The sequence below is a fragment of the Pan paniscus genome, chromosome 22, assembly GCF_029289425.2.
Source record: "Pan paniscus chromosome 22, NHGRI_mPanPan1-v2.0_pri, whole genome shotgun sequence".
Taxonomy (NCBI): Eukaryota; Metazoa; Chordata; class Mammalia; order Primates; family Hominidae; genus Pan; species Pan paniscus.
In genome coordinates, this window is record NC_073271.2 from 32,550,264 (window position 1) to 32,694,442 (window position 144,179).

At 46.6% G+C, this 144,179-nt stretch overlaps 1 protein-coding gene, 1 long non-coding RNA gene and 1 pseudogene across 2 annotated transcripts; 1 reads left to right on the top strand and 2 right to left on the bottom strand.

Moving 5' to 3' along the window:
* Positions 1–208: 208 nt before the first annotated feature.
* On the top strand, positions 209–52,894 carry LOC130541122 (uncharacterized). The gene is made up of 3 exons (XR_008955166.2): positions 209–768; positions 15,996–16,376; positions 50,944–52,894. It is a non-coding gene; the product is annotated as an uncharacterized LOC130541122 (long non-coding RNA).
* CLDN14 (claudin 14) lies at positions 31,176–50,839 on the bottom strand. The gene is made up of 3 exons (XM_055105281.3): positions 50,212–50,839; positions 48,088–48,277; positions 31,176–32,151 (listed from the first exon to the last, which is right to left on the bottom strand). The coding sequence occupies exon 3, from the start codon at positions 32,068–32,070 to the stop codon at positions 31,351–31,353; it is 720 nt and encodes a 239-aa protein (XP_054961256.2). The 5' UTR covers positions 32,071–32,151; positions 48,088–48,277; positions 50,212–50,839; the 3' UTR covers positions 31,176–31,350.
* Positions 52,895–56,682: 3,788 nt separating the features above from the next.
* Positions 56,683–58,195, bottom strand: LOC100981347 (26S proteasome non-ATPase regulatory subunit 4-like; annotated as a pseudogene).
* Positions 58,196–144,179: the final 85,984 nt, after the last annotated feature.

Sequence of the window (144,179 nt, forward strand, 5' to 3'; positions counted from 1 at the left end):
CAGACTGCTTGAGCCCAGGAGTTCAAGACCAGCCTGGACAACATGGTGAAACCCTGTCTCTACAAATTACAAAAAATTAGCCAGATGTGGTGGCGCGTGCCTGCAGTCCCAGCTTCTCAGGAGGCTAAGGTGGGAGGATCATCTGAGCCCAGGGAGGTTGAGGCTGCAGTGAGCCGAGATCGCACCACTGTGCTGCAGCCTGGGCAACAGAGTGAGAACAAAACCCCAGCTCTAGGTGTGCCCTTGGCCCCTCCAGGCAGCCTGTGTCCTCTCCCCAGGATTTAAGATCATGCCGCTCTTGTTTTGGGCTTTTTCAGGACAGTTAACTCTTAGGAAGAGGGGACCTCCAAACCTCTTAAGTCGCCAAACCACCGCACCGCCCTGGGTGGAAGAAACCGCTTCGGCAGCAGAGGAAACAGCAGCTTCGCAGAGCAGCCTGGCCCGAGTGGCTACACCGGGTCTGTCTGGTCTCAGCTCTGGCCTCTGAGTAATTAGCGTTGTTTTCTTCTGAGGCCAGGGCTTCAGATTAGTCAGGGGCTCCTGTTTCCTGGCTGATGAAGCAGGTGGAAGAAACTCAATCTGGCCGCCTAGAGGCTGCGTGAAGCTCGTGACCCTGCGGGGTGACTACCGGAGCTCAGCTGGGTGGGACCAGAAACCACGTCTGGGCACTCCTGAGTCACAGGCTCAGAAGCCTTCGCCTTCAGGCTGGCCCTCAGGCTTCCCTGCTCAGAGGCAGGGAATTGTGCAGCTGGAGTTTCATTTTCCAAGGTAACGTAGGGTTTTTATACTGTGCTAAATGAGAGAATGGGAAATGGAGCCTGGGTTGAGATGTCCACAGTGTAACACAAGCCTGCGGCGGGGGAGTCGGTTTCTCTGGGCGAGTACTTTTTTTTTTTTTCTTTGAGACATAGTCTCACTCTTTCGCCCAGGCTCCAGTGCAGTGGTACCATCTCGGCTCGCTGCAGCCTCGACAGCCCGGGCTCAAGCAATCCTCCCACCTCAGCCCCACAAATAGCTGGGACTACAGGCATGTGCCACTACACCTGGCTAATTTTTGTATTTTTTGTAGAGACGGGGTTTCACTGTGTTGCTGGATCAAATGCCGTAAAGGGTTGAATTATGTACTCCCAAAAAAGTATTTGAAGTCCTAACCACCAGTACCTCAGCATGTAATGTTATGTGGAAATAAGGAGGGTCTTTACAGATGTAATCAACTTAAAATGGCACACCCTAAAGCAGTATGACTTGTGTCCTTCTAAAACAGGGAGATGTGGACACACGTAGACATGTATGGAGGGAGGATGTTGTGGACACCCAGGGAGAAGGTGGCACCAACAAGCCAGGGACGCCAAAAGCTGGGAGAGCCTGGAACAGATCCTTCCCTTGTGGAAGGAGCCAACTCAGCCAAGACCTTGATATCGGTTTTGTTTTGTTTTGTTTTTCAAGACGGAGTCTGGCTTTGTTGCCCATGCTGGAGTGCAATGGTGTGATCTCATCTCACTGCAACGTCCACCCTCCAGGTTCAAGCAATTCTCCTGCCTCAGCCTTCTGAGTAGCTGGGATTACAGGCACCTGCCACCACACCTGGGTAGTTTTTTGTATTTTTTAGTAGAGATAGGGTTTCACCATGTTGGCCAGGCTGGTCTCCAACTCCTGACCTCAAGTGATCTGCCTGCCTTGGCCTCCCAAAGTGGTGGGATTACAGGCATGATCCATTGTGCCTGCCAAGACCTTGATTTTGGACTTCCCACCTGCAGAACTGGGGGACTGCATGTTTCTTTGTCTAAGCCACTAAGTTTGTGGTGCTTTGTTACGGCAGTCCTAAGAAACCAATTCTGTTTAGGATTTTGAGGAACTGCCAAATCACTTCCCTCCACAGCTGCACCACTTTCATTCCCACCAACAATGTAAGAGGCCGCCAATTTCTCCACATCCCCGTCAAAACCTGCTATTTTCCATTTATTTATTTATATTTTGAGTCGGCGTCTTGCTCTGTCGCCCGGGCTGGGGTGCAGTGGTGTGATCTTGGCTCGCTGCATCCTCTGCCTCCCAGGTTCAAGTGATTCTCCTGCCTCACCCTCCCAAGTAGCTGGGATTACAGGCACCTGCCACCACGCCCGGCTGATTTTTGTATATTTAGTAGAATTGGGGTTTTGCCATGTTGGCCGGGCTGATGTTGAACTCCTGACCTCAAGCGATCCACTCGCCTCAGCCTCCCAAAGTGCTGGGATTACAGACGTAAGCTACCGTGCCCAGCCTTCCTTAAAAAAATTTTTAAAAATTGCTGTCCTAGTAAGCATGGGGTGGGATCTCACTGTGTCTTGACTTGCATTTCCCTAGTGAGTGTAGTGCTGAGCATCTTCACTGGCCATCTGTACGTCTTCTCTTATTTCTTATTTATTTATTTATTTTTTTGTGATAGTCTCGCTCAGTCGCCCAGGCTGGAGTGCAGTGGTGTGATCTCGGCTCAATGCAACCTCCACCTCCCAGGTTCAAGTGAGTCTCCTGCCCCAGCCTCCTGAATAGCTGGGACTACAGGCACCCGCCACCACGCCCAGCTAATTTTTTGTATTTTTAGTAGAGACAGGGATTCACTGTGTTAGCCAGGATGGTCTCGATCTCCTGACCTCATGATCCGCCTGCCTCAGCCTCCCAAAGTGCTGGGACTACAGGTGTGAGCCACCACACCTGGCCCCTCTTCCTCTTATTTGTATTTAAGTCCCCAGTGCACAACGCCCTGTCTGGTTTGCTCAGTCACTCCATTTGGATGTGTGAGTGGATGGAAAGCCCTGGCCTTGGGCTTCCCCACCGCTTTCATTCAGTGTAGCCGGTTCATTAGGAATGTTACAGCAGCCCCATCCCGTTGCTTCTCAGTGGGCTTAGAATAAACCTGAATTCCTCACACAGTCATCATGGTGGCTCCCCCGCTCCCCACCCACTTCACTTCTTACTATTCCCCTCTCATGATCAAGGGAGACCATGAAATATAGTGTGCACATGGGGATGTTTTTGAAAGATACACGAGGACAACAGACATCCACTGGGACTGTCTTAAGCACACCAGGAGGGGAGGTCAGCCTGGCCATTGCTCTCAGCCACACTGGCCCTAGTCTGTCCTTAAGCGTCTCAGCTCTTGCCCGTGTGGGGCCTTGTACAGGCTGCCCTGGAGCCCGGATGGCTGTTCTCTTGCTTTTCTCCCTTCTGGCTCTTTCCTGGCCTGCGGGTTTCACCTCCAGCGTCTCCTTCTCAGGATGCCTCTGCCAACATGCCTGTCTAGGGGAGACCTACCCTGTCACCCTCTCACTACTCCTTGCCTATTTTTTTTCATAGCATGGATCACAGTTTAGGATGATCAGTTCATTGCTTACCTGCTTTTTGTCTGCTTACTCTAGACTGTATTTATTTTTTATTTGAAACGGAATGGAACCAGCATGTTGCCCAGTGCCTGACAAAAGTTAGATGACAAATCAATAGCTGTTGAAGGGATGAGTTACTCATAATGGTAAGGCACTGTCGTGTGGCTGTACAGATGACAGCTGGGAACTGATCAAACTTGTCTGAAGATCCACATTCTGTGAAGAGCAAACTCGCAAGCTGGAAAATATTAAACCAATGAGGAACGTTTGGCTCTCAAATTGTACTTTAACCAGGGCATGGGTTGGAATCATTGTCAATAGTGGTCATTTCTCCCTTAAGCTGTTGTGAAAATGGGTTTTTACAGCTCCTGGCTTCTTTCTTGTAGTTACTCATCCCCCCCCACCGCCATTCACTACCACCCCCACAATCCACCTGACACCTACCCATCCACCCACCCACCCACCATTCCAACCAATGTCCACACACTGTGCACCGTCTGCCTACCATCTAACCTCCCGCCCCCTCCCGCACCCATGAAGCCAGCACACACCCACCCATCCGTGGCACTTGGGCGTGGTCGCGTGGCCCCACAGGAGGCTGAGTATTGCCAGTGGGGGGAGTGGTTGGCTTAGGGGAGCTCCCCTTCAAAGTGTCCAAAGATGAAGGTTATATGTGAATAAAACAATGAGGAGAGATACCTGAGATTTCTGTCCAGACCTGGTGATTTGGGGACGCAGGAAGGCCCAGCCACAGAGGCAGGCGTGGTTATTCCAAAGATCAGCCTGTGCCTCTATCTGCCTGGACCCAGTGGTTCTGTGCTTGACAATCTCCCACCCAAGGGAGAGTCGTAGGGTGTCAGAAAGGGCCTTGAGGACGCTGCTGCTTTCACACGCAGCCCTTGCTTCTTTTTTTTTTTTTTTTGAGTTGGAGTCTCGATCTGTCACCCAGGCTGGAGTGCAGTGGTGTAATCTCGGCTCACTGTAACTTCCACCTCTGGGGTTCAAGCGATTCTCCAGCCTCAGCCTCCTGAGTAGCTGGTATTACAGGCACACAACACCACGCCTGGCTAATTTTTGTATTTTTAGTAGAGACGGGGTTTCACCACGTTGGTCAGGCTGGTCTCAAACTCCTGACCTCGTGATCTGCCTGCCTCGGCCTCCCAAAGTGCCAGGATTACAGGCATGAGCCACCACCCGGCCAGCCCTTGCTTCTTTCTTGCCACCAGAAGATGAAAGAGAAAGTGTTTGGAGACATAGAATGTTGAGCGTTACCAGGGCCTTCAGCTCCAGCCAATCCCTCCTTTGGAGAGGAGGAAGCCTGGGCCAGGGGCTACTGTTACCAGGGCCAAGCACAACCTTAGAGAGGATGCGATTCTGTTGTTTCATGGGACATCCCCTTATTTAACTCCGTAGTCTTTGGGAGATCACCATGCCTGCATGCCATTTAGCTGACAGTAAACCAGGGTTACTTTCTTTGTGTCTTTTAAAGTTTTAAACACTTGCTGCAGACTAGGGAATTCTTTGTGTCTTAAACACAAGGGTGCTAACATCTATTGAAGAAGTCACACCAATGCTGTCTGGGGTTTTAATTTGCACTGGCTTATCTTATGCCTGGAGAGCCCCTTCTGGAAAAGTCTGCAGTCAAAGGGAAGCCAGAGCCCTAGTTCAAGGGAGGGCGGTTGCTGAGAATTAGCCAGGTGGTTTAAGCACCCGGCAAGCCTCAGTAATGGAGCGTGATGTATAACCCTGGGCTCTCCCTGCAGCCTCTCGGCATATCACTCACACCTTCTAGGCTGTCCTGTTGAGACTTGTGCCTGCTCCTGCAGAGCGCTGGGGCCTCTGAATGTTATTTCTCCTGCCTGACAAATCCAGACTTTCCCAAATTCAAAAGCACACCTCAAAAGAGAGATCACTTTATCGACGCCCTGGCAAGTACATTTTCCACCCCCACCATCCTGCCAAGTCCCCCATATTCTGCTATGGATTTGGCTTTTCACAGACTTATTTATTTAGTCCGTTTAGAAAAACTGTACCTTTGGAGATAAGAGGTGGGTAAAGAGAGGAAATAACAGTGGGAATACAGAAAAAAACAAAAGGCAGTGACCAGCATGCGTTAAAAGTCAATAAAATGCGGCCAGGTGCAGTGACTCACGCCTGCAATCCCAGCACTTTGGGAAGCCAAGGCAGGCGGATCACTTGAGGTCAGGAGTTCAAGACCAGCCTGGCCAACATGGTGAAACCCTGTCTCTACTAAAAATACAAAAATCAGCCAGGCATGATGGGGGGCGCCTGTAATCCCAGTTACTCTGGAGGCTGAGGTGAGAGAATTGCTTGAACCCGGGAGGCAGAGGTTACAGTGAGCCAAGATCACACCATTGCACTCCAGCCTGGGCAACAGAGCGAGACTCTGTCTCAGGGAAGAAAAAAAAAACCAATAAAATGCCTATTTGAAAGGGTTCTTCTTTGGTTCTCTTGTAATGGATTGACTGAGACTCCCCTCTCCGCAGTGCTAATGCTGAAAGGGAAAAGTGTCTTTACAAGCAGGCCCCATTTGCAGTGATATTCCAGAAGGCAGATGCCCCAGCCTGGGTATGTGTATGTCTGTGCTTCCTGGCCAGCTGCAGTTGAGGCTTCTCCTGCATGCATCTGTTATTGGTCCCCCGTTTTCTAGCGTGGGGATCAGAGGTGGTATCAACTGTTAGAGGGTTGGGGCAACTCTTAGAATTATGAATTTTCAGCCAGGCACTGTGGCTCATGCCTGTAATCCCAGCACTTTGGGAGGCTGAGGCGGGTGGATCACCTGAGGTCAGGAGTTCCAGACCAGCCTGGCCAACATGATGAAACCCTGTCTCTACGAAAAATGCAAAAATTAGCCAGGTGTGGTGACAGACGCCTGTAATCCCAGCTACTCGGGAGGCTGGGACACAAGAATGGCTTGAACCTGGGACACAAGAATGGCTTGGACCTGGGAGGCGGAGGTTGCAGTGAGCCTAGATTGTGCCACTGCACTCCAGCCTGAGCGACACAGCAGGACTCCATCTCAAAAAAAAAAAAAAAAAAGAATTATGAATTTTCTTTTTTTTTCTTTTAAAAGTCATTCTTGGCCAGGTGTGGTGGCTCACGCCTGTTATCCCAACACTTTGGGAGGCCAAGGCGGGCAGATCACCTGAGAGATCAGGAGTTCAAGATCAGCCTGGCCAACATGGTGAAACCCCATCTCTGCTAAAATACAAAAATTATCTGGGCATGATGGTGCACGCCGGTAGTCCCAGCTACTTGAGAGGATGAGGCACGAGAATCACTTGAACCCAGGAGGTGGAAGTTGCAGCGAGCCGAGATCCAAGATGGCACCACTGTACTCCAGCCTGGGCAACAGAACGAGACTCCATCTCAAAAAAAAAAAAAAAAAAAAAAAAAAAAAATCATTCTTTGCCAGACCAACAATTCAGGCAGGTTACGGCAACAGGAGAGGATCCCACAGCTTGCTGAGCTTTGGGGTCATCTATAAATCTGTTTGCTGCTAATTTTCCTGGCACTTTGGTAGGTCAAGGCCGGCAGAGACCAGACTGGTCAACACGATGAAACCCCGTTCTACTAAAAATACAAAACAAATTAGCTGGGTATGGTGGCATATACCTGTAATCCCAGCTTCTTAGGAGGCTGAGGCAGGAGAAATGCTTGAACCAGGGAGGCAGAGATTGCAGTGAGCCGAGATCACCCGCTGCACTCCAGCCTAGGCAACAGAACGAGACTCTGTCAAAAAAAAAAAAAAAAAAAAAAAATTAGAAGGAGCCAGAAGCTAGACCTGGAATGCAGTAATGTCAAGACAGCTAATATTGGTCTCCTGGACAAATAATAACTGATCAAGTAAACTTTAAGTTGTGGCTTAAAAATGGCACCCCACTATGTATGTGTGTGTGTGTATATATATACACACACATATATACACACACACACATATATGTATATATAAGTGAATACCAGATAGTTGAAAGATTTAAACATAAACTACTTCATGTCTGTTGCTTCATGGTCACAAAGTGGCTGCTCACCTCCAGCATCACGTTTTTTAGGCATTGTTAAAAAGCTGCTAAAATGACTTCCTGGAAGCCTTGGTAATTTCCACTTATATTTCACTGGCCAAGATCTAGCTGTAAGGGAGATTGGGAAAAACGAATGTCTTTGTCTGGGTACATTGCTCACCCCAAACAATACTGGAGTTTTTTAAAGAAAAAATGATAGAAGGGATAATAGGTATACAACTAGTAGCATCTGCCCAGTGTCTCACTGACTAATTGTTGTAAGATGTTGGGGGAAGAGAGAAACAAGAATGACATCTGGGCTCTAGGCCCCAGGGACTGGGAAGCCAATGACACTGTCTACTGATTTGGAAACATAAGGTTGGGAAATCAATACTTCTCTCTTAGCCATATTCAGTTTGAGATGCCTGTGAGATTTCTGAGTAGAGAAATCAAGGAGACAGTGGAACATGCATACCTGCAGCTCCAGGATATACAGATTTGAGAGAGCAGCATATGAATGAAATTTTAAAACCATGGACTGGATGACATCACCAGGCAGAGAAGAGGAGAAAGTCTAGGACAGGCTGGATACAGTGGCTCATGCCTGTAATCCCAGCACTTTGAGAGGCAGAGGTGGGCGGATCACCTGAGGTCAGGAGTTCAAGACCAGCCTAACCAACATGGCAAAACCCTGGTTCTACTAAAAATACAAAAATTAGTTGGGCATGGTGGCAGGCACCTGTAATCCCAGCTACTTGAACCTGGGAGGCAGAGGTTGCAGTGAGCCAAGATCGTGCCTCTGCACTCCAGCCTGGGCGATAAGAGTGAAACTCTGTCTCAAAAAAAAAAAAAAAAAAAAAAAAGGTCAGGACAGAGACCTGGGTCTGGAGGGAGGAAGAGCAAACGAAGAGATTGCACCAGAACCTGCAGTGTTCCCCCAAGCCCCAGGAGGAAGGTTTCCAGGATGAAGAAGTGGTCAAATATGTGACTTGGCTGCTGCCACTGTGAGTAAGATAAGGATAGAAAACCAGCTGGTGGTTTTGGCAAAATACGGCCCATTCGTGTCCTTGATAAGAACTTTTACTCACTGTCTGGTGGACGTAGCCACTCCCTTAATGATGCACACTTGACTTGTCTTTTTTTTTTTTTTTTGACCCCCCAGATCCCATAGACTGAGAGTTGTATCTTGTTTTCTCTGCTTTTTTGCTAATGAAGGCAATGCTACAATGAGAATCTTGTGCATATATGTTTGCAAACCTGTGAAAGTATTTCTTTTGGATAAGGCCTAGAAACCATTGAGTCAAAAAGTATGCATATGTTAAATTGTAATCCATATCGTCAGGTGTCTACTAAATAGTTATACCGATTTACATTCCCACCAGCAGTGTTTTTGAGTTTTAGTTTCACATAAAATTGTATCTTTGCTAATCTGGTAGTTGAAAACTCTTGTTAACTTCATTTGAACTTCTTTTTTTTCCATTGGATATTTGCATTCATATTTTTCCCCATGTTTCTTTTCAGTTATTCTTTTCTTTTTCTTTTTTTTTTTTTTTTGAGACAGAGTCTTACTCTTTCATCAGGCTGGAGTGCAGTGGCGCGATCTCGGCTCACTACAACCTCCACCTGCTGAGTTCAAGCGATTCTCCTGCCTCAGCCTCCTGAGTAGCTGGGAATACAGGCACCTGCCACCACGCTCAGTTAATTTTTGTATTTTCAGTAGAGACGGGGTTTCACTATGTTGGCCAGGATGGTCTGGATCTCTTGACCTCGTGATCCGCCTGCCTTGGCCTCCCAAAGTGCTGGGATTACAGACGTGAGCCACCGCGCCCGGCTCTTTTTTCTTGTTGATTTATCAGAGCTCATATATATACATATATATTTATATATACACACACACATATATAATTTTTTTCCAGTTTATGGTTACCTTTTGATTTTTAAGTGGTTTTTCTTGCCAACTTTAAATTCTGTATTTATTACATAGTTAAATTTGTCAGTTTTGTTCTTTTTTGCTTGGAAAGGCCTTCATCACCCCAATATTATAAAAATATTCATTTTCTTCTATGTTTTATAGTTTCTTTTTAAGATCGAATATTTGATCTCTATAGAGTTATTCTGGTATCAGAAGAGAGGTTGAAAGCCAAGCTTTATTTTCCAGCTGTTTCAACACCATTTCTTGAACAATTTATTTTTCCCCAATCAATTTAAAATGCCACTCTTATTATTCAATGAATTTCCACATATTGGTGGCTCCATTTCTGAATTATTTTTTGTTCCATGAGTCTACCTATGAATTTGTCTACTGCTGTACCAGTACCATACTGTTTTAATCACTGTAGCTTTATGTGTCGGTTAGGAAGCCTTTCTGTTGCCAGTGCTGGAAAATCCATCTTAAACTGGTTTACGCACAGGGCAATGTATTGACTCAAATAAATGAAAAGACCGGGAGTGCTGAAAGTCACCAGGATCCTTTCTTTTTCTGTCACTTGACTTTGCTCCCAAACTACGCCAGAGCCCGTCTCTTTGAAGGTTCAAGTCCAGCTGCCTCTCTCTGCCTCTCTCTGGCTGCTGCACGAGCCCTCTTGGCTCTTATGGGCATTCATGGGATCACAGGCACATCCTGGGGCAGGCCTGAGTCAATGCCAGGGTGGAGTCAGCTTCACCCAAAGTACTTGGGCTAAGAGGGAAAATGGGGTCCCACGCAGGGAAAGTGGGTGTGTCACCGGAATGGAAGGTAAGAGCCAGTAGTAGCTGGGCAGTGAGACCAAAGGATGTCTTCCATCAGTGAATCACTGTCGGTCCCCTGCAGACCATGCGTCCCTTGTTTCTCCTCATTTCCATAAATTCCCTGGCTATTCTCATGTGTTAATTTTTTTTTTTTTTTTTTTTTTGAGATGGAGTTTCGCTTTTGTTGTCCAGGCTGGAGTGCAATGGCACAATCATGGCTCGCTGCAACCTCCACCTCCTGGGTTCAAGTGATTCTCCTGACTCAGCCTCCCAGGTAGCTGGGATTACAGGTGCCTGCCATCACACCCGGCTAATTTTTGTATTTTAGTAGAGACGAGGTTTCACAATGTTGGTCAGGCTGGTCTTGAACTCCTGACCTCAGCTGATCCACCCACCTAGGCCTCCCAAAGTGCTGGGATTACAGGCATGAGCCACCATGCCCAACCTCTCATGTGTTAATTCTTACATTTGAATTCAGAAAATAATTTTTTCAAGTTCTAAAAGAGAAAAATGAAAGCTTATATTCGATTGCATCGGATTTATAGATTGATCTCAGGGAAAAGGACGCCCTTACGGTACTGAGCGCATTGAGTCATCCTATCCAAACGCATGGGCTACTAAAAATACAAAACTTAGCTGGGTGTGGTGGTGGATGCCTGTAGTCCCAGCTCCTCAGGAGGCTGAGGCAGGAGAATCATTTGAACCCGGGAGACAGAGGTTGCAGCCAGCCAAGATTGCGCCACTGCACTCCAGCCTGGACAACAAGAGTGAAACTCCGTCTCAAAAAAAAAAAAAAAAAAAATCACGATTTAGTTCTTTTTGAAAAACAAAGTAGAAAGATCACAAACTCGTTTTATCGTTTTTTTAAAAGGCAGGGGTTGGGAACACAAATAATAAGATTAGGATCAAGTAAGGGAAATAATTACAAGACAATATTTAGGCAACCTGTGCTGGTTAACGGTCTTCTAGGAAAGTATGTCTTACTAAAATTGACCACAGAAGAGATGGAAAGGGTTACTTAGTAATTTTGGTAAAAATGGAAAAAGTTGTCAATGAACGATTCCCCCACAAAAGCTTCACATTCAGATGGTTTCATGGCAATTCTGCCAACTTTTTGTTTTGAATTTCCAGCTTTTACTTTAAGTTCAGGGGTACATGTGCAGGACGTGCAGGTTTGTTACATAGGTAAATGTGTGCCATGGCGGTTTGCTGCACAGAGCATCCCATCACCTAGGTATTAAGCCCAGCATCCATTAGCTACTCTTCCTGGTCCTCTCCCTCCTCTCACCCCTCACCCTCCCACAGGCCCAGTGTTTGCTGTCCCCGCCCCCACCCCCAGCCCCTCACCGTGTGTCTATATGTTCTCATCATTTAGCTCCCACTTATGAGTGAGAACATGCAGTATTTGGTTTTCTGTTTCTGTGTTAGTTTGCTAAGGATAATGGCCTCCAGCTCCATCCATGTCCCTGCAAAGGACATGATCTTGTTCCTTTGTATGGCTGCATAGTATTCCATGGTGTAAATGTACCATATTTTCTTTATCCAGCATCTATAAGGAACTTAAATAAATTTACAAGAAAAAAGCAACCCCATTAAAAAGCGGGCAAAGGGCTGAGCATGATGGCTCATGGCTGTAATCCCAGCACTTTGGGAGGCCAAGGTGGGAGGATCATTTGAAGTCAGGAGTTCGTGACCATCCTAGGCAACACGGCGAAACCCCATCTCTACTAAAAATACAAAAATTAGCAGGCATGGTGGCATGCGCCTGTAATCCCAGCTACTCAGGAGGCCGAGACAAGAGAATCGCTGGAACCCAGGAGGCGGAGGTTGCAGTGAGCCAAGATCATGCCACTGCACTCCAGCCTGGGTGACAGAGCAAGACCCTGTCTCAAATAAATAAATAAATAAATATTGATACAAATGCTAAATAAAACATTAGAAAATAGATCCCATAAAGATAAATGTACACCATAAACGAATTTATTCAAAATCCATCCCAGAGGACTCAGTAGTTCGAAGGAGAAAAATAATACAAGCATCACAAGATGAGCCATTGAGACATTTGATAAACTTCCACCGCCTTTTCTAATCGGAAAGAGAAGGCAATTTGTGAAGAAGTTCTTGCCTTCTACTCTGGTGACACACCCACTTTATCTTCCTGGTACCTTCTATTCCGGTGACACACCCACTTTCCCTTCATGGCACCTGTTTCCCTCTCAGCCCAAGTACTTTGGGTGAAGCTAACTCTACTCTGGCATTGACTCAGGCCTGCCCCAGGATGGGCCTGCGACCCCATTAATGCCAATAAGAGCAAGTGGGGTTCACGAAGCAGCCAAAGAGAGGCAGCTGGACTTGAACCTGGGAAGAGACAGGCTCTGGCTTAGGTTGGGAACAAGGTTGAGTGACAGAAGTTAGTAGTTCTTTATGCTTTTTTTTTTTTTTTTTTTTTTTTTCTGAGAAAGAATTTCGCTCTTGTTGTCCAGGCTGGAGGGCAGTGGCACAATCTCGGCTCACTGCAACCTCCGTCTCCCGGGTTCAAATGATTCTCCTGCCTCAGCCTCCTGAGGAGTTGGGACTACAGGCGTCTACCACCATACTCAGCTAAGTTTTGTATTTTTAGTTGAGACGGGGTTTCCCCAGGTTGGCCAGGCTGGTCTTGAACTCCTGACCTCAGGTGATCCGCCTGCCTTGGCCTCCCAAGTGCTGAGATTTCAGGAGTGAGCCACCGTGTCCAGTGATAAATCGTGAATTTGCTAACAGTTCTGTTTTCCCTTCTGTTTCCTTTAAGTTTTGTATTAATTTTTCTAAGTCCCTCCTCCCTGCAGAATACTGGATTCACTTTTGCTTTCCGTGAAGTATTTAAGAATATAAATATCATTTTGCCTTCAGCTTTGACCTTGTCCCATGAGGTTTTGATATATAATATCCTCATTATTGTAATTTCCTAGATAGGCTGCAGTTGTAGTTTTATTTCCTCTTTAAAATGAGGAAAAACAAGATTTTTTTTACATTTCCGATAGGTTGAGTATTAATTTTCTTTTTGCTTCAACCTTATTATTTTTAGTTTTATTGTAGCTTGAGAACGTGGTTTCTATTTCACTCCTTAGAATTTATTGAGGTTTTCTTTGTGATCTAATATATTGTAAAATTGTGTACGTCTCCTATTGTTTTTGAAAAGACAGTGTATTCTATTTTCTCTTTCCTTTCAGGACACAGAATTAGACATACATGTACAGTGTAAGATCAGCCTTGTCCATCTTATTCAGACCCTCTGCATCTTATTTTTTATTTTATTTATTTATTTTTGAGACGGAGTCGTGCTCTGTCGCCCAGGCTAGAGTGCAGTGGCGCGATCCCGGCTCACTGCAAGCTCCACCTCCCGGGCTCATGCCATTCTCCTGCCTCGGCCTCCCGAGTAGCTGGGACTACAGGCGCCCACAACCACGCCCGGCTAATTTTTGTATTTTTAGTAGAGACAGGGTTTCACCATGTTAGCCAGGAAGTTCTCGATCTCCTGAACTTGTGATCCACCTGCCTCGGCCTCCTAAAGTGCTGGGATTACAGGTGTGAGCTACCGTGCCTGGTCAGCCTCTGCATCTTTTTTACCTGCTTACTTGATGATAGGGACTGAGAGAAGTGAGTTCAAATATCCTACACTAATATGTTACTGTCCTTTGTTGCAGATCCTGAGAAATATCTTTTCACTGTGGATCATGAGGTTCATCATAATCAAGTGATCTTTTCGTATAACTTACTGAGTTTTTCTTGAATTCAGCTTTCTCAGATGTGACTATTATACACTTTCCCTTGCTTTCTTTTTATTCAGGGACCATCATTTATTTAGGTACCATCATATTATTTTGCTTGTAATTTGACTTTCAGCTGTTCTGAACCACCTTGTTTTAATATATCAGCATATATTTAGAGTTATCTTTTTAAATGTAATGTGAGGCCGGATGCGGTGGCTCACGCCTGTAATCCCAGCACTTTGGGAGGCCGAGGCGGGCGGATCACCTGAGGTCAGGAGTTCACAGGCCAGTCTGGCCAACATGGCGAAACCCTGTGGTGGTGAGCGCCTGTAATCCCAGCTACTCGGGAGACTGAGGCAGGGAGAAGTGCTTGAACCTGGGAGGCGGAGGTTGCAGTGAGCCAAGATGGCACCATTGCGCTCCAGCCTGGGCGACAGAGCGAGACTCAGTCTCAAAAAAAAAAAAAACAAGTAATGTGAGAATTTTTAGATTTTATTAAGCTTATTTGACTATATTATAATTGGTTACCTCTATCTAAAACTCTCTCTGTGTATGTAATTTTAATACTTTCTTGCTCTTTCTTTGGTTTCTATCTTTTGTTATGTTTTTCTCTTCTTTGAATTCAGAAGGCAGATAGTCTTTGGGGTTCTACTAGTGATTACTTGCACAACTTTTTTTTTCTTTATTTCTTCTAAAAAAATAAAACCGAGATACATGTGCAGAGCATGCAGGCTTGTCACATAGGTATCTGTGTGCCGTGGTGGTTTACCACATCCATCAACCCATCCCCTAATTCCCTCCCCTCACCCTCCACCCCCGACAGGCCCTGGTGTGTGATGTTCCTCTCCCTGTGTCCACGTGTTCTCATTGTTCGACTTCCACTTATGAGTGAGAACATGAGGCGTTTGGTTTTCTGTTCCTGTGTTTGTCTGCTGAGGATGATGGCTTCCAGCTTCATCCATGTCCCTGCAAGGGACATGATCTCATTCCTTTTTATGGCCGGCTACTTTCACAACTTTAAATAGTATCCTTAAACCTATTTTTCACAATGTATGAAATTCAGTAACATAACCATCCCTCTTTATTTTCTCATATAAAAGATGAGAAAATGGGCCAGGTGTGGTGGTTTATGCCTGTAATCCCAGCACTTTGGGAGGCTGGGGCAGGAGGATCGTTTAAGCCCAGGGGTTCAAGGGTGCGGTTATCTATGATTGCACCACTGCACTCCAGCCTGGGTGACAGAGCAAGACGCTGTTTCAAAAAAAAAAAAAGAGAAAATGTACTCTTGGAGCATCTATTTCTCCATTTCCTAATTTTATTTACTTGTTCTGGAGTGTTTGTCCTACTTTATATCATTGTCTGTTGAAAATAATGAAATAGTCCTCTCTTTCCCAGGAATTACAATATTCTTGTAATTAGAGCTTCTGCATTACTTGGATGTAATTTATAGTTAATAGATTCAATGCTCCGTGCTGATTTTTAATCATGTGACTTCCTCATTTCTAATTTATTTATTTATTTATTTTTAAAAGAGAGATGAGGCCTTGCCCTCAGACCCAGGCTGGTCTTGAACTCTTGGGCTCAAGTGACCCTCCTGACTCAGCCTCCCAAAGTGCTGGGATTACAGTCATGAGTCACCTCATCCAGTCTAAGTTAATTATTTTAATCTTATCTTTAAAATAGATTGTGTCTTCAAGTAGATTTTTTGAATCTTATTGAGGTATACTTGCAGTGTACTAAATTGCATGTATCTAAAATGTACAACTGGATCAGTTAAGGTTCACACGCACCTATGAAACCATCACTGCAATAAAGAGAATAGCCATTTCCATCTGAGGAAAAGCAACGCTCTATATGGAGGATGGGCAACCCAAATATCTAATGTACCGCTAATTTTATAGACCTAAAAATACAATAGAACAAAGGGAATAGAAAAAAATTAAAAGCATAATAAAAACAGAATTTCCTGAAATGAAGGAAGACATAAATGTTTACATCAAAGAAGTCCTTCATTATAATAAAGAACTATAAACTCTGAGTGAAATTTTTGAAAGACAAGCTTAAAAAGAATATGGCAAAAATAAAGTTATATGCTAAGAAAAGTAGTCTAACTTCAGATTTCTTCTTTTCTTTTCTTTTAGAGGCAGGGTCTCAGTCTGTCACCCAGGCTGGAGTACAGTGGCACCATCTTGGCTCACTGTAGCCTTGACCTCCTGAGCTCAAGTGAGCCTCCTACCTCAGTCTCCCAAAATGCTGGGATTACAAGCATGAACCACTGTGACTTGCCTTCTTGGCCATTTTAAATGAAAGAAGAAGATGGAATAATGCCTACTGAGGACTATGTTTGAGGGGTGTTGTATGACCCCGTTTTCCATACCCAGCCAACTTGTCATGTGACGAATCCACAGAAAGATGTTATATGGCCAGGAATCTATGAACTAGTCTTCCCTGAAATGTACCTGACTACAGCTAACATCATATCACATGATGAAAGACCGCGTTGTTTTCCCCTGAGGTTGGCGGTAAGTACACTCACTTTCAATACTTCTGTTCCCCATGGTTCTGGAGGTTGCAGACATGGTAATAGGTAAGGAAAAGACATAAACATAGGAAGTGACAAAATATAGAGTTTTATGTAAATGGAACCATATGGTAGTTACCTGGGGATGCGGTGGAGAGAGGGAGAGGTTGCCTAAGCATGTGGGTGATAGAAATATTTATCTTAATTGTCAAAAATAATATGGGAGAAATTTCCCTTTCCTGTCTTCCTGAGCACGGCTGGAATCATCCCCTTAGCATTTACTCTGCAAAGTGGCATCTCACCGTCTCTTCTCTCTTTAGATCTTTAGTTGTTTGAGTGGTTGCCTTAGCGTTTGGGAGGAGGACAGAGGCTGTGGTTTCTGGAAACTCCGGCCCTTTGGCTTCTCTCTGAATGTGTTGACTCCGTGGGAAACTGGCTGTTCTGTGCATGTGGGGGTAACCTTTGTATTTCAGTTTGTTTTTCTGCATTGGTGTGAGGCAGTCACTTCACTGAGGAGTTGAGCTGGAGTTGTGCCTTGCAGCCTGGCCTGGAGACTTCTGTTTTGTATGTGAGCGCTTGTTTTTATCCAACAGTCGCCGCTTGCCTGCAGCTGTGAAGTATGTGTGTGTCTCCAGATCTCCCCGGTTGAGAAGGGAGGGCCTCTCTGAGGAGTCGACATTTGAGGAGAAACTTGAATGAAGGAAAGGAAGGAGCCATTTGGAGATTGTGGGGAAGAGCATGCCAGGGAGAGGGAACAGCAGATAAGGAAGCGCAGAGCCGTGGGGGTTTCGTGCTGTTTGGCCAAGAGCCTCTTCCTCCTGTCTCGCTGGTCTGCAGCGGGAAGAGTGTCCGAATGAGCCCACTCATGCCTTTAGCTCTTCTAGGCCAGCAGGGATTTCAGGGTTGCAGGGAGCCCTTCGGAACTTCCTTCTCTTCCTGTGACGACCCTCACCGTGCTCCCAATCCCATGTCTGTGTGTATCCCTGGTGTGTCCTTTCTCACTTACACCCAGCCAGTGGCCTTTGATGTTTATGACAAGAGGCCGAAGCTCTTCATATTTTCAGATGAAATGGAGTTTTCTTTCTCATGGAACTCAGTTATCCATCGTCCCTTTGTCCTTTTGCTCCTGAGAATACATGTGTCTGCTCCATGCTGCGTCAGCCCAGTCATGGAACTCAATGTTTCTGCAGTTTCCCTCCGAACATTTCTAGTTGCCCAAAGGCATTCGTGGTTTCACAAATTTTACTGAAGGTTTAGTATGGAGACGGCAGAGAGTTGCATCTTGTACTCCATTGCAAACAATGGAAAATCCTCCTTCGATGCTACTCTGTAGGTTACCCCTAGGTTACCCCTCAGTGGGTGCCACCCCTTAGAGATCGCTCTCACTCTGGGAGTGGTCAGAGAGGAGCGCAGGGCTGTCCATGTCCCTCCCACATGGCTGCTGCCTCCTCCTTCCCGACTGCAGCCTCAGGCTGGGAGCTCCCGTCTTCCTCCCTGGTCACAGCTTGGGAAATCGTCTCCTATTACATGTTTTAAAAATTGAGGTGAAATTCACATAACATAAAATTAACCATTTAAAAGTGTACAATTCAGGCGTCCAACATGGTGAAACCACGTCTCTACTAAAAATATAAAAAGTTAGGTGTGGTGTTGCACGCCTGTAGTCCCAGCTACTTGGGAGGCTGAGGTGGGAGGATCGCTTGAACCCAGGAGGTGGAGGTTGCAGTGAGCCAACATCATATGACTGCACTCCAGCCTGGGCAACAGAGGGAGACTCGGTCTCAAAACTAAATAAATACATAAAAGTGTACAATTCAGTAGCATTTAGTACATACACAATGTTGTACAATCACCACGTCTATCTAGTGAAAAATATTTTACTCTTGAAAAATGTCTAAATCATCCTCAAAGAAAATGCCATACTTCATTAGAATTCACTGTCTATTCCTCTCCTCGCAGCCCCTGGCAACCACCAATGGGACTGGGCTGATACAGTGGGGCACACACATGGCACATGGGACATCTGTACGTTGGACTATTCTTCAACCATTTAAAAAAAATGGGCCAGGTGCTGTTGCTCAGGTTGGTAATCTCAGCACTTTGGGAGGCCAAGGAAGGAGAATCACTCAAGGCTGGGAGTTTGAGACTAGCCTGGGCAACATAGAAAGAACCCATCTCTACAAAAAATTTAAAAAATCAGCCAGGTGTATGGTGCATGCCTGTGGTCCCAGCTACCTGGGGGGCTGGGGTGGGAGGATAGCTTGAGCCTGGGAGGTCCAGGCTGCAGTGAGCCATATCTCGCCACTGCACTCCAGCCTGTGTGACATAGTGAGACCTTGTCTCAAAAAAAAAAAAAAAAACTCTGTTTTTGAGATGGAGTCTTTCTCTGTCACCCAGGCTGGAGTGCAGTGGCATGATCTCGGCTCACTGCAACCTCTGCCTCCCAGGTTCAACCAATTTTCCTGCCTCAGCCTCCTGAGTAGCTGGGATTACAGGCACCCACCACCACGCCTGGCTAATTTTTTTTTTTTGTATTTTTAGTAGAGATGGGGTTTCGCCATATTGGCCAGGCTGGTCTTGACCTGCTGACCTCAGGTGATCCACCCGCCTCGGCCCCGCAAAGTGCTGGGATTACAGGCGTGAGCCACCGCGCCCACCAAAAAAGGTAGTTCGGATCTGTGCTACAAGATGAATGAATCTTGGACATTATGCAACTTCATATAAATGCAGTCACATAATATGTGGCCTTTTGTATCTTTTTTTTTTTTTTTCATTTAACATAATGTTTTCTTGGAGGTCCAGCCACACTGCGGCATGTATCAGAATGCACGTGGCGAGTATACTATCTCTGTATGGCTAGACCATATTGTGTTCCTCCACTGGTCTACTGATGGACATTTGAGTTGTTTCTTCCTTTTGGCTATTGTGGGTAATGCTGCTATGAACATTTGTGTAGAAGTGTTTGTTGAGTCCCTGCTTTCACCTGTTTTGGATATATTCCTAGGAGTAGAATAGTGGGGTCATTATTGCATTTTAATTAGAAGGACTCTCTACTCTCTGAAATGTGTTGGTGACATCATTGTCTGTGGCTTTTTGAGGATTCCTGTCCATCATTTCACATTTTCTGAATTCTCCAGTTTCACCTACTTGAAGGTCTCCCATAGAACCACTCATGGACTCCAAGGTGCCTGTTGTGAAGGCCTTGACCCCTCTCACATGCTGCTCTTGTTTTGCACTGAAGTACTAAATAAGAGGAACAGTGCTTTGCCGTTGTCGGGGGCTGAGGGGGAAGGAGGAGACAGAGATGGGGTGAAGCTGTCCTTTTTTTTTTTGAGATGGAGTCCTGCTTTGTTGCCCAGGCTGGAGTGCAATGGCGCAATCTGGGCTCACTGCAACCTCTGCCTGCCGGCTTCAAGCGATTCTCCTGCCTCAGCCTCTCGAGTAGCTGGGATTACAGGTGCATGCCACCACACCCGGATAATTTTTTGTGTTTTAGTAGAGATGGAGTTTCACTATGTTGCCCAGGCTAATCTCGAACTCCTGAGCCCAGGCAATCCACCTGCCTTGGCCTCCCAAAGTGCTGGGATTATAGGCATGAGCCACTGTGCTTGGCTGAAGCTGTCATTCTTTAGCTGCCATTGGATCCTCCCTTGCCAGCAGAATCAGAGTCATTGCTGCAAGACCAGTGACCTGGAGCAGCCCTATGAGGGAAGGAAGGTCTGTGCTACCACCTGTGGCTCTTGGGTCAGGCAGAGGAGTCTGATGAGAGTGTCCTCTGCTAATCGGAGTGTGAACTTGAGCCTGTAAGAGGGTGGAGTCTATTATAGATGGACAGGGCAGCTAAGGAGCCCACTGCTCCTGGGCCTCCCAAAGTCTCCTTCTCGTCCCATTGCCCTCATCTCTGTGCTCCATTCTCCCTCCTCCAGACTTCATGCTCTAGGAAACCAGATTAATTTTGTAGTTAACCAACCTCCAAAGGCAGCTTCTGGGCTGAGGCCTCTCCCAAGGATGTTCTTGGGTTGTGTAGGCTGCCAGGTGGTGCTAGACTTAAGTCTATCTCAGAGCCAGCCCCTGGTTGTCCCTTTTCGTGCCCTTTCCCCTCCACCCTCAGGCAGTTGAGCTTGCTGAGGCATCAGGCTCTAAACCTTAGTGGGAGTCAAAGCTGGTTTGCTAGCTTTCCAAGGAACAACTCCAGCCTCCTGCCTTCCCTGCATCCCCCTCCAATTAAAATACAGACCCGGGTCAGCAGTGGCTTAGGCCTGTCATCCCAACATTTGAGAGGCCGAGGTGGGTGGATTGCTTGAGGCTAGGAGTTTGCGGCCAGCCTGGCCAACATGGTGAAACCCCGTCTCTACTAAAAATACAAAAATTAGCCGGGCGTGGTGGCGCAAGCCTGTAATCCCAGTTACTCAGGAGGCTGAGGCATGAGAATTGCTTGAACCTGGGAGGTTGGAGGTTGCAGTGAGCCAAGATTGTGCCGCTGCACTCCAGCCTGGGTGACAGAGGGAGACTCAGTCTCAAAAAAACAAAACAAAACAAAACAAAAACACAGACCTGAAATTTAGCTGGGGCTATGTCTGGTCCTGCACATACAACAGCGAATGACGTGGACAGTCTCTGAACTCAGACCCTAGAGTCTAATGGAAGATTCAGAAAAACGTGTGTTCCAATTAATAAAATACTTACACATTCTGAGAAAAACTGTGTGGGAAATGAACGGTTTGCTGAGATAATGACTCACTGGGATGTGGGGGCTGCTTTGGGTAAGAAGGAGCCAGTCACTCCTTCTATATGATCTGGATGTAATCCTTCCTTCTGGAGTTTTTTCAGGTCCTTTTTCTTTTATGTTCAGAAATTTCATGAGGATGTATCTTAGTTTTTTTTTTTTTTTGAAATGGAGTCTCGCTCTGTCACCCAGGCTGGAGTGCAGTGGCTCGATCTCGGCTCACTGCAAGCTCCGCCTCCCGGATTCACGCCATTCTCCTGCCTCAGCCTCCCGAGTAGCTGGGACTACAGGCGCCCGCTACCACGCCCGGCTAATTTTTTGTATTTTTAGTAGAAATGGGGTTTCACCATGTTAGCCAGGATGGTCTCAATCTCCTGACCTCGTGATCTGCCGCCTCGGCCTCCCAAAGTGCTGGGATTACAGGCATGAGCCACTGCGCCTGGCCAGGATGTATCTTAGTTCTTAATGTAGATCTTTGTTCATTCATTCAATCTGATGCTTTTTAAGCCCTTTCAATTTGGAAATTCAGGTCCCCTTTTAGTTCTGGAAAATCTACTTCAATTTTTTTTTTTTTTTTTTTTTTGAGATGGAGTCTTGCTCTTGTTGCCCAGGCTGGAGTGCAGTAACACGATCTCAGCTCACTGCAACATCTGCCTCCCGGGTTCAAGTGATTCTCCTGCCTCAGCCTCCCAAGTAGCTGGGACTACAGGCGTGCACCACCATGCCCGGCTAACTTTTGCATTTTTAGTAGAGATGGGGTTTCACCATGTTGGACAGGCTGGTCTCGAACTCCTAACCTCAGGTGATCCGCATGCCTTGGCTTCCCAAAATGCTGGGATTACAGGCGTGAGCCATTGCGCCCGGCCTATTTCAACATTTTTAAAGATAATTTTCGCTCATCCGTTTTCTGTATTCTTTTCTTTTAGGGACTCCTACTTGTCAGATGCTCCACCTCCTACAGAGAAGTTCTGTGTCCTTCGTCTTCTGGTGCATGGTTCCCTTTTATTTGTGTTGTAATCTTTGTTATGCTCTAGATTGTTTTCTCTGCTGTATATTCCAACCCTTTTGTTTACTTTTAAAAAATGTATTTGTTTTATTTTAAACTTTTAAATATTTTATTTAAATTTTTTAAATTTAAGAGACTTTTCCATTTTCTAAGCTTTTCATAGCTCACTGCAACCTCCACCTCCCGGATTCAAGCAATTCTCCCACCTCAGCCTCCCAAGTAGCTGGGATTACAGGCACCCGCCACCACGCCTGGCTAATTTTTGTATTTTTAGTAACAACGGGGTTTTGCTATGTTGGCCAGGCTGCTCTCAAACTCCTGGCCTCAAGTGATCTGCCCGCTTCGGCCTCCCCAAGTGCTGGGATTACATAGCATTCTATTCTTATAGACAAAATGTGACCTTGAATTTTTCTGAGAATAGAGTTTTTTTTTTTTTTTTTTTTTTTTTTTTTTTTTTTTTTTTTTTAGACAAGGTCCCACTCTGTCACTCAGGCTGGAGTGCAGTAGTGCAATCATGGCTCACTGCAGCCTCGACCTCCTGGGCTCAAGAGATCCTTCCTCCTCGGATCCCAAGTAGATGGGACTGCAGGTGCAAGCCACTACTCCCGACTAATTTATTTTTTGTATAGATGAGGGTCTTGCTGAGTTGCCCAGGCTGGTCTGGAACTGCTGGCTTAAAGTGATACTCCCAACTTGGCCTTCCAAAGTATTGAGATTACAGGCATGAACCATCACACCTGGCCTAAATTGAGATTTTCTTCCCTGAATCATCTGTTTCCTCTGGTGTCAGGTGTTTTCTCTTTGTTCGTCTTTTCTCTCCCTTTCATGATGCAGTATTTCCTCAAATGTCTGGTGACTCTTTGTTGTGTGAGGCAATACAGAGGCTGGCAGGTAGTGTTGCTTACATAAGCAAGGTTTGTCAAAAGGGGGGCTTCCCTTTAGCCAGAGAAAGTAGGAAACTGGGTTTACCCCCAAGGATTTCTCAAATGCCAGAAGTAGAGGGCTTCGTGGGGAGGTGCCAGCACTTGTACTACCCACCTCATAAGTTTCTTTCCAAATGGTTTATTTATTTTTCTGTTTTGTTTTGTTTTGAGACGGAGTCTCGCTCTGTTGCCCAGGCTGGAGTGCAATGGCGGTATCTCGGCTCACTGCAACCTCCACCCTCCCAGGTTCAAGCGATTCTCCTGCCTCAGCCTCCCAGATTCAAACGATTCTCCTGCCTCAGCCTCCCAGGTAGCTGGGATTACAGGTGCCTACCACCATGCCTGGCCAATTTTTTTTTTTTTTTTTGTAGAGATGGAGTTTTGCCATGTTGCCCAGACTGGTCTCGAACTCCTGAGGTCAAGAAATCCTCCCACCTCAGCCTCCTGAGTAGCTGGGACCATAGGAGAACATCACCATGCCCGGCTAATTGCTTTATTTGTGGAAACTGAGGTCTTGTTACATTGCTCAGGCTGGTCTTGAACTTCTAAGTTCAAGCAATCCTCTCACCTTGGCCTCTCAAAATGCTGGGATTACAGGCCACCATGCCTGGCTCATTGTAGTTTTAATGGGAACCAGATTTGATTTTGGAAAAATAAAGGCATGAAATGTTCTGCCTGAGTACTATGGAGCAATTTGTAGTTGTTACCAAGGTGAATGCTATTTTTTCTTTTTTTGAGATGGAGTTTTGCTCTTGTTGCCCAAGCTGGAGTGCAGTGACGCCATCTCGGCTCACTGCAACCTCCACCTCCCGGGTTCAAGAGATTCTCCTGCCTCAGCCTCCCCAGTAGCTGGGATTATAGGCGTGCGCCACAACACCTGGCTAATTTTTGTATTTTTAGTAGAGACGGGGTTTCACTATGTTAGCCAGGCTGGTCTCAAACTCCTGACCTCAAATGATCCGCCTGCCTTGGTCTCCTAAAGTGCTGGTTACAGGCACGAGCCACCGTGCCCGGCCAGAATACTAAATTTTATAACAGAAGTATCTGAGGGGCTACATATGGAAAAAGAGGATACCGCTTCCACTCAGAGGGTTGTCTGGGATGTCACCACTGTGCACACATATCAGGAGGGAGCTGGGAATCACTTGCCATCCAGGTTCAAGGTCATCCAAGTATAGCACTGGATGTTCCCATTCTCACAACCTCTTCCCCATTCTGGGCCTTCACTGCCTCCAACTCATGTCAGCAAGATCATGATGAGCTCCTACCTAAGGCGGGCCTCAGCTTCCCCAGATACCTGTTGAAGCCACTAGACCAAAACTCTCCTATATTTTCCAGGCTGGTCAGTCTTTCCTTCTGGCTATGTCTTATGCTGGTTGGGAACTTACACAAATGCTTTATTTTGGAAAAATGCCTGGGATGACAAAAAACAAATCCGAGACCTCCCCAGAGCTGGAGGCCTTGGAGGCTCCCCGGCAGGAGCTGGTGGGCTCCCGGCAGGAGGGAGAGCTTGAGCCAGTCAATCATTTACCCAGCAGGCATGGGGAAGGTGGTGAGCTTTTCAATAGAAAGCCCTCAGGAGAAAGGAATTAAAGTGCGTATTGTGCTGGGCTTTCCTGGGTTGAAGCTGGCAGAGCAAGAGGTGAGGCAAGGAAGAGGCAGGTGATTAGCCCCTGCAGGGGCTGGGCCTTCCCTGATTTATGGGGTGACCCTCACTGGCCTTTCCCAGGCAGGAAATGGGCTGTTTACTAATGCCTTCCCCCTGCCACACACCTGTGAAAGCCAGTTGGTAGTATTTTAAAATAATTTACTAGAATGAAGTTTCTGTGTTTTCCTTTGGATAGTTGCCCAGTAACTGGCTTTGTGTTTTTTATTTTTTTAAAAATGGCTTAAAATATGCAGGATCTTAAGCTTCAATATTTCTGTTTGTCTCTCTCTGTCTTTGTCTCACTATCTGTCTGTCTCTCATACACACACACACACACACACACACACACACACACACACACCCCTGTGTCTCAGGCAAGAAAGGGGTCCTCACCCTAGGGGATGTAAGATGGCTTTTCTTTAAATCATGGAAGTCTTAGTTAATTCTTTTTAAACTAATTCGTCACTGGCTCTGGGGCTTCTCTGCTTTCTCCTCCTTCCTGCCACAGTGACCTTAAGCCACAGAGCATTGCCAATTCTAATTTTGTCTAAAATTGGTGCTTCTGGCAGAAGAAATGTGCTGTTGGCTTGCCTTTGAGCTTTGCCTGCCTCGGGTTAGCAAGGCCTCCGTCAGGGACTCTGTCTCCAGTCTACGCAGCATGCAAAGACAGCCATGCTACCTGCCCTGACAGGGGCATCTGATGCCAGGTGAGGAGCCACCCATTCTGTTTGTAAGAGATGCAAAAACTGCCTTTGGGGGAATTGCAATTCATTCCCTTCAAGGCACTGAGATGGCCCTTACAGTGCACAGATGAAAAACCACTGCCAACTTAGCACTGTATTCTAGGACAAATAGGGGAAGGCTCACTCTGAGAATGAAGATGGGCCCAGGTGCTTGCTGGCCTCAGGAAATGTGCTCAGCTCCACCTCCTGTTCTGCTGCCCTCTCCTCCCCCGAGACCCACACACATGAAGTCCTATTGGGTCTCCATGTAGCTCTTAGGAACTATTTACTAAACCGTCGCTTATGTGCGGTAGGATATTTGAAGTTCCAGTTGCATGAAAGTTTTCTCATGGTGAAGGGGCTTTACGGGCATCTTCAAGTCACGTGAGCAAATGCTTTACTTTTCTCAGCCCCAGTTTTCCCGTCTGTGGAAGGAAGGTGAGGATGGTGCTGACTTCTTGTGTGGCTGTGAAGATCGAAGGTGGTAAATCTGTGCTGTTGATTGCTCCCTCCTCCTTGAAACGGGCTCTGCCCTTGGCTTCCAGGACGCTCCTATTTTGGTTCCCCTTGCCCCCTGGGCATTTCTCACCTGGCTCCTGTGCTGAATCCCCCGGCCTCTGCTAGCTTCTATACGCCGCTCTCTCTAGGGCTCGGCCCGGTCTCCCGGGTTCCTTATCTATATTCACCTCCAGTGTGATCTTTTCTAGTTGCGTGGTTTAAATTCCATCTCTGGGCCAATCTCTCCAGCTCAGGGCTATCCCTGAACTTATATCTCTAAGTACCCACTCAACTTCTCTACTCAAGGCAGCTCACACCAAATAGATGAGAGCAAACTTGATCTACCTCATCAACACCCATTCTTTCTGGAATCTTCTTAATTTCAGAAAATGGTAATGCTCTTCTTCCAGTCGATCCAGTCCCAAGCCTTGGCATCCTCTTTAAAGCATCTTTTTTTTTTCACTCTGCATGCCTGGCCATCAGGAAACCCTATCAGCTCTACCTGCAGACCCATCCCCATCTCTTCCCACCTCTCCATTGCCACCGCCTAGTCCAGACCCACATGGAGTCTACCTGCCTGGATTGTCACCATCCATGCTTCTCCTTCTGCCTGGCAGTGGGGGACAGGGGGACCAAGGCAGGGAGGCAGGATGGCGTTGTGGCCAAATGTGGGGCTTTGGGGCCAGGATTTTTGGGTGCAAATTCTGGTGCTGTCTTTGATTTATTACTATCAAGAAATTGATTGTTATTATACACATTTCAAATTGTGCTGTAGTTTTCAAATTATTTCCATTCAGGACCACAGTGTTTGACATGAAAGTGGGATTTCTGGGACATTTCAGAAGCCTTTGATTTCAAGAGGCTAAATCTATGAAATCAATTAGGGCGTGTTGTCCAAGAGGGGGAACAGGTGCTTTCAGTATAGGAGGGGGCGGCTCCATCTCGGGAAACAGCTTCCCAGAAACTGCCTGGGAAAAAGGTTACTTTTTCTCTAGGGTCCTACAGGGTGGAAGATTCCAGTGCCTATTTAAAGGGAGGGATGAGGAGCACTGGAAGCTCCTAGGCTGTGAAGGCATCAGGCCTGGCAATCAGTGGGAAACCAGGGCGACCCCAAGGACTGAAGACCGACGCCCCCTTCCCTTCGAAGTCTGGGGCCTCCCTTAGTGCTGGGCCCCTGAGACCCCCTCAATGCAGGGGTAGGGGACCAGAAAACATGGCTGACTTTAATTTACATTTTTTCCCCATAATGACTTTAGATCTCTCTGGATTGGAGCCAAATTTGATTTGATTAAGAGAAATAAAGAAATGCAGCCTTCTTAATCCATAAGAGTCATGCTGTAAATTTACGCCTATAACAACGGTTTTCTGGAACACATGAGTCAGACTCATGTTCCCTTTTCAGTCTGAAATGTGGGGTTGTGCATTGTACTTCCACAAGGAGATCATGCTTTTGTTGAAACAACCTTGGTTAAGAAATCCTAGTCCCAAAGATTTGGGTGGATACAGGCATCTCTCATGGCCAAGGTTGTAATGTGGCAAAGAGGGGCTCAGAGGACCCGAGGAATGGCGAGAGCCAGAGAGAAGGGAGAGCCGGGTGCTGCATTCTTACACCTGTTTCCTGAGTGTGGGAACCAAGGTCTTACGAAGGTCAACTTCCTGTCTGAGCTGGCCAGCTTTTGGATGACGGAGCCACGCATATCCCTTCCTGTGTGCCAGTTCCTGTTTCCCATGGGATTCCATCTTGGCCCTCTGGGTCTGACATCACCTTTCATCCAATCCAGCTAGGACCCAGTTAACACAAGCCCTGTAGAGTGATGGTTCTGCAAAGAGCCGAATATGGCCACGAAGCAATTCCCTGAGTTATTTGGATATAGTCTGGACATAAATGTGCTTAGATTATAGGTCATGTGTCTTCTTGAGTTAATGTATTCACCCCTTGCCTACCTGTCTGGGTTCAAATCCTGGGTCTTTTTCTCACTTGCTCTGTGACCCTGGGCAAGTAACTTAGTCTCTTTGTGCTTTAGTTTTCTCCTTTGTAAAATGGGGTTAAGAATAATATTTAGCTAGTGCGGTGGCTCACCCTTATAATCCCAGCACTTTGGGAGGCTGAGGCAGGAGGATTGCTTGAGCCAGCCCGGGAGTTGGAGATCAGCCTGGGCAAAACAGTGAGACCCTGTCTCTAAAAAAAAAAAAAAAAAATTAGTCAGCTGTGTGGTGGTGGACACCTGTAGTCCCAGCTACTCAGGAGGCTGAGATGGGAGGATTGGTTGAGCCCAGGAGGCTGGACTGCAGTGAGCTGTGATTGAGTCACTGAACTCCAGCTTGGGTGACAGAGCAAGACCCTATCTCAAAAAACCAAAACAAAACAGAAAAAAAATAATACTATTTATCTCACATTGGATCAAATTAGTAGATGAAAAGTATGCCTGATACATAGTAAGTGATCAATAAATAGTAATCCCTATTACTTTCACCTGAGGAAGAAAGCGAGCCATGTTATTTCAGTAGTGACAGAATTCAGAGAAAGAGTTTGAAAAAGTTATTTTTTCATGGCAGGGTGCGGTGGCTTGCTCTTGTAATCCCAGCACTTTGGGAGGCCAAGGTAGGTGGATCACTTGAGGCCAGGTGTTCAAGACCAGCCTGGCCAACATGGTGAAATGCCGTCTCTACTAAAAATACAAAAATTAGGCAGGCATGGTGGCAGGTGCCTGTAATCTCAGCTACTCAGGAGGCTGAACTGGGAGGATCCCTTGAACCTGGGAGGTGGATGTTGCAGTGAGTCGAGATTGTGCCACTGCACTCCAGCCTGGGTGACAGAGCAAGACTCCATCTCAAAACAAAGTTATTTTTTCTTTCATTTGTAACAGGTCTATTAACTAGAATAACTTCATAAAACGCTTTCTGGATGGTGCCCATCAAGCAAAGACTGACAGTATCATTCTGTTGGTAGAAAATTTTTTTCCTCCTCTTTATGGATTCAGATTTATTCCTTTTTTATAGCTTAAAGAATAGATGACAACTGCTTGTTTTATCCTAAATAAATGAGGACCTCTCAGATCTCAATGCCTGGCCTAAATAGCATGGCAGATCCCAGCCTCCTCAGCTTCTCTGTGGTCAGATAAAGGCCAAGATGTGTGGCACCCACTCCTTCCAGAAGAGTCAGGGTCTACAGGTTCATACAAAACAAACAAGAAGCCAGAAGCAGTGGCTCATGCTGGTAATCCCAGCACTTTGGGAGGCTGAGGCAGGAGGATCATTTGAGGTCAGGATTTCAAAACCACCCTGGCCAACATGGTGAAACCCCATCTCTACTAAAAATGCAAAAATTAGCCGGGTGTGGTGGCGTGCACCTGTAGTCCCAGCTACTTGGGAGGCTGAGTCAGGAGAATCGCTTGAACCCGGGAGGTAGAGGTTGCAGTGAGTGGAGACTGTGCCACTGCACTCCAGCCTGGGCACACAGAGCAAGACTCCATCTCAAACAAACAAACAAAAAAGAAATATGTAAGTATGTGTACAGCTGTTCCTTCAATCCTCCACTCTTCAATATTGCTAGGAGGCCCCTGAGGGATTTTATCACAACATAGTTTATTAGGTATAAATGGCAGAGCCTAAAGCAATCAGAAGAGGGCTGCCTGGTGGGCACATGTTACCGGTGTGAGCCTTGGCCAGTGGAGAAGCAGGTGCCTGACCCACTCAGGCCAGGAGGAGGCACCAAGTCAGGAGAGCGTTAGCAGGCCTCAGGCCTTGCTGATTCCGGGGCTCTGGGCTGTGGGCTGCTTGGCCTGCCCTTTTGACACCAGTTCTCAAGCCTCTTGACCACTGTACTAGAGCCTCCCTGGCACTGATGCCCGGGTCTCAGCAGGCCACTCAAGCGAGCCTGGCCAGCTGGCTACTGCGGCTCTTCCCTGCACGCAGTGACTGCTGGAACCCTGACTCCCAGACCACAGAGACTAGAGGGACTTCACATGACAGCCCCTCTGTGTGTAGGTCTCAGGCCAAGCCCTTCCATGGAGTGAGCTGTTTCATTCCCCATTCAGAGCCTCAGGTTCGGGACAGAGGCATGAGCAGGTGCTGTCCAAGGTGGGCCAAGGACATGAGCCCATGTGGATGTGAGAGCAGGCCCAGGCTCCCTGGGCTGCTGGGGGGTGTGTGTCACCATGTGACTTAGATCACGGCCAGCAGGGATCAGCAGTGTTCTCAGAGCCATCAGGCCTCCCCCAGCTTCCCAGACATTTTTCGCAGCTGCAGGAACAGCCACAGATGCTAGGACCTGTTCTCATGGCAGCCAGGACTGGCCACCCCAGAAAAGAAGCCAGTGAAGTCCCAGTGGGGCCCTTGGGGGTAAGCGGCGCTCCTAACTGGGCTTTTTGCCAAAGCCTAGAAAGCTAAGACACCGGCCATGTTTCACTCCGTTTTTCCTTTTTTTTTTTTTTTTTTTTTTTGAGACAGAGTCTCACTCTGTCGCCCAGGCTGGAGTGCAGTGGTTCAATCTCGGCTCATTGCAACCTCTGCCTTCTGAGTTCAAGTGATTCTCCTGTTTCAGCCTCCTGAGTAGCTGGGATTACAGGTGCCCACGACCGCACCCAGCTAATTTTTGTATTTTTATAAGAGATGAGGTTTCAGCATGTTGGTCAGGCTGCTCTCAAACTCTGACCTCAGGTGATCCGCCCGCCTCAGCCTCCCAAAGTGCTGGGATTACAGGCATGAGCCACCATGCCCGGCCCTGTTTCCTTCTGACTGGTAAAAAGGTCCCCTTTTTACCAGTGGGGACCTATTGCTCACAGGAAGAAAAAAACATCGTCCTTATTTTGTGACTTCTGGCAACTGTCTTTTTCCGAGGAAGCCCCTTCCCTTCTGCCCTGCCTCTGAGTTCAAGCCGGGATGCAGCTCCTAGTGTTTCCAAGCGTCTTACAGATGGAGATCAGCCCTGTCTTCCTCCAACATCCCCACCCCGCATCGGAGTCAGGACTCCACGGTGCTGTAGTCAGCACGGCTGCATGGTCCTGCAACCCTGAGCCCCAGTGGGCTCTGACTGTGGTTACCAGCACCTTAGGAGACAGAGTAACTGTCTGGAAGCAGAAACAGAGACTGTCCATTTCATAAACAGCCACATCCACAAGGTTTATTCCTGGATCACAAACCAACCCCACTGACCAAACTCCCAAGTCACTTTATATTAAACTTGTTATCAAATCACCCACATAAATATATATATAATAAATACAAAAACAGACAGGATTTTTTTTTCCAGTCTTTGGTATAGAGAGCTTTCTCCTCCTCTTATTTCCCCCTCTGTCCCTGTGCTCTAAAGACATTTCCTCGCATTCACATTATTTCCTTGGATACAAAAATTGCCCAGAAGTAAACTTTGTGCTGGAACCCCTGCCTCCATTGACAGTCCCGCCGGGGACCCAGCCCACAGCAGCCCAGGGGAGAAGCAGGCTGTGGGGACTCACACGTAGTCGTTCAGCCTGTACCCGCTGTGCGTGGCCGAAGTCACTGAGGGGGCCCGATTGTCTTTGTAGGCAGCTGGTGGCTGGTAGGCAGGTGCGGTGTTTGCAGTGGTCGTGGTGGCCCTGGGCGGGGCCTGGTAGGGCCTGTAGGGTGCCTCGTCCTGGCAGGACAGGCAAAGCAGGGTGCCACCAATGAGCGAGAGGGACGAGGAGATGAAGCCCAGGTACAGGGCCTGGCCAATCTCGAACTTCATGCCGCTGGGCAGCAGCGGGTTGTAGAAGTTCTGCACCACGTCGTTGGTGGTCCAGGAGACGGCCACCATGCACAGGAGGCCGGCCAGGATGAAGAGGGTGCCGCCGAGGATGGCAAAGGTGGTCTTGGCGGGTGTGCCCTTGGCGCAGCGCGTGCACTTCATCCCGATGACGGCGCAGGCGCAGGCTATGCCCGAGAGCAGGCAGGAGATGACCATGAGGGCACGGGCAGCCTGGAGGTCTTGGGGCAGCGCCAGCAGGGATCGGTAGATCTGGCACTGGTAGATGCCTGTGCTGTGCCACACACACTCCATCCAGAGCCCTTTCAGGTAGGACACGGCCGTGAGGATGTTGGTGCCCACGTGCGCTGTCCTCCGCCAGTGCGGCAGGATGGTGGTGATCAACGTGCCCACCATGCCCAGGAAGCTGAGCAGGAAGCCCAGGAGTTGCACGGCCGTGCTGGCCATGGTGCAGCTGCCTGCCTAGGCCAGCTGGGCAGCTCCCTGGGCCCTCGGGGTCACGCCGCTCCTCAGGTGCCAGCCGGAGCCCTAATGAAGCCAAGGGAGGCGGGAGCAGGGAGAGAAAGGAAATGGGTTAAAGATTATCTCATGCACTTATTTCTGTCACCGAAACCAAGTTTTTCATAGGCGGTTGGTGTGGCAATTAGCATGTTCTCAAAAATAGTTTCTGAGACTTCACTGGTTGGGAGAGTAACTGCTTTCCTGGGAAGGCGGGATCTGAAGGGATGACAGCCGGACGCTGGCCTCAGGGAAGGGTTCCAGCCACCTGCCGGAAGTTCTGCTTATGTCCACCCTTGAGCACTGCTGCTGCATTGGCATCTCCTGTCCTTCCTGGTTCATCAGTAACCAGGAATAACAGTTGTTAAATCAACATGTATTATTCATGCCTTGGACTGACAGTGCTAAGGTGTGTGCCAGCTGTGACTTAGAATATAGCCCTGGGCGGTTGTCAGGATGAGGGGTTTTCTGAAGTAGGCAACTTCCCCACCCACGTGCTCGGGCAGGGAGAGGTTTAGTCCCCTCGGCAAGTCAGATGCTGCCTTCAGAATTCCAGAGCTGGATGTGACCTAGAGATTGTCAGCTGATGCCGGGGCAGGAATTTCCAAGGTCACAGCTCCTCAGGAGCTGCGGCAGGAGCACGGGCCAGCATCCCTCCTCTCCAGCACGGACCTCCGCTCCCAACATGCTCCCCATTCACTATGCCTGCTTGTGACTGGTGAGGGCTGTCCGAGGGTGACTTTGTTATGAAACAGAGGCTGCTACCTGACTTTCAGGGATATGGGAATGCCAAGCCCTTTCAAAGGCTTTTAAAGAATTCTTAGCATACCAAAATCCAGGATACTTTTTCGGGACAAGGACCCAGCATCTACACAGGGCCAGGCATATAGAAGACACTAGGGGCCAGGCACGGTGGTTCACGCCTGTAATCCCAGCACTTTGGGAGGCCGAGGCAGGTGGATCACCTGAGTTCAGGAGTTCAAGACCAGCCTGGCCAACATGGTGAAACCCCGTCTCTACTAAAAATACAAAAATTAGCCAGGCATCCCATAATCCCAGCTACTCAGGAGGCTGAGGCAGGAGAATCGCTTGAACCAGGAAGGCTGAGGTTGCAGTGAGCCGAGATCGCGCCACTGCACTTCATCCTGGGCGACAGAGTAAGACTCCGTCTCAAAAAAACAAAACAAGCAAACAAACAAAAAAAAACACTAGGAAATATAGAAGGAAGGAAGGAAGGAGAGAGGGAAGAAGAGGAGGGAGGGAGGAAGGAGAAAGCAAGGAAGGGGGAGCACAGGGAAAGGAAGGAAAAAAAGGAAGGGATGAAGGCAGAAAGGGAAGGGAGTGGAAGTCTTGAGTGGACCACTAGCTTTTCTCTCCTGCCTGGGGCAAGGTAATCAGCGAGACCGGGCATTAGCAGTGAGCATTGGGAGGTCCCGGCCCTGGCTGCGCCCATCCAATGGGCGACCTGGGGCTCAGCTTCTTTTTTGGTTCTGAAGGGAGTAAAGGGAAGTGTCTCTGCTGATGACAAGTCACTTCAGCGTCCCAAACCAGCAAAGAATCAGTAGGCAAAACCTGCTTCTTCTTCTGCAGAGAGCTGAGCCTCAGTTAAGCAGTGCAGGCTGCAGGCAGGAAAAGCGGGTCTGCAGGGTGTTGCCCATGAGACCCTGGGACATTGTCAAGAAATCCCCATCGGGGCTCGGCGGCTCACGCCTGTAATCCCAGCACTTTGGGAGGCTAAGGCGGGTGGATCACTTAAGGTCAGGAGTTTGAGACCAGCCTGGCTAACATGGTGAAAACCTGCCTCTACTAAAAATACAAAAATTAGCTGATCGATGGTTGTGTGCACCTGTCATCCCAGCTACTCAGGAGGCTGAGGCAGGAGAATTGCTTGAACCGGGAGGCGGAGGTTTCAGTGAGCCTGGATCGTGCCACTGCACTCCAGCCTGGGCAACAGAGCAAGACTCTGTCTTGAAAAATAAATAAAATAAAATGAAATAAAATAAATCAATAAATAAATCCTCTACTAGATGTAAATCACTTGGTAAGTAAATAATTAATAACTGTTGCTTCCACTGGGAGTCTAAACCATCATCTTGCTGATTTAAAAACATATACTGGGTTTAAATACTTTGGCATTGTAGGAGGTAATTGGTTCTGTCCTGGTGAATGAACAAACAAAAATAAATAATAACAAAACAACGTGGTGCCTCACAGGACACGGAGTGGACTGAAGGCGTGTCCAGGTGATAGGGTTTGGATTTGTGTCCCCACCCAAATCTCATGTCGAATGGCAGTCCCCAGTGTTGGAGGAAGGGCCTGGTGGGAGGCAAATGAATCATGGGGGTGGACCTCCCCCTTGCTCTTCTTGTGATAGTGAGTGAGTTCTCACGAGATCTGGTTGTTTAAAAGTGTGCAGCACCTGCCTGCTCCCCTCTCTCTCTTCCTCCTTTTCCAGCCGTGTCATGCCTGCTTCCCCTTTGCCTTCTGCCATGATTGTAAGTTTCCTAAGGCCTCCTCAGCCACGCTTCCTGTACAGCTTGTGAGAGCCAATGAAGCCTCTTTTCTTTATAAATTACCCAGTCTCAGGTACTTCTTTGACTCAGGTTGCATTGTGAGAACGGACTGATACACCGACTATTTTTCTGCTGCTGTTTTTCTGCTGCTGCTTCGGATGACTATTTGTTCACAGCCCAGAATTTGCCACACACACTATGCACGATGCTGGCTTTGCACAAAGCCTTTTTTCCCTCCACTCAGCAAGCACTCACTCTGTCCAGGAGCTGGGGACACCATCACAGTCCCTGCTGGCCAGAGAAGGACTGGGGCCAGCTGTCCTATGGTCACTGCTCTGGGGGAGGTGCTGGCAACAAGGCCAAGGTGGCCGCCCTAACAGGCACAGCCAGAGGGGGTGCCAGCTGACCCACCTTGCACCCTGAGCACACCGATGGCACCACTGACTGGGCCTGAGCGTGGTTTGAACACTGACACATTTCCTAGTTTATTCCCAACAACCGAATGTGGCAGTGACTGTTACCATCCCCTTTTTACACATGGGGAAATGAGAGGAGCAGAGGATGAAAGTTCTATGCCTGGCCTGGCTAGTGTTCTTCTTGGTGTCATTTCCCCTTTAAACACTACCTGCTTCAATGACATAGGACTGAAGTTAGTGCAAGGGCTGAGGGATGGTGTGAGCAACAGATTCTCCTTCCCACAGAGATCTCAGAACAATGGCCTTGCCCCTTTTGCAGTCGTTTGGGCAGCCCGGGCAACCAACTGCCCTGCTTTGCTAGGGACTGAGGGGTTGCCCAGGACAGGGACCTTCAGGGCTGAAACTAAGACAGTCCCAAGGAAACCAGGACCAGAGGCTCCTCCAGGTGCCCAGATCTCCTAATGGCCTCTGAGATCTCTTCCTGCCCTGCTTTGAGGCTGCCTCAAGGCTGACGGCCACACAGGGTGTCCCTGGTCCAAGCATAATGGGGCTTCTTGCAGCTCTCACTGTCAAGGTCAATAATTAAGTATACAGACCCTAAAGAATGTGGCATAAAAGCCAAGCCCATTAGGCTAGGCAAGTGGACCAGAGGTTTATTGGAGATCTAAATATTTATGGAGAGCAATGATGGCTAATTTTAGAAACCATTAGGTTGCTATTTTTAAACGTGTGCTATAAGGATTTGCTAATTTAAGAAGTGAGTGTTAATGAGCCCCCAACTCCCAGACACAAGCTCCCCAACCTGCTTTCCTTCTTCCTTACCAGCAGCTGCTACTGGCATTAGGTAATAATTCAACTTCCCTGCAACTACTTTTCACTTTGGGGCCTTTCAAGGGAAAAACAACTTTAACTGAACACATCTCCCTGGAAGCCACATAAAATTCCTCCCTGATGCTCCGGAAGCGCCCTGCCCTGCAGGGCTGTTTGTATAGGAAGGAACTAGCCCAAGCCTGGCCTCCCAGGGGGAGCAGCCCATGCAGGGCTGAACTGGTGTTCACCTGTGGGCTACCATTTTCCTGCAGCCACATGTGTGCATGTGGGAAGATTTGCTAGAGAGATACGGGTCCAAAACAAATAGGGTTCCAAGCATCACGCTCTAGAAAGCCCTCGACAGGCTGAGTAGTGGTGGGAAGGCAGAATCTAACAAGATGTGTCAGAGGATCAGTGCTGGGTCCTGCATTTGGGTTCACAAAACCCCAAAAGTACAATCCTGGGTGGGGAGTATGTGGCTTAGCTGCACCTGAGAGCAGGATTTAGGGCTGAGTTTCCCAACGATGGCATCTTGGAATGCTGCATTTGCAGGATGTCTTGTGTGGAGGACACAAATGTCAAATATGTTTAAGAAAACCTGCGTGACTGTAGGACTTCTCATAGCTGGAAACGTGTCAATGTGCATCGTGACTCTCCCAGAAAATGTCTCATGGGCAGCATCTGCTAAACTTATTTGACTAGAGACACCCCCCTGCACCCCCTTTACCAAAGAACAATTTGCAATGAAATCACTTTGGCACAATAACTTGGACTTGGCAATGGTGAGATAGAGTGGGTTGCTGTATTAGTTTGTTCTCATGCTGCTATGAAGAACTGCCCGAGACGGGTAATTTATAAAGGAAAGAGGTTTAATTGACTCACAGTTCCGCAGGACTGGGGAGGCCTCAGGAAACTTACAATCCTGGCAGAAGGTGAAGCAAACACATCCTCTTTACATGGCAGCAGGAAGGAGAAGAATGAGGGCTGAGCCGAGGGTGAAGGCCCTTATAAAACCATCAGATCTCGTGAGAACTTACTCACTATCATGAGAATAGCATGGTGGAAACCACCGACATGATTCAATTACCTCCCACTGGGTCCCTCCCCACGACACGTGGGGATTATGGGAACTACAATTCAAGATGAGATTCGGATGGGGACACAGACAAACCATATCATTCTGCCCTGGCCCCTCTCAAATCTCATGTCCTCACATTTCAAAACACAATCATGTCCTTCCAACAGTCCCCCAAGGACTTAACTCATTCCAGCATTAACTCAAAAGTCCGAGTCCAAAGTCTCATTTGAGACAAGGCAAGTCCCTTCTGCCTATGAATCTGCAACATCAAAAGCAAATTAGTTACTTCCTAGATAGAATGGGGGTACAGGCATTAGGTAAATACCCTCATTCCAAATGAGAGAAATTGACCAAAACAAAGAGGCTACAGGCCCCATGCAAGTTCAAAATCCAATAGGGCAGTCATTAAACCTTAGAGTTTTGATCGGCTTCATCCCCAGCAGAGAGAGTATCAGAAAACGACAGAGCTGTAAAGAATTTTGAAAATCTGTGAAAGGCACTTGTGAAATGCCAGAGCTGCTATAGGCCCTTCCAACTGGCTCTGGTTTCAGGATCACCAGCTCTGAAGGGAGGGGGTTTTTCTGTGTGTGTCCATATAAACTTTTATGTTGTCTCCCTCTGTTTTCTCTGAGCTATGTTTTTCTTTAAAAAAGCAGGGTTCTGGAGCACACAATAGGGTGCCCTCGTTTTGCTCACCTCCTGGCCCACCTGGACCCCAGCTGCGTCAACTTTGGCTCCAAATTAATCATCATTTCAACAGCAGTGGCCATGGGGATTGCCTGGCCAGGACTGAGGGGTGGACGTGTTGTTTACCAGCCTGCGTCTTGACTGCCTGGGGTCCCTCCCTGGGCATGTCTGATTCATCCTTCACTTTGTCCTATCTTCAGAAGTCCTTTCTCTAGTTCTTCAGGGTGTGTGCTGGGGCCTCTGTCAGTCCAGGCTTCTTGGAGGGGTGCGGGGGTGGGACAGGGCCACCCTATCTCACCATTGGTCCAAGTGACTGTGCCAAAGTGATTTTACTGCAAGTTCTTCTTTGGTAAAGGCGGTGGTGGGGGGTGTCTCTAGTCAAATAAGTTTAATGGATGCTGCATATGAGACCAGGCTTCTTGGAGGGGTGCAGGGATGGGATGGGTGGGGTGTTTGAGTCCCTTACTCTCCTTAACCCTCAGCAGTCTCACCTGCTACTGTCACCTCATCCCTTGCAAAATCAGCCCCTGTGATGAAAGCTTTCCTATGGACACGCATTGCTCCGTGGCCCTTGTCTACCCACCTTGGTGAAAGAAATGTCAGCCCCAGATGGGAGGGGTGGAGGTCATCGGTGGGGAGCTGGGGCACAAGCCAGGTGTGGTGGAAGTTTCTTTACCCAGAACTGCCCTGAGCCCGCCCTACTGTGCAGGTAGAGAATTGGAGGATGTGGCCACCAGTGCCTTTTGCCTGCCATGTGGTCTGAACGGCTCTCGAGATGTTTGGGAACGAGCCATTATATATGTTTACCCTCAAATGCTCTGACATGATGTTGGGTCCATTATAGAAACAGCGTAAAACTTGATTTGCTTTCTGTAAACTTATTAGAGAAAAATGAAGTGCCACCTTCAAATGAACATAGTCATTGGCCCTTCAACATTGATGTTCAGCCACTTCAGAAAATGTCTGGTTCAAAAACCTGAATGTCCTCACTGTCACCCCAACCAAATGGCCTCTTCATTACTGTTTAGCTATTTCATAAATGCTTTAGGCTGGAGATGGTGGCTCACACCTGTAATCCCAGCATTTTGGGAGGCTGAGGTGGGCAGATCACCTGAGGTCGGGAGTTTGAGACCAGCCTGGCCAACATGATGAAACCCTGTCTCTACTAAAAATACAAAAATTAGCCGGGTGTGGTGATGCGTGCCTGTAATCCCAGCTACTTGGAGGCTGAGGGAGGAGAATCGCTTGAAGGTTGCAGTGAGCCAAGATTGCACCACTGTACTCTAGCCTGGGTGACAGAGTGAGACTCTGTCTCAAACAAAATAAAATACACAAAATCATAAATGGGCCGGGCGCGGTGGCTCACGCCTGTAATCCCAGCACTTTGGGAGGCCAAGGCGGGCGGATCACGAGGTCAGGAGATCGAGACCATCCTAGCTAACACGGTGAAACCCCGTCTCTACTAAAAATAGAAAAAATTAGCCGGGCGTGGTGGCGGGCGCCTGTAGTCCCAGCTACTCGGGAGGCTGAGGCAGGAGAATGGCGTGAACCCAGGAGGCGGAGCTTGCAGTGAGCTGAGATCGGGCCACTGCACTCCAGCCTGGGCGAAAGAGCAAGACTCCGTCTCAAAAAAAAAAAAAAAAAAAAAATCATAAATGCTGGAATTTAGGAACTAAAAATAAACTCAAGGGAGATTTGGATTCATTTAGATGAGACGTATTAGCAAAACTACCTAACACAGAGAAAAGAAAGTAACTCTTACGCTATGATGTATCTGCATGAAGTAACTTCAACTAGTATTACTTTTTTCTTTTTCTGTCTTTCTTTCTTTCTTTTTTTTTTTTTTTTGAGACAGAATCTTGCTCTGTCACCCAGGTTGGAGTACAGTGGCACGATCTTGGCTCAGTGCAACCTCTGCCTCCCAGGTTCAAGTGATTCTCCTGCCTCAGCCTCCTGAGTAGCTGGGATTACAGGCCCCCACTACCACGTCCGGCTAATTTTTGTATTTTTAGTAGAGAGATGGTTTCACCATGTTGGCCAGGTTGGTCTTGAACCCCTGGCCTCAAGTGATCCACCCACCTCTGCCTCCCAAAGTGCTAGGATTACAGGTGTGAGCCACCGTGCCCGGCCTCAACTAGTATTTCCTAAGGGCATCTTGGACACTGTGTTTCTTAATCATGTGCGAAACAAATGCATATCTTTTCAAGAAGCTTAGGGATACTTTAGAGGGGCTATTTTTAGCACATCTTCTTACAGAAATATGTAAGAATGATGAGAAAGCGATCAAGCAATACCTTGGAAAAACCACTTCATATTCATTTCAGATGGGCTATACTGTGGGGTGTTGGCTCTAAAAGTAATATTTTCTTCATTACTATTCCAAACTTTCTGTAACTTTCCTTGGGTTATTTTTCAGATTGGCAGGCATCTAGATTTTAAATGTGTGAGGACTTTCTATACCATCCGCATAGAGTCTTTGATGCACTCTTTCCATGAGAGGCAGAGACGGGATACTTACATGACTACGACTTATTACTATCATGATAGTTACTGCTTGCTATTGTTATTTAGGAAAACCAGTGTGAAATATCTTACTCAAAATCACACGGAAATGACACGTTCCATGAATTCCTCCTGTCTCTTTTGGATGAAGAAATAAAAATCTATTTTTTTATAACAAGAACTGATTCGAAGAAAAGTTTTTGTGAATACAAATGAAAACCATGGATGCAGTTAAATGCTAACAGAGGCTATTTTCAACTCACTAAGATTGAATGACCTATTGATTTACCGAAAACTACAAACTTAAGTCACCATGACCACAAAAATTAAAACCCTTTCCGGAGGCATTATCTCTCTCATTTCAACTCATCAAATTTCATTAGAATTCATTTAAAATGCAGTAGATCAACATTTAGAAATGAAATGAGTTTCATTTACTTAAATACATGGGTGCCTTTTCAGAGCGATTTTTCCCGACAAGACAGTCAGGCAGGTTTGCTATGTTGCTGTTTTTTTTTGTTGTTGTTGTTGTTGTTGTTGTTGTTTTTCATTTTTCAAGGTGCAGGTCATTAAAAACTTGTCATCTGAGATTAAAAAAATACTAGAAAAGTAAAACAAAACAAAAAAACAAAAACAAAAAACAATACCCCCAAAAAACCCAGGTGGACATACAAACATTTCCTCAAGCTTAGCTGATTATTGGATGACTTATGGTTAAGTGTTCTGTGGGAACACTTTATCTAGGGGATGCGATGGATTGACCTGGTCCCCCAAAAGAGATATGTTGAAGTCTTCCCCGCTCCCAGTGCCTCAGAATGTGACCTTATTTGGAAATAGGGTCATTGCAGATGTAATTAGTTAAGATAAGGTCATACGTAAAATAGAGTGGCCCCTAAACCAACAGGGCTGGTGTCCTTATAAGAGGATGGGCATATGAAGACGGAGATAGAAAGAACATGTGCAGACGGAGGCAGAGAGTGGAGCGAGAAGTTACCAAGTCAAGGAACGTGGAAGATCACCAGCAACCCGCGGAGAATCGCCAGCAACCCGCAGAGGCCCAGCAGGAGGCCCAGGACAGATGCTCCCTCACAGCCCTGGAAGGAACCAGCCTGCCCACACCTTAGTTTCAGGCTTCCAGCCTTCAGAATCATGAGAGAATAAGTTTCTGTTGTTTCAGGCCTCCCAGGTTGTGGTGCTTTGTCATGGCAGCCCCAGGAAACAAACACAGCAGAGTAGCTGAATGGCGGCACGGGGAATTACAGAGAAAATGCTCGGCCAGGCCCCATGGCAAAGGCCTATAATCCCAGCACTTTGGGAGGCTGAGGTGGGAGGATCACTTGAGCTGAGGAGTTCAAGACCAGCCTGGTCAACATGGTGAAACCCTATCTCCACTAAAAATAAAAAAAAATTAGCTGGGCATGGTGGCTCAAGCCTATAATCCCAGCTACTTTGGAAGCTGAGGTGGGAGGATGGCTTGAGCCTGGGAGGCATAGATTGCAATAAGCAGAGATTGTGCCACTGCACTCCAGCCTGAGTGAGAGAGCAACATCGTATTTCAGAAAGCAAACAAACAAAAAAACCTCATTTGTGATTATAAGAACTGTGTCCCCTTCCAGGACAGGCATTGAGTGTGATCTGGTGGCTTCACATTTGTCATTGATAAAAACAGGCCAGGTGCAGTGGCTCACACCTGTAATCTCAACATTTGGAAGGCCAAGGTAGGAGGATTGCATGATTCCGGGAGTTCGAGGCCATTCCTGAGCAGCATAGTGAGACCCTGTCTCTACAAAAAACAAACAAACAAACCAAAAAAACAAAAAACAAAGCCATGGTTAGCTTCATGTCCCAAAGTGTGGAGGACAAAATCTAAGGAAAAGGTAGAGGACATGGTGAAAGAAGAATCTGGAAAGTCCCCTGCAAATTTGAAAATTCAAGTGCAAACACAATCTATAGTAAGTAAGCCATATAGTAATCAAATGACTCAGCTTCTCCAGGCTTAAAAAGTGTGTGAATTCACTTAGCTCACAGAGAGTTTGGGGGGGCTCATGTCTCCAGCTTGTGTGCAGTTGGCTGGGGTGTACCCAAATTGGTGACTGACCTTTTCAGGCTGGGTGTCTGGTTTTCTTAAGTCAACATGTCTTGATTTCATAGAGCATAAAAGCCCCAAATTTGGGGCAGAGTCCAGATTTGAATAAGGTGACTCAGAAGCCTGCTGAAGCTTTACCTTGGAAATCCAGCAGAGCCCACTGGGCTCCCCCTTTAGTCAGGACTTACAGCAAAATAGAAAAACAAAGCAAACCCCAAACAAGCAATAGGACATTGTCACACCTGGCTGAAAACCTTCATGAATAAGACAACTATTCTGTGAATTTCATAAGCCTCTGAGAATTATTTACTTGAGAATTGAACTGGGGATAAATTGCAGTGGTTAAAATGCGGTGTCAAATGAAAACATAAGGATAAGATTTTCTAATGGTAAGGAAAATACTATTAAACATGAGGTTTAAAACTCATTCTCTGTAAATTTAGCCTTCGAAGCCCAGGTGCTCCAAAGCAGTTAGTTGTTAATGATAAGAGTAAAAACAGTCATAGTTAAAGTTCCAGAGTGTTTATGATATGCCAAACATGTGCTAAGTGCTTCTATGGGCATGTAATGAACCCTTAAACAAATCTCAATGTGCATTTTGCCATCTTTATTTACAGATAGGGAAACTGAAGTGTAGAAAGGTTACATAACTTGTCCAAGGTTACATCTGGGCTGAATTAGGGAGACCAAACAGGAGGTTCTTGTGATCTTTCAGGTAAGAGATGCCAGGAGGCTGAGCCAAGGTGGTGGTAATAAAGGTGGGTGCCAGGAAGAGGTCAGTTTCTATATTCAGGTGAGGCTAGCGGGATGTGCTGATGGTTTAGCTGTGGGGTGTGAGACACAGGTGCCTAAGGTTATTGTCGTGGGCAACTGGAGGAATGGAGTTGCCACTTATTGAGAGCTTGAAGAGGGTTGGAGATCTGGGTTTGGAGGATGTGATGATGAATTTTTTGTGTCAACTTGGCTGGGCCGTGGGGTGCCCAGATATATGATTGAACACTATTCTTCATGTTTCTGTGAAGTTAGTCCTTGGACAAGGTTAACATTGAAAGCAGATTGCCCTCCATAATGTGGGTGGGCCACACCCAGTCAGGTGAAGGCCAGACTGGAACCAGAAAAAACTGGTGTCTCCATCAGCTCAGGCTGCCACAACAAAATACCACAGACTTGCTGGATTAAGCCACAGAAATTAATTTTCTCACAATTCCAGAGGCTGGAAAGTCCAAGACCAAGGTTCTGGCTGCTTGGGTTCCTGGTGGAAATTCACCTGACCTCTTCTTTGCATGCAGGCAGAGGAAATCTTTTTCTCTTTCCCTTCTTTTTAGAGCATGAATCTCATTGTGAGGGCACCCACCCTCATGACCTCATTGAACCCTAATGACCTCCCAAATATCCCGTCTCCAAGTACTATCACATCGGGGCTTAGGGCTCCAACATAGGAATTTTGGGAGAATGCAAATGTTTAGTCCATAACATGCAGCTTCCCCTGAGCAAGAAACTCTCTCCAACAGACTGTGTTTGACCTTTATTTCCAACATCAGCCCTTCTCAGCTCTATAGCAGGCTGCCTTCCAACTGAAACTGCAGTGTCCGTGATCCTGGGTCTCCAAACTGCTAGCCCACCCTGCAGAATTTCATTTTATAGATGGGCTCTTGCTATATTGCCCAGGCTGGTCTTGATCTCTCAGGCTCAAGTGATCCTCCCACCTCAGCTTCCTGAGTAGCTGGGACTACAGGCATGTGCCATCACACTTGGCTAATTTCTAAAAATGTTTTGTAGAGATGGAGGTACCACTATGTTGCCCAGCCTGGTCTTGAACTCCTGGGCTTAAGCAATCCTCCAATCTTGGCCTCCCTAGGCTGTTGGAATTACAGGTGTGAGCCACTGTGCCTGGCCCACCCTGCAGATTTTGGACTTGCCAGCCTTGAGAATCATGCAAGCCAATTCCTTAGAATAAATAGATCTCTTTCTATATAAATGCACATCCGATTGGCTCTGTTTCTCTGGAGAACTCTGACTGATACAGAGGATGAAGGGCAGAAGAGAGGAATTTTCTTTTGGACTTGTTCAGTTTGAGATGTCTGTGCCTACCCACCTGGGGATAACCATGGTTGCATATGTAAGTGCAGGGTTCAGGGAGGGACTGAACTGGAGAAGTCTGTTTGTGTCACCACCGCATGGAGATGGGATTAAAATATGGGATGGAGTCTCTTAGGAGGAAACGTTAGAGAAGAGCAGGGGCTCCAGGGCTGATTCTAGGAACTCTCCAACATCAGGGGAGGGATGAGGATAGAGGTAGGAAGAGGAGCCAGCCATGGGCTGTAGGAATGGGCAATAGTGAACGGTCAACCCAGAGGAGACTGGTGAGGGAGGACAGAGCTCCATGTTGGAGAGAGCAATCTACTGTGTCAAGTCAAGTAATCTGATAAATCAAGTCATCTGAGCACTGAGAAGTGATCACTGGATTAGCAACATGAAGGAAATTGGAGACCTTGATAAGCTCAGTTTTGGCGGAGTTGATTGGAGTGGGTTCAAGAGAGAATAGGGACAGAGGGACAGGAGAGAATGAGCCCAGATAATTCTTTCAAGAACTTGGACCCTCCAGGGGAATCAGGAAATGAGGCAACAGTTTTAGGATGGGGTCCAGGGCCCATAGACCTCAGGATATCTGTCAACTCAGCTAGGAAAAAAAGTGACATCTTCTATTTCATCTACCTCTCACTGACAATTAGCATTTCCTTCAATCCTGAATGGAGGCAGCCACCTACAGCAATATGACCAGTGCCTGTGCCTTAATCAGCAATAGAGACCATGATATTTTGCATCGCATTACAGGCGTTGCAGATACCTGCAAAGGACATTTATCACTCTAATGATTTCAAATGGTACTTATAAGATGCTTGCTAGACCTCATGATGTAATGCATTAATAAGGAAGGTCATCCATTACTAGGAAAAGAATTGCACTAAAATATTTTGATAACTATGTTTTACTATAATTCACTTCCTTTATAATCCTGCCTGTTATGTGTTATATTACACATTTAAAAGTATTGTGCTGAGAAGAATACATCAGCTTCGCCAGATTGCCAAAGGAATCCCAGGCAATCCCCATCCCGCCGCCCAGAACAACACCGATAACAAAAAACTAAACCAAAAGAGTTAGAAACCTCTGCCAGTGGGATGTGTAGTCAAGAGAGGACCCTTGTTTTGCTGTTGTTTTGAAGATGAGAGACACGGAAGCATGTTTGCATGCCTGAGGAAATGGTCCAGTGAGGAGGGAAACATCTGTAGGGGCAGTAGGGATCCTGTGTGCACATGGAGAGACCAGCTCTGACCAGCATGCAGAGAGCTCACTCCAGAACGGCAGGGGAGGCGGGAGCAGGAGGCTGGGGGAGATGTCAGTGGGCAATAACGCATGTTCTGAGTTTGCTCCAAGTTTCTCAGGGAAATAAGAAGCAACATGATGTCTCGAGACAGGAGATGGGGGAGGAGGTGCGGGAGGCTTGAGCACAGAGGAGGAGACCACGGTCATCCAGGAGAATGACAGCAGGCCTGGACCAAGTCAAGGGGCCAAGTGCTGGTCAGTGCCGGGTGCAGGTGGGGCAAGTGGTCCCGCGGGTACCATAGACTATCATGCCGGACAGCCTTTCCCAGCACCATCAGCTGCACTGCGAGGGTCCCAAGTGGACAAAGGGGTGGACTGGACCTGGTGGGGATTTTCCTAGGGGAAAATGATGAAGGCAGACAGCCAAGGGAAATATGCGTGCACACAAAGGTGTGAACATCATGGCGGGCCGTGGAGTCAAAGCTAGGATGGAGGGACATTGAGGACAATAGAGAAGGTCTGTTCATCCTGGAGAAGTCACCTGGATCAGTGGCTCTCCACCCTCCTGCTGTAGCTGCAGCCCTTAGAGAGCTTTAAAAAGATCTGGATGCCCTGGCTACCTCCAGAGATTCTGATTCGCTGACTGGGGTGGGGTCCATGCATGGGAATTTTCGAGCTCCTCTCCCCCACCCGGTGATTCTGATGTGCAGGCAGGTTTGAGAACCACTGGCTTATTTATTTCATTAAAAATTACTTTTCACTCTGTTGGCCAGGCTGGAGTGCAGTGGCGCAATCATGGCTCCCTGCAGCCTCGACCTCCTGAGCTCAAGTGATCCTCCCGCCCCAGCCTTCCGAGTAGCTGGAACTACAGGTGTGAGCCACTGCACCCAGCCCCGCTGGCTTCATTGATTTAACTTATTTTATTTTATTTTATTTTTTTGAGACAGAGTCTTGCTCTGTCACCCAGGCTGGAGCGCAGTAGGATTACAGATGCACGCCACCACACCCAGCTAATTTTTTTATTTTTAGTAGAGACGGGGTTTCACTCCGTCTAGGCTGGTCTCAAACTCCTGACTTCAAATGATCTGCCCTCCTTGGCCTCCCAAAGTGCTGGGATTACAGGCATGAGCCACCACCGTACCTGGCCTGATGTAACTTTTAAAGGTCCTATTAGGAGCTTTAAAGAGTCCAAAATGGTTTAACAGAGAGTCATAGTTCAGATGTCTGTTCTGCTGGGCCTGCCTGCTGAGTGCAGGCTCTCTTTGGGATCTCCTGAGATGGAGACAGGTGTCCCTGGCCTGTCCCTGGAATATTGTCTCACCTACCCATAAGGCTAGGCTCTCCCACTCCCTTTGCTTGAGATCCTCTTCTCCAGCTACAATCTTACCTTCCCTCATGTGGCCCTGCACCCTTGCCTTCTGCCATCTAGAAAAAGTGGTTGGGGGGCGGGGTTCTTTATTTATCTTGCTGCCTTCTGGCTCTTACCTTCCCAGAGCCCCACGGAAGCCTGTTCTTACAACCTGGGTCCTCTACCTGGGACCCCAGCCCACTGTGGGCACTGAGCCTCCCTCATTGTTAATCTTGGCCAAGAAGTTACCCCACAGGCATTTATATTTTAATGGATGACTTTTTTTTTTTTTTTTTGAGTCAGAGTCTCACTTGGTCACCCAGGCCGGAGTGCGGTGGCGCGATCTCAGCTCACTGCAACCTCCGCCTCCCAGGTTCAAGTGATTCTCCTGCCTCAGCCTCCTGAGTAGCTGGGATTACAGGTGCCTGCTACCATGCCTGGCTAATTTTTGTATTTTTAGTAGAGACCAGGTCTCACCATATTGGTCAGGTTGGTCTCGAACTCCTGACCTCATGATCCACCCGCCTTGGACTCCCAAAGTGCTGGGATTGTAGTTGTGAGCCACCGCCCTCGGCCCATGGATGACCTTTGAAAACAAATCTCCTCCTGGCCCAGGCCCCAAAGCATACACTCACAGTGGTGAGAATGATTGGGTCAGTCTTCCAGAAAAGCCTGTGATAGTTTGATATAAAGACATTTAGAATTAATTGGGTCAGGTATGAGATTTCAGATTGCAGAAATCCTTGTGTAAGCAAAGGCCTTGCAGATAAAGTAGTGCATGGCAGGTGTGGCTTAGCCTTTAGACATACACACAGTGGCCAGGTTGTGCATTTGCTCTGAAGAGTACCAGGCCCTGTAGGTTACCTTTGCCTGCTCTCAGGACTTGCTAGATAATTTGCAGAACCCAGTGCAAAATGAAAATACAGAACCCCTTGTTCAGAAATTATTAAGAATGTCAAGATGGCGTCTGCAGAACATCAAGCCAAGTGCAAGCCCGTCTGAGCACGGGGCTCCCTGTAACTGCACAGGTCACGTGCCCGTGAAGCTGGCCCTGCCTGTTATGGACATGCTGGGAACTGGACATTGGGATTTTCCCCCCTTAAAACAATGAGTGCATCGAGTTAGGATGTTGAAAGGAACAGAGACGCTCTTGCAGTGTTCTGTAGAATCGAAAATATGGTTTCATATGTTTACTTTACCTTCATTTAAGTGTAGCCCTGATGCCTCTGCAAATATCTGCCATGGAAGAGCCTTTTAAAAACAAAGCTCTTGCTGGTCTCCAGTGCCCAAGAGTGGCCGCCAGTGGAAACAGACCTGGTGTTCTAAATCTCAGTTTTTGTTTCTTTCTTCTTCCAAGAAAGCTGTAGACGAGCATGTGCACTTCCAGGCCTAGAAGGGAACAGCTGCCTCCGAGTGGCTCGCCTCTTTGCACAAGGGGCTCAGCTCAGAGCTTCCCCTAAGCCTGGCAGGTCCCCCCGACACTTCTCTTGGGAATGAAGTGGACAAAGGGAGCGAATGAGCCTCAGCTTCTCCTGTCTTTCTTTTTATAGTGTCACCCAACAGGGACAGATAAAGGAGGTGGTAGCAGCGTAGGCCCAGGAGCCCTCTCAGCAAATGGCCCGGAGTAGAAAATTCCCCACACGATGTTGCTGTTGGTCACCCGGTGAAAAGTCCTTGGCCCTGGCAGCCACTTGTCCTGCAAATGGTGCGAGTGAAGAATCCACACATCAGCTGGAAGGAGGAACGTTTGAGTTTGAAAATGCCAAGAATCATTCCTGAACTGGCAAGGCTGGCCACCTGCATTTTAAAAACACATCGGTACTAGCCTTGAAAACAGACTTTTAGACTTCTTATTCTGTGTAATGAAAGATCTTTTCCGATATATAGGCAACAGAATGATTTTTTAAAAAACAATAATGGACGTATTCCATTTTATTGATCTTTACCTAAAAACTAAAAACTAACTGGAAAACAGGAAATATTTAATAGTGACATTTTCATAGCACCAAAGGAAGAATCTACGTGTCTTCTTTTTATAGATTTTTCTGTAGATGTCTTAAGAAGCATCGAACCCATTATACAGATGGGTAAATAAAACACAGTAAGCTTGAGATATGCAAATCAGATTGGAGCCAGATAAGGATGGGGGCTGGCGCTGGCTTCAAGTCTGACTAATCTTGGGCAAGCTGCTCAGCCTATTACTCACTGTCTACACAGGAATGACTGTCTACATAGGAATAGCTCCTCTGCAGAGACATCTAGAAGATGCTGAGATAATATATGTAAAAACTGACAAGCCCTTTGGGAAAGATACCAGCAAATGCAAGGCGTATGCTACGGAAGTTTTATCATCCTAACAGATAAGCCCGTCCCCAACTCCAGTGAGTGACTGAGAGACACAGGCATGAACGCTGAGCTCAGACGACAGCATCTTTTCACAGCAGACCGGGCCCAGCCCCTGGAAGCACACGATGATGAACTGTCCTCTGGTTTCCCAAGACTTCAAAAATGAAACCCAGTGATCAAGAGATGTTTGGCTTTGAACACTGCGGGAATGAAAGCTAGCACCCAGTTAAAGCCAGTGAGGACAGCACTCCAAGGTTTGGGGACCGTCTCAGGACACTAATCCTGGTTCCTTTTCTATTTTGCCTGGGTCCCTCCTGCCCATCCTGGGAAGCCGTGGCAGCTGTTGGGGATGTGGGGCCCCAGGTAACTGAAGGATTAACTCACGTCTCAAATTGCATGGCATTTCTCCTCTTCAGCACCATTTTTTACCCTTATTGAGAGAGATCTATCACTTCCCCCGCTCTCCTGCCATGCCAATATGTGTCTGTGTTGGAGGGCAGGGGTGTATTTAGGGAGCAGGAGAATGTTCCCAAGTCTGGAAACTCGGAACAGTCTGCCTGGCCCTCTTTGCAGAAAAACGAGGGAGTCCCAGCAGACAGAAGGGGGCAGTGGCGCTGAGCTCCCCGAGCTGACCTGTGGCCTCAAAACACTGAACAGATTCAGTCCTTCCTCCCAAACAGGCCTGGTAAGCGATGAAAAGAGTTCTGCCCAAACACTCAGGAACTGGATTATTGTTGTTCCTGGCTCATTAGGAGCCTGGCTGCCCTCATGCCAGCTGCGTGGGGTCCTCTGGAGGCCACCCAGACCAGCCTGCAGCTTCCTTTCCTGTAGGGGCCAGCACGGTCCCTTCCTCTGGAGAACGCTCGGACCCCTGGCCACACGCACATCTAACCGGCAGGGCCTCAGGGCTTCCAAAACAGATGACTGTCAACCCCAGCCCTGCCCACCCCACACCCACAGCTTCACCCCAAACTCACATGCAGAAAACCTCGAGTCCCATCTTCCTGTTCAGGTCCCTTGCCAGCCGGAGCCGCTCTGGAGCCTGGCTGGACTCCAGCTCCCATGTGCAAGAGGACTCAGCCGGGAAGCTGCCACCCTCCTGCCTTCCCTCTTCTGCTGACCAGACGCTTCCAGGACGGAGTATTTGAGAGAAAATTGTCTAGACAATTACAGTGTTCCTTAGAATGGCCTGCGTGGGCACACGTGCCACTTGGTTAGCTAGCATGAGAGGAGGTGGCTTGGCCAGAGCAGACATTCAAGACCAACCAGAAATGTCATTTCTGCACTGTGGAAAAAAAATGCACGATACACCTGAACCTGGACATCTCCTTCCTAACACACGCTCAGGATCAAGCCTCCCCTTCCCAGCCTGGCAGGGTTGCAGGGCGTCCATAGTCCAGCCTACGCCTGCCCAGGCTCTCGGCTCCGGGTCCATTGGCTGTTCACACTCACTTCCCTGTGTCCTGGAACTGCCTGATTGTTGTAGATTACTAAAAATCCACAGCTCATTCCCTCCTGCGCCCTGACCACCTGCCCACAGCGACTGTGTCCTCCTCTGAGCCACCACCTGGCGGTTGTCCTCACACTGCTTTGGACTTTTCTGCTATTGAGTAACTCAACTTCTCAGCCTTTAGGCTGCTATGGGCCCTAGATACATGCGGGTCGATTCTGATCAATGAGCAACTGCTTTTGTTTGCTTTTTTCTACAGCTGCAGCTGTGGGTGATTCGGATGGTCTGTTGGTGGAATGTGGAGCTGGATGGGTCAAGGAGCAAGTGTGGACAGAGGGACAATTTGCTACGAGTTGGAGATAAGAGACATGGCATACTGTGAAACCAGTGCTGACAGAAGAAGGTGACTTTCTTGGAAGGTCAAGACACTTGCTTGTCACCGACGTCTAGGAGGGCTAGGGAGAGTTCTGCTGGAAGTGAAGGCAGCACCTGAGGGTGGCTGAGGGAACTGGTCAGGGCTGGGAACGCCTCCAGCCCTTTGAGGAATGATTCGGTGATTAAGAGATGTTTGGCCTTGAAAATTGCAAGAATGAAATCTCTTGGTGGGAATGTGTAGCCGAAAGCCAGCACCCTGAGTGGCTCCAAGGTTTGGGGACCCTCTCAAGGCACAAATCCCAGTTCCTTTTCAATTTTGAAAATCATTGTGGGCGATTCTGCAATTCAGAAGTGTGCTGAGAGCCACGGATTTAACATGACAAGAATTTCCACCCCTTCCTCACTGAGCCCACTGCACATGCTCCAGGGCCAGGGACTTCCTTGGGCTTCTGCGTGTCTTCCACAGTGTGCATCAATCCGCCGGGCTCTGGTTGGTGTTTAAAAAAAAAGATGCAGTGAAGGAATCTGGTGTGGACAAACGCCCTGGGCATGGACCAAAATCCTGGCCCCCGTGTCCCTGGCAATGGGACAGTGAAGGACAGAAAGACAGCACATCCAGTAGTGTCAGGAGCTTGGAGCAGGCATTCGGAAGCATCTGTTAAATGTTATTGATGGAGGATTGACATAACCCACATCTGCATAGCTTTTTTGGTCTGTTTTTGGAAGTGAACAGTCACAAACAAAAACAACTTTGGTTCAGGTCATTTATAGGCCCAGATCCTCTATCCTTAGAGGTTTCCCACCAGATATACTATTTCACCATCTATGCCAGGCAAGTTACGTAAAACCACGCAGAATTTTACCTGACAACGAAATAGACCTTTTCGTTAGATCCTCCACCCCACCTAAAGAAGTTACACAGGCTGAAATGAAACTGTTAAAGGAATGAACTAACTTGGAGATAGAATCATCGCCTTTGCTGAACACCATTTTAAGAATATTGGAATATATAGGGGTGCTAGCATAATAGTAAAATGTGCCCATATTATCTATAATTTTATGCTGGGCACTTTTTAGAAATTATTTTTTATAACTTTGTCTTTGAGATGATTTGGCTACAAGTTCATTACATTTAGTTTACAACTGGCTTTGATTTCTTGGCATTCGTTGTGTATTATTAGGAAACCCCGCAGACAGAAAATGTAAACTCCAAATTGCTTTAAAATATTATGATAGTTTTTAGGGATATTACACTGTGACAGTGAATGAAATGGACATAACGTTCTGTTTTGTAGATATTTCGTGAAATCTTTATTAGTCTTGATTTTCTTTGAAACAAGTCATTCCTGTTCTGGGCTGAAGCATGAAAATTCCCTGACCTGTGACCCTGGCCCAAGGCTCCTCTTGGATAAAACAGTGTTTCCTGGACCAGAGGGCAAAGTCACAGAAACATGATGTGATGAAATCTAAATAGAAAGGTATTGATTTGTTCTTCGTTCATCAGATAGTTATTGGACTCCAGCACGTATGAGTAGCAGGGAGCCTGGCTAGCACTACACCTTTCCCTCCTGCCTCTCAGAGTCAGGGCCACAGGCACACACAGAGCGAGGGAAAATGAGGGGGTAGAGAGGCTGGTCCCGAGTCTCCAGCCCTTCTCTCCCAATCCTCTCCCTGAGTGGGCAGGGAACTCTTCTCTTGGCTCCTCCAACTTCCATCAACGTCTGCCCTTGGGTCTGGTTTTAAACTCTAAGGAGTAAATGACTCATAATGGCTCAACATTTTGTCCCTCCCAGGAGGTACTTTTAAGTCTAAGGAATAAAGATTTAATAGTAAAACTTCGAATGCCAATCGGGGGTAAGTGAGGATTTGGAAGAGGAAGGTCTTGAGCATTTTCCTAACACTCCTAAAATCATCCCATTGAGTTAGGGCAGCAACTATCCTGATGGGCTGGGTATGATGGAAGTTAGTCAATGTTTCAGTGGATGGATGGATGGATGGATGGATGGATAGATGGATAGACTGACGGATGGATGGATGGATGGATGGATGGATGGATGGATGGATAGACTGACGGATGGATGGATAGACTGACGGATGGATGGATGGACGGATGGATGGATAGACTGACGGATGGATGGATGGATGGATGGATTGATGGATGGATGGATGGATGGATAGATGGGTAGATGGATGGATAGATAGATCACCTTTATTCTGATCTCAACTGGTCTTTGAAGCTTGATTCATTTTTTGATTTCTCACGGAGCCAGACTAGGGTCTGACACATTAGGAAGCTGGCAAAAGTTTGTTGACTAAACAAATTAATGAAGGGAAAATTATGTATGCAGAGATGCCTGGGGTTTGGGTTACCGTTTTGGGTCCCCTTTGATTTGAGTGACACACATGCTGACAACTTGAGTCTGAAGTTAGTGGATCCTTAGCTAACTTGCTGGAGTAAAGGTTGTGGTAAAACTTGACCTTGCTCTATTCATCAACAGCATATCCTGTGAAAGTCACTACGCTTCCATGAAAACCTTGGTGCTAGGCCTGTGATATCTTTGCAGAGGTCTGACCTAAGGAGACTGCTTGTGTCAATAGTAACAACAATCACAATGGTCCTGAACACAAAGGCAGCATTCATTTTGTGCTAGCTGTGGTTTTAAGCATATTACACCTATTTACTAATTTAATCCTAAAACAACCTTTGCTTTAGGTACTCCTATTAACCTCATTTTATGGATGGGAAAATAGACTGTGAGAAGTGAAATCACCCGCCCAAGGTCATACACCTGTAAGTGGTGGAGGCAGGGTTTGAACCGAGCACACTGGCCTCACCTTGTGGGCTCCTACCACTATGCTGTCTCATGTTACTACCCTGTATCCATCTCCAGAATGAGTTGGCAGCTGCAAGTTCTCCCCAAGGCCTCACTGCAGCCCTTGCATCTCAGCATCAGCTCCTTGCACGGCCAGGTGGTGTTGTTTCTGACTCGGGGTCTGCATCTCTCTCTGCGCCGCTGGGTTCAGAGGCCCTGAGGAGCGAGCCCGGTCCAGTGCTAGCTTCGCAGCTCACAGCCCTTGGGCAAATGTTACAACTGGAGGGCTGCACAAATGCATCATGTGGTTTCAAACCATGGGTCTCTCTGAGCAGGAATTGCTGGAATGGGCCTCAGAAAGTTCCTGACCCTTTGTCTGGAGTCACAGGGTCTGTGTCCAGTGAGGCCTAGAGGCCACGTGAGGTCCAGAGAGAGAAGCACAAGGCAGCTGCTGAGGCCTCATAGGAACCACGCAGTGAAGGAACCAGGGTTTCTTCTTTCTCCATGGCAACTAGCAGTGCAGGTCAGCCTCGGAAAAGGATCCTCCATCTTTGGTTAAAAGAACGATGAGCCCAGGTTTGGTAATATTGTAGCTGTGTGAGTTGATGGATGCAAAGTGCCCGGCGTGGTGCCTTATCCATCGTAGGTATTGCCGAAGGAGAGCTTTTGTCACCCCTTCCTGGAGAGGGGTGTTGTGGTTTGTGGGTTGAGACCTTTTGGATTCCTGGCATTGACAATGGCACTATTTGGGGTGGGGACCTTCTTGTTGGAGGAGTCTCCTTCCCTCCCTGCTGGTGATATAGGCAGGAAAAGAAGCCAGGAACTAGGCCAATTGCAATAAAGAAAGAAAGAAGCACCTTCTGAGCCTCTCTTGCCCTGTAAGGAGCCAAGGGGGACAGGGCCAGATACGGACCCACTGCAGGGATGGGCAGTCTCCGCCCTTCACTGAGGAGGACGCAGGACTTACGGCCCCACTGGGGGGCAGGGATACAGGAACCTAGACTGTCCATGCTCAGACACGGTCTGGATTTAGAACTGTAGGCCTTGGGGCCGTTTTCAAAAAATAGACCCTTTCCTTAGGAAAATCCCACAAAACTGCCCCAAAGACGAGTGAGGTAGGAAGAGCATGAGGCTCGGATTCTATTTACGCATGCATGTCCATTAGATTCTGGATTCAAAAGCCCCATGTTCTTGGGTTTAAGATTGTACTTTCTGATGTGAACAGTGAATTGCAAATTCAGACTTAAGAGATGGTTACTTTTCCACCAAGAGAACAGCCCCGAAACTTGGCCAGAGCATTGGTGTTTTGGTGCTGCTGTAACACAGTGCCACATGCTGGGAGGCTTGAGACAACAGACATTTGTCTGTTGCCTTGCAGTTCTGAAGGCCAAGAGTCCAAAACCAAGACGCTAGCAGGGCTGTGCTCCTCTGAGACTGGGTAGATGCCTTCCTGGCCTCCTCCAGCTTCTGGTGGTGGCCGGCAATCCTTGGCATTCCTTGGTTTCCAGCATGACCACTCCAATCTCTGCCTTTTTCATGACATGGTGGTCTTCCTGCATGTCTCTCCTCACATGTCGTTCTCTTCTTATAAGAACACCTGTCAGATTAGATGAGGGCCAATTCTAAGAAGCATTTTTTTTTTTTTGAGACAGAGTTTCATTCTTTCTTGCCCAGGCTGGAGTGCAATGGCGTGATCTTGGCTCACCGCAACCTCCGCCTGCCGGGTTCAAGTGATTCTCCTGCCTCGGCCTCCCCAGTGCTGGGATTACAGGCATGCACCACCATGCCCGGCTAATTTTGTATTTTTAGTGGAGGCGGGGTTTCTCCATGTTGGTCAGGCTGGTCTCAAACTCCTGATCTCAGGTGATCCGCCTGCCTCAGCCTCCGAAAGTGCTGGGATTACAGGCATGAGCCACTGCACTGGGCTGATTAAGGCCAATTCTAATGGCCTCATATTAACTTGATGACATCCACAAAGTCTCTGTTTCCAAATAAGGTCACATTCACAGGCACCAGAAGGTAGGGCTTCAATATGCATTTTGGGGGACAGACTTCACCCACTGACAGCCATATGTGTTCCTTACAGTTGCCACTATTTCTATGACTTGGAGTGAGACTGTGATTTTGTTTTTCTTTTTTTTTTGATGGCGTCTTAGTCTGTCACCTAGTCTGGAGTGCAGTGGTGTGATTTTTGGCTCACTGCACTCTTTGCCTCCCAGGTTCAAGCGATTCTCTTGCCTCAGCCTCCCAAGTAGCTGGGATTACAGGCATGCACCACCATGTCTGGCTAATTTTTGTATTTTTAGTAGAGACAGGGTTTCACCATGTTGGCCAGGCAGGTCTTGAACTCCTGATCTCAAGTGATCCACCCGCCTCAGCATCCCAAAGTGTTGATATTACAGGTGTGAGCCACTGTGCCTGGCCAAGGCTCTGATTTTCGTTAGGATCAAATGGATCACTTCTGTCACCAGCGATACCTGAGTACAGGTTAATCAATACAGCAAGATGTTGCACTAGTGATCGCAGCAGTCAAGTTCATTTCCAAATACAGAGCGAAAGCAAGGTGCCTTCCCAATCCTCTGCTCTGTCCTGTTTTCTGTCTCGGGACACCCTGTCATCCTCAGACAAGTGACAATGAAGTGACAATAAAGGCAAACCAAGTCACTGTCCAAAAATTGCACCACCTACCTTGGAGAGCCTCTCATTTCCCATCAGATATGAATGAAAGATCAGATATAAACCTGATGGGAAATGAGAGGTTCCATTTCCTTTTTTTTTTTTTTTTATGTTGCCAAGCTTTATTTAGGCTGTAATGGTTACAGATAACACACATCTAACCCTATATTCTCTGCATCCCATGCAGTCCCCTGAGCAGGCTCAGCTACCCTTTCCCTCCAGTCTCACTTCTTGTCTTCCTCCTTCTTGTCCTTCTTGCCATCCTTGGTGGCCTGGCAGGCCAGGGAGCCCACAGCGTTTCAAATGTCTTCATTGTTGGGATCCACACCTGGGAGGTTCTCCAGGACACTCTGAAGGAACTCGGGATCCTGCATCACGTCGTAATCATCCTCCTCCTTGGCTGGCTGGCAAGTGTCCATGGCTGAGCTGGCATCAATGTCTGCTGATTCCGCCTGGCCAAACTCTGCTCCTGCAGGGACATCTGCATGACATAAGCAATCCCCTCTTCCTCAGTCACACTGCTTAGGTCAGGAAGTCCGGTATGGCCAAACTCTTGTTGGCTAATGGTCATCTTCAGCAGGGCCTCGTCTGAGCCTTCAGTCCCAGTTGTAGCAATCCTGGCCTCAGCAGCAGAGGCTGCAGCTGCTCGTCTGGGCTCCTCCTCCTGCCGCTGCTGCTGCTCCTCCATAGAAACCCGAGGGCCGAGGCCAGCTCAGGATCAGCACTGGGATCTACTCCAAATTCAAAGTCACTGGCACCGAGACCCAGCATGGCACCCCCTTCCCCAGCCAAAATTGGAGAACTGATGAGAGCATCAGCCAAGCTGGGCCCAGGAGGCACTGCCACCAGATGAGAACCGCTTCCATCTTTGCCATTCAACGTGTTTACAAAGGCTGTCAGCTTTTCTGTGTTCACCTCCTCTTCCCCCAAATTTATCATGTCAACATTTACTTTCTCCTTCTTGAGGAATTTAGCCAGTTTCACCAGATCCTTCTCATTGCCTTTGGGCTTCCCACGAAGGCAATGATATGCGTCTTGTGATTCTTGCCCCGTCGCCGCTTCAGAGCCAGATGGGCCATGTGGATGCCAGTGCAGAAGGTGATCTTGCCCTTGGGTTGGACGGTGTGTAGCTTGGACAGGATGCGGCCGGTGTCTGGAGTGAGTGTGGTCAGCACTTCATAGTCATTAGCCAGTGTGATGAGGGCCGTGTTGTTCTCAGGGTTGCTGTGGATTTTGTTTAATTTTTTTTTTTTTTTGAGACTGAGTCTTGCTCTGTCACCTTGGCTGGTGTGCAATGGCGCAATCTCAGCTCACTGCAACCTCTGCCTCTCGGGTTCAAGGGATTCTCCTGCCTCAGCCTCCCAAGTAGCTGGGACTACAGGTGCCTGCCACCACACCCGGCTAATTTTTGTATTTTTAGTAGGGACGGGGTTTTACCATGTTGGTCAGGCTGGTCTTGAACTCCTGACCTCATGGTCTGCCCACCTCGGCCTCTCAAAGTGCTGGAATTACAGGCGTGAATCACCGCGCCCGGCCTGTTGTGGGTTTTGAATGACATACTATGTTGACAGCGCCTTGCTGGGCCTGCAGCTGGGTGGGGAAGAAGTCCCCATTCCGCACATACTCACTGTTGTCCACACACACCATAGCGCTTTCCAACACCATCCTGCCACCCTCCTCCCTCCCATTTCTTGAAATAATCCTTCATGTATAACTTGGGTTAATAGTGCCTCATAGTCTACTTAGAAAGAATCAGATAGAATTTTCTTTAGTAAGGAAATTTCCAAATAGAGAATAGAAAAGTTAATTGATGGCAATGTATTTAATAGCAAGGATCAGTGAGGAAATGAATTAAAGAGGTTCCTTTTACACTTTTCTTCTCTGAAGCTAGGTACACCTTAGTTCATGTTGCAGCTTCTTTGGTGCTGTCAGATCGTAGTTGGTATGAAATGGGAAGTTTCTGAAAGTCAGATGACACATTTGTGAAATGCAACCTCACTGTTATCTACCCGGCACCCATCATTTAGCTGACAACAATCTCAGCAACAGGCGTTTCAATGTGGTCCTGCGTTTGCTAATTGCTGGTGTGTACTCAGGACACTGGAAGATTTAACCTTTTGGATGAGACAGATACCAGTAACTTCCCAGCTGAGCTTCCCAGGAATGAACTGATGAGAAGTGACATCCAAAAAACTGTCTCTTAAAATATAAAGAGATCAAAAGCATGAAGTAGAGACTCAAACAGGTGTGTGCACACTCACCTTCATAGCAGCATTATTTGCAGTAGTCAAAAGGTGGCAGCATGCCAGGCGTGCACTGAGAGACGAATGGATAAACAAAATATGCTGTAACCACACAATGCAACATCCAGCCGGAAAAAGGAAGTTCTGACACATGCTCCAACACGGCTGAACCTTGAGGATGTTATGTTAAGTGAAATATGCCCATTGCAAAAAGTCAAATACTGTGATTCCACTTCCTTCCTTCCTTCCTTCCTTCCTTCCTTCCTTCCTTCCTTCCTTCCTTCCTTCCTTCCTTCCTTCCTTCCTTCCCTCTCTCTTTCTTTTTGAGACAGAGTCTCACTCTGTTGCCAGGCTGGAGTGCAGTGGTGGGATCTCAGTTCACTGCAACCTCTGCCTCCTGGGTTCAAGCGATTCTCCTGCCTCAGCCTCCCAAGTAGCTGGGATTACAGGCACGTGCCGCCATGCCCAGCTAATTTTTGTATTTTTAGTAGAGACGGGGTTTCACCATGTTGGCCAGGATGGTCTCAATCCCTTGATCTCGTGATCCACCCTCCTCGGCCTCCCAAAGTGCTGGGATTACAGGTGTGAGCCACCGCGCCCGGCCTGTGATTCCACTTTTATGAGATACCTAGTATAGTCAAATTCATAGAGACAGAAGGTAGAATTGCGGGTGCCAGGGGCTGAGGGCAGGGGATGGGGAGTTACAGTTTAATGGGTACAGACTTTCAGTCTGGGAGGAGGAGAAAGCTCTGGAGAGGGATGGTGGTGGGTGGCTGCATGATATGCGTGTACTTAATGTCACAGAACTATGTACTTCAAATGGCTGAAATAGCACATTTTACGTTATGTGTGTTTTACTACAATAAAAAATACAGAAAGAGGCCACGCACAGTGGCTCACGCCTCTAATCCCAGCACTTTGGGAGGCTGAGGTGGGCAGATCACCTGAGGTCAGGAGTTCAAGACTAGCCTGGCCAACACGGTGAATACAAAAATTAGCTGGGTGTGGTGGCATGCATCTGCGATCCCAGCTACTCAGGAGGCTGAGGCAGGAGAATCACTTGAACCTGAGAGGTGGAAGTTGCAGTAAGTCGAGATCAAGCCACTGCACTCCAGCCTGGGCAACAGAGTGAGTGAGAGTCTGTCTCAAAGAAAAAAATAAAAAATAAATAAAAAAAAAAAATATATGGAGAGAGAGAGAGAGAAAGAGAATGGGGGGGGGGGCGGGAGAGAGAGAGAGAAAGAGAGAGAGAGAGAGAGAACATCCAAAACTGATATTAGCCATTCTGAATTGGACTGTCCCATCAAATGTGGTCTTGCAGCTGTCCACTTGTTTAGGAGTAAGGAGTTTTATTGGAATAAATGTTCTCAGATATTAATCAACACAGTACCTCCCTCCCTTCTCAGTTCCAGCTGATGCTGAGACACCAGTGGCAAATCTTGATCCATGCCCACCCCAGGAGGATGAGCAACAGTCAGGATTTTGGGCCACAACACATGCAGCTTCCTGCAGTGTCCTCTTCTCCAGGGTGTGCTGTGGGAAGGCCTCACCAGCTTGGGCAGGGGCTCAGCTCTCACGGGATGAGGCAGCTGAGTAGCTGACGGCAGGGCCTGGTGGGGGGCCGGGGATGACGGCAGAGTCATCCACTGCCACTCTGGACAAAGGCCAAACCTGTCCTGGATGCCACCTAGTTGCTGCCCTCTTAACCTGACCCTCTGGCCTGCCTCAGACCTTATAATTTCCTAAGCACGTCTGCATAGACTGTTATTTAGTCTTGCCAATGACCGCGAGGGAGCTATTATCACTGCCAGGCATCACGTCCAGTCCTCACGGCTGGCCATAGGAAGGTCCGGGCCTCACCTGGGCCTCCCATCCAAGCCCCAAGTTCTTTCCTCCCCCAGTAGCCAGCCAGAGCCACCAACCCTCCCTCAAGCCATGAGAGGAAGCAGCTGTGATGAGCACTGAGCCCTCAACCAGGAGCCGTTGAATGAACAGGTGTGAATCTCAAACACAATTTTCTGCAAGGTCTTCTCCACTCCCAGGCCCAGCTGTATCTCTTACGGCTGAGGGATCAGGATGACTTTGCTGCGGCCTCGCTGGAAGCATCTCTCTAGATTGCCACGGACCAGGCAGTCTAGAGATGAGGAAGTCAGAGGCTCCAGAGACACTCAGATATCATCAGATCCCCTCCCAAAGGGAGAAGAATGCTCTGTTTTATTTTATTCTATTTAACTTCGTTAATTTAATTTTTAGAGGCAGGATCTTGCCCTGTTGCCCAAGCTGGAGTGCAATGGCTTGATCGTGGGTCACCGCAGCCTTGAGCTCCTGGGCTTAAGAGATCCTCCTGCCTCAGCGTCCCAAAGAGCTGGGACTACAGGTGCAAACCACCATGTCTGCTAGTTCAATTTTTTTTTAATTTTTTTTTTTTTTTTGGTGACAGAGTCTCACTCTGTCACCCAGGCTGGACTGCAGTGGCGTGATCTTGGCTCACTGCAACCTCCACCTCCTGGGTTCAAGTGATTCTCCTGCCTCAGCCTCCCAAGTAGCTGAGATGACAGGTGTGCACCACCATTCCAGGCTAATTTTTGTATTTCTAGTAGAGATGGGGTTTAACCATGTTGGCCAGGCTGCTTTCAAACTCCTGACCTCAAGGGATCCACCTGCCTCGGCCTCCCAAAGTGCTGGGATTACAGGTGTAAGCCACCATGCCTGGCCAAAAAATTTTTTTACTTATAATTTTTTGTAGAGATGGGGGTCTCTCTATGTTGCGGAGGCTGGTCTCGAACTCTTGGCCTTAAGAGACCCTCCCACCTGGGCCTTTCTCTGACTGTTCAGTTTGATACACGTGGAACCAGGTTTGCTTGCACCCTCCTCACCGCTTCTGCTTTCTGCTCCTCCCAAACACATGAACATATTCAGATATGCATCAACGTGCACATGTGCCAACACGTGTGGGCACACACATGCAAGTGCACAGACACACACACACACACACACACCCCGGACACACACACATTGTTTTCTCAAAATGACTTTTGGCAGCAGCAAAGCCAAACCTTTCCAAAGGCCAAAGAAAGGCCTTCATTTGCATCATGTTAACTTGGGGGGCTGCATCTCCTCCCCTGTTTTTAGTATAAAACATGAGTCAACGGTTCAACCCTCACCCCAGCAAACTAATTAGGGTCAATGTGATTAAAGGGCTCAGCTCTGGTGCAGGAACTAGGATCCCCAGATACCCTGAAGAACTTCACTCACAGTCTCTTTCCTAAGGTTTGTGCCCTAAAACAAGGCACTGACTCACTGTATTCAGCTCTTAATAACCTCAAGAACCTCCCTTCCCAGCTGGGGGCCTCTTCTGTAAAGGGGTTACCAGAAAACAAGAAGCAACACACAAAGCTTTCAAAAGCAAAACGGCGAGGAATGTAGTGTGTGTCAGCGAGTCAACGAAAATAAGAAAGGGACCTGATGTCAAGCTTAACACGATCATTTTAATTTCCGCGTACTTTTTGGGTCTTTTCATGTTGGCTTCATGGAAATTTATGTTTGCTGAGAAGACTGTATTTGCTACAGGATCTCGCTGTGTTCATTTAGCCTGGTAATAAAAACCATCTGCCTGAAATCCTTTTTGGAACAAGGAGGGGTATAAGCAAATAAGCAAATGGTCATAAAAGATCTGGAGAAGGGTGGGGCTGTGTCAGGAAAGTGGGGAGCCTGGAGTACATGCCTCGGGACTGGCGACTGTAGGAGGCCGGGGACTACTGAAGGTCATGTGTGAGGCTGTACAGCTTTCCCAGTAAATATGGTGCATGTTGGGAGGACAGGTGCATGTGGACAGGCCGCCTCTCTTCCCAAGCACCCGCTCTGGGCTGGGGTCTCACCACTGGAGTAAGAACAGTATCATGATGCATTAAGTGAGGAGTCCTTGACGTGGGTTGAATAGTGTCCCTGCAAAACTCACGTCCACCCAGAACCTCGGACTATGACCTTCTTTGGAAATAGAGTCTTTATGGGTGTGATTAATTTAGTATGTGGCTGACTGCGGTGGCTCACGCCTGTAATCCCAGCACTTTGGGAGCTTGAGGTGGGAGGATTGCTTGAGGTTGGTAGTTCGAGACCAGCCTGGGCAACATGGCGAAACTCTGTCTCTAAAAAAAATGCAAAAATTAGCTGCAGGGCATGGTGGCGAGCACCTGTAATCCCAGCTACTTGGGAGGCTGAGGTGGGAGGATCTCTTGAGCCTGGGAGGTGGAGGTTGCAGTGAGCAGTGATTGTGCCACTGCACTCCAGCCTAGGTGACAGAGCAAGACCCTGTCTCAAACAAAACAAAACAAAAAAAAGGTAAAGATGAAGTTATATTGGCTTCCAATGGCTGCTGTCCTTACAAAAAAGGATAGGCATGGAAGAAGGAAGACAGCCATGTGACGACAGAGGCAGAGATGGGGATGATGCGACTACAAGCCAGGGAAGGCCAAGGAGACCTGGAGCTACCAGGGCCTGGGACCAGAAAGGAAGGGGCCTCCCCTAGAGCCTTCAGAGGGTCGTGGCCCTGCAGGCACCTTGATTTTGGATTTCCAGCCTCTGGAGCTGTGAGAGAATGATGTTCTGTGTAGGAGGAAGCTCTCTGAGTCCCCCTCTCTGCCTGGGAGCTCTGAGCCACTGTGTCTTTGTGGGGAGAGACGAGTCAGACAAGATCGCAAAGAAGCATCTCAAACTCTTGGCCTTTAAATCAGGCATTGAAGACCAAGAGCAGGACAGAACCAACCCTGAGAGGATACTGTTGAGCATGTGTTTTGTTTACCGGTTTGTTTTTCTCCCCCCCCACCCCCCGGGAGGAGGTCGAGCCTCCTGGACTCAAGGAAATAAAAGGGCAGCCTCCTGGAGAGCAGCTGTGAGGGGCTGTGAGAGGGGCCTTCGTCCTGTCCTGGTCTCTGGGTCCACCCCACAGTTGGGGGTGTCACCACAGGAGTCCTGAGCTGGGGTCTGTGAGTAGAGAGGGCTGCTCTTCTGCCTTCCCCGGGAGGCAGGGCACGGAGGAGAAATGGCAAGACACATTAAGCTTTCTTAATGTGGGTTCTAGTAACATAGGTTTTTATGTTCTCAGCAAGACAGGGTTCTTGTAAGCCAGGCATTGGTAAGAGATAATCTTCAAGGTTCCTTTAGCTCTGATTACCATATAAAGACCTGGGCCTACAGGTCTGATCTTTGAGGTTCTTATAATCCAGAAAACTCAGGACATTGCATGCCAGTGTCAGCTTCAAGGAGCAAGGGAAGCTCAGTTCTTCCAGTCCTGGGGCACGAGGAGGAGGAGGGAGGGCGAGGAAGGGAAGCCTAGCGGCCGCACACTTGTCATAGTCTCTCTCGCAGCTAACATTGTGGAGCGGGAGCCTCTGCAAAATGGGCTTTTTTTCTGCCCCCTGCTTGGAATCATTGGAGGAGGCCCCATTTCAGAATGGGAGTGTGGGTGGGTACTGAAGGAACACATGTGGCTGGAGGAAGGTGGGATGGATGAGCACACGCTGGGATTCCTCACAGCCTTCATCTCCTCCATGGTGTGGAGGGGACCCAGGATCCTCATGTGTTCCCAAAGCAGGTATAGAGTGGCTGGGCGCCAAGTCCTGGCTGGGAGCCAGTGGATGCCAAGAGCCCACTTTGGCCAGGATGGGTTGGGAATCCCACTAGTTCTTGGGGGGAATCACCATGGTGGACTTGCTCACATGTGAGAACCCCCAAGAGCAGGACCTCAGGATCTTCTGCGGGGACATCAACTGGATTCGCAAAGAGCCCACCCGTGCTGGGTGGACACCTGCTGGGCAGCAGAGGCTGATGTCGGACTAGCCTCTGGCACAGACCGGGAGACCATCCTCTCTCCCAGGGGGACTGTGAGATTTCCTGCACACTGGTCGCCATGTAGGATATGATGCCAGGGAAGAGAGAAACAGGACTGACGAGAGTGGAATCTACAAACAAATATTTATCTAATAAGGCCCATTTCAATCAAAGAAGCTTGTTTCAAACAGACAGGGCTGAGAGGATATTCCTAACAAATTAAAGTCCCCTGGGCTGGCCGTGGGAGAGGGTCTCACAAGGAGGAGAACTAAAGAAGCTCTGTAGTCCCTGCACACTGGCATGTTCGAGAGAATCTGAGCTGTTACTGCCTTGGCATGAAAAGATGATTGTTAGGGGCTGAACTGTGTCCCTTCCCAAATTTATATGTTGAAGTCCTGGCCCCCAGTGCCTTAGAATGTGGCTGTACTTGGAGATGGAGTGTACAAAGAGGCGATTCAGTTAAAATGAGTTCGTACGGGTGGGCCCTGACCCAATCTGACTGGTGTCCTCCCAGGAAGGGGAGACGAGTTCACAGGCACATGCAGGGGGATGACCCTGGGATGGCACAGGGACAAGACAGCATCTATAAGCCAGGGAGGGGGCCTCAGGAGAAACCCACCCTGTGGGTGCCTTGATCTTGGACTTCCAGCCTCCAGAACTGTGAGACAATAAATGCCTGTTGTTTAAGCCGCCCTGTCTGTGGAGCTTTGTTACAACATTCTTGGCAGATGAATACAGTGATTCTGCTCAAGGACCACAGGTCTTCCTGTGCATCCCCGTAGACATCTGTATCCAGACGAGGACCACACAGGAGGCCTGGATGTTCCCAAACTTCCCTCAGATGCCTGCTGTTACCTGAGTTCCCTGGGTGGAGGAACAAATCCCCACACACAGAAAGGGGAACCAGAGGCCCAGCACGGTGCCTCACGCCTGTAATCCCAGCACTTTGGGAGGCTGAGGCTGGTGGATCACCTGAAGTCAGGAGTTTGAGACTAGCCTGACCAACATCGTGAAACCCCTTCTCTACTAAAAAATACAAAAATTAGCTGGACATGGTGGTGGACACCTGTAACCCCAGCTACTCAAGAGGCTGAGGCAGGAGAATCATTTGAACCCGGGAGGCGGAGGTTGCTGTGAGCCGAGATCGTGCCATTGCACTCCAGCCTGGGCAACAAGCGTGAAACTCCATCTCAGAAAAATAAATAATAAATAAAGGGGAACCAGAAAGTCTGATTGGATCAAGTTTATCCTGAATTGACTGAATTTTGTTTAATTGTCAAGTTTAAGAACTCCATTATGGGGTGGGATGAAGGCTTGAGACAGAAATCATATTCAGTTATGGAAAAGGGAACCTGAAATTTTTTGCTACCCATTTGAGTTTTGGAGTCTCAGGAAATCACACTGACTTCATCAAAAAAGCAGGTGCTGCCACGCACATTCGATCAATGCAGATGCTGATGTTTACAATGAGCAGTTGCAGCTTCCCTCCTGACAGCCTGGAGCTTGGGGCTAGAGCCCCTGGCCCACAGGCTAAGAAGCAAGGGTGATTTTACAACCCACGCACTGAGTTAGAGAGTGTTCTTACCCCACAAAGTTCTTGTCCACTCAGAACCTCAGAACGTGACCTTATTTGGAAGTAGGGCTGTAGGTGTAATGAGTTAAGATGAGGTCACTGTGGATTAGGGTGGGCCCTACACCAATGCCACTGGTGTCCTTATAAGAGCAGGGGAGACACAGGGGGAAGAGGGCTATGTGAAGACTGAGGCGGAGATTGCAGCTGTAGGGCAGGGAATGCTGGGGATGGCCAGGTCCCACTGGAAGTTGGAAGGGGCAAGGAAGCCTTCTTTTCTAGAGCTTCAGAGACAGCGTGGTCCTCTTGGCACTTTGATTTCAGAATTCTGGCTTCCAGAACTGGGAGTAAATTTCGGTTGTTTTAAGCCATCGAATTTGAAGTACTTTGTTACAGCTGCCCTAGGATGCTAATATACTGTGTTATAAAAATCAGGGTTTCTGCCGGGTGCAGTGGCTCCCAAAATGCCTGTAATTCCAGCACTTTGGGAGGCTGAGGAAGGAGGATCATTGGAGTCCAGGAGTTTGAGATCAGCCTGGGCAACATAGTGAAACCCCATCTCTACAAAAAAATACAAACGTTAGCTGGGCATGGTGGTGCACACCTGTGGTCCCAGGTACTTGGGAGGCTGAGGTGGAAGGATCTCTTGAGTCCAGGAGGCTGAGGCTGCAGTGAGCCATGATCACACCACTACACTCCAACTAGGGAGACAGAGTGAGACCTTGTTTCAAAAAAAAAAAAAAAAAAAAAGGGTTTCTAGAGCCTGTGCTCTATCTGAAATGATTTAGAAGCCTTTCTTCTAGGGACGAATCCCTCCAAATTTAGAACCAGGCAGGAGATTTAGGCAAAAGAGCATCCCCTGCTCCCCCTTCCTAGTCTAAATCAGATGACATGGACCCCTGAGAGCAAATGCTTGCAAATCACTCAGGATACCCGCCCAGCCAATGGAGAAGAAAGCAGAGGGAGGAAGGAAAGAAGGGAGGAAGGAAGGAAGGGAGGAGGGGAGGAAGGGAGGGAGGGAGGAAGGGAGGAAGGGAGGAAGGAAGGGAGGGAGGAAGGGAGGGAGGGAGGAAGGGAGGAAGGGAGGGAGGAAGGGAGGAAGGGAGGGAGGAAGGGAGGGAGGAAGGGAGGGAGGGAGGAAGGAAGGAAAGAAGGGAGGAAGGGAGGGAGGAAGGGAGGAGGGAAGGAGGGAGGAAGGGAAGGAGGGAGGGAGGGAAGAAGGGAGGAAGCGAGGAAGGGAGGAAGGGAGGGAGGAAGGGAGGAAAGAAGGGAGGAAGGGAGGAAGGGAGGGAGGAAGCGAGGAAGCGAGGAAGGGAGGAAAGAAGGAAGGCAGGCGGCAGGCACACACACACAGGCTCTCTTTGCTTTCCAACAGGAAGGGGCTCAGGGTCTGTTTTCTTTTCCCTTCCTTTCAGATGGATCTTTCATATCTCCAATAACTCTTATCTTTCAGCAAACTCCAACAGGCCCCAAACGAGCTGAGAAAATATCCAACTTCAAAGGTTTTGCACAAATCATCTTAAAGGCCTGACCTAAGCCCGGAAAGCCGGAATGAAGCCCAGAAATCAGTCCTCATTTCATCGCCGTTTAGCCAAGACACCTTTCCCGTCCACAGATCACATCTGCCCCCTTCTGCCCCCGCCCAGGTCCCAACCACCTTGAGACACCTGCGTGATCCATCCTCAAAGCAATGAGTTAGGAGCCGCACTCCTGGTCCTTGGCCGGTGGCTTCAGTGTTATTCCGGGGGGCTGGGTGGGGGCACCTGTGGGGGCTGCCCCGTGAGGCTGTGGTTTAATTTCCTTTGCTACTTTCCTTAGCTCTTCAGTCTCAGTCTCAGCCACTGAAATGTGTCTTGGCCACTGGTGGTACAGCACAGGGTGACACTGTTGTCAGCGAGAGGAAGATGCTTTTTTTTGAGATGGAGTTTTGCTCTGTTGCCCAGGCTGGAGTGCAGTGGCGCAATCTTGGCTCACTGCAACCTCCACCGCCTGGGGTTCAAGCGATTCTCCTGTCTCAGCCTCATGAGTTGCTGGGATTACAGGCACCCACCACCATGCCCAGCTAATTTTTGTATTCTTAGTAGAGATGGGGTTTTGCCATATTGGCCAGGCTGGTGTCGAACTCCTGACCTCAGGCGGTCCACCTGCCTTGGCCTCCCAAAGTGCTGGGATTATAGGCATGAGCCACTGTGCCCAGATAGGAAGATGCGTTTGTGAGCCAGGACAATTGTGAGTGGAAAGAGAAGAAAAAAAGTAAAATAATAATACTAATAATGCCTTTTCTCTGGTCCTGGAAGATCTATATGAACTTGTATTTTACATCTCTTGTCTGGATTTAGCTGTGAAAGACCAGTAGACCAACTGGTGGGAAAAATACTTGCACGGCAGCAGGTTGTTTGAATAAAATAGGAGATTTCCAGTCTCAGGTTGGATACATGCACTTAATATCAGCAGACTTGTTGTGAGTATAAGCCTCTATAAACTGAGCACTGTTGCAGGCGATGGGGACGTGGAACTGGTAGGACCGATGGCTAAGCTCTCTTCCCCTCCACCCTGGAAAAAATGAACATAGGATCTGGCTGTGGCAGACAGCAGCCTACAGAAAGGTGGGGGCACCTCTCAGCTGGCCTTCAGCTCCAATACAGACACGGGAAAACCAGTCTCAGTTCAGGTCTGGGCCCCACTGGCTGCGTCTGCCTGGACACCATCAGCCCTGCACGAAGGTGGCCGCTGAGGGGCCCTCATGGGGGCTGAAATTCAACCAAGGCTTGATTCCTGCCTGAGGTGCCAGGAACCTGTCCCTTTCTTCTAGGTGGTTCGCTCAGCAAGGGTACTTTTTATAATTCAGCCACCCAGATGGGAGTGTCCTCTTGCACTCCATCCATCTGGATGAAGCACCTTTATTTTCTAATTTGGCCAGTTTCAGGGCCAAATCATGACAATCACTGATATGACAGAAGGGTAACCTTTCTGGGGTTGCATCTTAGGAAATTTCATTGAAGGAGGAGTAGAGAGATGATATCATTGACCACAGGACTCAAGAAATAAGCCCAGAGCACACATCGGTTTTGCGGGGGCAATGAACCCCGCAACTGCGGGAAACTGACCTTCAGCACTTTGATGTGAATGGGGCCATTGCTTTCAGCTTTCTCTAAGGTTTTTGTTTGTTTGTTTGTTGGTCTTACTCTGTCGCCCAGGCTGGAGTGCAGTGGTGTGATCTCAGCTCGCTGCAACCTCTGCCTCCTGGGTTCAAGCGATTCTCCTGCCTCAGCCTCCCAAGTTTTTACTTGAAACCTGCATACACACAGCCTTTTTGTTTTATGGGCTGGGTTCCTGCAGAGAGTTACTAATGGAGGATTGAGTGCATTTAGGCTATTAGTAGAAAGTGATCAAGATTAGAACAGAGTGGCTTATCTGTGTTTAGAGTCTCTAAAGTTGTTGCAGGGAGCTTGTTGCAATGTCCGTACCAGGGCCCCAACCCTGACCTACCGAATCAGAATTTCAGGAGGGGAGGTTAGGAATCTGTGGTTTTATGTCAGCCCCTGTTCCAGTCCACGTGACTCTTATGCATCATGATGTTGAGATTCACTGATTTAGACACGTAGACAATAAATACTGATTCTTGGACTACAGAGCCAAAGACAAATCGAGTGACGTATTCTAGCTCATGGAGCCAGCTGGGCAAAGCCAGCAGGGATTTATTGCTCCTTAGTTGATCAATGCTGCCCCCAGGGCTGCTGTCATCTCCTGATGACGAGCAACATTTTCACAACATCAGGGGGCTGGTGGAGAAAATCAGGGGGTCTCCGGAGCAACCCCAGGAGCAGTACTGGGCCCAGAAGCCTGCCCCAGCCGCGCACACAGAGTCTACCTGTCTTCCAATGTGAGTCCCGCGAGGTGAAGAATTAGAGCATGTTGTTCATTTATAATGTTTGCTTTGCTTTTGGAAACACCCTGGGGCAACTCAGGCAAGGTTTTCAATGTGGTGTTTGACTTGGCTTAGCTGCAAAGTTCCCCCTTTTTAGTCTGTTTATGGCAAGTTAGCACACGGCCCCATATCCAGGAGCCTAACACCAGACCCAGCAGAAATCAGGGAGCGGGCAATGAAGTGAAACATTGGGAGGGCTGGGTTGGGCTTCCCTGTACCCGCCCTCTCAGCCAGGAGCTCGCCTGAGGTCAGGCTGGGCACCAGGCCACCTCAGACTTTGCAGCCTCGGACCTGTTACTGCAGCCCGAATAACATTGATGCCTCGGACAGTGACACGTCCCGCTGACCAACCACAGGGTCTGGAGGATAATTTCCCAGGAAAGAGATACATTCCATTCATTTTTAAAAATTTTTATTTTAAATTTAGACAGAGTCTTGTTCTGTTGCCCAGGCTGGAGTGCAGTGGTGCAATCTCGGTTCACTGCAACCTCCACCTCCTGGGTTCAAGCAATTCTCCTGCTTCAACCTCCCTAGTAGCTGGGATCACAGGTTTGTGCCACCATGCCTGGCTAATTTTAGTATTTTTAGTAGAGATGAGGTTTCACCATGCTGGTCAGGCTGATCTTGAACTCCTTGCCTCAAGTGATCCACCCGCCTCGGCCTCCCAAAGTGCTGGGATTATAGGCGCACGTCACCGTGCCCGGCTGATACATTCCATTCTTTAGCTCCCTCTTTCTTACATATTTTCTTTTCTTTTTACAAAGTCAACCCACTTTCAGTAGGAAGTTGCCGATTCTTTTTCATGTTTACTTTTGAGTTTCAAATAGACACCGCCTTATCTTTTAATAAGACTTGCTATCACTGTGCCAGCCACTCCATTTACATCATTTCATTTCATCTGCACAGAACTCTACGCAGGGGGTATGATTAGATCGCATTTAATGATGAGAAAGCAAACTCGGAGAGCTTAAATCAGCGGCCCAAGGTAGTCCAGCTAACACCCGGGGGGCGCGGCTCAGCCGCAGGTCTTCTCGGTGATGTGGTTGCTGTCTGCCTGGCTAATGGCCTGCCACATCCTGAACCCTTCAATGTCACCCTCATCTTTCCTTCTCTGCCTTGGAAGAGAAAAGGATGATGGCTTATCTGAGGGCTGAAAGATTTCATCCACATCAAGCCCCATTTGCATGAAATGTATCTGCCCAGTTTATATCAGCAACATGAAGAGCAAAGAAATCTGCCTGTTTATATTGCCACATCTGCAGGGCATTGAAATACATTATTAATGGGAGTTTCAGTCAATATCTCACTTTTTTTTTTTTTTTTTTTTTTAGAAAAGTGAAACCATGATTGGGTTACATTAGTGTGAGTCGTAGAAACCAGGTTAAATCTGACCTTTGGGACATGGAGACGGTCATCTGACCCAGGGCGGGTCACATTCAAAGAGCACAGACAAGGTCCCCGTGAAGTCAGTGGGACATTTGGGCCTGAGACTATGAAACTGAACTAGAACTTATGGGCTTTAGGGAACAAGCCCAAAAGCTCCTAAATTTCCTCCTTGAAGATCTCCTCGCTACTGTTTTTCTTCTAGATATTCTGCTGCTTTGACAGGTACGCCACCCCCTGACTCCAAACTCACACGTTCAACCCAGTGATGGGTGGAGACTGGGAGGCTCTGTTAGTCTCTCTTTTCAGTAGCCTGGCCCTAAATTAAAGGGCCCATGGTTTTCTCTAGTTGAACACACCCCAGGCTCCCAGCCAGCCCCTGGCCCTCGAGAGGGGTTGTTTTTGATGGCAGGAGGGAGATAAAAGTGAATGTATTTTAGGATCTTGTTACTAGGCCACAAGGAAACACTGGATGGAAAGTCTTATAAATTTGAAAAGACCTTTTTTTTTTTTATATCAAATCCAAGGAACCCAAAAGGCGTTAAGCTATTGTTTAAACATAGACCCAGTGCCCAAACCCTGCACACTAGTTTATAGAGGTTGGAAGAGGCAGGATGGAAGGGGTTAATAGTGCTATTCTTTCTTGAATATTCTGTAACACACCACAATGAGCCAAAAGCAGTCACAGGGAACCGTCATGAGGAGTAGCAAGTTTTTACCTATGTTAACTCCAACATCCGCAATAGCTGAACCTTAGAATTATTATCCGAATTGTGCATACCAGGAAACAACAGATTTGATGAGTTTAATAACTTGTCCAACATTACAAAGTTAGCAAGAGGTAGGGCCCAGAAATGAACAGGGTCCTTTCTTCTGCAAGCTGGCTCCCATGAAATACTATTCTTATGCCTGTTGAGGTCTGATGTGGTATCACATTATACTACTGGACCAGCTAGGGGGTCAAGAGCATTATGCCATCTCTGTAGTATGCTTAGGGGTCAGTCCTGAAATGAGCAGAGTTCACTTTCAGCTATGAAAAGGATATTCCGAGGAACTGATATCTTAGATTGCTTTCTTTTAGTGCATAGACATCACTTGAGAGGCTTCATGTTACTGAGACATCTTGTAAACTTTACAGCTACTGTTTTACACTTCATCAGCATTCCTGATCTTATTATGGTGTTCACTTCAAATAATGTTGGGTGTGTAAGAATCAAATGCAAATTGTACAGTATTTGACACGGATGTCTTTAGGAGCCAATATTTCCTTAAATATCATGGTTTCAGTGTTATCCACTAATGCTTTAATAGATAGAGTTTCTTTGCATTCATAAATGGTAATAAAGATACGAGTTGTCTACTATAAAACCAAACACTTATATTTCCCAACTACTAAAACATCTATGTAATCTTGAATCCATCTGACCTAAAGGAAGGAAAATGTTCTCAACCCAGGCTACACATCAGAACACTTGGGAAGCTTTGAAAAATTCTTAATGAATGGGCCCCACTCCTAGACCAATTAATTCAGATCTCTGAGAAGTGTGGTCTGAGAACTGATGGTTTAGAAAACTGTACAGACAGTTCTAACATGCAGCCAGCTTGAGAACTACTGGGTTTAGACAAGAATGGATTTTTTTGTTTTTTGAGATAGAGTCTCACTCTTTCGCCCAGGCTGGAGTGCAGTGGCACAATCTTGGCTCACTGCAACCTCTGCCTCCTAGGTTCAAGAGATTCTCCTGCCTCAGCCTCCCAAGTAGCTGAGATGACAGGTGTGCACCACCATTCCGGGCTAATTTTTGTATTTTTAGTAGAGACAGGGTTTCACCATATTGGCCAGGCTGGTCTTGAGCTCCTGACCTCAAGTGATCCACCTGCCTTGCCCTCCCAAAGTGTTAGGATTACAGGCATGAGCCACTATGCCCAGCTAATATGGTTTGGCTGTGTCCCCACCCAAATCTCATCTTGAATTCCCATGCGTTGTGGGAGGGACCTAGTGGGAGGTAATTGAATCATGGGGCCAGATCTTTCTCGCGTTGTTCTCGTGATAGAGATCTGATGGTTTTAAAAATGGGAGTTTCCCTGCACAAGCTCTCTCTTTGCCTGTCGCCATCCATGTAAGACATGACTTGCTCCTCTTTGCTTTCCACCATGATTGTGAAGCTTCCCCAGCCACATGGAACTATGAGTTTTCCATTAAATCTCTTTCCTTTGTAAATTGCCCAGTCTTGGGTATGTCTTTATTAGCAGCATGAAAATGAACTAATACACCAGCCAAGAATGGATTTTTAAATCAATGGAGTTAGGTCTGATTAATATCAATGCATTAATGTATAAATGTCTACATTATGCATTACAATAAACAGTTTTGAATATAACACAACTAAAATATATGCAATGAATACAATACATACAGTAAGTCATTAGCTTCCAGGTATAAGTAGATGCTCAATAAATATTACTGAGTTACTGAATGAATGGCATCCTACAAAGTTTTATATGAAAAATTATATTTTGATGAAATTAAGATGCCACCAATTGTAAGATGTAGTATCACTGATAAAGAAAATAGATTCATTAAATTATGACATGCTATCTAGTATGTCACACCCTAACTTCAAAAATGTTAAAAAGGCCAGATGTGGTGGCTCATGCTTGTACTACCAGCACTTTGGGAGGCCAAAGTGGGAGGATCACTTGAAGCCAGGAGTTCAAGACCAGCTTGGGCAACATAGCAAAATCCCATCTATATGTAAAAATAAAAAAATTACCTGGGCATGGTGGTGCACGCCTGTAGTCCCAGCTACTTGTGAGGCTGAGTTAAAAGGATCACTTAAGCCTAGAAGTTTGAGGCTGCAGAGAGTTATGATCATGCCATTGCACTCAAGCCTGTCTCAGAAAAAAGTTAAAAACAAGAAAAAAATACAATATTTTGAAATTACTGTATTCTCTTTCTCTGCTTAGTCTAGGCCAACTGTTATACCATTAACTTCCACTAGATGCCGCTGTGACCTGCTACTTCAGGTTCCGAAAGGCAATCTGAAAGCCAATTTTCTCCAAGGATTTAAAATTGAAATAATTCACCCCCTTTAAAGACAAAAGATATTTTAACCACCTCATATTTTAGGGGGTTGTGGCTCATTCTTTCTTTGTGTTAAGACCTATCTGAAGTATCTCATGAAGTGTACAATTATTTAAAAAGGAAACTGAAAAGTTTTAATGGCTTGATAGAAAACAATTGCTTCCCTTTTATCCACATCCCCAAATTTCACATTTTGAGTGTAACTCATGACTAGTCTGCAGTGGGTTATAGAGAAGAGATGGTAACACTGATAGGAAGGCTGATGTTGACTTCAGTGAAATAAGAAGTAAAACTTGAAGGAAAGAGTATGACATCTTCTGATTTGAAGACAGCAGATCATGGTACCCTGTACCCATGAGTCACTGCTCCCAGAGATAGGAAAAGCTGGGTGGAAAAGAAAATTTGGGCTGATAGGACTGGGTCCTGAGCTTGAAGCCAAGCCCAGTGTTAACCCTGGGCATTGACCCAGGCCCTCCCTGACTGAAAATCTGGAAGATTTTCCCTGCTGGGTGAGAATCACTTTTTCAGCAAAACAATACAAGCTTTAGGGCCAAAAGGAAGCCCATGAAGCTTCCAGAGACGTGCTTAGAGCAATGCTGCTCAAATTCTTACCAATCTCCACTATATGAGAACAGAAATGGACAATAAGTATCTCAAAACTTGTATAACAAATTTAAACAGGTTTACGTCTGCTAAATCTAATAAAAAGAAATCAGGATTGTATTTCATATGTCTTTGTTTCATATTTCATTTTTCCAGTAATTCAATTCTTTTAGTATTTTACAAAAGTATTGGTCCATAATAGATTGGAATTTTTTAAAAAATAGCCCTTCAGCCCAGATAGCTTTTGAAGCACTGCAGACAGCCCACCCCAAGCTGCTGGAGGAGGCAATTCCAGGACGATGAAGCCATCATACTCCTGAATAATGTTCTAGTAGACCAAACAGCTAAGAAAGGGCTGAAGAACAGGAGCACTTAGATGATAAAGGACAGGATGACTGGAGAGCTAAAAAGAAATCCTAAGAACAGAACACCTCGGGGAGTCCCAGCCTGTGAACCCACAGTCAGCAGCTCACCAGAACCTAACATTTCTGCAAAGGCTCAGAGATTCCACCATTGCCACTCCCAGCAGTTCACCTGCCCAATGTAGACAATCAGCCTAGCACTGACTTTGGGACAAGAGGATCTCAGGTGGTTACAGTGAAAAGAAAATGCAAAACCACTCAGGATTGCCCAAGTCTGACATATTTAGGTTCAGAAGAGAAACACACAGAGAGGTCCATTGTTAACCCCTTCCTGGTTTGATCCACCCAAAGCCAGCCGGCTTGGATGGAGGGAGGCGTAAGGCACTGTGGACTTCCATTTATGGGTAACTGTGAGCTGGCTTTTGTCTTCTCTGAAAAATGCCCTGTTACACTAGCATACTGTCAGTGTCTTTTTTGGATAGCCATTTGGTAATATCTATCAAAATGTAAACTGTGAATACTCTTCAACTCAGCTATTTCTCTGCTAGAAATTCATCCCCCAGTTATACTCCTAAAGTAAGCAAAGACATAAATAATACAGGATTCAATACTCTCTGGCTCTTTCTGAGAGAATAAAACTGGATAAAATGTAAATGTCCTTTATAAGAGATTAGTTACATAACTACGGTACATCCACACAGATTAGTATGCACCATTAAAAGATTAAATGCTTCTGCAGTTACTAATATGCAAAGAGTTCCAAGACACAATGTTAAGTGAAGGAAGCAAGTTGAAGTGCAGTGTGTACAGCATGATCCTATTTGTGTAAACAAGAACAAATGCAGTCAGGTACGGTGGCTCATGCCTGTAATCCCAGCATTTTGGGAGACCAAGGCAGGTGGATCACCTGAGGTCAGAAGTTCAAGACCAGCCTGACCAGCATGGCAAAACCCCATCTGTACTAAAAATACAAAAATTAGCTGGGTGTGGTGATGGATGTCTGTAATCCCAGCTATTTGGGAGGCTAAGGCAGGAGAATCGTTTGAACCGGGGGGGCGGAGGTTGCAGTGAGCCGAGATCGGGCCACTTCACTGCAGCCTGGGTGAAAGACCAAGACTCCGTCTCAAAAAAAAAAAAAAAAAAAAAAAAGAAAGAACAAATGCATTTCTGTCATGCAGAGAGACCTTCTGAGGGCTGCACAAAAAGCCGTTCACAGCGATCACCTCTGGGGGGTGGAGCCAAGGGTCAAGGTCGGGGAGGACTTTCATTTTTAACTTCACACCCTTGTATGTGGTCTGACTTTTTAAAAAGCAAAATTGTATCAATTTAATATGGAGCAAGGTATCTATTGCAGAATATCAAGAGTTACAAGAGGCCAGGTGCAGTGCTTCACACCTATAATCCCAGTGTTTTGGGAGGCCAAGGCAGAAGGATTCCTTGAGTCCAGGAGTTTGAGACCAGCCTGGGCAACATAGCAAGACCCTGTCTCTAAAAAAATAAAAATAAAAAATTACCTGAGCATGGTGGTGTGTACCTGTAGTTCTAGCTACTCAGGAGGCTGAGGCAGAAGGGCTGCTTGAGCCCAGGAGCTCGAGGCTGCAGTGAGCTATGATCACACCACTGCACTCCAGCCTGGGCAACAGAATGAGATGCTCCCTCTTTAAAAAAAAAAAGCACTACAGGAAATGGCAGCAAATATCAGTCAGCCAAAGACACAACCTGACACAAGCGGCTGCACAAAATAGTAGTTGCCCTTAAGCTCAAGGGACATCAACAAGGAAAAAACACACAACTCCCAGTGTTCTCTCAACCCATGGCTGTGTATATCTTTTAGTGATGAGCCTTGGGGACCCCATAAAACCCAGAGGAACATGTGGCAGAGGACCCAAGGCTTCCAGGGATTGTGGCCATCACCAGGTGAGAAAGCCCAGAGACAACCGCTTGAGTGTTTAATTACTATGTGAAAATGGAATGAGAGGGAAGGAAATTGGGTTTGGTTACTTCAATAAAAAAAGGTTGACCGGACGTGGTGGCTCACACCTGTAATCCCAGCACTTCGAAAGGCCAAGGTGGGTGGATCACCTAAGGTCAGAAGTTTGAGACCAGCCTGGCCAATGTGGTGGAGTCCCGTCTCTACTAAAAATACAAAAATTAGTTGGGTGTGGTGGCACGCACGTGTAATCCCAGCTACTTGGAAGGCTGAGGCGGGAGAATCACTTGAAACCAGGAGGCAGAGGTTGCAATGAGCTGAGATTGTGCCACTGCACTCCAGCTTGGGTGACAGAGTGAGACTCCATCTCAAAAAAAGAAAAAGGTTGCCTGGCCCTGGTTCATAAGTAGAGGGAGTGCCTTGTGTCTTGGGAACCAGTAGCACTGTTAACATTTACAAACAAGACACACACATTTCCTGTTTAATTCCACCCTGCACAGTGCTGATTCACTATGATACCATTGGTCTCAGAAATACCTTTCTTAAAAGTTGTATATAATTACCACATATATACACATAAATAAAAATATACACACATATATGTGTATACATGCACACACACATACATATCACACTCTGTGCTCTCAGCCAGGGAGAGCTGGGGAAGGAGATTGTCTTTGGAGTCCTTAGCACATTACACTATATTACAAATGCTCTTGGCCGAAGAGTATTCTCAGTGCTGTCCTGAGTTGTGTTCTGCAAAATGCACTGTTTATTCCACTGTGATCTTCCTTTCTGCCACTCATTTCATGTTCTAGGGAACAGTTTTGACTCACAGTTATGGGTAAAAGGTGTTTGAGTGATTGTTCTAGACTCACCCTAAAGAGACCAAGGAAGAATATTATGCCAAGTGTCAAAAAGCTACTTTCCAGGCAGCTCAAGTTGCCTTCATGGAAATGATGAAGGAAGCAGAGGGTGAAGTTTAAGGACAGGTGGAAATCCTTCACAATCCTATCGGGCATCATTAACAGCACTGTAAGGCTGGGAGAGATGACCAAGGGGATTTGAAAAGAGCATTAGGGTAGGAAGCCGGAATTAAGCTTATAAAGACCCATAGAGCACGCAGTCCTTCTGTGTCATGGCCTATCTGACAGATGCGTTGGGGGGCCCCGGAGAGCCAGGAGTAGTGGGCAGAGGGCAAGCAAGCACAGAGCCACCCTCTACAAGGACACCGCAGCACTGAGGCCATTGCTCTTGGGAAGAAACCACCAAGGTTTCTGTTAGCCAGGGTGGGCCAGCTGAATGTCTGCAACATCACTGAAAACAGTCACAAGTTGGAGAGACAATGGTCTTTTTAGCACTCCCCTTGGGGGAAGCAGTGTGGGAGATGGAAGGTTCTGGAGTAAGGGGTTATGCCTCGAGGGGCTGGCTTCAGGACATTGTCCTGTGGGTTGGTAGGCGTCCTTAATTGTGGGGCTTTTGTTTTGCTGAGAGGAGGCTGCAAGTTTGAGGCAAAAAATGAATTCTCTGGAGGTAAAGAAGCCACGGAGGCTGCTCCCCGCTGGCCCTTTCTTCCTGCTGGGCCTTTCCTTTATTTATTTAGAGTACTCAGCCTTTCCTCTAGGTAAATATTGAAAGAATATATAAAAACCAATAGTTTAAACAGTGTCAAATTATTATCCTGTCTCCACCTGGCCCTGGGCATGGCTGCGGTGTGTATTGTGCTAGGTTCTGACTCTCTTTGGTTGAGCAGGAGGCGGCCCTAGTGCCACAGGTGGAGATGGCTGCCCACCTGCTGTGAAGGCACTTCCGGTGTCCGTCATCTTGGGAGCAGCTCAGACCGGAAACCACAGGCTGGAGAACGCAACTGGGAATGGAAAGCAGGAGTGGCTCTTTGTGTTGCTTTGGGCTGAATTAGGAGAAGGGTAGATGTTTGGAGGTGGTGTTGGCTGCAGGGAAGAAGGAGTTAGAATGGGATGAAAATTTTTGGCCCAGAGAAGGGGAGCAGTGGTTGTTGGCTGAGGCATTTATTGAAGGATTCCCATGGAGAAGATACATATGGTTGGGGACAGAGTCCCTGTTGAGAGGGAGTGCTGCCGGTTCCATACAGAAATTCCTTCTCCCTGACAACCGCAGATGTCTTAGCAGCATTGCTTTTATTTTTTATTTATTTATTTATTTTTGAGACTGGGTCTCACTCTGTCACAGGCTGGAGTGCAGTGGCGCGATCTCTGCTCATTGCAACCTCCGCCTCCCGGCTTCAAGTGATTCTAATGCGTCAGCCTCCCGAGTAGCTGGGACTACAGGCACACGCCACCACACCGAGCTAATTTTTGTATTTTTAGTACAGACGGGGTTTCACTGTGTTGACCAGGCTAGTCTTGAACTCCTGACCTCGTAATCCGCCCACCTCGGCCTCCCAAAGTACTGGGATTACAGACGTGAGCCACCCGCGCCTGGCCCAGCAGCATTGCTTTTAGACTGACAGCTTAGAAACCAAAAGTCTGTTTACTGGCCACCTACACAACCTGTCAATCCCTAAACAACCTGAAGGTTTAGTGTCCTACCATAGACACCCTGTAACCCATTAAGAGGTCCAGCCTTTGCTACAGCAAATGGTGTAAACTCCCACGGCCCAGTTATGTCCAGGGCTTAGTTGGGTTTTTGGCCTCCTTATCCTCAAATGGGGAAAGCATAGCTCTGGGCCAGTCAAGCACTGAGCTGATCCAAGACATTCTTCCACCCGCCAGACTGGAAATACCGGAAAAGCGGTGGCAGCTGCCCTCAGAGGCAGTGTCAGTATTTTCTTTCCTTTTGGCCAGTTCTGTTTCGACTAGAAACTGGAATCATAATTATAATGCTACATGTTTACAGATTTTAAGTAATTGATCCCTTGGAGTCCTCTTTTGGGGGAAAAGCATTCTACCCACCTCATACATCAGGAAAACAAGAGGCCATATGGTTTGGCTGGGCTGGGTGGTCTCTGGTGTCAGTAGGAGAGTGGAGACTGCGGCTTCAACAGTTCTTGACTTCTTGGCCTGTGTCCAGATCTCTGGGCCTTGCAGCCCCTAGAAAGGTGACACATGAGAAACCGAAGTGGACCAGACCATAAACTCTCAGGAGCAGTTACCTCTAGAGAGGAGGGCAGGCCTCGTGGCCCTGCCTGTGCCTGTTTCTCTTGGAGGGACAGGTTGGAGAGGAGGAAAACCCCTTACTACAGGAGTGTTTCACCCACCTTTAATTACCAGTTAAAACAAAACATTCTGTATTGAAAATTCCCCTTGTAAGAAACTCCAAGTTGCTGTGAAGGTTTCATCTTTCCCTTTTGAATCCCAAGGTCTGCAGCCATGTAATCCAATGTTGGTCTGGAAAAATATCTGGCTACAGAAAAACCCACATGTGGTGTTGGGGATGCCAGTAAAGGGCAGGAGGTTGGATCTTGTACAGTAGCCCTTAGCAAAATCCTTCAGGTCAAGCCCTGGCCTACTTATTAAGAACCCTCTTAACCCTTTTAATAAGAGGTAGATATGTTTTCTTCTGATTCTACCTTCTCTATTGCCAGCAATGTTTGTCCTCAATAAATTAATATGAGTTGGTGGTGGTTGTAGAAGAGGGGAGAAGGGAAACCTAGTTCTCCAATGGTCATGGCTATTTCAAGATAAGGGAAGTGGCAGAAACACGGAGGGAGGCAGGCCGGGGAGCCTCCAACCCCAACAGGTGAAGACACGCATAGAGGCATGCAAGTCAGCAAACAAATTCAGGCTGGGTTCCCAGAGGGAAATGTTTGTGTTTTTTTCTAAGTGAGCAGGTGTAGTTAAGCACACCCTTTTCACGGTGCGTTGAAGCAGATTTCCAGCCCTGTTTGGAAGCACAATGTTGCCATCTCAATGGGTTGTCCTTCTGAACCCATAATAGCTGTTTACTTAGACCAGATCCCGTATTGCCTTGTGTCATTGTCCAATTTTCCTATGTGGATTTTACCAATTCAATTGTAGATGTCTTAGTAACAGGGACCAGAATTTTTCCATAATCAATAGTAGTTTAAATGATTGAACAAAAAGTTTCCTCTTGTGTGCAATCAGCTGAGGAACGTAAACTAATTTCAGTCTCATTCCTAGTGCCTGATTTTTCTTCCGTCATTCTAGGTTTCCTGTCTGGCCCACACTTCGAGAGTCCTCCCTGCTGCAGGGAGCACATCTGTGAGCCATGTGTTTCCTTTCTTTCCTCCTGTACAATGGTAATTTTTTTCTTAGCTACTACAGAAAGCCCAGCAGATTCAGATGTACAAGAAGCCACACCAAGACCTAAGATGATATTCACTGATGTTATCAGCAGGTTGATGCTAACATCTGCCTAGAGAGTGGTTACCCTGAGAAGTTTACCCCAGTTCTAAGTTTGGTTGGTCTGTTCTGAGGTGATAGCCTCATACTGAAATAATTTCTCCCCACCAAAGGGTCTAGAATAGGTTTATTTGTAATCTATTTTATGTAGCTGTGACTGCCTCAAGACACCTCAAAGGGTTATTAAAAGTGTGTGTCTAGGCATGTGGGTAACTATTCCAGCTCAACAGTCTGTGAACACCATTAGTAGCCCTTGAAATGGATCTCCAGGAAGTGCTGACTGTTAATGACTCTGCCCTGATGCTCCTATGTGAGCAGAACAAAGAGATAATGTCTAAGTTTGCAGGTAGCTGAGCGCTCTAAATTGATGACTAGCTCAGGGAGAGGGAGGTGCTGTGCCATCCTAAGCCTAGAAGACATCGCCAAAGGAACAGTGGGAGATTAACAACTCTCCCATGCTAGGAGGTTGACTTGCCAAACTGATGGAAGAGTGACAAACTGATAGACTGTGGTGCTGTGTCCCTTCTACGAGCTGAGGGAGGGCTTCACCTGAGGCAGTCAGAAGTGCTAAGAGAAGATTTATGTGGTAAGGGAGAGGGAATCTTTCCAACAATAGCTATTAATTGACTTTCATTTTGTAGAAGAATATTGTATTAAGTGTTTGGAGATAGGAAAAGTATGGCATGCTCTCAGGATGTTTGTAATTTACTTGGGGAGATAAGGCACATGATTGAAAAGCTAGTTAAAATACAAGACAATAGAATATCCACTCTCCGGAATAATATTCAGCCATTAAAATGGATGAATTGGATCCATATGTACTCAGACTTGAGCGGGAAAAGGTCAGTAGCAGAACAAGACACCATCTATGTAAAAATTAAAGCAAAGCGCACAGATCTGTGTGGACATATATGTGTATGCATGTGAACATATCTGTGTATGCCTGTGAACATATGTGCGTATGCACACGGCTGAAGGGGGACTGGAGGAGAGCACGTGGAAAAAGAGCCAGAGGTTCCTCCTGGGGAGGGAAGTGAAACTGGGGAGGACGGAGAAGGGCACCTTTCATATTTTTACCACACACACTTTTGTATTGAATACATTATTTAGAACAAGAAAGTCTTTCTATATCTCTTATGTAAAAAAGGAAAAGAATGAAAAACATAGCAACAAAGCAAGTACATGATTGATGCCAAGGGGTGACCCTAAAGGTAAAAGTGGTGGCGTAGTCTGCCCATCACCTCACGAACTCTGCTGCCGCTCCTCTTCCTCCTTGTTTACAGAATCCCATTTTTGCTCAGGAATTTACCTGCCTGTGTCTCAGGAGATATCTGGAAAAACATAAAATCATGGTGGTCCCATCCCTCTGCAGTGGCACTTGGTCATGTGATGCCATCAGGGCCAATGAGATTGGAGGGACTGTCCAGGGGGCTGCTGAGTAAAGCTTCTCTGCTCTTAAAAAGAGGAACAAAGAAGCCAGAGGACCACTTTTTTCTTCAACAGGATAGCACCGTTTCTGGATGTGATGACTGGCAATGCGGCAGCCATTTGAGCCTTAGGGAGCTATCCTGGGGACCAAGCCAAACTCTGAGGATGTTGGTAGAAAGATGGAAAAGCCTGAATCCTTGAAGATATTGTTGAGTCACTGAATCAACCTACCCTGGAGCTGTCCTAGCTCAGGATTTCAGCTCCAGTGACAGAATACATTTTTCTTTTTGTTAAAGCCAGCTGAGGTGGGGATAGCTATTACCTTCCAACTCACATGCCAGTCACAGGAAGCCCTGTTTGTGAGGCTTCAAGCCCCTTGGGTGCATCTGAGGGGAAGTTTGAGTCCTCAGGGACATGCCCTCTGGGGACAAGAATGAGAAGGGGTCATAAGCCCTCTGTGGCTGGGGAGGCAGAGAAGTCATCCTGAGCTAGGGTCACTCTTTGCCCTGGCACCTCAGTGGGTGAGAGGAACTGCCAGGGTGAGGTAGGGAGATATATTTAATACAAGCAGCCCCTCAGTCTGGCCCCTGGGATATTTGATACGAGTTCTTTCTTTCTTTCTTTTTTAAAATTGAAACAGGGTCTAACTTTTTCGCTCAGGCTGGGGTGCAGTGGCACGACCTCCGCTCGCTGCAGCCTTGACCTCCCGGGCTCAAGCAATCGTCCCATCTCAGCCTCCCCAAGTACCTGGGACCACAGGTTCACACCACCATGCCTGGCTTATTTTTATTTATTTATTATTTATTTATTTATATTTTTTTGTAGAGACAGGGTTTCTCATGTTGCCCAGGCTGGTCTCAAACTCCTGGGCTCAAGTGATCCTCCTGCCTCAGCCTCCCAAAGTGCTGTGATTACAGGTATGAGCCACTGCACCCAGTCTACAAGTTCTTAACAGAATCAGAAGGTGTAGCTGGGAGACAAAAGACCCATCACAGCTTCGTGATATTTGGAGGGAAGTTTTCTTCCTTCAGAGCAGAAAGCATCACTGCTGTCATGGGGGAAGAATATTAGCAGCCTCATGGGAGCTGGAGTGAGGCTGGAGTTGGGACAGTGGCCAGCCTTACAGAGCCATGGGTAGGTTGCAAGGGCTGGGCAAGCAGAGCCCCATGGCCGTGCTGTGGTGGGGAAGAGGCAGGCAGGGGGAAAGCCCACTGCAGGTGTTTCCACAGTGCACCAGAAGCAATGATGGTTTCAATTGGTTGGTAGATGAGTCTCCCTGAATTAAACTCCACTCATCCCAAACTGGTATTGATTTAAAATATCTTAAACTGGGATAATCTCTTGCAGTATGTTGGAGCTGTGCCCCCGAAGAGTGAAGGGGAAATAAAGTCTTATTGTGAGTGTGTGTGTGTGTGTGTGTGTGTGTGTGTAGAGAGACAGGAGGGAGGAAAGAGGAGGGCATGGGAAGAGAGGAGAGGAGAAGGGGGAGAAGGGGAGAATGAGTCCTTATTTAACCTGGTCCTGAGGAGGGGGTGGCTGGTTTCTGCACTGAGATATAGGTGTTTCCTTCTCTTGCCTTGCCTCCAGCTTGAAATCAACCACTTCCCTCATTTCCTTGGAATGAAGTCAAGGAAGGCTTGCTTACTCTTACAGTGCAAAACCCAGCCCCGGGTCTTCCCACTGTGATCTACTGAACCCTAAGGTCACTCAGAGCGACTTGAAAGTGTTTCGGGGGCCATAAATGCTCAACTCAAATCTCATTTAAAAATTTTCCCACTTTATACCTGTTAGGATAGCCTGTATCAAAAACCAAAACCCTTGAAAACAGCAAGTGTTGGTGACTGTGTGGAGAAATTGAAACGCTTTTGCACTATTGGGGATGTAAGATGGTGCACCAACTATGGAAACAGTAGGGAGGTTCTTCCAAAAATTTAGCACAGAACTACTACATGGCCCAGCAGTTCCGCTGCTGGATACATGCCCAAAAGAGTGAACGCAGAGACTCAAACAGTCTTTGTACCCCAGTGCTCATAGCGGCATTATTCACAGTAGCCAAAACGTTGAAACAACTCACTGTCCATCGATGGGTGAATGGATAAATCAAATATGATGTATCCATATCATGGGACATGATTCAGCCTTAAAAAAGTAATGAAGTGGCCGGGCCTGGTGGCTCACACCTGTAATCCCAGCACTTTGGGAGCCTGAGGTGGGTAGATCACCTGAGGTCAGGAGTTGGAGACCATCCTGGCCAACCTGGTGAAACCCTGTCTCTACTAAAAATACAAAAATGAGCTGGGCATAGTGGTGGGCACCTGTAATCCCAGCTACTTAGGAGGCTGAGGCAGGAGAATCACTTAAATCTGGGAGGTGGAGGTTGTAGTGAGCCGAGATCACACCATTGTACTCCAGCCTGGGTGACAGAGCGAGACTCCATCTCAAAAAAAAAAAAAAAATTTCTACTTACAAAACTGTAGTAAGAACAGGACACTCGGTTACTAAAAACACACACACGGCCCACCTGTGTGCTAAGCTGGGTTTCCCTTTTACCTTCTCTTTTTTTTTTTTTTTTTTGAGACAGAGTCTCACTCTGTCACCCAGGCTGGAGTGCATTGGCACTATCTCGGCTCACTGCAACCTCCGCCTCCCGGGTTCAAGTGATTCTCCTGTCTCAGCCTTCTGAGTAGCTGGGATTACAGGTGTGCACCACCATGCCAGGCTAATTTTTGTATTTTTTAGTAGAGACTGGGTTTCACCATGTTGGCCAGGCTGGTCTCGAACTCCTGACCTCAGGTGATCCACCTGCCTCGGCCTCCCAAAGTGCTGGGATTACAGGCGTGAGCCATTGGGCCCGGCCGTTTTCCCTTCTCTTTGTGCTCACCTGGGAATCAAAGTTCTCCCAGAATTTTCACCAGGGAGTTTGCAATTATTGCAACTATACCAGTGGCTAGGAAGTTTGTATCTCTTGTATGGATCTATTAAAAATTCAGACTTGATTTTCTCCACTTACATAAAGTTGCGGGAATACAGCTATAACATGCCCTTATCACAGCCAAAAGAGCCAGTTGTGGATAAACAGCTTGAGACATGCTGATATTATCTTTGTCATTGATTGTAAAGTTTTGATGCCTCTTGCCTGACTTATGTTATGAGTAAGAATACAAGCGACCGTTAGATATTGTCCATGGTTCTGCTTCAAAACAGAAACTTCCCTCTCGTTCTCCTCTCTCAAGCATCTGGATCAGTTTAAGTAAAGAGCATCTTGACACAGCCATCTGGAACTTCCTCTCAATTTCTGTATTCATCAAAAGGTACAAGTATTATAAATCTGAACTTGTGAAATAAAATTTTACCAACAAAGTACTACATTTGTTTCAGACATTGAGGTTTCCATCAGATTTGAATTCCAAAAAGTTTCTGCTAAAAACAAAAAGTTTGAAAAGCACTGTATTTGCTCAATTCCCAATTTGTTTCAGTTAAATGAATGCTCATTGAAGATTTTGTTCAATTCTTAGCTGGACACACAGTACATTGGTGAGCGATAAGACATAGGAAAGTTAAATTCTGATTGTCCTTGAGCTAAGAGTGGTTTTACATTTTATTTTACTTTATTTTATTTTGGCTTTTTGAGATGGAGTCTCACTCTGTCACCCAGGCTGGCTTGCAGTGGTGGAATCTCAGCTCACCGCAACCTCCGCTTCCCGGGTTCAAGCGATTCTCCTGCCTCACCTCTGAAGTAGCTGGAATTACAGGCGTGCCCCACCACGCCTGGCTAATTTTAGTATTTTTAGTAGAGACAGGGTTTCGCCAAGTTGGCCAGGCTGGTCTCGAACTCCTGACCTCAAATGATCCACCCACCTTGGCCTCCCAAAGTTCTGGGATTACAGGCATGAGCCACCATGCCTGGCCTGGTCTTTACATTTTAAATGGTTAAAAAAAATTAAAAGAAGAATATCTGATGATGTGAAAATTATATGAAATTCAAATTTCAGTGTCCATTATATAAAGTTTTGTTGGAACACAGCCACATTCGTTTGTGTACTCTCTCTAGCTGTTTTCATCCTACCACTATAGTGCTGAGTAGTTCTAACAAAGGCCATAGAGTCCCAAAGCCTAAAACATTTACTGTCTGGCCCTTTACAGTAAAAGTTTGCCAACCCTTGCATTAGACAATGACCATATCCATGTGAAGTCTGAACATCAAAACCTGAGAAGTTCACCTTCCTGATGCTGCCAATCTTTTGGCAACATTACTGCAGAGTTAGACAGCCTACATCAGTGGTTCTCCAGCCTGGGCAAACCCAGCTCCCAAGAGGGTGTAGAGAAACGTGTGGGCACAGCTTTTGTTGCAATGACAAGACTCACCATGCATATTTAGTAGGCAGGGACTAAAAATGTTAAATTTCAGGCAATGTTGGGTACAGTCCTGCACAGTAGAGCTCAAGGTGTACCCTGAGAAACAGGGATCCAGAGAATTGCTGTGATTAATTTTACAGGGCAACTTGGCTAGGCCATGGTGCTCAGATATGTGGTAAGCTGTTATTTTGGATGTTTTCATGAGGGTTTTTGGGAGGAGATCAACATTTAAATCAGCCAAGTTGAAGTAAAGCAGATGGCGCTCCCTAACGTGGGTGGGGCTCACCCAATCAGTTGAAGGCAGAAATAGAACAACTTCTGACCTCTTTGAGCAAGAAAGACTTCAGCCTGCAGATGGCCTTTGGGCGTCAATTGCAACTCTTCCCTGAGCCTCTAGACTGTTGCCTACCCCATCAGATTTGGGACTCACTATGGCTCCACAATTACATGTCAATTCCGTAAAATAAATCTCTCTCCACTTACATACACACACACACACACGCACACACACACACACACACGACCTGTTGGTTTTGTTACTGGGGAGAACTCTGACTAACATAATTACCCCAAAGTTTCAGTTTCTGGTCTGAAAGTGATCTTCAGTCAACTTATTCCTGTGCTTTGCAAATTCTACCTCTTTTTCAAATTTCAAAATTCAGAACATTTCAAAAATAAGTTGACATTGCAAATTTCATCTCATCAAATGCTAAAAAAAGTTCATACTTCTGGCTGGGAGTGGTGGCTCATGCCTGTAATCCCAGCACTTTGGGAGGCCGAGGCGGGTGGATCACCTGAGGTCAGGAGTTCAAGACCAGCCTGTCCAACATGGTGAAACCCCATCTCTACAAAAATACAAAAATTAGCCAGGCATGATGGCAGGTGCCTGTAATCCCAGCTACTCAGAAGGCTGAGGTGGGGAGTCCCTTGAATCTGGGAGGCGGCAGTTGTAGTGAGCCAAGATCATGCCACTGAACTCCAGCCTGGGTGACAGAGCAAGACTCTGTCTCAAACAAACAAACAACAACAACAAAATTTACACTTCTGCATATAGGACTCTAATTCAATAAATGTGGTGTTTAATTGAACAAATGTGTATTGAACTCCAGTGACCCATTTGGAAGATGCTATTGGGGAGTGATATAAAGACAAGATATAGTCTCTGTCCCAATTTACCCAGAACAGAGAAAGCGCGACTATCAGGCACACAATTAGTGGGAATACCAGGGCATTTCTGAGAGGCCGTATTACAGAGGTGCAAATCAGGACCTGTGGGAGTCCTTCTCACAGGAGATCATAACTCCAACTAATGCAACCTCCCCGCTAGGAAAACCTATTTTTCTTTTTCCTTCTGAACTATTTCTCTCCCAGTTATTATCAGTGAAAAGCCATAAGCTTCTCTGGTTTCTCACCCATGTCCAGAGACAGACAAGCCGTGGGTTCAGATGCTGGTTTTTCACATCCACCACTTCACACCACGAGGGCCTCACGCACTGCAGCTGCAGAACACGAAGGGGTCATCTACGTTGGTTACACGCCCCATTTTTAGCTGGATGTAGCTAATGATTTTCTGTTTAAGACTCTTTCTTGTCTTTTTAATCATACGAAGGGACTGCATTATTACGCTCTCATTGTAAGGATATGAACCATATGGTAGTGCAGAAAATAAAATGTGAAAATCTGTTCTATCTGTTCTCATTTCCTCATCTCATTCATTACTGCAACAAAAACCAATTGTCCTCACTTTGGGAGGCCGAAGTGGGTGGATCACTTGAGGTTAGGAGACCAGACGGGCCAACATGGTGAAACCCTGTCTCTACTAAAAATACAAAAAATTAGCCAGATGTGGTGGCTCTTGCCTGTAATTCCAGCACTTGGGAGGCTGAGGCGGGTGGATCACCTGAGGTCAGGAGTTTGAGAACAGCCTGGCCAACAGACGAAACCTCATCTCTACTAAAAATACAAAAATTAGCCTGGTGTGGTGGCACATGCCTGTAGTCCCAGCTACTTGGGAGGCTGAGGCAGGAGAATCTTTTGAACCCGGCAGGTGGAGGTTGCAGTGAGCTGAGATCGCGCCACTGCACTCCGGCCTGGGCAACAGAGTGAGACCCTGTCTAAAAAAAAAAAAACAAAAAAAAACAAAAAAAACCCAAAAACAAAAAAACCCACAACCTATTGTCCAGTCAAGTCTTTCTTGCTACCAGAGCAGGGGACATGCCACTGATGAGAGCATCTTCTCTGTTCCTTCCAAGCATTCAGCCCAGCATTCAGATCAGTGCTCACCCAGTGCAGAGTCACGGTGCCAGGGCATGGAGAACAGATGCCAGAGCCACAGCCATCAGAGACAGCGTTTTTGTTTTCTAGGGCCCTGCAACAAATGACCACGAGCTATGTGGTTTGTAGCAATAGTAATGTATTCTCTCACAGCTCTGGAGTCTGCAAGTCCCAAATCAAGATGTTGGCAGGGCTGTGCTCCCTCTGAGGCCTCCAGGGAGGATCCTTCCTTGCCCCTCCCTGGCTTCTAAAGTTTTCTGGTCCTCCTCAGCCTGTCGCTGCATCTTTCTAATCTCTGCCTCTGCCTTCACATGGCCGTCTTCCCTCTGTGGGTCTGTGTGTCCAAATTTCCCTCTTCTCATAAGGACACTGACCAGTGGATTGGGGCCTACACTCCTCCAGTGTGACCTTATCTTAACTTGATTACATCTGCAAAGACCTTTTTCTCAGGGAAGCTGATATGGTTTGGCTGTGTCCCCACCCAAATCTCATCTTGAATTGTAGCTCCCATAATTCCCATGTGTTGTGGGAGGGACTCAGTGGGAGATAATTGAATCATGGGGGTGGTTTCCCTCATACTGTTCTCGTGGTAGTAAATAAGTCTCAAAAGATCTGATGGTTTTATAAGGGGGAACCCCTTTCACTTGGTTCTCATTCTGTCTCTTGCCTGCCACCATGGAAGATGTGCCTTTCACCTTCTGCCATGATTGTGAGGCCTCCCAGCCACGTGGAACTGTGAGTCCATTAAACCTCTTTTTCTTTATAAATTACCCAGTCTTGGGTATGTGTTTATCAGCAGCGTGAAAATGGACTAATAACAGAAGTTCACATTCACACACAAGGGAGTTATGACTTGAATAGATCCTCTGAGGGGACACAATTCAAGTCACAACAGATGGAGACTCCATACTTCTAAGCAATCCACCAGGAGCCACAATGGCCCCAAGTAAAAGATCATCTCTCTCGAAGGCCAGTCCTGCTTGACTATGGCACCTGGGCAGATAATGAAAACACTAACCCCCTTCAACGCTCCCCATGGACTGGGCTCACTGATCTGCAGAATGACCCCCATGGGGACCTAGTCCAAGGTAACGTGCTGCAGCCCAAGCAACTGCTTGCTTCAATTTGCAAGCTGTGCAGAGCAGACAGCCCAAAATGGCAGTGGCTTGGGGAAAAGCCAGACGTTCTTGAAAAGCTGTCATTTCAGAAAGAAAGAAAAAAAATTCACTTATTTTTTGGATAGGCATTGAGTATCAAAGATTTAAAAATTTGGCTCTGACCACAATATATCTGAAAGTAGAGGTCATTCTGTAAAGATCAGCCTCTTCCTAAATCACCAGGCTTTCCAACCAGCTCCTGGCAGGGTCCGAGGGACCCGTCAAAGTGGCCAGTGGACTGCCCCAAGGGAAGCATGAGGAAAGCACGTGGCCCCTTCTGGTAACTTGGAGAGGAGTGGCAATGGACAGAGAGTAAAGCTAGGGCATGAATGGGGACATTTTATAAAGGCAGCTTCCCTCCTCTCCTGGGCTCACTGGTACACAGGAGAGGAGAGTTGGTGGCTTGCTGAATAGCCATTGAGTTAAGAAATATAGCTTCAGACATACCATCTTGTAACTGGTGCCATCCAAACCTCTATTTCTGAATGTTCCCATGGCAAAAACACAGATTTTCACAACATTCCAGGAAAATCCTGAAATTGAGTCCTGTAGAGGGCTTGGGATTGTTTTGCCAAGGAAAGAATATTCCACACATTGGAGGTCCATCTGTGTGGGCAGATGTCTGTCTTGGGAATGACAGAGTGAGGCCCCAAGCTGGTGGTCACTGCTGGGAGTAGGGGCTGGGACACAGACTGGAGAAGGCAAATGGTACCATCTGATGCAGAGATAACATTGGCCTGGGGTCCTTGTGTCAGCTGATGGGGACGGAGGTCAGCAATAGAAAGAGGACTCAGGAATGCATCTATCCTTCCTGTTCCCTGTCCCTTCACTCTCAAGGAAAATGGCAGCATCGTCACGATTCCCCAAATGAAAATCACATTGGAAAATCTCTAGTGTTTTATACAAGAAGGCCAGAGGCTGATATCATGACCTTAGGTTTTAGAATTTTCTATCAGCAGCAACATGTCAGCTAAAAAATTCCCTATCAAGTTATTACCTGAAGTTTTTTATGCCTTAACTTTAAAAATAAAGGTCTGCGACTCCAAGCAAAAATCTTGGACTCCTCTTTATGAATCAAACTGATTCCCAAACTGAGATCATAGCCGGCTCCCTGGCCCCTGTGCTTATTATAAAACCCATCTTCTTTTCACGTCCAATATAATCAAGGCAGCCACACCCCACATGCAGCACTCCAGCCTTACTTTCCCCAAATCCAGGCCCCACTTCATGTGAAAATGCGTATTATTACCCCTGTGGGCTCAGAGCCTGTTTTGAAATAAAGCAAATGAGAACCACAGGGGAGTGACTCAAGTCCAAATTGTGTGTCCTGACTTGGCGCAAATGTTCTTCCTTGTCCTTGCTTATTAACTTTGGGAGACACTGAGCATTCCCCAGGATGCGCTGGGGGTTTGCACACAATCCTGCCCAAAGCTGGGCAAAGCCTGAGTGCCCAGCAGCCAGGAATTCCCTCCCCTCCATCCCCTTTTGGGGCCTGTTCAGCCGCCCTCGTTTTCATGAACCCCACACAACCCACTGCGTTTGGAGGACCCTGTGATATATGGCGCCTTCCAGAGAACAGGATGCAGATGCGCGGGGGAGGTAACCGGAGAACAGCGCAAGAAGATGCGGCTGTCCCCGGAGCCCAACACATAAATTACAAAAACAATTTCGAATTCAAGGGCAAGCATTGCCATTCCTCTCTTTTCCAAACTTTGACTTTTTTTGTGCTGAAGGTAAGTTTGAGAGGAGTGTAGATTTTATCCCAAGATGACTTCTTCCCATTCCATTTTAATTATCCGCTGGGTCTCGGTGACTAAGTCATGAGTAGGGAGGACCCTTGTCTTCAATGCCCTGCCATTGGCCAGCCAAGATCCAGTGTTCACTGTAGCCATGGTCTTTTCTGGGAGCAGAGGAATTTGTTCAGGGGAAAGGGGAGAAGAGGTGGCCCACACGGAGGCAGGCAGAACTTCATGTCACTGCGGAGGCTGAACCCAAGACCAACCAGGCACTTGGCAGTGACCACCCCTCCCCACCTCCCCAGGGACACTCACTGTCCTGGCTGGACCCTTCCTGACCCTCCCAGTGTCAGGGAGCAAGCTTGATTGTCTGCGCCCAGGAGTCCCAGACTTGAGGGCTACATTTCTCCCGATTGCCTTTGTGCAGAGCACACAGATGGCTTCAAATAACAGGCTGGTTTCATGCACCTGTGCTCTGGCTGTCCCAGGTTTTAGAAAGGACTGATCCATCTCCTCTTGAAACTTCCATCTGAATACACATCAATAGGGTGTATATGTGTGATGAAAGAAACATTCTTCAGCTACATGATTAGATGATCTGTGTTCCCCCAAACTTTTGCAAACAAGAGACTGCACTCTGGACTTAAACTTTCTTTTCAATAAAAGCAATCTAGGAAGTTTCCCAGTTTAGGTAGAAAGTGGATTAGGCCAGGTGCAGTGGCTCATGCCTGTAATCACAGCACTTTGGGAGGTGGAGGTGGGTGGACCACTTGAAGCCAGGAGTTTGAGACCAACCTGGTCGACATGGCAAAACCCCATTCCTACTAAAAATACAAAAAATTAGCCATGCGTGGTGGTGTGCACTTGTAACCCCAGCTACTCGGGAGGCTAAGGCAGGAGAATCGCTTGGACCCGGGAGGTGGAGGTTGCAGTGAGCCGAGACTGTTCCGCTGCACTCCAGCCTGGGTGACAGAGTGAGACTCCATCTCAAAAAAAAAAAGAAAAAGAAAGGAAGAGAGAAAGAGAGAAAGAAAGAAAGAAAAGAAAGAGAAAGAAAGAAAGAAAGAAAGAAAGAAAGAAAGAAAGAAAGAAAGAAAGAAAGAAAGTAAGTGGATTCGGCACCATCCCTAATAACAGGTGGGAAGGGACTACCCTTACTGCCCACTCCGAGATGCTCCAGCCCTGCCGGCTCCTGGAGTGTGACCTGAGGGACACAAAGCAGCACTCTTACCACCCTGAATGCCAGTTCCAAACACTGAATGGGGACACAGGTGACCTCAACAGCAGGACCTGACTGCTCTCTCCAAGCACAAGGAAACTTGTTTTTTAGATCCATCCCCATCAGCAGTGTGAGCTGCAGGGAATATGCATCTGGCTAAGATTTTTTTTTTTTTTTTTAATGAGACGGGGTCTCACTTGCTCTGTCGCCCAGGCTGGAGTGCAGTGGCATGATCACAACTCACTGCAGAGCCTTGACCTCCCGGGCTCCAGCGAGCCTCCTGCTCAGCCTCCCAAGTAGCTTGGGTCACAGGTGTGTGCCGCCATGCCTGGCTCATTTATTTTAATTTTTTAAAGAGACAGGGTCTCCCTATGTTACCCAGGCTGGTCACAAACTCCAGGGCTCAAGAGATCCTCCTGTCTTGGCCTCCCAAAGTGCAGGGATAACAGGCATGAGCCACAGCGCCTGGCCTGCCTCAGACTTTAACCTGCACGAGGGAATGGGGAACTCGGTTATGGCAAGAAATGAGACAGATACCGACCGTATGCCACTGACAGAAAATTCTAAAACCTAAAGTCATGATATCAAGTGAGGCAGATACCGACCCTGAGCTCCACGTGACCGTGCTGTGGGCCTAGAAATGAGGGGGATGGGGAGTGTGGCTGCCACATGACAGGCAGGATCGTATACCTACAGCCTCCTGGACCTGGGCCCAGTAGAGCAAGTGCTGCCACCTGATATTCCAATGTCACATTCAGAGACAGCCACTGGCCACTTTCCAGCAGGGCTGGTGGGCACTTGTGAGGATGGGAAACTGGACCCATGTGGAGGTGTCCTGCCTGGTATGCTCTGCCGGGCTGTGACTCACGGAGGGACGGGCCCTGCATCCAGGTGACATCAGCGCCCAGGGTGCCATCTTTTCTCAGCTCCTTCTAGCCCATGTTGTGGATGCAAGGCATGGGTGCCAGGTACTTTCCCCTTCCACCCACCCTTGGCTGCTGGGCCACCTTGACTGCCCTTGGAGTTCTGGGCCCTCAAGAGCCTTCTCCATCACCTGCTTCTCATGGGCACTGCTCCGACACCCACCCCAGGTGCTCTGTGGAATGTGCCAGTCAGGGCTCCCTCACGGAGGGTGAACACCAAGGCCCACCTCAGCAAGCATGGCCAAACCACTCAACAAGCAGCCAGACACTGACGTCCTACCCAGCCCAGCCCTGTGACCTCGAGAGAAGGATAAGACGGACACCCTGACATCAAGAATGCGTGGTCTCGTGTGCAGCCCAACGCAAGCGCACAGAATGAGGGGGTGTCAGGCTGATGACATGCACTAGGGAACTCTGGGGCAGGAGGGATCAGTGAGCTTCAAGGAGAAGGTGAACGCCATGCTGAGTCTTGAAGGATGAAGAGGATGGAAGGTGAGTTTCAAGGAGAAGGTGAACGCCATGCTGAGTCTTGAAGGATGAAGAGGATGGAAGGTGAGTTTCAAGTCAAAGCTAAATGAAAAAATAAATAAATAAATAAAGAATTGAAGCTGGCAGCGAGGAGAAAGAAAAGGTTCTGAGGCCAGGGTAATAGGGCAGTGGTCAGAGAGGGGATGATGATGTGGGTTGGAGGATGGCAAGGAGCCCCTCAGCCACAACAGGGGACACCAAAGATGACAGAAGAGCCGGCATGAGGTCAAAGGGAGGCCAGACAGAGGAACTTTTGGAAACCTGGCAGAGGTGTGAATGGTGACTTCCAAGCTGGTGAGCAGCAGGACGGAAAGGGCGGGTGATGGGTGTGGCAGCCGCATGTGTGGTGTGCTGGGCAGATGCCCTCATGGTGAAGCCGAGGCTCTGCCATTGACCACGAGGCACCACCAACCACACTCTGACTCCTCCAGCGATACAGCTGCCCTCTCAGCAGGAACGGTACCAAGGAGCCTTAGTATCATCAACTATCTGCTGCCAACCGGTTACATGGAGTCTTTAAAACTGGAGCTGGGTTTTAAAGACTTGAGAGGCTGAGCGGGAGGATTTCTTGGAACGTATGGTCCCTGCCCACAAAAAGCCTGGCCCCTGGACCAGAGGGAAGCGGCATGATGAAGGTATGAGAGTGTTTCTGTTGGCGGGTCCAGCCTCTGCGCTCTGACTTTCTCCAGCTCAGAGATATCCCTTCACCCAGGTTCCTACAGAGCCCCATGCTCTTTCCTTATCTGAGAACCACAGATTGGAATCCACAAGGAGTCTAGCTGAAGATCATTTAGTCCAGAGGGTGCAAAACTTTTCCTGGAAAGGGTCAGACGGTAAATATTTTCAGTGTTGCCGGCCACAGTGTCTCTGTTGCACCTGCTCGACTCTGCTATTGTAGTCCCAAAGCAGCCATAGACAATACATAAGTGAAATGGGCATGGCTGTGTTCCAATAAAACTTTATTTGCAAAAACAGGCAGCAGGGCAGGTTTGGCCCACCAGTCATAGATCTAGCGCTCAACACTCCCATCCTACAGATGCTGAAGTGTAGCCTCAGGAAGATGGAACTGACTTGACCAAGGCTGCATGGCTCCCAGGACCAGACCAGAACTCAGAACATCTGCTCCTCAATCTTCAAATCTCTTTTTAAATGCTATTCAACCAGCTGCTTCCTCCTGGCAAAGTGGGGTCCTGGAAAAGACCATGAATCTTATTGACTCAAGAGATCGGAAAGTCCAGTAGAACCTGCTGGGATGTTTGTGTTTTCAATGGAGTAGAGAAAACAAAAACAGATGAAGGACTTCAGCAATTTTTAAAAATGGAGTGTTCATTCAAATAAACTTTAAATCCCACCAGGCAACCACGGGCACTTCACACTCCTGAGGTAGGCCCAGCAATACCTGAGACAAATCTCACCCCTATTTAATTATCATTAATCTTCCCTCCAGGCTTTTCCATACCTGCTAAATAGCTCAATCCATCTCATTACTGAAGGCAGCTGCTAGGTATGGTTGTGAGAAATCTCATTAGCACAAATGTACTTCTGTATGGTGGGCCTGATAAGCCCACCTCCCGAGACGGGGATGTTGAATGGCAAAATCTCAGCTCTGAGGACCATCAAAGCACTGGGTTCCCCAAAGTTTTGGCCACACTCAGTAGTAAGAGCCTTTTATTATTGTCATTTTCAACTACAGAGATCATGCCCCCCAAATAAGAAGAAAGCAAACACCTTAAAAGGGCAAACTTGAAGATTCACAATAAATAGGTAACATGTGAGTGGTCCAACACTGTGAAGCTCAACTGTTCCTCCTCTCGGACGTGATAATTTCACATGTTCAGACCACCCTGTCAGCATGTCAGATTTAAAATATTACACGTAGAATAATGAAAAATTGCCAACATCTCACCACCGTCTTTTGATTAATGAGGAGTTCCTTAGAGATTGATTGGTTTGTTTGATTTTGTTACCGGGAGTGACTGATGGCTATTTTAAAAAATACTTAGCTTAGCGCTACCCTCCATGAGATAATTTTCATATGCCTTGTGTAGCTGCGTCCAGAATAATTGGACTTTATTGCCTTCCTTCCATGCATGAACTGAAGTTCCCTGGAGAAGCAAAACAGCTTCAGACTTTGTTGCTTTAATATTTCCATGTAGATCAGCTGCTGTGTTCATGGAGAGGCTTCCACCAGATGGCCAGCCCGCCTTGAAGTGACATTTCCCATTTCCCGTCGATTACTCACCAATGGAAAATAATGTGATACGAATCCCTCATTTGGGGTAATATGTGGCCATATCCTTGTTGTACCTGCACTAAAGATAAATCGTGCAATAATTTCTCAACTGTCCAGGGAGAAAATAGGAGAAACAATAGGTCACCAGTGTTTGGCAGGAAAAGGGAATCGTTATTGGTAAGGCATTCACTGGGACATTGAAATCTAATGTCCTAATTTCTTTCTTTTTTTTTCTTGTTGCTTGTTCTTCTGTATCTTGGGGGGAAGAAACTTATTTTGGTTGTTTAAAACATTTAAGCTCTGGTTTTTAGGAAGAATCCTGGTTTTGGTCAAGTCCCTAGATGTCTCTTCCCGAAAGCACCCATTTTGATGCTGAGGCGAGGACACAAGTATTAGTTTTCAAAAAGCCCAACTTTATCTCCTGAACAGACTCAAATGATTAATTCTCAAAGTCATTGTCAAATTTTTACTTTTAAAAATCTTAGTAATTTCCCTTCAATATTTGGTACAAAGCTGTCGGTTACTCTCAGATCATCCTTGTTTTTCAACTTCTCTGTTTGATTCCAGCAAATTTTTTAGCTGGTCACTCTTGAATTACTGTTAAAGATAAGTAAAAATGAAAATATTATTAATAAGGTATGAATAATTATCGCTAACATTTTTTCAGCCCTTAACATGTGCCAGGCAGTGTGGTAAGGGTATTCCATGCTTTAAGCCATTTATTGTCACCGCAGTTCTGAGAGGCCAGGAGTATTATCATCATCTTCCAGATGTGGAAAGTGAGACAGTCCACGTCCTACAGCCAGAGCAGGATTCGAACTCACAGATCTGATTCCAAGCTGTTCACCTCTGTTCACTGGGAAAGCCAAGTGTTAGGAAACTCTTCTTTCTGGAATATTCCATTTTTTCCCTTCTCAGAGAGAAGTCAGCCCTGTTATTTCCCAGTTTCTGCTCTTCCTACCAGGCTTCAGGTCTCTGCCCACTGTGTCCTCACAGGAAGGCAGCAATAAGGAACTGGGTTAGGGTCCCTTCCCCGGTCCACAGATGTTGGGGTATGTGGGTCCCTGAGTCTTCGGTCCATGCAAGGGGCATCTGTCCCTCTCCTGCAGACAGTGATGCACCCTGGGCCGCAGGCTGGCTGCTCGCAAGTTGCTTTTCCTCAGTGAAAGAATCTGCTTGTTGGAGGCACCAGAAGGTTCTTGAAGCTGCAGAAAATTCTACAAGTGGTGGAAGGTTCTGGAAACAGCTTCCTCCCTCCTCCTCTCCCCCTTCTCCACCACAGGCAGCATCTGCTGTAGTGTGAGCTGCAACCCTGCCTGGCCCTCCACCAAGCCTGAGGAGGACGCGAGCTCGGCTGTGCCTGACAGCATTCAGGAGCAGAACTCCAAGCAAGGGGGTCACCTGCCCAGGAGACTACCCGCTTAGTAACTCAAGCTTTTATGCACTCATTGGTATTCATCCAGATGGCTGTTTTGGCTAGAAAGAAACACTTCTTCCTCACTAGAATTACAAATAATTTGAGCAGAAAACTACAGGCAAGACATGTTAATTATGTTTGAAAGGATGTATCTTTTGGTACAAAGGATTTTCTTAATCTAAAAATGCTTTCCCCGATCTCTACTTATATCTAATGGTAGTTTTTAGCACACAGAGTAAGTAGCTTATTTTGTTTAGTCCTTTCATACCCACCTCCTATGCAGGTAAAAAAAAACACATCTTTTTTTTTTGAGAGGGTGTCTTGCTCTGTCTGTCGCCCAGGCTAGAGTGCAGTGGCACCATCTTGACTCACTGCAACCTCCACCTCCCGAGTTCAAGCGATTCTCCTGCCTCAGCCTCTCAAGTAGCTGGGATTACAGGCACCCACCACTACGCACAGCTAATTTTTGTATTTTAGTAAAGACAGGGTTTCACTAGGCTGGCCTCAAACTCCTGACCTCAAGTGATCTGCCAGAGGCCTCCCAAAGTGCTGGGATTACAGGTGTGAGCCACCCACACCTGGCCAAAAACCCCATAGATTAATATGTGTCCTTTGAATCAGTCTCTTCCTTAGTAACTTGCTTCAGGATCCAAGGAGTGAACCACTATGGAAATTTTTCTGTAATAATTTCCCTTAATCCTTATTTAGATTTGTAAGTCTAAACACTTACCATTATCTGACACATGAAGTATGAGCTATGGACGTTGTCTCATAATCTTTTCCTTATTCCCTATTTATATTTATTTGTTAGTCTAAAAATTAATTGTTACCTGACATATAAAATAAATGTCATGAAAGCAACTGTTTTATGCAGAACAACGTAGTGCTGTGTAGTTTTTATATTATGCTAATGTCGGAGCTAGCACTCCTGCCTCCAGCCTCCAATCCTGCTCATCGACCCCGAATAACAGACACCTGAGCGGGCACCTGCTGGGAGACGGACTTTGATAGGACGATTAGAAAGGAGCGTTTCCATGATTTGCTTATGCTTCACCCTTCCTTTCAGTTAAAGATTAAGTCTTTGCATCGGATTTCAGTTCCAAGGCAGGCCGGGAAGGGATGTGGATATTTTCTTTATTTTTTTTAAAAAACAAACCCTTGTAGATAGAGTTGGTTTATTTTTCACAAGGGTAGAAGCATTGTGGGAAGCTGTTTTTCAGATTTCATTTCAGCCACAGACCGTGCTGTGCAAATGAAGACACAGCCTGGATTCTCCCTAATGAAAAAGAGTGTGTCGGGGATGGGGACAGTGGCGGGGGGTAGGTGGGCTCTGAGGGAGCAGCTCCCCCTGCACAGAGATCCAGGCCACATGCAGGTCTGCAGTGACTCTGCCTTCTCTCTAGCCTCACCTTCATGCAGCACTTGCCTTAAACCAGCTCACATGCCCCACCTCAGGCAGGTCAACCAGCTTTTACTGAACACCTGCTATGTGCAGGGCAGACCAATAGGCATAAAGGAGGTCTCTGTCTTTCTAGAGATAGTCTGGTAGATGAGACAGATGTGGAAACTAATAAATCTAACAAAGGGCAGAGACCATGTGATAACAAAGACAGTAAGTGAAACCCAAGCCACAACAGATACAAGCATAGGTTGAGGGGATCATGGAGGGAGTGACCGATTCCCACCAAAGGAGAGGGGCAGAGAGGGCTTTGGAGAATAAACAGGTAGCAAAAGGGAGATATTTCAAAAAGTGGGAGGAGGTTGTGTTTCAGATGCACCCGGGGGAGTTTGGGAGGGAGATGGGAAATGAGCAAACCTTCAAACAGCCCCCCAAAAAGAAAGAAGGCTCTAAGACAGCCTGTTGACTGAAACAACAAGATGCAAAACAGATTGTATTAAAACATAAGTTTGGGAAACAAATTATGTTCAATAAAGCAACATTTAAAATAATGTTAACCGAGGTGAAGTGGCTCACGCCTGTAATCCCAGCACTTCGGGAAGCCCAGATGGGCAGATCACTTGAGGTCAGGAGTTCGAGACCAGCCTGGCCAACATGGTGAAACCCTGTCTCTACTAAAAAATACAAAAATCAGCCATGGGTGGTGGCACCTGTAATCCCAGCTACTCAGGAGGCCGAGGCAGGAGAATACTTTGAACCCCAGAGGTGGAGGTTGCGGTGAGCCGAGATCATGCCACTGCACTCCAGCCTGGGTGAAGAGTGAGACCCTGTCTTGAAAAAAAATTAATAATGTTATAGAAATTTTAGGGAAATAAATATATATATATTTGCTATAAATGTTTTTTTTTTTTTTTTTGAGACAGTCTCACTCTGTCACCCAAGCTGCAGTGCAGTGGCACCATCTCGGCCTCCTGAAGCCTCCACCTCCTGGGTTCCAGCCTCCCAGGTAGCTGGGATTACAGGCACGCACCACCACGCTCAAATTTTTGTATTTTTAGTACAGACAGGGTTTCACCCTGTTGGCCAGGCTGGTCTCGAACTCCTGACCTCAGGTGATCCACCCGCCTCAGCCTCCCAGAGTACTAAGATTACAGGCATGAGCCACTGCGCCTGGCCTATAAATGTATGTTTAAAAGGCCTCTATATATCCTCAATCAATAACAGCCTCTGGGGTGGGACAGGAGGGAATGTCCCTCCTGGTGGAATGGGGCAGGAGTGTCAGAGTGGACTTCAGTCTTTGTCTGTTTTTTTTTTTTTAACTAAGGAAAATATATTCTTCATTATCTATGTAATTAGAATATGTTTTAAAATCTAATAAATCACCTATTTACTTTTCACTATAACATAGGGCACTTAAGGCTATTATGTTATGTCCAATACATCTAGGTTTGATACTTCAAAGTCAAGCAGATTCTGGAGAAGCCAAAATACTGACCCAGAAAATCTAGATTTGCCTAGTTTAATTCCCTTATTTTACAAATGGGGAACCGTGGATTTCTCACGGTCTTTTTGTTGATAGGTGCAGGAAGACGTACGTGAAATAATTCATGGAAAAGTCACAGTGGCCTTGAAGTTTTCCAGATAACAATGAAAAACTACATTAAGATGCTATTTTTCAACAAAATTCATTTTACCAACCTCAAAACGTATTTCCTCCGAAGAGGATACGCACTGACAAACAACACCCGAGTGTGGCATGCTAGCAGGAGCACTAGGCTGGGAGTCAAGAGACTTAAATTCCACCCGGAAGCCACCACATGACCTTGGCATGAGCCCGTCACCAGGCTCCTCAGCCTCCTCATCGCAGCCCCAGGGATTTCCCAAGCCCTCCGGAAATACTGTAACTTGACAACAATGGAGAAAGACTTTCACCCATGCGGTTGGAATGCTAGCCTTAAAAAATGTCCTTCCAGGGAACATCACACACCGGGGCCTGTTGTGGGGTGGGGGGAGGGGGGAGGGATAGCATTAGGAGATACACCTAATGCTAAATGACAAGTTAATGGGTGCAGCACACCAACATGGCACATGTATAGATACGTAACAAACCTGCATGTTGTGCACATGTACCCTAAAACTTAAAGTATAATAATAATAAAAATTAAAAAAAATGTCCTTCCAACAGGTTTCAAAAGTGAGATTCTAATTTAAGCCTTGCAGGGTCTCTAATGTGAAGCCAGTTTGGTGGGGTTGAACGCCGAAAGGATAGGAAGGACTTCTCTTTCGAGAATGCGGGGAGAAAGAAAAATCAGTATTTTGACTAAAAGAAAGTATTAAAGTTACGATCAGAAATATATTTGTCTAGAAATAAAAAGGCATTCCCCCTGACCCCCCATCCCTTTAAATAGTCACAGCTGGCTCTCTGGCCATATAAAGTTACCATGCTGTCAAATGACTCAACTTACAACATCTGTATTGGTGACCAACATCCTGTATCACGGGCTATCTAACCCTTTGGGTCACGACACCCCTGTTTGAGTAAGGTTTATTTTACTAGCACCAAGAGACTCCTGCATTTAACATCTGTGGTGCTGCTCCTGAAATTCCTAGCCATAAAACAAGTAAATTCAGCGTGGTCTGAAATTCCAGAGCGTAGCCACGAACTACACAGAAAACACATTCGGTGGGGCCGGTCGGTAATGGAGCAGGGCTTAGCTCAGGCGGGGCTGCACATCTGGCTGTGCCTTCCCTCCGCAAGTGTGGGAAGAGGACCTGGGAATGCCAGGGTCCAGCCAGGCAGAGAGTGTCTGGATGGTCTGCACGGGCAGGGGATGCTGTGGCCACATGGCCAGGAGGGTGCTCCCCACAGTGCACCCTTAGGTGCCAGGTTGGTGACATTGGGTGTGACCAACTGTTAACCACTAAACTCCATCTGTTAATGTCCTCTGTAGGCCAAATACTCCATGTGCCTGAAGATGCTTCCGGCTTACAATTGTGAACTCAGTTTCTGTGTCCAGCATTGAGAGTTTAAAGTAGGGTGCGCCCATTCTCTGGATGGGCACAGAGCTGTTAAAATGGTGATTACGTAGACATTGTACCACGTGGGAAAATATTGATGATGAGACCACATTAGAGAAAATGAACAAACAGAATGCAGGATGGCAACGTCACCATGGTAATAAATTGGTAAGACCTCCTGGAACACTATGCAGCCATAAAAAAGAGCCAGATCATGTCCTTTGCAGGAACATGGGTGGAGCTGGAGGCCATTATCTTTAGCAAACTAATGCAGGAACAGAAAACCAGAAACTGCATGTTCTCACTTATAAGTGGGAGCTAAATGATGAGAACACATGGACACATAGAGGGGAACCACACACACTGGGGCCTACCTGGGGGTGAAGGGTGGGAGGAGGGAGAGGATCAGGAAAAATAACTAATGTGTACTAGGCTTAATACCTGGGTGATGAAATAATCTATACAATAAACCTCCACGGCACAAGTTTACCTATATAACCGACCTGCACATGTACCCCTGAACTTAAAATAAAACTTAAATAAATTGGTAAGATCTGACGTGCCTGTGCAGCTGAGGACTAGAACTGAACACAGAAAAATTGCAATAGCTTAGTTCACTGGAGTGAAGTGGCTTTAAATTTTTTTTTTTTTCTTTTTGAGACAGAGTTTCACTCTTGTTGCCCAGGCTGGAGGGCAATGGCGCGATCTCAGCTCACTGCAAACTCCGCCTCCCGGGTTCAAGCGATTCTCCTGCCTCACCCTCCCGAGTAGCTGGGATTACAAAAAAATTTTTTCATGCTATTTGTGAAAATTAATAATTTCAAAGACATAATCCCAGCTTTTTAGGGGAGTCTCCGGCAAGGCATGGGGGTGGCATCTGCATGCAACACACGGTTGACAGGAAAAAGGGATGATGGAAGCCCAGGACGATCCCCCTGTGGGATCCAGAGCAAGGTCGTGAACTTCAAAGCTCTTTGACAAGTACAGGATGATAAAAACATATGGATTTAGGACAACTCCCCGTCACATCTTCCGTGTGGCTGATGCCTGGCAATCCTTCAAGTCTCTCTTCCATATCAACATGCCTCGTGTGTGGGGTGAGCGGGCATTAGGGAGAGGCTGGCTGACAATCACCATGGCACCATCCCATCAAGATGACTCACAGACTCCTCAGCGAGGTGCACACCTGGCCTTATGTGCCAGACATTCTACTCCAGGGGCAAGCAGCCTCTAAATTATTTGTCACTGATACCCTGAGTGTCCCATTTTCACGATGCCACCCAGCTCTGGGTTCAATCCTGCTCTTGCTCATTCCCCTGGGCAAGATGTCAGTCTCAGGCTGTGTAAAGAGGCTGTGTCCCCACCCCTTATATTTAAATATTGAGTGGGTTGCATCTTTCCCAGCCATACCAAGAGGAAATGCAACCATCTCCCTCCCTGAGGCCAGCGTAATCTAACCATCACAAGCCAGGAAGGGTTGTGGCAAGCCATTGATCTTACTGTGTAATTATGGCTAGGGAAGTGTGAATGATAATGGATGAAAAGGAGAGGTGGAAACAACAGACTTTGCCTGAAAATGGAACGAGTTAAATTACAGTGCGTTGATTCAATAGAAAATCATTTATCCATTTTTAAAAATGCTTTGTGGGCTGGGTGTGGTGGCTCATGCCTGTAATCCCAGCCCTTTGGGAGGCTGAGGGGGTGGATCACCTGAGGTCAGGAGTTTGAGACCAGCCTGGACAACATGGCGAAACCCTGTCTCTACTAAAAATACAGAAATTAGCTGGGGGTGGTGGCAGGTGCCTATAGTCCCATCTACTTGGGAGGCTGAGGCATGAGAATCACTTGAACCTGGGAGGTGGAGGTTGTGGTGAGCTGAAATTGCAGCACTGCCCTCCAGCCTAGGTGACAGAGTGCGACTCTCTCAAAAATAAATACATAAATAAATAAAAGTAAAAAATAAAATACAAATAAAAATGCTTTATAAAGACCACATGGTAATGGAAAAAAGCATGAGCTATAAAATTAAGTGAGAAAAAGTACTGTACAAAATGGTATGTGAATTATGATTATAACTATAAAAATACATTTAAAGACCACAAAGGAATACAAATATATAGGTATGCATACACATACACATCTAAATGACATGTATAGTCATGTTTTATTCTAGAAAGGAGATGAACAGGTGCATTTCCTTTAATGCAGAAGGGAGTCCACAGAGAGTGGCTCTGAGCAGGTGACTTAGTTGGTTTCAGGAGTGGTGAGATCATGGGGAATTTTTTCTCTGTGGCCAACAATTTCTGTAACGTCATGTATAAGCAACTGAAAAATTATTATCTCAAAGCACATGAATTTTGTATGTTTTGGCAGCACTTTCTGCAGTTCAAATGGCCATATGAAACCCTTCGGGTTAGCCACAGGTACACCTTAGAGCAAACCCACCCCATGGGACTGACAGGAGGCAAAGTGGCATGAAAGGACAACACGGTGCTCCCCCACCCTTGGAAAGTACAGGAATCCATCCTCACTGCAACACCATCTCTAAACGTTCTCCAGGGGAGGAGAACACAGCCCTGCTGTGCTGTTCAGCACTTAAGCAGACTGAAAAAGCAATGATCATAAAATGCAAGTTCAGCTGCAGCCCAGCTCTGTGGGGAGGTTGTTGGATGAGGAGCTGTCTGTCTGGGACAGCCCCTGACTCAGGCTTAGCTTCATCCTTGAGGTCCAGCCTTGCACCTGCTCTGTTTCCTCATCTGGGGTCCGGCTGACATCTGCCTGTACCTGAGGACCTGCCCAGGGAAGGCTGAGGGAGACAGTAGGGGACTGAGGACAAGAGTGGGAGCCAGGCAGCCCACCCATCCTCAGTTCTCCTTCGTGTTAGATGCAGAAATCAAGTTACCTCGACTGAACTCATTGTAAAAATGACTTTACTCCATTCTGTGTCAATGTTGCATTCTTGGCTTTGACCTTGTGTATTAAAGAAGCAGCTCAATGAAAATGTTCCGACATTACCTGTGAGCTGTGAAAGAGGCGGCTGATTATTTTGTTGGTATCATTTATCTACAGCTCCATGGGACAAATTATTTTCATAATCCTAGTGCAAGTAAAGATCATGTTTCCTAAAGGTGATCTTTAAACTATTTTTTCATTGACAGTAGAAAGCTGAGAGTGAAATTTTGCGTTTAGTTATACGAACGACACTAATGTGTTTATAGCACCTCTATCCCCCTCCTTCCTCCACCCACCATCCTTCTACATGTTAAGAAAATATTTTCTCTTTTTTTCAACAGACTTTCTCTTTTATTATAAACTGCCTCAAATTCTTTTTAGGAGTAGATAAGATGTCAATAAACCTGCATGGCAACATATCTTGAGGAAATTGCCTATTGGCAGAGACACACTTTCTTACCTTCAACAAGGTAGTAACATTGCTCAACTAAAAAAAATCTGGGCCAGGCTTGGTGGCTCACACCTGTAATCCCAGCACTTTGGGAGGCCGAGGCAGGTGGATCACCTGAGGCTGGGAGTTCGAGACCACCCTGACCAACATGGAGAGACCTCGTCTCTACTAAAAATACAAAATTAGCTGGGTGTGGTGGCGCATGCCTGTAATTTCAGCTACTCGTGAGGCTAAGGCAGGAGGATCGCTTGAACCCGGGAGGTGGAGGTTGCAGTGAGCCGGAGATGGCGCCATTGCACTCCAGCCTAGGCAACAAGAGCAAAACTCCATCTCAAACAAACAAACAAAAAACAAAAAACACACAAAAACAAATCTGCAGAGAGAGAGAGAGAGAGAGAAATCCAGGCTGTGGGGTTATCTATAAGACAACTCAGCTAGGCCCTTCAGAAAGTCAGTCATAACAAAAAGTCTGGGAGACTGTTCTAGATTGAAGTTGATAAAAAGACGTAACAATGAACATACTGATCTTTGATTAGATCCTGCTTTATTTTTTATTTTTTTAAAAAAGCTATAAAAGATGTTTTGGATACAATTGGGAAAACGTGAATATGAACTGGATAGTTGATGACGCTAGAGTTAATTTTTTTAAAAATTAATGTTATGAGGTATGATAATGGTGTTGCAGATACATAGGAGAATGTCCTTGGTAGACATCTAATGAAATATTTATAGTCAAGTATCATGATCATTTACAATTTACAATTTACCTTCTTTTTTCTTTGTTTTTCTTTTTCTTTTCTTTTTTTTTTTTTGAGACGGAGTCTCGCTCTGTCACCCAGGCTGGAGTGCAATGGTGTGATCTTGGCTCACTGCCACCTCCACTTCCTGGGTTCAAGCAATTCCCCTGCCTCAGCCTCCCAAGTAGCTGGCGTTACAGGTGCGTGCCTCCACGCCTGACTAATTTTTGTATTTTTAGTAAAGACGGGGTTTCACCATGTTGGTCAAGCTGGTCTCGAACTCCTGACCTAGTGATCTGCCTGCTTCAGCCTCCCAAGGTGCTGGGATTACTGGCATGAGCCACCACACTCAGCCTACAATTTACTTTCAAATGGTTAAGAAAAAATCAAAACAAAATGTGTGTGTGTGTGTGTGTGTACAGAGAGAGAGAGAGAGAAAACTGTATATGACAAAATATAAACAATGGTTAGAGCCAGGGAGACAGTCTACAGGTGTTCATTGTACTATTCTTCTATCTTTGCTGCCTGTTTGAAAATTTTCAGTCAGTTGGATGGAGGTCTATGAAAGTCCAACACTTATAGATCAACCAGAAATAGATGAAATCTGATGGTAACTCATTTTCTGGAACCCCTAGTGTACCCCCAAACAACTCAAATGGTTGAGATCAATGTTAATGGGTTTCAGTCATAAAACTTAGCAAGAAAGAGGAAAACAATCACCACCACCACCACAGTTTTGCTGCTGTCACTCTGTGTAGGACGGGTCGCAGAACTGCGTGGCAAGAAGAGACAGTGGATCACAAGGTCAAGAGATCGAGACCATCCTGGCCAACATGGTGAAACCCCGTATCTACTAAAAATACAAAAATTAGCTGGGCATGGTGGCACACACCTTTAATCCCAGCTACAAGGGAGGCTGAGGCAAGAGAATCGCTTGAACCCGGAAGATGGAGGTTGCAGTGAGCCGAGATCGCGCCACTGCACTCCAGCTAGGTGACAGAGTGAGACTCCGTCTCAAAGGAAAAAAAGAGAGAGAAAAAAAAGAAGAGACAGCATTTCAGAAGGAGTCTCTGCCCAGCGTCCAGCAGCAGTCGGTAAGAGAAGCCCATGTATGAGAATCAGGATGCTGCAGCGCTCCCTCAAGTCACCTCCATTGAAATCCATTTTTTTCCACAGTTGGAGTGGCCGATTGCTGCAGGTATGACATCTGGCCAGTACCAAGTCTTCCTAACTCTTCAGAGATCACCCCAACTCAGGAATGGGCAGACATAACGGCATAGGGAGACCTGTACGAGTCACCTGACCCCCAGCACCAGGTCAAGGCTGCAGGAGTCCCAGTCGCGCCCCTGCCCGGCACACCCACACACAGAGCTTGCTTCTCAACTAGGCCCGGCCAGCACAGCTTCCTCTGGGCAGGGCCCTAAATGTGGATTCAGAGCTGGACAGCATCCGCTGACCCCACTCCAGAATGATGGCTGGGAAGTCTCTGTTGTAACCCCCGCCAATTTAAGAGATGCGGAGAATGAGCTTTCAGTCACATATTCATTCATTTTAAAAATGTTTATGGAGAAACTTCTCTGTGCCAGGCTCTGTGTCAGACGGGAATATAAGTTTGTGAACAAATCAGATAAGGTCCCCACACTCAAGGTGTTTAAGGTCTACTGGGAGACATGGCAATGAAACAAGCAAAAAATATGTGTGTGGTGTGTGTGCAGAGTGAGTGCGTGTGGAGTGTGTGTGGAGAGAGTGTGTGTGCAGAGTGAGTGTGTGTGGAGTGAGTGGGGAGCGTGTGTGTGTGGAGTGTGTGGAGTGAGTGTGTGTGGAGTGTGTGTGGAGTGACTGTGGAGTGTGTGTGTGGAGTGAGTGTGTGTGCAGAGTGAATGTGTGTGGAGTGAATGTGTGGGGAATGTGTGTGTGTGCAGTGTGTGGAGTGAGTGTATGCAGAGTGAGTGTATGTGGAGTGTGTGTGGAGTGCGTGTGGAGTGAGTGTGTGTAGTTTGTGTGGAGTGAGTGTGTGTGTGGAGTGAATGTATGTGGAGTGTGTGTGGAGTGAGTGTGTGCGGAGTGTGTGTGTAGTGAGTATGTGTGTAGTGAATATGTGTGGAGTGAGTGTGTGTGCAGAGTGAGTGTGTGTGCAGAGTGAGTGTACGGTGTTAGTGTGTGTGGAGTGATTGTGTTTGTGGAGTGAGTATGTGTGCGGAGTGAGTATGTCTGCAGAGTGTGTATGCGGAGTGAGTGTGTGTGTGCAGTATGTCTGCAGATGAGTGTGTGCGGAGTATGTCTGCAGAGTGAGTGTGTGTGCAGAGTGTGTGTGTGCAGTATGTCTGCAGATGAGCGTCTGTGCAGAGGGAGTGTATGGAGTGTGTCTGTGGAGTGAGTGTGTGTGCGGAGTGAGTGTATGTGTAGCATGTGGAGTATGTATGTGTGTAGTATGTGGTATATGTGTGTAGTATGTGATGTATGTGTGTGGTATGTGTATGGTGTGTGTGTGTGGTATGTGGTATGTATGTGTGTGGAGTGAGTGTGTGTTGTGTGGTGTGGTCCGTGTGTGAAGTGAGTGTGTGTGGTGTGTGTGTGTTTATACAGTCATCCCTCAGTATTCACAGGGGATTGGCTCCGTGACCCCTGAGGATTCCAAAATCCTTGGCTGTTCAAGTCCCTGATATTAAATGGTGTAGTGTTTGCATGTGGCCAATGTACGTTCTCTCATACACTGCAAATCATCCCTAGATGACGTATAATAGCCAACACAATGTAAAGCTATGTAAATAGTTGTTATACTGTGTTTTTATTTGTATTGTTTTTTATTGTTGTATCATTAATTTTTGATTCATGAATGTGGAACGTGCGGGTATGGAGAGCCAACTGTACATCACATATCTAATTAGAACATATCTAATTACCAGCTGATTTGTTCCAGAAAAGAAATCAATGGGGTGCAGTTGAATGGTGGCCTTAACCTCTCCTACTGATATTGAATGCTGGGCAGCATGGCCCTCTGAAATCCCACTCGTTCCTGCCAGGACCAGGGGGGTTTGAGGAGTGTCTCTTTGAGAAAGTGGCTGTAGGTCAAGTGCTGAGTGAGGGGAGGGAGGGACTGGGGGGCAGGGCTCCAGGTGGAGACATCTTGTGAGGTACCTAAGAGTGGTGAATTCAGGGTGTGAGGAGAGGGCAGAGAGGCCAACATCAGCCAGACCTTACAGGTGGTGATAAATAGTTAGATGTTTATTCTAAGGGAAGAGGAGGCCACAGAATTGTTGTAACCAGTGGATGGACATGAGGTGACTTGGGTTTTAAAAGGCCACTATGGTGACTCTGTAGCAAGCTGATTGGAGGTGGGCAAGAGTAGAAGGTATTTTCACAGTCCAAGTGAGATATCAGTTCCTTAAACAAGGACAGTGGCTGCGGAGTGGGAGAGGAGTGGACTGATTCCACATACACTTTGCAGGTAGAATTGACAGGCTTTGCTAATGGGTTGGATGTTAGAGTTGAGAAAAGAGGAGAAACCAAGGATAACTTCCAGGTTTCTGGTTTAAGCCAGTGGTGGTGCCAATTCCAGAGAGAGGACTTGATGTGGATGGGCTGGTGGGGAGAACATGGAAGTCAACAGGTGACAGTTCTTCATCTTCTGCAGGATACCTCCTGCCTTTCCGTCAGTCAGTTTATCAATCGGGTACTTGTTGAGGGCTTATCATGTATTAAGCTCTGTGCATTTACCTTGACATATTTTTAAAGATGATTTGAAATGACTTCTAATAAAACTCACAAGTACAAGAAAACTACTGAAAAGGTGCATAGGTGAAAGAACAAGAGCCAAGTAACAAAAGGATGAAAAGAATCATATCTAAGTCCTAATCCTAAAAGAGACTGCTGCAACTACAAGCAAAAAACCTTAACTCTGAGTTTCCCAGGAACCAAAGCAAAAAGGGAAAGTTGAGTTTTATAAAGCCGATTGTCTAATAAAAAGAAGCATGCTGGCTTACTCAGAGAAATAAAATTTCGCCCTTATTTTCAACTTCGAAAGCATTTTTCTTACTACCTACCTTCTGTAAGGGCCAATGATCAATATAGTGGAATTGTTATATTGTCAATAACAATTTTACACAAAATATAAAAGATTTCTGTATAAAACCTAAAAAACTGGTGTCCCAAATGCTCGGTAGAATGGACTATCAAGGGCACTGGCCAGGGGCACAGGTCTGTAGCAAGGGAATACTTTGGCTTGTGTCTTACTGTCTTAGGTTTTAATACTGTCTTTGTGGCGGGTACCTTGCTACCCACTGACTTAATTACAGTTTCTTTTGTCTTAGAATGTAAATTTCTTTTGTTACCCCCCCAATCATGTGTGTGCATGTATGTGTGGGTGTGTGTGAACCACTGGAGTTGGCTGTAGACTTTCTTTTACTTTTGCAGCCAGAGTCTCCCTCTGTCGCCCAGGCTGGAGTGCAGTGGTGTGATCTCCGCTCACTGCATCCTTTGCTTCCCAGATTCAAGGGATTCTCCTGCCTCAGCCTCCCAAGTAGCTGTGATTACAGGCACTCACGCACCACCACCATGTCCGGCTAATTTTTGTATTTTTAGTAGAGACGGGGTTTCACCATCTTGGTCAGGCTGGTCTTGAACTACCGACCTCATGATCTGCCCGCCTCGGCCTCCTAAAGTGCTGGGATTACAGGCGTGAGCCACCGCTCCTGGCCGGCAATAGACTTTCTAAAACATTTAAATAAACTTCGCACTCCTTCTCACGCTGCCCGGAAAATTCTGACTTCCCTCACCTTGGGAGAGCAAGGCTCATATAGCAGACGTTGCAGACCTTGTTTAGGTCACACTTAAGATAAAGGAAGATGCAAACTCCTTTTTTTCTGATCAGCTGATCCCCTGTGACTGGCGGCCGGGGAGCCCCTATGGCACCAGTCTGTAGGCTACAGCCTGAGCCAGATTCCATGCTAAAAGTCCCGAGGCTGGCAGTGAAAGAAACCCCCCGGGGCTGGAAACTCACCCCTCCTGGGCGGCTGGACACCAGCTCATGGCCGCTCTCGGGTCTGTGCGGGCCCGGCGCCCCTTCTCCCCAGGGAGCCGCGTGACTCTCCTTGATCCGGCCTCCCCTCGAGCGACAGGCCTCCCAGAGGCCCCCCAGCAGCCCCCGAGCAGTCCCCGGAGCGCTGGGGGACTCTGCAGCGCGCAGGTGACCACGCAGAGACAGCCCCAGCGCGATGAATAATTGAGGCGCAGAGTGGAATTACCTCTGTGGGCTCCGGGTCCCTCCCGCAGCCCGCACCTGTCCCTGCCCCTGTCCCTGCCTCTGCCCCGAGGACTACTGCTCTTTTCAGAAATGACGCCAGTACTAGCACGTGCAAAATGCCTTGCAGCCTTGCTGGGAACACATTTGCATACTCAGTTTCAGGTTCAAATGACTGCGCATAAAACAGGATTAAATAGCACAACCTGGTGGGGGCAGGGGGGAGCACGAGGGTCCTCCTCCCACCTGGCCGGAGGTGGGTGAAAATCCCAGCAGATTTCTACAACCCGCCTCCCACCCTACACTACAAGTAGGTGCGCGGAGGGACTCAACTGCTGGGGCAGGGGCAGGGGCAGGGGCTGCCCGCTGGGGTAGAGGGATCCCCAGATTCCAAAGTGAGGGCTCAGAGAGCACCCAACTTCTCCGTTCTCTCCTTTTTTCATTCATTTTTCCTCCAACAGATATTTATTGAACACCTACTATGTGCCAGCACTGTGAAGGGGGACAGTAGGGTCTATAGCAGTGAACAAAAAAGTCCCTGCTCTTTGAGTTGGGGGAGACAGACAATTAGAAAAAGATTCAAAGAAATAACATAGTTCCCGTATGAAGATAAGAGCAACGACCAGGGAGAGGCAAACAAAAGAGAGTGATAGGGAAGTTTCTCAGGATGTTCAGGAGGGCCTTTCTGTCCTGCTGTGCTTAGATTCTGCCTATAACTTAATAAGTATGTTATCATTTGATAGTAATACTTACCAAACACTTCTCATGTTCTGGGCACTATAATAAGAGCTTTAGCACTTTGGCTTTACATAATCGTTGTAACTACCTAATGACATGGATCTCTAATTGTGCCCATTTTACAAAAGAGTACAATTGAGGCAATGGGTCCTGAGGCCAGTAGCTGAAGAATGGCGGAGCTGCGGCTTGAACCCAGGCATCTAGTTCTAGGACCCCACTCTGAAATAGTGCACTGTAATTTACATATATTCATTTCCCCTCGTTTCCAAATGTGAGGCACGGCCAAAAGCAAGCAAATATGCATAAGGAGCTTCTGAAACGTAAACAGCCACCCCTATACTGTGGCATTTCTCCTGTTCTTGCCTACAGTTCTAGTTGATTCCTAAAGTGGGAGAGAGCGCGCATGATGATAGGGACTGTTTACTTAGCAAAGAAACTGAGTCAGCTCAGGATCCCCAAGGCTGCAGCCAGGGAAGCCTGTGTCATGGATTCAACCGTCCGTGCTGAGCCGCACCTGCACTGGCTGAATTGCTAGCAGCCGGGTTTCAATTTGGGGACCCAATGGGTGACACCCAGGAACCCAGAAGCCACACCAGCCCTTGGCTCCCTCCAACCCAGGTTTCCATTACCATGGTGCTGCCTGCCAGCTTGGCAGGATCACACTACACCTTGGGCAGGTCCTTGCCCTGGGCCCCCTCTGCTGCCATCCATCCCTCTCCCTGTAAAAGGTGGTGGGAAGGACAATGGCCTTTTCTTGGCTGAGGAGTGCCAGGGAACCAAGCCTCTCAGTACAGAAGGAGGGAGCAGCCGAGGCTGTCTGACATCCAGACCCCATCACAGGGTAGGCCTGCTGGATTGTGGGTGTCTTACATTTGCTCATCCTCCAAGACTAGAACAAAGTTCTCCCAGGCCTCAGACAGTCATCCCTGCCTGCAGCTATTGACTGTTTGCATAGGAGGGGATGGAGTTGGGATTTAGGAAGGAGAGGCAAATTTGAGGCTGGGGAGAATTTGAATTTTCCTGTGCACTAACCACAGGCATCCCCTCCTCCAGAGCACACTCACTCTCAGACGCCCAGGGAGCTAAGCAAAATTTCTCTGTATTTTATCCAAATATGCCATGGACTTTGAAATGAACTCTTTACTCCTCCTTCCTGCTGACCCGACTGCAAATCAGCTTTTGATGGGATTGGACAGCTTGGAGAGATGGGCAGCGATCACGCTGAAATATGATGACAGGGGCAAGACTGCAAGGACATCCGCGACGTAAGACATGTGCACAGAGCAACCATGTGAAAACAATTAGGACGACAAATTTACTAATTGCTGAAAGTAACTTAATAACAAAACCACAATGCTCTCTGTTATTAATCCTGGCTACTGCAGCGGGTGCCAATTGAAGTTTGCTTGCAGGAGGGATTGTAAATATCAGGCCAGTGCCCTAGCATTTGTGGATACTAAGTGAAAAGAGGTTGCATCTCTGTTGGTAATTGAAAAATAAACCACTGTCCAGCCTCCTACCAATGCAGGTGGCCATAGGGATTTGAGGCATTTCTGAAGCCCATGGAGAGAGGGAGGCAGGGCTCTCTTGCCTTTCTGTGACTCTCTCTTTTTTGCATTCTCCACTTAAACCAGAGCAACGGGCATTACTCAGATTTTGGAGGGTTAAGAATTGATTTTTAAGAAACACAAATTCAAATGCAATATTCTTAAAGCGTTTTAAGGTGGAGCGGGTAGAAATGAGGTAGCAAGGGACTCCATTCTTGGGTTGGGTGAGGAGCCTTCAAAAGTTCTCTGAGTTCCCAAGTCTTTCACAGGCTGCTTGCTACACATAATCCTTCACAGAAATTAGGTATCAGTGCCTAGGCATCGGGAGTGAATGCAGTATTTCTGGAGGCAAGGGAGTCCCTTAGCCCTCCAGAAGATCAAAGACAACCATCAAATGTGTCACCTTCAATAAGTCATGGGATGCAAAGGACCATAATTTCCCTAACTAGAGGGGCTCTTTGTGCCTATATTTCTCTTAAGTTGCCTAAGTCTGCAAACATTTGGATCATTCAAGCCTCATTTTTTTCCTTGAAATATTTATTAAAAAGGCTGAATTATTATTTTTTGAAATATGTTAGTATCTGCCCCCACTCTGTATTTGACCATTTATATCTCAATGAGAAATTGCACTTATTAAAGCTGGCAGCTCTGTGTGTACTTTATTGTGATGTTTTTGTAATTACAATGAGCAGCGTAGCTTTTCTTCCCCTCCCAATTAAAATGATCCTGGCCCAGAATTTCAGAGTCTTCAAGGCCAAGTTTGCTTCTCCTGGAGCATCCCCAGGAGATGTCTGGCCAGGCGGGAGGAGGCAACGCAACCTCTTCTTGGACCCAGGACTTCACCAAGGTCCTGCAAGAGCCCTTCAGCCCTCCCTCCAGCAAGAGTGAGAACCAGTGTGGTGGCCTCAATGGGTCCTCCCGCCCAACAGCTGCCTTTCAGGAAACAGAGACTGTAACCTGGGACTTATTAAAAGTTTGGAGAGAAATAATATTTCTGAGGTTGTTCAACCTCTGGCTACTTTGAAGTTTATTCTTGGATTAATCCAGATCTTCAGAGACCTGCATATGGGCGTGCATTATTTTCACTTTTTGCAGAATCACTTTCACTAAATTGCATGTTAGTCTTATCTTATTGACCTACTTCTAAAGAATATTTGGTTAAGAAAACAAATTCTCAGGCCTCTTCCCAGAGCCTGATTCAGCATTTCCAGGAACACGCTGGAAAGCTGTCAGTGTCAAAGCGTCTCTGTGGTCAGGGTGATTGCCCTGTGACATATCTTTGAGAGTTCATGGCTAGAAACAGCTGTGCTTGTTCTGAGCAATGGGCTTATTTTTTATCACTAGACACTGTGATACTTCTAACTAATCATGTCATTTCTTTGGGTTGACTGTAGGAACCTCAGATTCAAATCCACCCCTAGCAAAAATGTGCACGGTCTCAGCACAGGTAATTTTTGTTCATTTTCTAGCAACTGCCTTTACCTTCTTTCCCCTCTGTTGAACTTTCCTCAAGCACTTACCTTTTTTATTATGGAAAATGTCAGACACAATGTAAACGCTTACCTTTTTATTACAAAAAATTTCAAACATAGGCAAGAATAGCAAACATAATGAGCTCTTATGTATCCATCACCAAACTTCAATAATTTTCAACTTACAGCCAACCTTTAAATATTTATTTTTAATCTTACCAAGATTATTGGAATCTTCGTAAGTCTCCCAAATTCTTTTTCTAATGAGATAGAGAGTACATTATAAATAACCACAACAAATCAGCAGTTCTTACATTTAAAAGTGATGTTGCCTCCCCACCCCTAAGAGGACATTTGACAATGTCTGGAGACATTTTTCATTGTCACAACTGGGCATGGAGGAGTGTTGCTCTTGGCATCTAGTGGGTAGAGTCAGCGATGCTACTCAATGCCCTACAACGCACAGGACAATCCCCAAAACAAAGAACGATCAGCCTCAAATGGCCATGGTGCTGAGGTTGTGCACTAAATTAAAATGAGTATTTTTCAAGTTAGACTATTCCTAGGAAATTGACTTTAAAGCACAACTTGTGTTTTCAAGTTGACAAATGTTCTAAATATCATAGGTTTGGTGGCTTATAGGGTATTCATGGTATACACGCTGGAATATCAGTAAGAAACTAGTTGACGGTGGTTGTCTCTGGGGAGAACTGGGTGGCAGGGCAGGATAAAGACTTACTTTTTCCTCTATCCCCATTTGTGTCTTTTATATTTTATAATGCATGCAGGTCTTACCTACTTGAAATACATTTGAATAACATGGAGTACGTGGATGTTTTCAAAGGATCTGAAAATAAAGTTTTTATTTTAAAGAAAGCTTTTGAAATGATTGTGTAAAGAGACCAAAAAGAACCTTCCGACAGAGCTTTCCAGAGTACTGTGAGCCTGTCAGACACCTAGTGTGGCTCAGCAGCGCCCGGGCCATTAAGGGAATCAGAAACACGTGGAGAGGCGGCCGCTGCTCCCGGCATGATGGATCAATTGTGCAAGAGCGAAGTTAAATGCGAGGGTCCCCTGTGCCAAGCCTCTGACACTAATGAGCCCTCAACTCCAGGGAGCAGGTCTCCCAGGGCCAGGCAGCGACGTGGCTTCTGGGCAGCAGACAGGAGGGCTGGGAGCCGCCTGCAGCCTGGCTGGAGCTGGCCACAGGATAAGGTCCACTCCTGCCTCCATCAGCTGGTGGCCATCTGCACCACCCTCTGATCCTCCAAAGATGGTCACTCACCCTCTGATCCTCCAAAGATGGTCACTCACCCGCTGATCCTCCAAAGGACACAGCTACATTGAGCTGAAAATGGTGACAGAAGTGAGGCAAACCCCTTGCTTCTTTTGAAAAGAAAGGCCCAGCGAACACATCTTTGGAAACATTACCTGGCGGTGTCACTTCCATTCTTAAAACCCCAGTGGCTTTTGGCTGACCTTGGTCCCCCTCTTTCCCCTCGTGTCCTCTGCCTCTCGACTCTGGCTCCCAGGGCTTTTTGTCAGTCCCTTGGATTCACCGCACTCCCCTCCACTGCAGGGCCCCTGCAGATGCCGTTCCTTCCACCAGGCACACCCTCTGTCTCCTCTTTTCCTTGTTACCTCCTCCAGGAAGCCCCCCTTCCTCCACTCCCCTAGTAAGTCAACCCCCCTCATGACAGGCCATCCAAAACCTGGGTCCTTCTCCTCCCAGCTCTTGGAGAGCTGCATCTTCACCATCTGTGCAATCATGTGGTAAATGCCAATCTCCCGGCTGGGCCATGGGCTCTGGAAGCAGCATCTAAGTCCAGTTGGTTTGCCCGTCCCAGAGCTGCATCAGGCCCATATTCACTGGGACTCACTAAATGTTCATTGACCAAGAGACCTAATGAAGAACACAAACAGCCCTGCCCCAGAGGCAGGCATCAATACGCAGCTCATAGAGGGAATCCTGGAAGAGCAGCCAAGCTCAGGGGAGCAGAAGGGCCTCCAAGATGTGGGGGAATGGGGTCTGGGCAGCCTGGAAGCTTCCACGGCTTCTCCAGGGTGGAGACCAAGTCTGTGGCAGGTCAGAGGGTTGCGTGGATGGTTACCCTGACTGCCCCACGGTATCTCCTGCTTCTCCCCTCTCCCGCATGGTCCCCAGTGGAGTAAGGCTGACTTCCTTGGTGCCAAAGGCATCGATGACCCCCTGGGATTGGTCACTTGATGTGGGGAGGCCAGGGGTGGAAGAGCTAAGAGCTCCTCCAGGGTGATCTGGGGAGAATGAGGAAGCCCCTTCCACACTGACCCATGAGAAAGGGGAAATGTATTCCTCTCTCCAAAGCAAGGCCTTCCCTGACTGCAGTGACCCCAGTGGCTGCCCCTTCTCCAGGCTCCCACCACACCCTGGGCACATTCCAGTTGCTGCATAGTTCACGATGATGCTCTTTCTAGATGTTTGGTGGCCAGCTAGGCTGTAAGCTCCCTGAGGGTAAGGACTATGGAATATTTTTTCTTAATACTCAAACCATGCACAATGGCCCAATTATTAAGGTACCCAACAACCTTCTACAGAATGAGCTTATCATTGCTATGGGGCATCGCACAGACGATTCATAGCTGGTGGTTTTTTTTTTTTTTTTTTTTAACTTGTCCATCTTGCTACAATTTCTGTCAGCATGAGCAGAAATGGAGATTGAAGGACAGGGCTGTTGGCTTCGAGCAAGACTTTTATATTCCTTCATGTGTGCATTACACACACACTCTCTCTCTCTCTCTCTCTCTCCTCCCCACCCCCTGCCCCCCTCCGGCTACTGAGAGTCCTCGCTGAAGCCAAAAGTGGTAGACATGTAAGAAAATGCTGCAAAATGAGAAAGATGTATTTGGTGTTGAAAAGGAAATTGATGAGGAGAAGGAGCGTGTGGCCCCCGGGTAAGGCGAGCTGCCCTCCCAACTGGCAGGTGTACAGCTTTCTCAGGGCACCCCACAGAGGCCCTGGAAGGCATTATTCCTTTGCTTGCTTTCTGTGGAGAACAAATCACCTCTAAAACATTTCCCAGAGGAAGGGCCGGTGGGGCGAGAATTACTTCTGGGAGTCGACCAGCCATAGGCTCAGCCAGAGAGCAGCAGCTGCTGTCAGAAAGATCACGGTTGGCCAGCATGGCCACTTGTCAGCACACAACGGCCCTGGAGGAACTCACCTGCCCCAGGTAAAGACAGTGAGACAAGGGTGGACATCAGTGAACTTCCTCTCTTCCTTCAGGTCTTCACTCAACTGTCACCTCCCTGGGGACCCTCCCCTGGCCACATTCCTACTCGCAATTGTCCCCTGGCCTTGTGGCCTGCACACTTTCCCACCCCTGTCATGCCTGATTTTTCCCCTGAGCACGGATGACGCTTGAAAGCCCATTCATGTTACTGATTCTCAACATCTCTCTCCTGTGATTGCAGCTGGAATGAGGATAGACACTGCACCTGCACTGTCCCCTGCTCTGTCCCCAGCAGCTACAACACTGCCTGGCACATAGCGTGACATTGGTATTTCTTGCATGGTCAAAAGAATGAATGAATTGGAGTCGTCGAAGGCTGCCTTTTAGAATGGTGACTACCCTGTATTCAGATTCTTTTCAAGATATTGTCTTTCTAAATGCCCCAGAGTACTAGGAGGACCCAACCTATGTTTAAATTTCAAAACACCCAGTGCATTTTCAAAAGAAAGTTGCTCAAGTTCGCTGCATTAAATTAAATTCACTGAACTTTCTCAGGGCTACCCTGAGATAGCCCAGACATGCAGCGGGTCTTGGGAGGCTTGGCCATTGTCACCATGATACCAACTTGGCTCCTCTCCCCCCGACCCCAAAAGTCGAATAAGCTCTTTACCTTCATTGGTGTGGAAATAGAGCTCAGGGCAGTTTTAATAGCTATATGTGGAGGGAGAATTGGAGGGCCCCTAAAGTAAGTTGGTTTGCTAAGAGCCACCCTTTCAAGAGAAGTCAAAGGGCAGTGCCAAATCCCGCTCGTCGTCAGGGTTTCTCAGGTGCTGTCTGGAAAGTTGGGCCCGTGGCATCGGCCCCGTTTCTAACCTGGTCCCCACCACAGGCCTGGATCACATGCTCCCAGTCCCCTCCCAGTTCCCATCTTAGGTCCGGGAACTCCTCCTGGCCTTCTCTAGTTCTTGGAGACCTGTCAAGAGGTCCCTGCTCCATCCAACTCTGCTCATATCCCACAAATTCTCTATCTGCTCACTGCCTAATGCCGGCAACAGTCACAGTGCAAGGCAAGAGGCTCTGGGGGCACCAGCCACGGTCCCTACAGAGATGGTAGCAGGTTGAGGAGAGTCCTTCCCAAATTCATGCTCACCCAGAACCTCAGAATGTGGCCTTATTTGGAAATAGGATTGTTGCAGATGGTGAGGATGAGGTCACCCTGGAGCAGGATGGGCCCTACTCCAAAATGACTGTTGTCCTTAGAAGCAGGCACCAGGGGAAGGCCACGTGAAGAGGGAGGCAGAGACTGCAGTGACACAGCTGTGAGCCAAGGCCAAGGAATGGTGTGGCCAGCCGGCAGCCACCAGAGTGGGGAGGGGGCACGGAACAGACTCCCCTTGGAGCCTCCAGAAGGAACCAGCCCTGCCTACCCCACAATTTCGGACTTCCTGTCCCCAGACCTGTGAGGCAATAAATCTCTTGTACTTTGTTACAACTGTCCTTAGCAAACAAATCCAGAGAGACCACGATGGCTTGGCCCCCTCCCCTTGGCCTCTGCGCTGAGAGGGAGGACCCCAGTGAGATCTCCAAGCAGATGCACTGTTCCCTGCGGACAGGATTTATTCCTGGAGCCTCTGCCTCCTGTAAGCTGGCGGGCAGACCCAGTCCAAACTTGGCACTACCTCCCACTGCCTCCTTTTCTTGCCTCTCTTCCCTCTTCAGCCCACAAACTCCTTGAGGTCTGAGCATCATTTTGTCCATGGCTTTGGGCAGGGTGGCTGGCACAGGGTAGGGGTACCACAAATAACTGTTGGAGTGTAGCCAGCCCCTTGTTTAGGGAAGAGATGGGTCTAACAGCTGGGCATGCTGGTCTTGTGATCTGGATCTGAGATGCCGCCTTGGGTGGTGGGTAGAGGGATGACCCTGAGCCAGCCCTGTTGCAACAGCTCCTCCTGAAGATCCCAGATGCTCCAGGTGCCATCTCTAGGTTAGCTGTGCTGTAGGATCACAGCAGGGGGACAAATTTTCACGTGAAAAGAACAATCACATCAAGCAAAATGCTCACTCACTGTCGGAGATCAATGAAGCAGACAGCAACTCATTGCAACTGCTCCTGTCCTGTCGGCCGAGAGGAGAGTGCAGCGTGACCCAACAGCCCTGCTGCTCCCAGCCGCAGACAAGCCATCCTTCTTGGCTGCTGTTTTCATCATTTTTTAAAGGACTGTTGAGGGTGGGAGGAAGTAGGAAAGGAGGTGGTTTCATGTGAGATTTCTACAGTTTGCTAACAGTAAAAAATGGGAGAAGTGATAAAGTTACTACATTCATCAGTCATCCACCCCGAAACATTTGCAACTGATTATGTTCCTCAGAATTGGCACTGAGTCATGAGGTATTCTTGTAAGCAGTTTGCTGGCATGAGCCAAAGGCAGGAAAACTAGAAAGTACCTCTGAAACACGTTCAGAAGAAACATTCTCCCAAGTAATAAAAAAGATATGGAGACCAGTAGTTGCTTTTCTCAGCGGCAAAATATCCAGCGATACTTTAAAAAAATGGAAATAAAATGAGAATGGTTCTGGCAACTGCAAAGACGCATGCACTTTTGCTGCCTATCTTAACAGACAAGTGGGCTTTCTGAGTCCTGTGCCCAGTATAAGATGCCCCATGTGAAAGGGAGCTGATGGCCATGTTGAGTGGGCACACTTAAGGACACTTAGGGGTTTATGTTATATTTATGGCCAAGTTAAGTTGATCTGTTACAGGACTCATTATCCTAAAAGGGTCACTAACGACATTTGCTGGAAATTTTGCCCAGAATGCTTTCAGTTTGACCCTCTAGAGATGGCCACGGTTGGGTTGAATTAAGGCTCATAACTGAGCCAGAAAAATAAACCTGATTTATGGCCAAACTGGTTTTTACTGACCTGTGAAGTAAATGAAACTTGAATCCCTATGATAAAACAAGACAAAAACAAAACAAAACAAAACAAAAAATCTTCCTGAATTGGAAAAAAACTCTCTATTTTCTAGAATGAATGCATAGGAATGTCAGGCCATTCTCAGAACAGCACGGGTCTCGGCTTTGAAACCTTGGCCTTGCTGTTGGGAGGAAGCTTTGATCACCACCCCTTTTCTTGCTCTGAGCTTGAATGTCTCTTGCTTTGGGATTTCTGTTTCTGGCACTTTCTGGACTACTCCTTTGGACATGTGTTTTAACCTGCCTGAGACTTGGGGGTGCAGAGGCCCCTCCTCAACCTCACCTCTAAGTGGGATAACCCAGGTTTCCCGCCACCTAGGGCCCAGCTGACGCACACCAAATCCCTTGGCCTTGGGCCTCAACAGGAGAGTGCGCAACAGATGGGAGCTAAAGCATTGGCTGGACGTCACCAGCTCTTCTATGAGGCTGTTGAGCTAGGACCAAGGCATTACACATGAAGGTAGCTGCAGCCTCGAGGCCCCCGTCTGTTGGAAGGACTCCCCTCGAGCTGACCAAGGGCACTGATGGCGTCTGCTATAGTCTTACCTCTGCCTTCGATGGACCCTTGGTTTCCTGAAGTAGGACGTGCAAAAGGCGAGAGGAAGGGGAAGGTGGATTTGGGAAGGGGGTAGATTTCAACACAGGAGGGGGCCAGCTGCTCAGCAAGGCAGCGATGCCCACCTGAGGAATAGGCCCCTGGTGGTCTCTGGTCCAGCCTCTGCTGGCAAGCTCTTGCAGTATACGCCTTCTGGTGACTGTCCCTTTGATGCCTCCTTCTGAGCCAATGCTAGAAATGGCCAACACCAGCATCCAAGGCCCTGCCCGCACATTTCTTGCCACTCCTTTCCCCGCACCCCATCTTGGCCCACTTTGGAGACTCCTTAGGAAGGGAGGTGGTTGGGTGGGATGCCCCACACTTCGTGGTCAGCCAGCCCTCCCCTACCACAGCCAAGCAGAAGACAGCTAAACTTCTGACATTGGCGGTCTCACTGCTAGCCCCTAGCAGGACCTGCTGCAGTCAGCAGCATCTGCCAAGAAGATATTCTTACTCCCCTTTATGGTGAGGACAACTGTGTGTGAGATGAGGGATGAGGCATGGCCGGCCCACATCATTCCATCTGTGGAGACAAAAGTGACTCCATCTTGGATGCTAATCGCCATGTTGACTCTGTTTAGCCACCACCCTGAGAATGTTGATGTCATCGTGCATATCATTGGCTATGGCGAATATAGCATCCTCGACAGTCCTGGAGGTGGCCTTCAATTGTCTCTAGAGAGCATGTACCCCCTTTCCCTATGGTATATAAGCCCGGGTCTGGGGGTAACAGTGGGACATCTACGTGCCTTGCCCCTGCCCAAGACCATGCCTCTGTCTGTAAGTTCCCCAGTAAGCCACCCTTTACTGACAAACTGGATGTGTCTGCCTTGTTCTCTGGTTTCTCTGCTGTTTTGACATTTGGAGGCCACTTTGGATATACGGCCCTTTCATGAGACAGCATCCCAACCCCCCCAGGCCCTGGGCTCGGCGGTGCCTCCTGCAGTAATTCCCACAAGGAAGCAGCTCCTGCTCATTCATTCCTTCAAGGAACTTTGATTGTTTCCTGCTGCAGGCCTGGTCCCTGGCACTCCAGGAACACAGACCCAGTCTCAAAAGAAGGGCTTGTCCAGGTACAACCACAACACAGGGTTACAGGTGCCCCGTGAGGAAAGCAGAGGCAGGTGCGTAACAGCCATCACAGGAGATAAACGGCCACACAAGAGAAGCTTAGTCGGGTCAGGCCCGCCTTGTTGGGAGTGTTTCATTCACTTATTCCCCACAACATTCGTGCAAGATGGATACTATAATTACTGCCGTTTTACATATGGGGAAGGCAAGGCACAGAGAGGTTAAGAAGCTTGCCCAGAGTCACACAGCTAGGATTCTGAGGTCAGAGTCGGCATTCTGATTTCTGAGCCACTAGATTGCAGGGTTGCCAGCAGCACAGGCCTATAGATGTCTTACCGCCCCACCACCCATTGATAGTTAAAGTTCCCTGAGGGCAGAGGAGGATGCCACGGGATGTGTTGTCATCAAGGAGGCACTTGGTAAGCACTGATTACCTCCCGCCCCTGCCTCTGCCGCACTGACAGGCCTGGGAAGGGTCTGCAAAATCTGATGATCTCCCCATGACCCCTCCAATTCTAAAAGCTCCCCTGACACATGCCATTCCCCAAATTCTTCGATATTTATAGAATTGCTTCCTCAATCATTGAGCATCTTCAACACACTGCAGGGTCCCCTGAGAGCAACAGCCAGCCCCAGCCTCCCTGGCATTCCTGAAATGCCCCTGGGCTAACCAGAGGCCTGGCACATGGCAAGCCATCCGCAGGGATTTGTCAAATGAACGAGTGAATGGATACCTATAACTCTGTCTAACTCAGAGGCTTTGAAGAGGCTTGCTGTTCTAGAATGCCTATAACCATGCTTCACTCTGAGTGTTGCTTTTCTAGTATTTGGAGCGCATGAGGAGGGGTTTCAAGTGAATTGCCAAGATATAGCAGGCTAAAACCACCTTGGTTTTGCCAGAAATCCCTGGAAAACACAAGCCAAAAGAGGAGGTCTTGGGTCTGGGTGACCCGTACTCAGCACGGGAATTGTCCTGTGGAGAAGGTGGCTCGGCTCCCGTGCCCTGCACGGGGTGCGCTGTTATGCTTCAAAACAGGACTTATCAACGATTTAGTCTCATTAAGTTGTAAGAAAACAGGCAGCGTGTTCCAAGGTCGTAAGTTTTCTCAACGTTCAAATGTTTCCAATGTTTTGTAAAACCAAAGAGTGCAGGAGCCCACTGGGCTTTGCTGGGGTGATGGATGGATGTGGAGTTGGTAAGGAATTTTTCCAGGCTGCCTTGAAAGCCAGCTCATTATGACCCCATGGGCTCCAGACGTTTTCTCGTTCCTAAGGCTGGTCAGGTGGTACGTGGGACATTGCCCAAAGATGTCTAGGTCCCACCCTCCATTTTTAGCTTTACCAGAAGCTTCTGAGACTGCAAATGTGAACACACACAGCCAGGCATCCCCCAATTTTCTACTCCCGATTTTCTATAGGTCAGTGTGTGTGTGTGTGAGAGAGAGAGAGAGAGAGAGTGTGTGTGTGTGTGCACGCACAGCATAGGGACACTTTTTGCACAGTGAATCTGATTTTGGCTGCACTTCTCTAGAATAAGGAATTTTAAGAATTCTCACTTTGATCATTTCCCATCCCACATATCAGTTTTATCCCCAAAGATATCACTCCTGCAAACATCAGCTCCCAGTCACAGTGTTTCACTCAGGGGCCCAAGCTATTGGTGGTCGGTGACTAATTTCAGCACTTCACTGCCTGGTGCTGAGAGCTGCCCCACAGCTCACCTCGGGGACCCTTTCTTCTTCCAGTTTGCAGTTTGTAGAGCAAAGGGACTTAGGGACTTGCCATTTGCTTCTCTTGGGTCCTCAATTGATAGGTGTGTCCTCCAGTACTTTCTAGTTAAACTGGCTTATATTAGAGGTGGGAATGTCTTCTAATTATAGCAGATTCACCCAGGGCCAGAGGTGACCTAAGTCAGAAGCCTACACAGCGATGGATGAAGAATCAGGTGGAGTGCTGCCCATGGTGGCCATGGACCTTTTTGTGCTTGGACCCTATAGTCCACTCCACCAAAGCCCTTTTTTGGGATCTCTTTATGGGGGTGGTAGGAAGACCACAGCTTTTGAGTCCAACAGGTTTGGGTTGGAGGTCTGGCTCTGCCTCTGCCTTGTGTATGAGTTTTGGCAAATTTTCTAACTCCCTGACTATGTCGCTTCTTTCCTCTACGAAGAAAACAATGCATCCTCAGTGGGAGGCTGGTAACATCGGCCAGGATGACTGATATAAAAACACTTAGAACAGCATCTTGGAAATAAAAGGTACCAGCTCCCGTGAATTCTCCGTGTCCACAGCTGTCTTCTTGAAAAGTCTCAACCAGTGGAATTGCATTTCCTGTTGTTTGTTGATGGTCCCTGATTTTGGTGGATTCTCTTCTCTCTCTCTATCTTTTGGTGGTAAGAATATTTAACATGAGATCCAGCCTCTTAAATTGTATGAGCGTGCAGTACAGCACTGTTAATTATAGGCACAAAATTGTACAGCATCTCTAGAACTTAATCATCTTGCATAATTGTAACTTCATACCAGGTGAAAAGCAACTGCCCATTTCTCCCTCCCTCTAGTTCCTGACAACCACCATCTACTCTCCGCTTCTGTGAGTTTCACTATTTTCGCTCCTCATATAGGTGGGCTCAAACAGTATTTGCCTTTCTGTGACTGGCTTACTTTATTTAGCATAATGGCCTCCAAATTTATCCATGTTGTCTCATATTGTAGAATTTCTTACTTTTTTAGGGCTGAATAATATTCCATTGTATGTATATACATTGTCTTTATCCATTCATCTGTCAGTGGACATTTTAGGTTGTTGGCACATCTTGATTATTGTGAATAATGCTGTAACGAACATGAGAGTGATAATATCCCTTTAAGATCCTGATTGCATTATTTTGGATAAATAATATTCACATGTGGGATTGCTGGAAAACATGATAATTCTATTTTAACTTTTTTGAGGAACCTCCATGCTGTTTTCCATAGTTGCTAAAACATTTTACATTTCCACCAAGAGTGAACAAGCGTTCCAACTTCTCCACATCCTTGCCAACTCTTATCTTAAAAAAAAAATGCCATCCTAGTAGATGTGAGGTAATATCTCATTGTGGTTTTGATTCGCATTTCCTTGATGATTAGTGATGTTGAGCATCTTTTCAAATACCTGTTGGCCATTTGTAAATCTTCTTTACAGAAATATCTGCTCAGGTCTTTTGCTCAATTCCTAAATTGGGTTATTTGGTTTTCTGCTATTGAGTTGAAAGAGTTCTCTTATATATTTTGGAGACCCCCATCAGATACATTATTTGCAAATATTTCCTCCCATTCTCTACGTTATCTTTTTACTCTGTGGGTTGTTTTCCTTGGCTATGCAGAAGATTTTTAGTTTGATGTAATCCCATTTGCCTATTTTTGCTTTTGTGGCTTACACTTTGGTTGTCATATCCAAAAAATCATTGCCAAGACCAATGTCATGAAGTTTTTCCTTAATGCTTTCCTCTAGAGGTTTCAGGTCTTAGGTTAATCTTTAATCTATTTTGAGTTGATTTGTGTGTATGGTTCAAGATAATGGTCCAATTTCATTCTTTTGCTTGTGGATATGTAGTTTTCCCAGCACCATTTGTTGAAGAGACTGTCCTTTCTCTGGTGTGCCGGTATTACTGTCACCCTTGTCAAAAATCAGTTGATTGTGTATCTGTGGGTTTATTTCTGGGTTCTTTATTCTGTTCCTGTTCCTTTGGCCTATATGTCTGCCTTTATGCCAGCACCATACTGTTTTATTTACTGTAGATTGTAATATATTTTTAAATTAGAACATGTGATGCCTCCAGCTTTGTCCTTTCTTAAGATTGTTTTGGTAATTTGGGGTCCTTTCTGGTTTCATATGAATTTTAGGATTTTTTTTCTGTTTCTTTGAAAAATGCCATTGGAATTTTGATAGAGATTACAATGAACTTGTAAATTGCTTTGGGTAGTATGAATCTTTTTAAACAATATTAAGTCTTCTAATCCATGAACATGGGATACTTTTCTATTTATTTGTGTCTTCTCCAATTTATTTCATCAATATTTTGTAGTTTTCAGCATACGAGACTTTTACTTCCTTAGTTAAGTTTATTCCTTTGTGTGTGTGTGAAAGCCAGTTTATAAAGACAGGAAAGGAATAAAGAATGGCTACTCTGTAGGCAGAGCAGCCTATTATTCCTGTTTTTTATTTTTTTGGTGCTATTATAAAGGAAATTATTTTTAAATTTCCTTTTCAGATAGTTTACTGTTGGTGTATAAATTGCAACTCATTTTTGATGTTGATTTTGTATCCTGTGCCTTTACTGAATTCATTTATTACTTCTAACAAGGTGGTTTTTTTTGTGTGTGGAATTGTGAGGGTTTTCTACATATGAGATCATGTCATCTGCAAACAGATAATTTTACTTCTTCCTTTTCAATTTAGATGCTTGTCCTTGTCTGGAGTTATATTTTGATGCCATGAAGACATTTTATTTATATGTAATGTTTATATATTTTAAAGATTTGTGCCAAGGGAGTATACTTAACAAAAATTTAAATGACTTTAAAAATCTTTGCCTTACTGCTCTTACAAGGACTTCCTGTACTGTGTTGAATAGAAGTGGTGAGAATGGGCATCCTTACCTTGTTCCTTATCTTAGAAGAAAAGCTTTCAGTTTTTTACTGTTGAGTATGTTAGCTGTAAGCTTTTCATATATGGCCTTTATGTTTAGGTCATTTTTTCCTATTCCTAGTTTGTTGAGAGTTTTTATTTTATTTTATTTTATTTTATTTTATTTTATTTTTTAGTTTGAGACTAAGTTTCGCTCTTGTCGCCCAGGCTGGAGTGCAATGATTTCAGCTCACTGCAACCTCCGCCTCCTGGGTTCAAGTGATTTTCCTGCCTCAGCCTCCCAGGTAGCTGGGATTATAGGCACCCGCCACCACGCCCAGCTAATTTTTGTATTTTTAGTAGAGACGGGGTTTTGCCATGTTGGCCAGGTTGGTCTTGAACTCCTGACCTCAGGTGACCCGCCCACCTTGGCCCCACAAAGTGCTGGGATTACAGGCCTGAGCCACCCAGGCTGGCTGAGAGTTTTTATCATGAGGGATACAAAAACCTGTCAACTGTTCTTTCTGCACCTATTGAGATTATCATGTGATTTTTTTTGATAACATGGATGAATTCATTTCTTAAGATTTGAGTGCAAACTTAAAAACAAGAACAAACAAAGCTTTTCATCAAGGATAAACATAAAATCTAAACAATTCTGCAATTGTGCATTTTAACAGAAAGTACAAATATGAATACATTATAATTTGTAACTGCATTTAAAAACTCAAATATTTCTCTCCAAATCCAAAACACCACACAATCTTTAATCTGTTCTCATCTTGTTACCCTAGAAACATTTGTCATATGCTATCAGGAAAATATAGGCAATAGTTACTAATCAGTTTTTCATGATCAAAGGAACATTATTCTCCTTAATGGTGGCTTTTTGAATCATTTATCTGTATTTCATTTCTGAAATATCATACAATTATACCTCCACTCTAGAGAAAAAAAGAATAAATACAAATATCAAGGAGGCAGGAACGTTCATGGAATTAAAGCAAAAGTCACAAGTGTTTGACTTAGAAATGTACATAGTGTAGCAAATTTTTAAAGTACAACTTTAGTTGATGGCTGATATGTATGTAATAATTGTGAACAATTTAAACAGGTATAAAAATGTGAGATCAAAATCTTTAGGCTCAAATACTTATACACACTTTATGTTAGTCATTTCTTTCTATTCCTAGTTTGTTGAGAGGTTTTTTTTTTTTTGAGACAGATTTTCGCTCTTGTCGCTATGAATATGGAAAGATTTGTTTACATAAATATCTATATTTTTAGATGAAAAATCAAGGGGTAGTGGCATCTCCCTGGTCCCTTAACTATATTTGGATTTTTGTAAAGAATTAGTGGCACCCAACCTTAAGTGTGAATTATGTGTTTCTAAAGGACCTATATAACAGATTAGTTGGCAGTGTTCTAACTTTCGAGAGATGGGGGCGGATTGGAGGTGCAAATATCTGAGATAAGATAGTGCATATCATGTGATTTTTATCTTTTATTCTGTGAATGTGTTATTTTACATGAATAGATTTTTGCATGTTGAACCGTCCTGGATTTCCCAAGGATATACTTCACTTGTCTTTGGTAAATGGGTAGTGATGGTGTCACTTAGTCATGGTGTATGATCCTTTTTAATTCTTCCTTGTTTCTGAATAATTTTTTAGTTGAAGAGGCTCTAATAGTGGGCATAGAAAATGTGAAAATATTTGTTGTTACTACAATTCAGATGTGCAGAAAATGTTGCTCTTTATTTTTTCCAAAATGGATCTGATCTTCCTTAACAAGTCCCTATCCACCGGGTAGAAGAGAAAAAAGTGTATTATAAGCCCTAGTCCCATCCATAACACAGTGCATCTCAAACTATCTGTGGTAAGAAATTCTTTTTTGTTGTTGTTTGTTTTTAATTTCTAACCAGTTGCAGATACTTTCATAAAATCCAAGAGAAATGAATTACTGGGAAATAAAAGTTCTAAAAGCATACGAAACATAATCTTATATTTTTTATGATTGGTTTCAATAAGCATGAAATTATTCTGCTACAAGAACTTCTCAACACCTACCCTCAATTTTTGTACCTTTTTCATCCCATGCCGGCAACAGTTTGTGGATGTGTCCCAATCCTCAGACCCACTCTGAGTGGTTTAAACAGACTCCAAGGGCTTAACTAGACCTATCAGTTAAGCAGTGTCTGGGCCTGTGGAGGAAAGAGGAGAGTTTCCATGCTCAGGGACAGGGAGAAGAGACCTGGTCTTGTTGCAGGTCTGTGGGTGGTGCTGGCTGTTCCCCACTGGGGTGGGCAGCCACATGATGTCCATGGCTGATGGAACCAAGGGAAGTTTTTTCTTGACCTGTTAGGACCAACGGGCTACCTCTCTTGACTTGGGGGAGGACAGGAAACCCTTTGGGATTCTGCCACAGCCTCCATCTGCCTCTAGACACCATCAGACACAGGTCACTTGGTTCCCGCCATAGTGGGCCACTTGGCTGCCCCGCTGCCCCTCAGCTTAGCTATCTAGTGGCCACAGTTTAGAGCCACTAGACCCTCTCTGCCACACGCAGCTCTTCCACTCTCTTGGTTTCTCAGAGGTCCTCTGTGTTGGTGAGGAACCATCCAGCAAAGTAATGTTGCCCCAGTAGAAAGCATGATGTGAACCCTCTGTCTTCTCTACTCACTTCAATGTAGCAAATGCACCTCCCTCTCCCTGAGTCTCAGCCAGGAGAGGTGTGTTAAGACCCACACATCTCACGGCTGACTCCTCCTTCTGTAGGCTACTTATGTCCCACAGTCCTCTAGGGCTGGAAGGAGCAGGCACCACTCCCTCCTTTTTTTCTGGATACAAACCTCTATGGTTTGGTCCTTCAAGCCTGGCTCTTGGTATGCCAGTGGGATAGACAAAGATTGAAGGAACCCTTTCTCTCAAAAAGACTTGACTTTCAAGACTCTTGTTTTGCTGCAAAAAAATCCTGTTTTGCATAACAGAAGTTGAAAATGAATTTTTCCTTTTCTCTGCATTCGTTCTGCAATATTCCTAAGATCCTTGGTGCATGAAAATGCAGCAAAGAAGGCTATTATTACAATCATCTCTGAGGGATGATAGATCCTCTAGCTAATGTGTATTCATAGGGGTAATGTCTCTGATTAATCCATCAGCACCACTGTCACCCATGGAAACAGATACCCTGAAGAAGAGGACTAGGATGGGTACTGTTGAAAGAGGGTGGGAAATCTGGCAGGGTATGGCTTTCTATGGGGCTTCATGAGCCTGCATCTCAGACCCTCTTTGGCAGATTTGAGTCACCAGGAGGGACCCAAGGGCAGGAAGTAGGCTACAGCCAAGAGATGGGCACCAAGAGGAAACAGGAAACACATGGGACATCCACTTTGTAATTCTGCACCCAGCACATTCTTCAGCTAAGTACTAAGCTTATTCCCATTTTCTGGCTCTTAAACCATAACAAGACCTCTTCTGAAATAGTCCTGAGGAAAAGGACCTATTTTGTTCTCTAAGGAAAAGCCCCACCAAGTCTCCAGAGTTGATCGCTTCCAACCCATGTGTCATCTTGTGTTTATGATTTCCCCATCAGTTTTGCTTTAAAAATTAATTTTTAATAATCTCTAAAGAAATGCGTTCACCCTTATCTTTAAAATATTCAAAGGATCCCCTATCCATTCTGTGCTTTTTTTTTTTTCATGAGCAAATTACATCTGGCCTCTTTCCCGCCTGGGGAATAGGCAGTGATCATCTGGGATGGAGACTTGGCTGCTTCTCAGCACAGTCAAGCGGTGTAGTTTTGTGGTGAGCCCACTGGCCTGGGAATTCTAATAACCCTGGCTTCATGGGTAATTTGGGGTAAGTTATTCATTCTGTTCTTCATCTGGCTCCTCTGCAAAATGGGGCAAATAATAATACGGCATGATTTCGAAGCCATAACAAGATGATGGAAATGAAAGTGGTCACCTTCATCTAAACATGAACTTGGGTGCTGCAAAAATGCAGAATGAAATGTTATCATTCTTCAGGGGAGTCACATTTCATGAAGACCTCTGTGTTTTAATCACTAACTTAAAAATAAAAGTAAAAGAAGGAAAGGAAAAAAATTAATGATAGCAGCCTGAGCTGCATGGGCTACATTCTCTGCTGCTTAGAGAACAAGAAAATGCGTGACACTGTTTTGAAAAGTTAATCACGGAGGGCTTTGAAGGGTTTCATCTAGAACAAGTTGCAGGTAATATTGGAAAAATATTAGAGTCATAGCATCTCCGTGCATTATTGGGGTTTTAAATCCTAAATCACTACATACAGTGCATATTCTGGTTTAGGCTACCCAACTGGATATGTTGGCCTGGTTTCCTTACCGTAGCGCTCTCTGTTAATAACTAAACATGTGGGGAAAAAAAAAAAAGCAGGGCTTTTTTCAAAGTTGCAAGTCAATGTGCTGTAAACATGGGTCTGAGGTTAGGATATTGAATTCCATGAATAACAACAATCTGTCTTACTCCATTAATCAGAGGTTTACAATCCCTACAGTCTTATGAGCCATAGGGCCGTCACTGATAATTCTCTGTCAAAGAGAAATGGAATCATCTAGACATGTGCTTAAAGAGGAATTTTTCCCCTTGTTGATTTTATGTAGGAAACGATTATTAGAAAATGTTGGCTCCCATGGAGGTTCGGAGACTGTGGGAAGAGGCCTCATGGTGGGGATAGTGGAGATGCGAAAGACACGTGGAGCCTTTTGGCAGACAGGGCTCAGCAAAAAGAGGTCCAGCAATTTGTTGGGCAAGGTCTCTGCGTGGTCTCCTCTGGGACCTATTCCAGAGCAGTGAAACTAATAATCCTCAAATTCACTCCCTCTCCCCCAGGCGCCATTACACCATATTTGAATTATGTTATCAAAGAGACAGATGTGGATTCAGTTCTGATCCCCCAAACTCTTAAGGAAACGTGCCCCTTCCCTAATGGGAAAGTGTATTCGATGACCTGAAGGTTCACATGCCTTAAATCTGGCCGCCCTACTCCCCAGTCCTGGGCTGCACCCTCGTTCTGTGGAGTTCTGAGAAATGCCGAAGATGAGGCAGGTGGCAAATGTGGCTCCCTGAGAGCTAAACCTGACATCAAACCAGGAGCTCGGCTCAGTGTTTGTCAGCAAAATTAGCCTTTTCTTGCAGTGTTATATAAATTTTCCATAGAAATCTGGCATGTGTCAAGAATATGTGTCAAGAAGGATGCCTGTTTTCCTAACTTAGGTGTAATCACCAGGTGCCCTACTTAAATTTATGTGCAAGGGTACAGGCACCAGAGAAAACTACCAGCTATCGCTAAGCCAACAAAAGCCATCAATTAGGGATGAAAAGTGTGAAGAGTTGGGATGGAGTTGCCTTCCATTAACACCTCTGATTTGGATCCTTAAGATGACAGAACCACCAGTAAAACCCATTTCCAGTATCTAGAACAGGTGTGGTTTCGCCCCTGGAGGACAGCCTTGGCTGACACTGAGAGAAGGGGCTGGGATTGAGTCTCTTTGGTGAGCAACCTCCTAGATGTAATTCTAGAGTCAATTCCAGGGTGTTTCACCAAAGACCTCAGGTGACGTGTATGGCTGTGGTTGTAAAATAATTTCCCACCAAAGACGCCCATGCCCTCGTCTCCAGAACCCATGAGTATGTTACATGCAAGGGCAGTGAAGGTTGCAGAGTGAATTAAGGTTGCTAACCAGGTGACTTTAGAATAAGATTATCAGGTGAGCCCAATGCAGTACCAAGGGTTCTTAAATGTGAAGGAGAGAGGCAGAAAGTCAGAGCCAGTGTGATGTGAGTGAGAAAGACTTGACCACCTGTTGCTCACTTTGAAGGTGGAGAAAGGGGCCACAAGCCAAGGAATGCAGGTGGCCTTTAGAAGCTGGAAAAGACAAGCAAGTTGATTCCCCCAGGGCCTCCAGAAAGGAACATAGCCCTGCCAATACCTTGATCATAACCCAGTGAGCCTCATTTCTGACCTCTAGAACTGTAGGATAATAACATTTGTGTAGTTTTAAGCCACTTGGTTGTGGTCACTTGTTACAGCAGCCACGGGAAGCTAACACAGTTCCTCAATGTTTTCCTCTGATTGACACAAGTTACACAAGCACAAATTTTGCTGTCCTCAGAATCATTCACCTCATGGCATGTCAGGTTGAGAACAGAGGTTGGCTGCACCCCTCATGTGAATTTGAGGTGCAGGGGGTCAGTTTGTCTCTCAGCCCAGCTCTTGCTGCTGCTGTGAGAATGGGCATGAGGTCACCATCCTCTCTCCCTGGCTCTGTTGAAAGATTGCTGTCTCAAACACCAGAGCCATTGGTCCTTCAGAACCAACCCTGCAATTGTATTGCAGCACTATGGTTTCCCTTTTTCCCAAATCTTTTTTTTTTTTTAAATATGCAACTCTGCCTTGTTGGAAAGATTCATAAAGCTTAAGATTTCCTTTCCTGGTGTTGTGCTGGTAAACTGGTTCTAAAAGTGGCAGAGTGCTGTATATAGCATTTGCCAATTTCCATCATGGCAAATGTCAAGCTACCAGCTTAAGGTTGCTGAATGAGGAGTTGGGAAGAGATGTCCACAGTCTGCACAGGGTGGGCTCCAGCCAACTCTGAATGTCCTGGAGAGGGCCATTTATGTGCCATGCCCCTGAGCCTTCAGAAAGCCCAGTACCCTGAGAGCAAATTGGCCCCTACCATAAATAGTGCTGTGGAGTCTTCCAAAGCAGTTGTGCTTTGCTCTACAGCTGGTGCTATAAAAAAGTTCTCTCATCCCCCTTGCCACAGCTGCTCAAGATCCATGGAAATTCAGAAGAGCCAAGGAGCAGAGTCACAAGCTGTCATAAGTTGATTACAGACATTGGGAACCAGTGGTCAGAGCCAGTTTTAACTCCAGATGGTACTTTCTATAAATCTTTTGTCCCTTTTACAGTTATTTTTTAGTCTAGTTTGTTTCCAGACATAAGTCTAGTTTGAAAACCATTGAAACTTGAAGCCATCAGTCTTATTTTTTATCATATTAGCATGTCTAATTTTATATCTATCATACAGAAGGAAGTTAGTAAATCTCACTTCTACCACTGCCTATACCAGGATCTACCTGTTAGTAATTCAGTATGAAATACTTAAACCAGTTTGTTGGAGCAATCTTAACACACATATAGGAGATAGCATATAAATGTAATAATATAACCACTAATTTGATGATAACAAGGCATATTTTATAGGATTGTTAGAAAGATTAAGTGAATTAATATTTGTAAAGCACTCAGTCAACAGTAAGAGTTTGTTAAAGAAATAGAAACCAGTAAATATGACTTCTTAAAATTGAGAACTTAGATCTCTGACTTAGGAGGAGACTTAGTCAAATATCACCCAGCCCTATGAATGCAAATCTCAGCATCACTAGATCACTTCTCCCTTCCGGTTTTCACAGAAGCTTTTTTTCTTTTTGGTGACTTCTCAGTCGAACTGGACCCATGCAATGACTCTGTCCTCTGAGTTGAGGCCCTGGGGCCTCACGGTCACTGCAGCCCCTCTGCACAAGTGCTTGCTCTTACAATTTATGAGATGCTTCTTGCAGCTGCTCCCTCGGAATGATTTAGATGGCCTTGGCTTGATCCCTTCCAAATGTGGGCACCAGCAGGCTGCCATGTGCAAAAGCGTTTTCTTATGTGCACATCAAGACAAAACAGAGAACCAAATCTCCAAAACCTAAATGAGGTGGCCCATTCACCTCTAGCCCCACTTTCCCTCCAAATTCACCCCAAAGGCCAGGTGAGAGCTCAGCCTCAGCAGGCCCTGATTGCTGGGTTCAGGACCATAAATCAGGGGGCTCACGTTGATGGGTGAGGAGGCCGGAAGACATCCGTCTGCCATCGGGAAGAAGGAGGTGCTTGCGGCCACTGGGCTGATTACAAACTCGTAAGCTCCTGGGAGTGTCAAGTTTGGGATAAAAGGAAAAGGCAAACATGAAAGATGCTGGAGCTACATTTTCCAGGGCATATCTTCATCCCATCGTGAATTGATCTGTGGCCCTGGATTGCATCAAGTACGTAATACCTCAAAGTCAGCGAGAAAAGACAGGCTGACATTCAGGACTCACCAACTATTAGGCGGCTTGGAGGCAGAAGCCTACCCTGCCTCACGTTGGAGCTTTGAGGGCATGCACATTCACATAGATGAACTCAGAGAAGGCTCTTGCCTAGAAATTGAATCCAGTTTCTTTTTCCTGTATTTGTTTTGCAATCTGCCCTTGGAAGGGAAAGTTGATGTAGAATAGCAATAAATCTCCAAGGCACATCGCTTCAATTAAGAGATAGAGAAGCCCAGAGGGGCCCAAGAGCTCCAAGGGGAGCCAACCGCAGATTAATGGATGCTGAAGAATGCTGCCTTCCAAGACGGGAACTGGCTGATTTATGTCTATTCACATATTCCGAAGCCTTTAACTCAGGGGCCTTCCTTAATCACAGCACGATTACATGACCACTTTCATTTAGGGGGCTGGGGGTGAAAGTGTCTGTTTATTTGATTGAGCTTTAATAACCTAGCTCTTTATTACAATGCTCTTGGTGAAAGCATTTTTGTAAACTGAGAACAGTTTCCATTTAGTGCCCTGGGTTGCTCTCGTCTCTAGACCCATATACATCCACTTTGGCTGTTCTTAATATGCAAAACATTTGAAACTGTCCAGGCGCCATTCACCTCAAATCCCAGGGGTCTGAGCAAAATTACCCTGGCCATTTAGTTTATGGAAGGGGGAAGGAGGGAAATCAATGCATTTCCTAGGATAAGCCAAAGTCATTCATTTTTTTTTCACACATTTGTTTCAATCAAAGGGCTTTTATTTAGTACCATTTATTTAGTACCTACTATGTGGACGTTTAACCTACTATATGAGATTCACAAATAAAGATGTTTCCTTTTCTCATGAGCTCACAGTCTAGTAGGGAAGACAGACAAGAAAATCAATAATTACGGAAGAGCAAGAGGTCTAGAGAAAGGCAATCGGGAATGGTTCGGAGAAGCGCTCTGGGATGAGAGGGCCCTAGAGCTGAATATTAAAGGACAAGCGGGAGGTTACAGAGTGGATGGGGTAAGCCAGCTTGACCAGGCAGGAACTTGGTTTACCGAGGAATTGCAGGTCGCCTGGGCTGGATGGAGCACGGGTGGTGGAAACGGAGCTGCTAAGGTGGACAAAGGGTTCTACTTGACCTGTGTGACCTACATGGGATGCCCTGCTCAGAACTTCCTTCAAGAAAGCCTTCCTTGCCCCACTTTAGGGTCCACCTGAGCTTTTGAGCCAAGGTCATGCTGATTTCAGCATTGCCCCAGCCAACCCCTGAGCAATAAGGAGGCACGAAGTCCCAGCTAGGAAAAAAATGCCACCAGTGCGGCATCTTCTATGGGCAGTCTTTGCTCTGGAGCCCTCTGTCTTTCCCTAGAGCCCCTGGCATGGGGATGGGGCAGTGGGGGACAGTTCCGACAAAGTAACTGCAAACATGCTTTTGGCTGATGACAAAGCAAGACGTTAAAAGCCTAGGCTGGGCACCATGGCTCAGGCCTGAAGTCACAGTTACTTGGGAGGCTGATGTGGGAGGATCGCTTGAGCCCAGGAGGTTGAAGCTACAGTGAGCCATGATCATGCCACTGCACTCCAGCCTGGGCCACAGAGTGAGACTCTGTCCCAAGAAAAAATGAAGGGAAATGTTCATTTTTCTACACCCTCTTTCCTCTTCTCACAGACATGCCACATATGCCTTTCTTTCCTTTAACAGTTCAGACTGGGGCTGTCAGTATGATGCCACTGAACAGGCCATTTGTATGGCATTGACTGTCTTTTGAATCCAATAACCCATCAACTTATTTGATTAACCAATTTGACTTTTTTATTGTTCATTTCTGAATTGAGTGGTTCTACTGGATTTACTATGCTCTGCTGTCTTATAGCCCTAAAGTTACATGAGTGTGGTAAAGCCATTTCCACCAGTAAACTACAAATAATATGGCATTTACAATATAAGGACAGTGAATTATTTTATTGCAAAACCCCCAGATAATGAAGTCAATGTCTTACTCTAAAAATTAGTAAATAGCCTCGGGGTGGGGGCGTGGCTCACGCCGGTAATCCCAGCACTTTGGGAGGCTGAGGCAGGCAGATCACAAGGTCAGGAGTTCGAGACCAGCCTGCCCAATATGGTGAAACCCCATCTCTACTAAAAATACAAAAATTAGCCAGGCGCGGTGGTGCATGTCTGTAGTTCCAGCTACTCAGGAAGCTGAGGCAGAAGAATCGCTTGAACCCGGGAGGCAAAGGTTGCAGTGAGCTGAAATTGCACCACTATAGTCCAGCCTGGGCAACAGAGTGAGACTCCGTCTCAAAAAAAAAAAAAAATTAAGTAAATAAAGCGAAAGTGTTAGGCTATATATCAGCATTACAAAAGAGGCTTGACTTTGAGGGAACACTCTTCATTCTGAAAAAATATGATCGCTAACTAACAGATGTCAAATGAATTATCAAATTAGAAAACCACCATTTTGTAACCTTGAATGAATTAACTGATTCGGTCCAGGATCATTAACGGATGTTACAAGTATTCAGGGAAGAGCTGACGGAGAACCTAATAACCCGCAGAACCAAGGTCCTGTCTCACAAATCATCTGCTGGTCATGAGGGTGGGAAGATGCCTTTGTAATAGGGAGAGAGAGCCGTGGGCAGCCTCCCAACCCAAGCATCAATCTTGGAATCACTGAGTGTGGGTAGCCTGGCACTGATGTGATGCAATACAAAATGTACAACTTCAGCAGTGAAGGCTTCTTTGCAAAAAGTGTTTAACCTGAATTTAATCTGGGAATGCAAAAGTATCTGAGACAGGTCTCAATCCATTTAGAAAGTTTATTTTGTCAAGTTTAAGGACACACCTGTGACACAGCCTCAGGAGGTCCTGATGACATGTGCCCACGGCGGTCAGGGTACCGCTTGCTCTTACACTTTTTACGGAGACACGAGACATCTATCAATACCTGTAAGACATACACTGGTTTGATCTCAAAAGGTGGGACAACTCCGGGGATGGCTTTCAGGTTATAGGTAGATTTAAAAATTTCCTTATTGGCAATTGGATGAAAGAGTTATTATTTAAAAACCTGGAATCAATAGAACAGAATGTCTAGGTTATGATGATAAGGGATTGTGGAGACCAAAGTTTGTCATGCAGATGAAGTCTCCAGGTAGCAGGCTTCAAAGGGAATCAACTGTAAAAAGTTTCTTATCAGACTTAAGGTCTGTGTTGATGCTAATGCTGGTCAGCTTTTCCTGAATTCCAAAAGGGAGGAGGGTATGATGAGGCATGTCCGACTCCCTCTTCCCATCATGACCTGAACTAGTTTTTCAGGTTGACTTTGGAATGCCCTTGGCTGAGAGGAGGGTTCCATTTAGATGGTTGAGGGGTACTTAAACTTTCCTTTTTGGTTTACAAGTCAATCTTAAGATCTAACTTCCGATGTACAGGGAGGAACAAGGACAGCAAACAAAATGCATGGCTGTAAATGAATGTATTCTTATTTTTTAGAGAGGCTTATGGACATATATAATAAATTAAAACAAACAATAGATTGGCATAAATATAGCAAACTACAAACAATTATTAAATCTGGTTGGTGAGTACATGAGTGTTTCTCATGCTATGTGCTCTTCTCTTCTGTATGTTTAATTTTTTTTACAATGTAAAATAAAAACAGGAGGATGCTGTAGGAATAATATTTTAAAATGAAAACTTCTAAAAGAATACATCCCCTTTTTAAAATTTTTTGAGATGGAGTCTCGCTCTGTTGCCCAGGCTGGAGTGCAGTGGCGTGATCTTAGCTCACTGCAACCTCTGCCTCCCCGGTTCCAGCAATTCTCCTGCCTCAGCCTCCTGAGTAGCTGGGATTACAGGCACACGCCACCACGCCAGGCTGATTTTTGTATTTTTAGTAGAGACAGGGTTTCACCATGTTGGTCAGGCTGGTCTCGAACTCCTGACCTCATGATCTGCCTGCCTCAGCCTCCCAAAGTGCTGGGATTACAGGCGTGAGCCGCCGTGCCCAGCCTGCATCTCCTTTTTACCAAACATTCTAATGACACTGTGTAGAAAGCTGAATGTTCTTGGAGGTTTTGTGATATTACTGGCTTAGATTAGAAACAACTGAAGTTGGAAAAATAAGCCGGTTAGAGCACAGAAATGCATAGGACATTCCTCCCAACACCCTGCTGCAGTGCATTAATAAAAGTAGTTATATCATGTGTGGTTAACAGTATGTAAGGTTGTGCAATGAAGGTGCTTTTAAAACCTGCTCCTACCTCTCTTGTAATGCAGAGCTCATACAATGTCATGTGGCGGTTTGCTAGCTGTTATTTCTATTCTTTGTCCACATCATGGTCAGTAGTGTTCAGAGTGACTTACGAAATCCCAAGAGAACCTGCCCTTCAATGCTTAGAAACACTCTTACCTTCACATCTAAGGTTGCAAACCCCAGGTTTCAGAGCAGTTCTTAGAGTTGGAAGGTTTCCAGTGAGATGAAGGTGGTGATGCGTGTGAAGGAGTGAACTTCAAACCCACCCATAAACTGAAAAGATGGACGCTCTTGGAACGTAGCGCGTTTTGGAACTAAGAACATACCGTTACCTCCAAGTGCCCGGATTGATGGAGACAAGCCCTGCCAAATTCCATTCTCTCGGCTGGAAATTCCAGGATAGTGCTGGTACCGGTAAGTGACATTTTCTTGGAATGTCACCAGGGGTTATAAAGTACTTCCCCAACCCCTACGTTTCTAAGGTATGAAAGGTAAAGGTCAGCATATAGAAAATTTAAATTATCACTAAAAGCATGGCAGTGGATTTAACTAAGAAAAATCCAAAAAGGATAGAGTCCAACTGAGTCATTGCAAGCCCGTTTCTTAAGGACTCCCTCCCCACTCCGTGAAATAAGATCTAGCAACGGAATTGCCAACTCTAAGTCTCACTGAAACACAACAGGCTTTATTTTATAAGTGTGTTCTTTATGATTCTGTAATCTGTAGCGTACAGGGGAACCTTTTTGCAATTTTGGTGCCGATGCTCTCTGGGCTTGTTATCCAAGGCTTTTACTGCCTGCAGTTTGGTTTGGTTTGTTTTGTTTAGGGGTCGCTATGTAATTCCAGCCCTGGCGTAACCTGAATCTGTGCAGGGGGCTCGTGTGGGTTGTGTGTGTGTGTGAACTGCGTGTGCTCCCCAAACATCAGGAAGACCCCAAGGGTGTACCATGCAGCCTTCTGTCATGAGAGTAATGTGACCCTTTGTGCTTGGTGCTCTGGGTGACCTTCCCTCTGCGGAGTCCAGGTGCGGGGCTGTTTCTCCAGCCACCAACCTCTACCCTCCACCCAGGTCTGCATGCTGGCCCAAGATTGAAGAGGAAAACTTGGTCTTTGTAGCACCACACTTAGCCAGCTGACATGAAAGATTTACTGCCATCCCTTAACCCATTACATGGTAATAAATGGAAGTTGGCATCATTTCTTATCAGTCTAAGAATTTTGAACTCTGGCTAAATTCCTTTTTCTATAATCAGAGGGTGTAGAAAATCACATTTGTTTTTTAAACGGGTGCTTTGGAAGACCCTGGTCAAAATTGTGGGCTCTGGAGTCTGAAACTTTGATTTAAACCTTGACGCTACTGCTTATTAACTTTGGGACCTGACATATGACTTAAACTAAGCTTTAGTTTCCTTGTTTGTAAAATAGGTCTATTGATGAGATGGTGCATGCAAATTGCTTAGCTCAGTTCCTGGTATATAGTAGATGCCTCCTAAATAATAGCTATTACTATTTCCAATCTTGCGCTTCCCTGCTCCCTGCCAAAACTGAAAATGTGATTTACCAAATGACAATCGCAGGGTTATTTCAAAACAGTGTCTTCTATGTACGTATAGGAAATACACTGTAAGAATTGGAGGGGACGCTGGGCGTGGTGGCTCACGCCTGTAATCCCAGCACTTTGGAAGGCCGAGGCGGGTGGATCACGAGGTCAGGAGATCGAGACCATCCTGGCTAACATGGTGAAACCCCGTCTCTACTAAAAATACAAAAAATTAGCCAGGCGTGGTGGTGGGCGCCTGTAGTCCCAGCTACTCGGGAGGCTGAGGCAGGTGAATGGTGTGAACCCAGGAGGCGGAGCTTGCAGTGAGCAGAGATCATGCCAATGCACTCCAGCCTGGGTGACAGAGCAAGACTCTGTCTCAAAAAAAAAAAAAAAAAAAAAAAAAAGAATTGGAGGGAAAATTACAATACTAGGTATTAAGACTACAGTTACTGCAACTCAAAAAGTATATAGAAAAGGGTGTGAATTATAAGTAGTTACAAAGTTCTGGGGCCCATTTAAATCTGGGTATTATGTAGAAGCTTAACCAGGTGGTTGTGAAATTTTGCAATTGATATGAAATATTTATTTTATTAACTTTTCTCTCTATAAATTATCCTCATCAAAACTATCAACACCACTACTATAAAACTTTTAGAAGCAAAGACCTATTAATACATGGTGAAAACTACAACACTTCAGTTTCTTAATTTATTTACTATCTAATTAGTCTTAAATTATTTATTTTATATCAAGAAAAATCTATGAATCTACAAAACTATCACTAGAATTATGTGGATTTAACAAGGCTATAATATACAAAGTCACTATACAAAACTCAGTTATATTTCTATATGCCAGTAACAAACACTTTGAAGTGAAATTTCAAAAATCAGTACCATTTACAATGACATTAAAACTTCAAATACCTAGGGATAAATCTAATAAAATATGTATAAGACATCTACATAAAAACTATAAGACATTTCTGAGGAAAATGGAAGAGGCCTAAATAAATAAAGGGATATACCATGTTCTTTGATTGGAAGACTTAATATTGTTAAGACGTCTTAAACTTATTCATTGATTCTATACAATATATATATAAATTACAGCAGGTTTCTTTTAAAGAAATAAATGAGCCGATTCTAAATGATATATGGAAACATGAAGGATCTAGAATATCT

Bases quoted from the DNA above. Each gene is read 5' to 3' on its own strand.
- CLDN14 (XM_055105281.3), bottom strand. From the start codon at position 32,070: ATGGCCAGCACGGCCGTGCAACTCCTGGGCTTCCTGCTCAGCTTCCTG.